The 144179-nt window shown below is 35.3% G+C and overlaps 3 protein-coding genes across 7 annotated transcripts; 2 read left to right on the top strand and 1 right to left on the bottom strand.

Annotated features, from left to right (window-relative positions):
* Positions 1-352: 352 nt before the first annotated feature.
* LOC138336563 (uncharacterized) lies at positions 353-3414 on the top strand. The gene is made up of 2 exons (XM_069286075.1): positions 353-467; positions 2135-3414. Exons 1-2 carry the CDS (start codon positions 353-355, stop codon positions 3412-3414), a joined length of 1395 nt encoding a protein of 464 aa, XP_069142176.1.
* Positions 3415-24132: 20718 nt separating this feature from the next.
* Positions 24133-86708, top strand: LOC138335995 (uncharacterized). 5 transcript variants are annotated; one of them, XM_069285241.1, is made up of 5 exons: positions 39784-40055; positions 48444-48480; positions 70049-70119; positions 82030-83833; positions 83888-86708. In XM_069285241.1, the coding sequence occupies exons 4-5, from the start codon at positions 82225-82227 to the stop codon at positions 86047-86049; spliced, it is 3771 nt and encodes a 1256-aa protein (XP_069141342.1). In that variant the 5' UTR covers positions 39784-40055; positions 48444-48480; positions 70049-70119; positions 82030-82224; the 3' UTR covers positions 86050-86708. The 5 variants fall into 5 exon arrangements, with proteins under 5 accessions (XP_069141339.1, XP_069141342.1, XP_069141338.1 ...); XM_069285238.1 differs by lacking the exon at positions 39784-40055 and adding an exon at positions 24133-24267 and having other exon boundaries at positions 82030-86708; XM_069285237.1 differs by having other exon boundaries at positions 82030-86708.
* A 10219-nt stretch (positions 86709-96927) lies between these two features.
* Positions 96928-141044, bottom strand: LOC138304691 (uncharacterized). Its single transcript, XM_069244896.1, is given in 52 exon segments — positions 96928-100154; positions 102489-102506; positions 103269-103471; positions 104019-104097; positions 107148-107336; positions 108001-108096; positions 108937-109107; positions 109376-109524; positions 111632-111732; positions 112129-112285; positions 112787-112950; positions 113424-113605; positions 114032-114169; positions 114405-114555; positions 114807-114975; positions 115343-115566; positions 116090-116179; positions 116664-116815; positions 117220-117398; positions 117997-118277; positions 118743-118823; positions 119432-119456; positions 119459-119553; positions 119762-119859; positions 120243-120408; positions 120870-121003; positions 121483-121576; positions 122045-122199; positions 122928-122987; positions 123430-123576; positions 123836-123973; positions 124431-124631; positions 125068-125268; positions 125684-125806; positions 126187-126298; positions 127155-127292; positions 127683-127784; positions 127970-128067; positions 128461-128564; positions 130581-130714; positions 131171-131322; positions 131839-132033; positions 132736-132861; positions 133316-133428; positions 134528-134741; positions 135049-135117; positions 135776-135959; positions 136517-136641; positions 137165-137275; positions 138958-139030; positions 140076-140247; positions 140956-141044. Coding segments are annotated over 51 exon segments (6939 nt in total). The 5' UTR covers positions 140222-140247; positions 140956-141044; the 3' UTR covers positions 96928-100022.
* Positions 141045-144179: the final 3135 nt, after the last annotated feature.

Genomic DNA, 144179 nt, shown 5'->3' with positions numbered 1-144179 from the left:
TGTTGTATCTTATCTGGGTGAATGTATAATTCTCTGAAAAATATTTCGTGGCCTGACCGACTTTTTTCCTGTACCCGATCACATGGTACACGTTTGCGTACATCCGCGAAATATATACAGTAGCGCCAATGTAAAAGATTGATTTTGTGTGGCACATGTATTTCAGTTCTAACTACAACATTCACTGCGTCATACGTGACGTCACGACTTTCGTCGGAATTCCATTCATATATTGGCGGTCAAGGCTACTCCGAGTCGCTCTCGATCACCATGATCAGACGATGTTTTGATTTTGGAGCTTGTTTTGTTGTATCAACATTTTTCACAGTTGTTCATATGGGATCCAGCGAACATGATTTTGATACGAGTGTCCGACCGTTGTTGTGATACAGGATTGTACGTATTTAAACGTGATTCTTGTTTAGAAGCGAAGCGATGGACTGTTCTCGCTCAGATGGTAGGCTATCGTACGTTAACTATAATATGTGGTTTTCATGTTCGACAGCATGTTTGAAATCATAAATTTGTGTCTATCATTCAGAGTTCTATAATCATTTAGCGATTGTGTGTGTTGTCAGTAAGTTAACAGAAACACGCATGCTACAGTACGGGACATGATAGTCGGTCATTTTTGGACTTGGGCCTAACCGGATGACGTGACACAGGGGCACGCAACATATTCATTAATGATTACACCTAGGTAGATATACATGTATGTCATATTCTAATAGGATACGATGCACGCATGATCAAATATTATATATATTAACAGCATTTACGTGCCCCTGTGCAACAGGTAGGCCTAGATGGCATATTTCAACAGTTGTCTCCATGTAACACAAATTAATCTGCGCGCGTCAAATGCCATGTAATATAGATTTATCTTACATAGCTATCTTACATGGGCAAACTCTATGTAACATAGCCTGATATGAGAGAAATGGATATTCTACCCTCGGGATCACAAAATGTTGCAAAACCCTCGGCAAGTCTCGGGTTTTACTACATTTTGTGACCCTCGGGTAGAATATCCCTATCCTTCATATCCACATATGAAAGAGTCTTATAATATTAGGGAAGTGCCTAACTTTACATTCAAATTCTCTACCTATAATTTATGTTATATATAGAGAATTCAAATACATCAGACAACTTTAGTGTCCGCAGTGTCGTAAAATAATAATCATATGCCAAGTATATGTATCCAGTGATTTATGTAACCTAATTACCTTTTGTATCTCATATTTGATTGTTATTTTATTGTTGATGTTTTAACTGATAGATTAATAAAAAAAATAATAAGATAAATGATTAAGAATAATAGATTGCTGTTGGGAAACGTTTTGCCTGTGTCAATTCGAGTAAAAAAGTATGGAACATTTTGCCAAATAATTACCATGTCGAGCTCGAAATCCATTTTTTTTCTTTAACTGAGTACAAATCTCTATTTATTTTGAATAAATGGGCCCTCAATTGTATTCTAATATCTCATTTACGAAATTCAAGATGGCAGGCATCCCGATGACGTCATAAACGGAAGTTCGTCACAAGTTATACAATGTTAATATTTTGATTTGTAATTGGGAGGTCATAAGGGTTCAAAAAATATTGGATCGGAGGTTTTGGAAGCGCGGATGTAGGTGAGATCCTGCTAGCCCACGGTCTATTATTTCGATAGCATAAAAGTAGTTATAAATATAACTAATTTCATATCAAATAATCGTTAATCATCAATTTCTGTGGCATTTTTATTGTTTGACAAAATGTGATTAATTCTTTGTATAGTTATTTTGTACATTATTTCTATATTGTGAAGTGTACATAACAGAACAATTTATGTCAAAATATGCCAATCCTTTAATTTTTGTACGAGTATTCACATATTCCATACTTTTCAAACGGGGGGAAATATCTAAATATTGAAATGTGATTTTGATTTTGTTTATTTTTTTAACGACAGAATTATTCCCATGTATACATATGCGTTTATAACATTTCATGACGATAATTTAATTGCAATGTTTACGTTTCAGTAAGTTAACAACATATTTTAATGTTTCCTCCACAGATTCCGCCCTGACGTTGAACAATACACTAAACAATAACACACGAGAGGGCGAACTTTTGGCATAAGCATCGTCTAACAACATGAGTCTTCTTCTATCATGGATTGTGTGCGTAGTTGCAGTAGTTGCCGTCGCGGAACATTCTGCAATATTGCTGCTTACCATAATAAGTAAAACCTTACGAAGGAAGCCATTCGTTGTGTCCATTCTTCTGTTGAGCATGAGTGACCTTTTACTGAGTCTCGGACTGTTTTTAGTCTCGTGTATTCATTTAGCAGCATTGCGACAAATTTGGATTTGCGGTTTGTCATATTTCTTACAACAATTAGGCCTGGTGCTCTCTCTCGTGCATACCTTGTGCATCTGCACAGAACGGTATTTATGTACGAGACCAATTCATATGGAGACTTTTTCTGTTCGCAAGCGTCAAACTCTTGCAGTCATAAGCACGTTGATATGTTCTATGATTCTTGGAATACCGTATATATTCACAGTAAGATCTGCAACTGTTTTGCTATGTAATGCTGTTAATCTTTTCCAGGAAAATAAATCGTATGCTTTAGCTCCTGCGCGGTCTATAATTTTACTAATATGGATATGCACGGTCATTATATACGCCCTAACCATCAAGAACTTTCGACGTGCTCTTCGAAGAACAGATCGGTTAAGAGGAAGGTATTCCAGACAGGATAACAGGTTCCGAGCCTCAGAAATGCACCACGGAAATACATCTCTGCCTTGTTCATCTACAGGTAAAACTAACATCGGTACAAAAGTTGACGTTTCTGTTAAACCCAAGATGCAAAAGTGGTATTCAAATGATCATTTAAATGAAAATAATACAAACGCACTCAATGATATCATAGTGAAAAGCGATTTCGGGTCGCATGGGGCGTTATCGAAATCTAAATGCACAGCCCAAGCTGGTGAACCGGATTTCGGCCAAAATATACGATACGTAACGCGTGGAGAGGCGAAACGAGAAATTACTACTGATATGGATGGTATCGGAAACCAATCCGTTGAGCACGACACCGAAATATTTCCCAGCAAGTCCATAAATACAGAATCTTCTTCAAGGTCGGTTAACTTGTGGAGACAGATAAAATCACGATCATCTCCTCCACTACCAGAACTGAAAGCTTTCCGAATTGTGTCAGTCGTTTTTATAGTCTTTATTGTGACGATGACTCCGCAGTCCGTTGTTGGATTTGTAATGATAGTTTACCCTTTCTCACAAGCGGTCGAATGGTTTTGTAACGTCCTAGCAATTTCCTCTATTCTGACAAACCCAATCATGCATGCATTCTTGCTTGAAGATTTCAGAAAAATTCTAAGATGCAAATAATTGAGGTTCTACTGAAATTTTCACTAAATATTTTTTAGAGAATTTACACTACAAGAAAGTTCTTGTGTATCATAAGCCTTGCTTTATTTTTATTGGCTACTATACTAACGTTTCAAGAAGGCGTCTTATAAATTCTATGATACAGCCTGTGCCATCCTCGATATTCCAGGGGTTCCGATCACTTACGATCTCTATACCCCTGGACTATTGGATGTTTGTATTAATGAAGGGAAATTGAGTTACTTTTATTATCAAATAATTCTTAGATGACTAACTATGAACAAAATACATTGGTGTGCGTCATATATTGGACTACTTATGAACCAAATAAATTACCCTAGCGCGCACATTCCAACAAAAAGTGTTCATTAATTGATAATTTTCTCGTTTCATGGCAAAAAAAAAAAAGTAAGAGTCATACCATTCTCTATTCTTGGCCTCTCTTTTTATTGTCTTTATCAAAAGTTGTTTTAGTGCGAGCGTACTCTCGCACTATTATTTTCGTTGTCGATGTGTGATTCCATGTACATCCGCTATGCGCAAGTATTCCTTATAACAGTGCACGCGTGATTTACCGAGAACCAACCTTTAAAATTATGTACATGTGATCTTATAACAATTAATAACAAAAGTGACATTACATAGTGCCTAAACACATTCGTTTTGTATAAACTTCAAGTTGCGTATTATACAAACTTTTGCATCGGTCACGATTTTTTTAAGCATCTGATCGACTTTGGAAACTTCCGGAACAATACAATGCAAATCAGGTTGATATAGTCAATAAAAGAAAGTGATGAAACGTATCACTTTTAGCACCGGCCAAAGACATTTACAGTGTTATTTTGCTGATTAAATTGAATTTATTTCCCATCATCCTAGGTCCTAGGTGTACGTTGCGCTATCGCTTACTAAACCCTGTAACCATAGACCGCATTTGCTGCAGTTTTGATAAATATTTACAAAATTGTCCAGCCTTGCGTAAGAGAAACAGAATAAAACATTATCATAAAATCTAGATGTTATTACCCCAGAAAAACGTTCAAGCGTGACACAGGTAAGTCACCACGTAGACTGGACAGTGTTCTAGCGGATGACTATTTTGAACAGCGAAACACGTCAATCGTATCAATATCAATATGATAATAAGCACACTTCGATGTTACAAAGAGCACAATTAACAAAGTTCAAAGTAATTTCACATTTAATAACAATGGTCCCAAAAATACAAGAATAATGAGCGAAAGTGCTATGAGCACCTGTTTCCGAGGATGATTTCATGCTTAAAATGACATTTTAGCACATTTTCGCAGTGAAATATAATATTATACGGTGGACTTGAAAGCGATATACTTCACTCCAGTGAAAATATCAATTTTGATATTTTCATTCGCTTTTGACCAATCAGTGGTAGCATTGATAGTTAGAATATCTTTTTGATTGATACGTCATTAGTTCGTGCACAAAAATGACGTCATTTTTGTGTAGAAATATGACGTTATGCTCACATAAATACGACGTAATTATCGCAAGGGCAAATAACTCTGTAAAATACAATGGCGGAATAACCTTTGGCGGAATTAGTAGCGATTTGATCTTCTATAAATAGAAGCGAGAAAAGATGTAACAAATAGTTTATTCCTTTTTTCTTGATGAATACCAGTAATATTTCGTGAGGTGGAAACTTTGACATTTTTTTTTCATTCGTGAATATCAATGTTTCCACTTCACTCCACTTCCACACATATACATGTAACTGGTATTCATCAAGACACAAGGAACAACCTCTATATCATATTCCTTTAGAAAATACACATATATGAAAGCTACCAACAAATCCAAATTTTCGAGCAACACTGACAATTTTTTTTTATATAGGATAAATCCTAGATACCTGTCGAGATGATTTTATATGCATATTTTTTGGTATAAAATTTCCATTTCCATCACTCAATTCCAAAATAAGTTTAATTCACCATAACCATAATTACATTCTATGAAACAAAAGCTTAATTTATACTAAAAAGAAATGACAGATATTTGACATATCTCTATGCTTAATTTTAATTTGTCTATTTTTTTTCATTTTCATCTTTCATTTAAAACACTACATATTCCGTAAAGACAGCTTTTATCAACAAAGTTACATTTATATGAAGTCAAGACTATAACTCCTCCGGAATGCTTTCATAAAACACACATTCTTTAGCCACCCGATTTCACTTTTCTGTGTATATGTATGGTACATTATGTGTACAAATGTTGTCAATATTTCCAAATGGGCATCAATACCTTGGTCATGCATGAAATAATTCCTTGTTTTACTAATAGCACGTTGTGATTCCATTATTAAGCTAGTTTTTTCCAATTTAGCCTTATATGCCACAGAATGAACTGACCATTACATTTTCGAGGCAGACTTTTAATTTTATGATCCGAAACATTTTATCAGTTTCTATGCTACATGAAAAAATGTTTTTGGCAAAAATCACTTCAACTTTATACCCGTAACTATTGGGCTCAAAACCTCACATATATATGATCCTTCATGATTAACAGTGGAAGCTAATCTGAGTACATATGAAAATGTTTCAATGTGTGCATGGATCTTTAAAAACCCCATGCACATCATTATGATCCTAACGATTCAAAAGATAGTAAGGATTTATCTGGAGCTGTAGAATAGGTAAACAATATCCAGTGTAGTTATGGAGAGTACCAGTGGAATTCGATGCCATGTTTGAAGTATGAGAAACACCTCAAACTGTGTAATAGCCTCGCAGTATTTATTACTTTGGCTATTCCACGGGTTTTTGTTTTTGTTTTTTGTTTTAGTTTTTCTTTTCTATCTCCTATAGGTATTTCCATATTACAGAGTTATCTACCCTTGCGAGTAGGTATTGATTGTGACGTCATATGTCTACGAATGTAACGTCATTCATTTCGGGTAAACGACGTGAATATGCGCTCACAAAATAATGACGTAATAATCGATACCTACCAACAAGGGAGCTAATTCTGCAATATGCAAAGATGGAATACACAAATTGTGCCTAATACTTTGGCATTTTGTGTATGTGAATGTAAATTATATTTTGATGGACATTCTATCGTATATCAGCTGCCTGTGTTTTTGTTGTAAGGGTGTGGCTTCAAAAATTGTCATAACTTGTGCAAAATCCATTTACCCTTTTGAATATAAAAGTACGTTACTTCGTCCCAATCACTGTAACTGCAGCTTTCTTCCTTTTGGTTTCGAAAATCTTACTTTTGAAGTGACTTGTTGAACCGTTACGCCCTCACATTTAGTCCAGTGAAAGATTTTGATCATACCTACAAGATTTAAGAAGTGGAAAAGCTAATAGAATTATTTTTTAAGATATGTTAATTTATTGTATTAAATTGTTGCGATTATTATTTTTCCTCCGTCAAATGTATATTCATATAGTCTTTTTAACCTTTTACATTTTCAACCCTCCCCCTCTTCTGCCAACATGTTAGCATAGAAAATATTCAGGGATTTGCAATCTACTCTATCTTCTTTTCTCTTTTCTCTATCTCTCCTTTTCTTCATATTTTACATATGTTCTGTAATTAAAACTGTTTCAACAGAAATTTCAAATCTCTTCATCACGTTAAACTCCATCCTTTTTCTAAATCTTCTCTCTCAAAGACTCATGTCCTTGTGTGTTAATGTTTGCATGTTTATTGTAAGATTGACTGTGTATGTTTTAGACTATTGAATTCAAACTTTATAAATATAGGAGTGAATGAAAACTGGCTATGAATGCCAACTGAAAGACGTTAAACGCTTTTAATTGAATTTGGTTACAATTTTATGATGAAATACCAAGGTATTTTGCATCTATAATGAATTTATCATTCGTTATCGTCAAGAATGGAAAGCCATTTGAACAGCAGTTTTCTGTGAACGCTAGCATGACAATTGGCGTCACAATGATATGACGTCATAATAAGCGCTTAAAGTTCATTGTCTATATGACTGCGCTTAGTAAGGTTACATAGTGGGATTGCAGTGAGAATGTAAATATATAAGAAAGAATTGGGTGATGAACAATAAGTTGATGTATTTATTAGGTTGTAAAACATATGAGTCGCTTGATACCACCTATTTATTTACTGTATTAAATATGAATATGTTTAATTAAGGTATTCGTGTCTCATAGGTCAATTTTGGCCGGACATTATTTATGTATATTTTAAATGTGTGACACGAAAATAAGATATGTATTAGCATTGTTATTATCTATGTGTCAGTGATTGTAAGAGCCTGTGTGCTTTGCTTGTATTGATTAATTCATGATTTTCTTCAAAAATTAAAAAATGACAAAAAAAAGATTGAAACAAATATATGTAATTAGTGATAGGTTCAATATTGTGTTTATTCAATAAAATGACATTTGTATTGTTTTAATTCTATTTGTTTAAGTCGTCACTAAATTGTTAATTGTGTTATGATGAAAGGGGACGGCTTAAGATTCCAAAGTTGAAATCATTCGTGCCTGATTAATAAAAGTTTAAAGAGCACATCCAAGAGCGTGTCAAAATGTCATGCAAACATATGTCCATTCAATTAAAAACTATACAACAAATGACCAAAAAGAGAATTAAAAAAACAACAACCTAATATACCAACTTTCTATTATTTGCAATTTATTTTCGCGGAATTCAAGACTAAAGTAAATTCGCAAAATTCAATCTCCGCAAAATACAATCTAAACTATGTTCACTTATAGGAGATTTCAGAAAAGATGGCGATGACGTCACACAAAGGTACATCCGGGCGCTCAAAGGTACAACTCTGTATATCTGTACACATTAACATGGTGGGAACACAGCCGCTTCGATTTTTGTTTACATTTTATTGTAATAAATAGTACGACCATCCGAGAATTGTTACTTTATCTTAATTTCAAAAGGTGTAAATAAAAATATGTAACAATAATATACAGATAAAAATATATGGTATTCATATATTTTACGATGTTCATACTCCATTTTCGGCCGCCACGAGAAAAACACGATCGCCATTATATGTAAACATTGACAGAATATTGCAAATATCAGCTTGAAATTACAAATTAAATTCCAAGTTCCGCAAATATAGTACTGAAATTTTAATAAGCGATCACTATTTTCTTAGTCTTACTTTGTAAAACACCTTAAGATGTGTGATTGTCACCAAATTAAAGTTTGCTTTCGTAGATCACCCCAAGCGCACGGCAGCCATTACGTACAGTACTGCCGAGATCTCGAATTTCGCCCTTTTTTAGAGTCACAAAATTACGTATTCTAGATAATTTGTTCGTCAGAAATTTTGGATTTTAGCTCATGACATACAAATGAGTCAGTTTATAGTTACTTTTTATCGTATTTTTAAACAAACTTTTAGTATTTTAGGATTTTCGAAGCCGTGCGCAATGTGTCCTGGTCGGCATTTACAGTATTACGATCTGTATTCATAAATCTAAATGTAGTCTATCTAACATGCATTCAAATTATTTTAAAGTAATATCACTTCAATTTGAGACTTCACTAGCAGTCCATGGAATAAAAGCGACTGACATTAAAAAATAAACTCTACAGCATTAAAACTGAACGATTTCACCATTTTAATTTTCGAGATCTCGGCAGCCATACGTTTACGTAAACATGTACATTGCGAAGATCTGCATATAAGTGTAGCACAGTGGTTTATAGCATTCCTTTAAAGGAAGATATACACGGAAAAGAACGAAATATAGTACTTATTGAGATATGTGTTGGTAATTACGTATTTATATTATTAAATTCCCAACTATGGGCTGTGTCCTGAGGTGATCTACCAGCGAAGGCTCCATGCACGAGCGGCCGTGGTCTGGCAATGTGGTTCACATTTCGTTATATTTAATAGTATTGTGAACAAGTTTTTCATGTATAACAGAAACGTTACACAATAAAATCAATGATCTATTCATAACTTTTCACAACAAGGATTTCTACCTGTGAAGAAAAAACGGGTACTGTGACGGCCCGACACCGCTTGGCAAGCTGGCTTCAACACTCTATCTACACAAATTAATATATTCAGCAATAAACAATTGTAAATACAAAAATATAAATGTCTGTAACCTCTGAAACAATAAGAAACAATTTTAAAATCGGAATTTGCAAGTATGAAAGTGTATACTTTTGTCAAAGTATCGATTGTGTAGCAGCGATATACGTATCTGTTATTGTTTTTATTAGTCGCCATACTGTGTTTGTACCTTTGAGGACCCGGATGTAAACTTTCTGTGACGTCACGCCATCTTTTCTGAAATCTCCTATACTTCAAACGTGGAAATTACGCGAGGGTGTGGAAGGGGGAGGGGAGGTACGATACCTTCGCTTGATCTCGAAAATTTCCTCCGCGCATAATTTTGTACGTGTTTATTTGTATGAACATTGTTTTTAAAAGTCCAAAAGTGAAAATAAAAACACCACGAAAGTCTTATGCAAGCAGATCGCGAAATTAAGCCTTCGTGAAAAAATCCGCGTTTACAGTATAATATTGCACGTATTTAAAGATGCTCCATCGCTGACAGAGCATAAACGATGCTCATCATTTGAACAAATATTACTGTTTAATTGGGTATATTTATGACTAATTAACACATGAGACAAAGACATTATTCAAACCACGTGAACAAAAAAGGTCAAATTTTCGAGGCGATCTGGCCCACAGGGACCTGGCACGATTTTTTTAAACTAACAGTATACATATACATATTATAGTATACTATAACATATATATATATATATATGAATACTAAAATTTTCGTGCCAGGTCCCTGTGATCTGGCCTTTTATCAAGACACTCAGAACGCACACGATTACATAAAAATGATACGAACAGTAATATCGGATAATGAAAATAGACATATTTAGCAGCATACTGGAGCGCAATTAACTCATCGGCAAGGGATAGCCGAATGTGTACTTCATTCCATTTAGGGACATAGTGCCACAGAAATTTTTCAGGGCGCAATGAATTATTAGGGCTTTTCACCATGTGGTGAAAAGACCTATTGTTTTTGTTCTGTTTTTTATTATTAGGGCTTTTCACCATGTGGTGAAAAGACCTATTGTTTTTGTTCTGTTTTTTATTAGGGCTTTTCACCATGTGGTGAAAAGACCTATTGTTTTTGTTCTGTTTTTTATTATTATTATTATTATTATTCTACACTTTTTTTTGTGTCCAAAAGATCTTCAAAATGGTAAGAGGTATGCCAATGGCCTTATTGTTATATTGTATGGCATGAGTTGAAGGGGTGACCGCAACATTTTTAAGTAGGTCAAAAATCCAAGATGGCCGCCATGACGTCATACCTAAAAAGTTTAAAACAGCCATAACTCAAAAACCGTTTAAGATACAGCAAATATTTTTGATGTTTTATGTAGATCGTATAAAAGACTAACTTTTATTCAATTACAGCAATTAGGTCAAAGGTCAAACAAAAAAGTTCGCTATGAGGTCAAAGTTCACAAATTTTTATTTTTTTTTTTTTGATTTTGCGAAATTTCTTTTTACATATCGATGCAGAATGTCATTCTGATGAATTTGGTGTCTTTTATTTTTCGGTAGCACTTCCGGTTAATGCTGTACGCCATTTTGAACAATCCTTTGATCTTTGCTAATTTCCCGCCAAAATGTTTAACATTATATATTGTCGAACTGAATGAATAATATAGTCTGCAATTGCTATAGAAAAGACCCCTCTAATGTTCTCTAACGTTAAATATGATTTTCATCTTCATAAAAAAAAAACAAAATGGCCGCTATGACGTCATATCTTAAAATTTAAAAATGCTTATAACTCACTAACAGTTCTTTTCACAGATTTCATCCAATAATATTTTTTGCAGATAATCTTAAGCGTAAACTTTTTCTCTCTACATGTTATTACAAAAAATGGCAACTTCCGGTTTTCGGTAAGGGTCAAATGTTAAAGGTCCTGTTTTTAACAATAAACTTGAAAACTTTTCTCCTGAAGTTCTGTAAGGTCTAGGATCTTCATATTTCATATATAAGATGTCCAGGGGATGGGCTATAAAGTCAGATACTAGGAATGACCTTGACCCATATTCAAGGTCACATGAGTCATATATGTTCAAATCTTTAAATGACTCAACAATAACCAAAATGACAAGAGTCTTCATACGTTCAAGGTCACAGGGGTCCAGAGTTTAAATATACATACCGGGATATATATACTTAACAACACCGCAAGTGAGATGACGTTAAGGCGCATTCGATCTCGTTATCATTCGCTCGAACGAATTTGGAAATATTAATTGGATTAAGATGAGAGGTCTCTTCGGCTGATCAAACTTAATCTGCGCAAAGAAAGATAACTCCCCCTAAAAACCTATGTAACAGTATATTTCTTTATAAGTGATTACCGTTGTTCATATGTTGGTAAGCAAGTAGAAATGACTCAACAATAACCAAAATGACAAGAGTCTTCATACGTTCAAGGTTACAGGGGTCCAGAGTTTAAATATACATACCGGGGTATATATACTTAACAACACCGCAAGTCAGATGACGTTAAGGCGCATTCGATCACGTTATCATTTGCTCAAACGAATTTGGAAATATGAATTGGATTAAGATGAGAGTTCTCTTCGGCTGATCAAACTTCATGTAGATCTTCACTAAAACATTTTTATTCGGGGCTGAAAGTCAAGGTCATTTATTGGTTACAACTTCAAAACCCATGCATTACCTAGTTCTTAACTTACCTGGCTATGACGGTATTGTAAACTAAATATAGTGAAAAGCCCGCCAAATTGTCTATGACAATTTCTAGTTATTATTATTATTCTACACTTTTTTGTGTCCAAAAGATCTTCAAAATGGTAAGAGGTATGTCAATGGCCTTATTGTTATATTGTATGGCATGAGTTGAAGGGGTGATCGCAACATTTTTAAGTAGGTCAAAAATCCAAGATGGCCGCCATGACGTCATACCCAAAAAGTTTAAAACAACCATAACTAAAAAATCGTTTAAGATACAGAAAATATTTTTGATGTTTTATGTAGATCGTATAAAAGACTAACTTTTATTCAGTTACAGCAATTAGGTCAAAGGTCAAACAAAAAAGTTCGCTATGGCATCAAAGTTCACGAATTTTTATTTATTTATTTTTTGATTTTGCGAAATTTCTTTTTACATATCGATGCAGAATGTCATTCCGATGAATTTGGTGTCTTTTATTTTACGGTAGCAATTCCGGTTAATGCTGTATGCCATTTTGAACAATCCTTTGATCTTTGCTAAATTCCCGCCAAAATGTTTAACCTTATATATTGTCGAACTGAATGACAATATAGTCTGCAATTGCTATAGAAAAGACCCCTCTAATGTTCTCTAACGTTTGATATGATTTTCAGCTTCATAAAAAAAACCAAATGGCCGCTATGACGTAATATCTTAACATTTAAAAATGCTTATAACTCACTAACAGTTCTTTTCACAGATTGCATCTAATAATATTTTTAGCAGACAATCTTAAGCATAAACTTTTTCTCTCTACATGTTATTACAAAAAATGGCAACTTCCGGTTTTCGGTAAGGGTCAAATGTTAAAGGTCCTGTTTTTTAACAATAAACTTGAAAACTTTTCTCCTGAAGTTCTGTAAGGTCTAGGATCTTCATATTTCATATATAAGATGTCCAGGGGATGTGCTTTAAAGTCAGATACTAGGAATGACCTTGACCCATATTCAAGTTCACAGGGGTCAAATACACATATCATAAATAAATTGTTTAAATGGTCTTAACTAACTTATCGTTGGTTTTACAGCTTTCATGCAATTATGTTATTTGAAGATAATATACAGGGCAATGTTTTTCTAATAATAACTTGTTATAACAAGAGATTCCAGAGGGATCTTGGCGCCCACCATTAAGTGAACTTTATTGGATCTTTGTAAAACTGATCTTTTCTCTGCTTTTCCTTCTTTCCTTGCTTCCTCCACCTGTCGGCCATGTTGCTTTCCGATTGGTCCCAAAATGCAATATGCACGACTTGGGACCAAGGGGAACCTACACATGAAATTTCAGAAAGATCCCTTTAGTACTTTTTGAGAAATAGCGATAAGAAACTTCAAATGACAAAATCCAAGATGGCCGCCTGTCGGCCATGTTGTTTTCCGATCTGTCCCAAAATGCAATATGCAAAACTAGGGACCAAGGGGAACCTACACATGAATTTGAGAAAGATATCTTCAGTACTTTCTGAGAAATAGCGATAACAAGGATTGTTTATGCTAGGTTTACACTATGTTCCCGGCGACCACGGTAGCCCCGTTTGTCCGAAACGTGGTGCGCCGTGGAATTTTGGCTATTTTTGCAACTGTATTCAAGTTGAGCTAGGTCTTGTGAAGTTTTGCCACGGTCTTTTACGGATTACGTGGTGGACCGTGGATATACGGGAAAGTGCTGTTCCCGGAGGTGGTAAAAGGAACACACTACGGCTTGAGCACGGTCTATCAAGGATACCACTACGTTCTCTCTAGGCTGTTACGATCTGATGAGGTCTGCTACGTTTTACACGTTTTGATCGGACTCCAATACGTTTTTCACGGTCCGCCAAGGCTTACTAGGATGAAAGTCTGATGCCGGGCTTTTTGGAGCAAATGAAACAATATTTATTGCGAAAATGTCATTTCAAACACGTTTTAATTACAAAATTTGTTAAAAGCATATTTGGTATAAATATATTAATTATAATAGCCAAGTGTTTCTACGCAAATGTTTTTTTTTTTTCTGTACTCATTTAATCTGCCTTTTGCAATAATAGCTTTGGTGTAATTCGAGGGTTTAAATGTGTTTGATAATGACTATTCCTATTTATTAATACAAATAGTTTAATGAAGTAGCAAATATGTACCAGGCCAGGCAATGATACCCTTATCATATTTTGCTTGCAACGTAAGACCGTAATAAGACGTAACAAGCCGTATGACGTCGGACTTTCAACCGCAACAAGTCGTAAGAAGCCTTGTCAGAACGCATCAAAACGGTTTTCATCCACTTTGGCTTGCCGTAAAAACCTTGACAAAACTGGACAAAACGGTACGAAAACGTGCAGCCAATCTGCAGCAACCGTGGTCAAAACGTGGAGAAAAACGCTACAGAACGTCACAAAACTTGAAATCACCGTGAGATTCTGGGGAACGTGCTTGCTGCCCGTTCTACCACGGACCGTCTTGAAGTTCTGTTACGGCCTCGTACGCACTGTTACGTTTTGTTACGTCAATCCCGTTTTATTACGTCCTGTGGCGTTCACCATCTGTACCGTGACTGCCGTGGCAAATTTTTTGACAGTTTAAAAATCTGGCACGGCATCCACGGTAATCACGATCGCTCACGTTTATCTATCACGTCCTTCTGCGTTGTCTCACGTTGTCTCGCGGTCACCACGTTTTGTCCACGGTGGCCTGAAACGGGGCTGCCGTGGCCGCCAGGAACATAGTGTAAACCTAGCATTACTGACAGACGGACGGACGGACGACGGACAATTTCTGTACTGTACATTGTACATGGGGACACAGGTATACACTGTACCCGCATAAATGACATGTATACCGTAAACTCTAGGCACACAGGTCTGTCGTTCTGGTTACTAGGCCTAGGGCCCTATTTCCCCATGCATCCCACATCCTGAGGTGACCCCTTACCCGAGATGATCAGTCAGGCGTCACAGGTAAGGTATACATATTTTCTTTAACCCCAGGGGGTCCATTATAGCATTCAATTCAACAGATATATAGCATGCTGTGACAGCCTCTGTACCTGATTAGTTTAGTAAAGTCTAACTGCCTAGCTACTTGACCTCATGTGGTTTTGTTTCATATAATAATAATAATAATAGACTTATAGCTACTTTTTATGAAAATACGCCTATTCTTTCAATTGACAATAATTGTTACAATATTGTTTTTTCCCCTCAAAATGAAGATAATGTATTCACATTGTTTTGTATTCTTGTTTTTATTTTATTTATATTTTTTGAGGAGATGGAGAGGGGTTTATTAATTATGTATAGTTAAATTTATAATACATCTGTACATGGACATATACATGTGCAACTATATGTGTATTCCAAACATGCTTCGAGACAATACCCCTTGGACTCCTTTATACCCCAGCCCCACCCCAAACCTACCTAGCTATATTGTATGTGTATTTCACCACTCTGACACTTATTCTGCCCTCTGGACATGAATTATTTTACCTGAAATTTAACTAAAATGCTGGCTCAGGTATACATACGACCATCATTCATACTAGTCCAAGAAAAAGATGTGATTACATGAAGAAATGTACGTAAAATCAAATATTAAGATAATATACTGTATAAATTTCTGGTAAAACCTATAATCTAGCTGGAATAAATGTAGCTTCATGAACACTATCTAAAAATACAAGTTATCTAATTGACAATTTTAATTGTCCATGCACACTGTTGGGATAACTTTCATTCCCAATATTACAATTGTTAGTAATTGTAAGGATCAATATGGTGTCCGGAAAATTCATTCATTTATTTATTTCAAAATGAATATAAGTTATACCACAAATTTGAATATACTTGTATTTGTAAGGTTATACTGGAACATGTGTGTATCACGTACAGGCACTGTAAAACTGAAGTGCACTACGTAGTGCACTAGAGTTAACATTGTAGTGCACTAGAGTTAACACTGTAGTGAACTGGAGTTAACATCGTAGTGCACTCTAGTGCACTACAATGTTTAGTCTAGTGCACTACGTTGTTCACTACGTGTGCACTACAAAGTGCACTAGATACCAAGTTTAGTTTGCTCCCAACTGTAGTTCTAAAACGATTTCTGCAGGTATGTTTCTATCCAAACAAACATAAGACTTACATCTTATGTTGTAGCTTATGTGTATATACATGTTTCACAAGGACCTGGCACAAAAAATTTAACCAACAGTATACATATATATATTAAAAAATAACATCTTAATATAGATATATATATAGGTATGTATACTGTTAGTTAAAGAAATCGTGCCAGGTCCCTGTGACATGTTTGTCTGTCCATTCGAATGATTTTCACAGCTTAATTCATCAAACCCGATGGTTTTCAATAGGTCATTTTTTGACAGTGATGGCATAATATCTTAAAAGTCTTTTGAGCTACAATATTGCAGCTATTAATTATAGCATTAGGCAATTAGCAACTATTCCTAAGTTGTATCAAGAAATGCTTTCTGCATGGCCAGAGTGTCGTAATTTCTTAGATTTTGATTTTAATATTCGAAAAACTTATTGCCATCCTTTGGTTTCTGAAAATGATAAACGATTACATGCATATAACAAGTTTTTTATAAAATGCAGAATTAATACAACTGAAACATTTTACTTACGAATGTGTTCCGGGATTCCTGTCCAAAACAGCAATCACTGAAATAATCCATGTTTTTAATCCAAATACAGTGTGTATTGAGAGACAGGAAATTCTGACCATTTATTCACCCATAAAAGAAAGTTTGCCACAATCATGGATTCAAACTGTCGAGAATCAATGTAATCCAAATTTGAATGACGGTATCCCTAATCCTCTCATGGAAACGTCATCTACACGTGAAATCTACAAGGTGCTCGTTTGTCTTGCCAAGAATTTCATTTTGAGCTATTAATTTGTATGTGTAAAATTAAAACTTATGCTTTGCAAGTATTGTAATTTTCGAAATGATGATAACGTTTGATCGTGAATGACAATATGAAAATGACGACACATGAATTAAAACGACATTAAACAGTATCTCTTACCTCTTTTGGAAGTTCAGTTGTCGGTGATGCCCTATGAAGAATTAATCAGCAGTAATATTGGTGGAGCTTTATAAAGAAGCATCTGCTAATAATGACTAAAAAGGAGAAGACGGAATATCTCGGAAAGACGAAATATTAATTACAAATCTTAAAGTCAATTATCTGAATGCTATGTCCAGTGTTAGAATACAATACTTTTACAGGACAGTCACAAGGGTATTGATATTTCTTATCATTAAGGGGTCTGAATCACCGTGAAACAATTGGCCCAAGTAATTGATTCTTTTGAAAGGAGCATTTACAAATAAACTTTTTCGTTAAAAATCAAAGAACTAGGACACCTGTGCCCTGTTTGTAAAATAACGATCTAAGGATATACTGAACCTTTTTGTAAACAAAGTTCGGAATTGAACATGAAAGGTAAAGTCATTTTTAAGAAATAGAGAGAAAAAACACCACATGTGGTTCATTTCTGAAAGCAAAGTTATTTGTTCAACTGATTAAGATTGTATTGCTCAAAAATGAATCAGTGGAGTGAGAACTATATATACTTTGCATGACCATTTGGAGACAATTTATAAAATTACGGTATAACTTTCAAAAAAAAAAAGTTTTCAATACTACTTTTGGTTTTTTCCCAAGACATATTTTCAAAAATGACAAACAATAAAAGAATTTGTACAGGGTTTTCTTGTAAAGCTTTTAACTGTGTATTGCTTTGGAAATTCTTGTCTTCAAAAGTCATATTATGAATCAAGAAATTATCAAGTAAGAAGGAAGGAGCCATCTTGCAACTACAAGTCCTGCATGTATGGAGGATTCATGAAAATAAAGATTTGCATTCTTTTGTTTTAAAAAAGCATTTTAGAAATTCCTTGTTACTAAAACGAAGAAAACAAAAAGTAGATAGCTAATATTCGACAAAATTATTGTTAGGTGTTTTGTCCTCGGCGAAATGATAAACAAGGGCACATTTTTTTTTTCAGATAATGTAACACAATTTTGACAAAAAAAACGGACGTGCGATTTTAAAGGCCCACTACCTTTCCGAAACCAAATTTAATTTTTAAAATGGGATTGATAATTTTGAAGAACAGCAAAAAAGTTGAACCGCAAAAGTTATTAACTTATTGTTAATTCTACACTAATCATCATCAATTTCTGAAAAATTTGATTAAAAACATAAAATGTTAATTTTCATAACGTGTGTCGTCTTATGTTTCCCGCCGTCGTCACTGCGCTAGACGGCAAAACAGCGAAATGAATCTCCACAATTATCGTATATTACGCAAGAAATATTGCATATGTTTGATGTTGTTAACTTCATCTTATGCCATCGATAAGCATTTTCTTATGTTATGTTTTTAAGAAATTTTAGATTTTGCTCCGTAAAGGTATTGTGCCTATTTTCATTCAGCTTTACTTAGTAATTAGTTCGATCTTGTTATTTTGCCGTAGTTTATACGAAGTATCCGTTTCTTTTCCTATTGTTTATAAATGACTTCACAGATTATGTAATATCTTATATAAAATTATTTGCTGATGCACACATTTTTGTATTGCCCAGTTAATGATGTATGACCCTTTTAATCACTAAGGATAAGATTCACAAATAATGTTTTTCAATTCAAGGGTTTCTTGTCAAAAATATATATTTTTCAATGTTCCATAATGGATTTACTGACCTCAATACAATAAATTACTTTTTAAGCCAATTAAACAATTTTTTTTAACATTTATAAGAAAACATATTGCTCTTCACACACTGCTCACTTTTAATAAGCACCCAATATGACAACATGAATTCCATAGACACTAAGGTTTAACATTTTAAAAAGGTACAATGTATATGTGACGTAACTGGGCGAAAAATTTTAAATTTTCATTAGTTATTCTAATGAAAGCCAACCCATCAGGTTTATCTTACGTTTTGAAAATCATTTAAAGCCAGACAGAAGTGTATTAAAGATTTTTTCATGATTTGTATCGAGTTTGAAAATTAGGGGGGGGCATATATAAATGTTTACTGGAGATTTAGAAATCATTTTAAAAATACAACACATGATTTTTTGCACTGTTTTCAGTTCTTGTGTTTATTCTTTATGTTGTTAATTATGACAAGTGAATTACTGGAATACCTGTATATTACTATGTAATCCTGTAATAGGTCGTTTCAAAAGTACATATTACATAATTTTTGCACTGTTGATCAATTATTTTCTTTTTTTAGAATGTGTGTGATAGTGTGATGAATGAATGATTGCATAAAATTCACATGCAATTATGTAACAATTCCAATTTCGTTTCATATCTGACCAATATCAGCATACAATAAAAACTGTCTTATGTGAAAAAAAAAGGGACCATCACAAATTAAAGTCACATTCAAGACAGGGAGTTCGAATTAAGGCAGTCCAAGTTCATCTGCAACATCACTGTAAAAAAATTGTCTTTAATTGTCTGTAAATTTATTCTTCAATATAAATATGTCACGTATCAATGACCATGGTATTTTTTTTAAATTAAAAAATAATAATAAATTTAAAAAAAAATTGAATACTTTTTTTCTCAGCATTTCTAGTTATAATTGCAAGCAGACATAATTGATGCTTTGTTTTGAAACTTGTTCAAAAAAAAATGAAAAAGGTTAAAAATCTCATTTTGCATTTAAAAAAAATATTTGTGTAGTTGTTTTCCTCAGCATTTGATAATTAAAAAAATAATTTGGTGTCCATTTTTTTTTCACGAACTTGAAAAAAAAAATCACAGATGTCAGTTAAATATTGCAAAAAAAATTGACTACATGTGAAGTAGATGTACATTGGTTGTTTAAAAAACTTGGTCTTTATTTTGCATGACATTCTAACAAATCTACTTTCCGACTGTCTTGAGGGTAGACGGGTCCCAATTATCTTACTTAGATAGAAAATGTATGCTACGTCTGCCAAGCTTTCCACACAAAAGATGGCGGGCTGCAGCAGTATCACGTAGAACATCGCTTACCGACTTACCATCAGATTTCTCTTTAAATTATTTGAAAGAATTGAAAATAACACTCAAATCAAGGCAACAGGGATTTAAGTACTTCAGTGAAGGTATTTTGAGAATGTTAATCTTTTACAAATCAGTTGATATCATCCACGTGTCCGCAAAATGTCATCGGAGTCAACGCAAAAACCGAAAATCGACCGCATAAAATAAACATTGACATTTCTCCGGGGAAGCTGGACCTCTCTCATTGTTCATGTACTGCTGGGTATGTATATATTGTCTTTATTTTATTTTGACTTTTTATTATGAATTCCAAGTCGGCAATTTCTTTCAAACTCAACAGATATATACATGTTTTATGTAGCTTACCGTACATGTTTATAATCATTGTCATTGCAAATATATTCAGTATAACGTTTGCGCGATTGTACAGTATTCATGTAAGCTTATCCCAAACATATGCCCAATTAACAGTAAAATCCAAGCATTTAAATTGTTAAACGTTTCGTGTAACAATGTGTAGAATCTATAGTAAATGTCATTCGAAGGTGCGTATGTTGTTTGTTAGCTCGATCGGAAGTTTGCTTTGCATACATAGTATTGTAATACGATTAAATATTATACAATATACGTAGTCAATTTGAACTGACAAATTGCACAGAAAAACCCTTGACACCAATTATTTACAACTTTATTTGACACCTACCTTGATTGGGGACCGTGATTACAGTATAGCATCCCACTGAGTCGGTATTTAATTAGCGTCAGGTACCAGGACACTTATGCTGATTACGATGTTTATTACGGCCATGTGTGATTACTTGTAGACCACCACCCAGCCTTGTTTATATTAGAGCACATATATATTACTTTGTTTTTGATGTTACGCTGAAAGTGAGCATAAATCAAATGTTGATTTTAATCGTACATTATGTAATTCTGCTTGTATTTCAAACAGTGCGGATGTTGTTCCCCTCGTTGTCGGATTGATTACTGCTTTGACACAGTGGCAAATGATGGGTCTGTCGGATGTTCCCGCGGATTTGTCTAGTACATGTTTCCAACAACAATGGTCTATACCAAGAGGATCAAAAATAACAACCTGTACCACACATGACTATAATACAACCTAAACCCCGACAGAAAACAAGGACCAATTAAAAACACAATCAAAGATTGCCGGTACGCATATGATACATTTTATTAAATGTAACATATCAATACACATATATACATGCATGTACATATATCCCTTGAATATATTTCTCTGACAATTGATAGCTTGATCTTTTGATTAAATTAACTCATTACTTGTATATAACTTTTATTCAATGACAATTATGGTAAATATAAAAATAGAAAGACATATTGGTTTTTCTTTACCACATTTTAGAAACAATTTTACTATGAATTATACAAAATTTTGAGTCATATTAACTTTTACAGGAAAATCAAGGTTGAGGAAAAAGATATTGAAACACCTGAAATCACTGATGAACTTCCCTATCAGTTACGTAGCAGTGAAACCAACTAGGATTGTAGATACACATTTAGGTCAAGTTTGGTGTTTTCAAATGGCAGCGGACATAACGTCAAATGTAAATCAACCACACATTGTTTTTAATTCATTCCCTTGATCTTGTATACAGGGCATAAAGAAATTAGTAAGGAAATGAACACACATACCAAATCTGATTTATAACTGTAAGAAGACTGAGCTGGGAACTCGCCCAAGATAAAATTTGAAACGTTTGATTCGGGTTATTTAGCCCTTCCACGTGCAACGCGATGTGCTGCAATTTTTTTGGTAAGCAAAGCATCACTTTGGGCTCACATCTGTACACCTGCACGGGCAAAAGGTGGAATGTTTAGCTTTAAGGCCACATTCAATGACATCTGGACTCTATATTAAAGCCCTTGTCAGCCATTATACCATCTCCTTCATTCAGGAATCCTATTTCTCTACGAAATCTTTTAATATTTTCTTGCAACCAGATTCCTCATCAATCATCTCATAGATCTTTTTGCGAAGAGGATGTCTTGAGTCTCAATTCCATAAAGTACGAAACTTTGATTCTTTTTGGACTTATTGAAAACGTTTTTTTTTCAATTTATATTTTGTCAACCTTATGTTGACTGTCGCTAGGTTATGTATCTTTAAGCGGCGTAATTTAAGTACGTGCGGTGAGGGTTTCGTAGATATTAAGTGTTTCTTTAAATTTTCGTTAAAGAGTTTTACAAAGTACAGTTTATCTGTCAAACATGAACCCTCAATTATATATAAAATATTTGAATTATAATCCTTTTGTGAGTGTATTGGGGTTTGAACTAAATGTACTGATAGGATAAATATTGTATATCAACGTGATCGGTTTAAGTTTCACTTTTGTGTAAGAGAGGGGTTTGTGATTTCACTGGTTCCTGTATAATCTATCGTGTATATATTTTCAGCTATATCATACATAATCGTTTTTGCATCTGTATCAATTATTTCGTTTCAATTTCAATTGTGTGATAGTGTGTGAATGTGTATATATTTACAAAAAATTCACATGCAATATGTGTATTTCGTTTTGAATCTTTTAACATTAACTCTTGAATAAAATTTTGTTTTGAAAAAAGTTGTCTCGACATATTATTATAAGCTCTCCACCTCTGGATCGCGAGTTCGAATCCCAAGTGCGGCAGTTGCCAGATACTGACCGCTGGTCTGTGGGTTTTCTCCGGATAGATCTACTCTGGCTTTTCTCCACCAACAAATCTGGCACGTCCTTAAATGAAGGTCAAGGTAATTTTTATTAACAAAATTTGGTAGCTTTTTTTCTCAGCATTCAAAAAAAAAATTCTGTTTTGTCCCTGAAACCTTGAATGAAAGTCAAGGTCATTCATATTAACAAATTTGGTAGTTGTTTTCCTCAGCATTTTATAGGTACAATATAAGGTCTCCAGGTTTTTCGGAACTTCACAAGAAGTCAGTTAAATATTTAAAAAAAAATTGACCCCTATAGTGTGAAGATCAATGTCATTGGTGTTTAAAAACTTGGTAGTCATTTATTTCAGCATGCTACATGCCCAACAACAGGCATCGAAAAATTCCGATGTCGTTGAGGTAGAGGGGAATCACTCGGGCGTCATAAAATGGTTTGTCGTCGCTATCTCAACTCAAATGTCAGAGTTGTTCCCCTTTTATCATTCCCACCGCAATGGATTTGTATTGCATGTCAATTAGACTTGTAACAAAATGTACCGACTGTAATAAATTCATCAAAATTTTGCTACCATATCCGCTGTAGGAAAAGTATTAAACATGGGTCGATAAGCATTCTCGATATTCCATGAGTCTCTACCATCACAGACATTATACATTCACCAGTAACCCCTGGAATATCGAAGATGAACGATAATTAAGATAATTATGGGCCCACCAGGGTGTCCTTAAACCATTTTAGACGTCTTAGGAGTCTTGATGAAAAATCGGCAATACGCTACGTCGCACTGTAACTTATATAATCCCAGATCCCTGCACATATGCTCAAGACAAACAACACCTTATCCATGACTCAGGTGGGTCGTTGTAGACATAAACTGTAACTACAAGATATGTAACTAAGCAATGTAAGAAAGAAATAGTGATTTAGATAATGTGTAGAGCTCTCGAAAAATTATATCTATAGCTACATGTACATGTATTTGTAACTCGATGTCGAGTTCTCTAGTAGCTCGTGATAATGACCAGGGTGCTGGAGAGCTAGAGCAGAGCCTATCTGTACTTCAACACGTGGTTGTGTTTATTTTGATAATGATGCATGCGCAGGATTTCACTCATGCGCGGAACGGAGCACGTGAAACTTTGACAGTGAAAATTTTAGTTACATCGACTGGGTTTTTAAAGTACATTTGATATAGGCCTATATAATAAATGAGGATTCTGTCGAAAGTATGTAGTACGGTGATGAACACTATTGTGAAGATCTAGATCTGGATGCACAGTTTACTGTTTGGATAACGGTAAGTTCAATTTTGTCATCAAATTGACTTTCAATGCATTTGATTGATACCGATTTCCATTGTAGTCTGTAGAATAGCCTATATTTGTGTTTTTATTGTGCCGAATTAATTATCAACAAGCAGAATAAGACGTGTTCTTTTGTCTAATAAACCGCAACTTCTGCGCTTATATAAAGTGCTTACATTTAGGTTTGCTCTCATTGTTCAGATTGCCTCTCAATTTATGTACATGAGCACATTATTTGCAGTTCGATCCATACATGTATTGTTCTATCCATTGCTTGAGAAATACAATCATACACCTCATTCACTTTCTTCTACGACCGTCTGTCTTTCAGAAATCATTCGACTGGTACTTTATCTTGGCAATTTAACATTGTTTCTTCAAGGAACATCATACTGGCATTGCCAAAAATTATATAATCTTATTTGGTGTGGCCTTACTCCATATATACTACAGTAGACAGGATTGAAAAGCCATTCTTCTGTCTGTTTGCAAACTGTAGCAAAATTACTAGTGATGTTGGATTTTGACAGGTCATCAGTTTCATTGTCAAAACTCTTGACATGTAGTCGATTTCCCTAGCAATGTACTTCTTGTAAGGGGCCATTTGGTCAGGTCTGAAAGAAAATTTAAAACTGGAACATCCATTACTGTCAAGTATGTAGATTTCTCCTATAGCAGTTAGAATATTTTTTCTGGAGAGAAGCTGAACTTCAAAAACGCAAAAATGACATTCAAAGCCATTGCCTACACTTTGTGTCTTTAGAAATAGTTTTAGAACGAAAATTGATATTTCTATGCAAACTTGCAAAATATTTGTTTAAAAAGCAAAAAAAAAAAGTTTTCAAAAATCTCAAAACAATCCCAACAACACAGGGGATTGTCACTAGTAGTAGATTAATAACCCTCTATATATTTGAGAAAATTATGACATAATACATAATATAAAAAAGTGAAACATTCCTTACTAACCCCTGTGATGTAAAGTACAGAAATCAATGTTTTTGTCTCAGAAGGTATATGAAGTATCAATTTATACATTTATACATATTAAAAATCTGTGAAATTTTTGACCAGATGTGAAGACAAACTGATGAATCCATTTATAAATACCAAGATGATTTTGGCCTCCTGGAATGCAGATTTCAAGGTCAATTGAGTTGGCAACAGGCCAGGCCAGAGAGTATGAAAGTTGTAAAAGTTTTGCCCTACCGAGGAGAAAAATCGGCCACCATATATTAAATTACTTATCAACAGACATATGGTCTACCAATTGTGAAAGCAATCTAATTGGACAGATCTGAAAGGTCACAGAAAGGTCAAGTCCATTCAAGCTTCTGATTAGAAAGTTTGAATGAAAATTATTTTGCATTTTGCCAAATTTTGTCCTAAGGAGGTATATGTATCAATAACAATGCAGTGTATAACTGGTAACTAAATAAAATATACATGTTCTGAAGTTTTAGACTTAGTAAAATTGCTTTTAGTAAAATTGCTGGGTGCCTTAATTTCATTGTGTATTTGTGTGGCAATTTCAATTTAATGGTTTTTATCTTATCAGTATAATGTTCCGCCCAAGTTCCAATTTTGTTGCCATATTTTGTTTATTATTTTCCCTGAGAATCAGGTCTATTATAGTCCCATTATTTTCACTGACACAACAGTATGTGTGGCACAGTGGTAGGCTACTAATCTCCGCGTTTTATCAATTTTATTCCTCCTTTCATATGTGTGTCTGTTCATTCATTCATTCATTCATTCATTCATTCATTCATTCATTCATATTTGATCTTTGCTGCTTTCGTTCATTCATGATTGTTCCTCACAGAAAGGGTGTTTGAAACAGGGGCAGGTACTGACTGCTGGTTGGTGATTTTTCTTCAGGTACTCCAGCTTCCTTACACCATTTTAACTCAAATGACCCTGTCTGATGTAAAACTCATCAAATCAAAACTAACCAAGTGTATGAAGCTTAATAATAAACTAAAAACTGATTTTGTGTCCATGATTATGCATAAGCAGATTGGGAACTTTTTACCTTCTGTAATGTATATCTATCTAGCTAATAAATATGGGAGATACACCTCACTTTTATATTTAACATTGAAGCATAGCTGCATGGACAAAAAAATTCTCAGGCCAGTGTCTTTTATACAGAAGTTATATATTGTTATATTATATTGAAAAATGATCTTGATATCTCGGATGGTCATGTATGTAAACTGGTTACATTTTAAAGCTATTAGACTGTCGACCTTCGCCTACTGTTATAGATAAGGCCGGATCATTTACTAAGGAAACGCCCTTTTTTAGGAATGGATATGAAGTTTTGATACAATTGTGAGTGGCAACTTCAGCGAGATAAAACATATGTAATGGAGGTTGGGAGCATCATTATGATCCAAGAAAAAGGATTTTTTCACATCAGGGGGAGATAACTCTTATTACGATAGTAAAATCTGTCTGTCAATCTGTCTTCCTGCTGTCAGAGGGAGATAAAGAAGCCAATTTCTGTGAATCTCTCCTGGTTACACCTTATGCAACCTATTCTATACCATGCTGGGAGTTTCAAGTTTTGGAAGACATTCCCCTCCCTCGCTTAACTTTCATCATTAAAACTCGATATCGCTATCAGCTGAAAAAATGGATGAAAGATTAAACGGATAATTTTTTTTGCTCACAAATTTTAAAAGCTGCTGTTTATCTGTTCGATCTATAGCGATATGTACATCATCAAGTTTCTTGTCCGTATCTTAGCTCTAAGGTCACAACCGATCTGGTTTGTGCTTTCTTGCAGGGAAGATGTCTTTGAATTCAAACTGGAGTTTGTTTAATTTCATCTCTCTTTCTAAATGGTCAAATGTCATCAATGCCTATTTCAAGCATTCAAAGGGGTGTGCAAAGGTGGTCCTTTAAATCCCTCATGTTTAAACTGTCCGAGTTGTAAAATATAGGAAATCATGCAGTTTTAAAAGTTGAATTACCTGGTATTACAAAATGAAAAGAAAATACTTGAAATAATTTAGACTAAACAAGTAATGGCCACTTAGGCTTGTGTATCATTTGTTTTGATTGTTAATTCCATGACCTTAGTTTAAGAACTTTTTGCCCTACGGTCTATTTTTGGACGTTTTGACCTTTCAGGGTCAGATCAATACTGGACATATTTACGACTGACATTTATGGTCATCAGTTTGTCTGTGAGATGGACAACATGGCTGATTAATTTTCCTTATAGTGCTGGACAATGTTCCTAGAGTAGTAAAGCTGGTGTTTTTTATTGTCCATTTTATCCACACTTCACCCACCCTCGACATCATTAAGGGGTCATAAACATATTACTAGGTACAAAAATATCGGAAAGAGGCTTTTGGTGTTTTACTAATAATCTAATAGCCTAATGTGTTACATACCAAACCAGACACGATTAACTACAATGCTTATTAAATGTTATACCTTGACTTGGAAAAATCTGGTAAGAAGAGCAGGGAAAATGTACATTCGATTTCAGGCCAGGGCTCGAACCCCGGACCTCCAAACACTAGCTTGATGCTGTACCATTTGAAACAAATCGAGAAATTATACTACAAATGTATATTAAAAGACTTAATTAAGATGATTTCATGTTTTAGCGGGATTGGATGGGATCGATCATTGGTGACCATGTTAAAATGCCGCTAGTGTTTCGGAAGTCCTCATGCCAGTACAAACACATTTTGTCGTCTCCTGTTACAATACTTAGACCATAATACTGCTTTTTTTTATTACAATATGATCACTTGTAAAGATTTCCAAAGAAAAAAAAGTGCAACCACCATCAATCAGTTAAACTCATCTTCGGTTGGATACGCTACCATCAGCGTTGCTACAACAGGAAGTCGCAAGTAAACAATTTCTTTCCTGCAATCACATTATGGCTACTGCTAGGAAAATCTGGTATTTTTTATGGGAATTTGTCCATTAAATTTATTTATACTTAGTCTACGGTATAAACAATCTTTATACATGTAAGACTATAAATGCTGATATAAATAACACGCAGATTTTCTACCAGGTCATATTGCTTCCAAAAGTAGATCTGTGGAATATTTGAGAATTTCTAGAATGTTCTAGAATGTCAATTTTTGGCCCAAATATTGTTGGTTTGTCTACTTGTCAAACGATATTGTTCTTTGTTTGTTATTTCTTCCTTTATCATTTTTGTCCATCAACCAGCCATATTTTTCTGTAGATATATAGGGTTTCATACTCCAAGGTATGATAGCCCATAATGCAGTGTGATTGGTACATCCAAGATAAAGTTACGGCAACAGGAAATATAGATATTGTGTTATTTTATCCAGTATCTGCAATTTAAGTTTATTGAGGGAGTACCCGAAATCATATGTTTGTTTTGGTTGTACATCCTATGAACAGCCACAGTTATTTAAGGACATGCCAGGTCTAAGAGGTGAAAAGGAAAGAAGCTAATCTACAGTTAGTACAGTGGGAACTACGTACCCCACATGGGATTCAAACTCAAAACCCAGAGGTAGAGGGCTTCTGCTATGTAATATGTTTGAACACCTTAACCACTTAGCTACCGAAGCCCTTTGAGAAAAGGATGTTGGTACCTCATTGTAGATAGCGAAAATGATATCATAATGGGCATTATTTAAGGGGAGACAATTTGCAAGATCAAAGTTGGCAAATTAGTGTTGTAGATATGGTTACTCATAGAAAGAAATACTGTTTGTGGTAATAGTTCAGTTGAAGACTTGAAAATTGTTTGATAATTATGAGATGTGTTTCAAATTGGTTATGACTGTTTAACCAGATTCAAATAGTATTGGAAGAATTAATTTAGCATCTACACTATCATATAGCATGATATATTACCATGTTTGTTCAAATAATCAGCTGGAAATTGCAGTGAAGGATAAGCATGGCATCTGACAGGTTAAAATAATTTTGATGAATGGAGCAGTTTGGGGCAGACGGCAGGGATATATATGCTTGATGAGCAGACAGGGATATATATACTTGATGAGCAGAGGGCAGGGATAGATAGTGGTCAGCAAGGGTGTCTATAGTTATCAGTTGTCATGGTGATGGTGTCCAGACATAGTAAACTAGTGATTGCTGACCCCACACCAAGTCTTAGGCAAGATAAGGTAAAACTCATGTACATTGGTGTTGAGATATGTACATAGTGTATGGGGTTGTATAACTTCATATATAGCTGAGACTGGCCACCAGAATATTTTAAATCATTATTAACTTGTTTATCCCTGAAATTTTATAATGGACTGGTCTAGTCTTTGATTCAGAATAGTCTAAATGTGCCTTCATGGGTGAATGAGTTAAAATATGGCTCAATAATTTCTGTCTCTCAGCAACATGTCTAGTTCAAGCCAGGGGGAGATAATCTATTATTAGAACTCTAATCAATAACTTAGGGTCTGGTGGTCAGTCTAGGGGGAGAAAATCTAGTATAAGAACTCTACTGAGGAAACCTTATCAATAACTTAGGGTCTGGTGGTCAGTCTAGGGGGAGATAATCTAGTATTAATCTTATCAATAGTTTAGGGTCTGGTGGTCAGTCTAGGGGGAGATAATCTAGTATAAGAACTCAACTGAGGAAACCTTATCAATAACTTAGGGTCTGGTGGTCAGTCTAGGGGGAGATAATCTAGTATTAATCTTATCAATAGTTCAGGGTCTGGTGGCCAGTCCAGGGGGAGATAACTTAGTATTAGAAGTCTGTTGAGAAAAACTTATTAATAACTTAATTACTAAGGGTCCTGTGGCCAGTCAAGCCTGTCTCTAAAGACTATTATTACATCTGAATTTTAGACTCTTTACTTATTTACCGCTAGAAGATCTTATTACTAAGATTTACCAAATTAATGACCTTGACCTTCTTTATATTTCTTTTTTAAAAGAGTCTTGTTTTTTTCTAAATTAAGAGGCCTGTAGATGGACGTAAGTGCTAAAAGACAATTTTATTTTTTTTTACAGATTTTGTTGCTCTAGAAAAACAACTTGATCATCTATATATATGTTTACGAGTTTTTGTAGATGAAATATAATGTCCATCTGCCTGCAGGAAGTGGATAGGAAACACAACAACACAAATTTCAAGTCCTTTCTCCTTGTTGCTCCTTCAACTCCTTAACTTATATACGTTCTCTGTGTCTCTATATACAACAGTACTTACTCTTTTACTTATGTACCCCGTAGTCTAAGTTGTCGGTTCACCATCCTCGGTCCAATGGTGGAAGGATATAATGAATCTTCTGTTCCACCTTTGGGGGCAAAGGTGGCCGAGTGGTTAACATGTCCCGCTATATAACCAACAACCCTCCATCTTTGGGTCACGTGTTTGATTCCCATGTGGATGTCGTTGCTAGGTACTGACAGAAAGTTGGTGGTTTAACCCCATATACTCTGACTTTCCTTCAGCTCATACATCCATGCCATGTAGTTGCTCCGAAAGTTCAGAGGAATGTTTCGGATGTATCATGACCATCACATTTTATTTGTTTCGTGGGAAAATCACAACCATATTTGATCCAATAAGCCCTCTTGTAGGGATCTTCTCCAGTTTTCCAACTTTTTAGTTGCCATGTTAGTACATGTAAATGCCTTATATGAAGCAACTAAGCAAATATAAATTAAGATAATAGCATAAAGTGATCTTCTTTCAAAACAGTTTTCCATTTCTCAAAAAAAAAATCTGCCACTAGCCTCATTAAGATAAATACAGTAGATGCATACTACAATCGTTTTACAGGATTGTTGACGTCAGTAGATGATCTTTCAGGCCTACAGAATCATTGAAAGACAAGGTTTCTTTGATTGCGGGGCATGCAAGGTCACCTACTGCAACCTCAAGGTCAAGATCAGTGCCTTGTGAAAGTTTAAAGGGAGACAACCTTGGATTATCCTACAGGGCCGATAATAAAGCCTGCTAATGATGATGTTGATTTAAGATTAATGATGCTCGTTACATGCGGGTTAATTATGAAGTGCACTGCAGGTGTACTACTCGTTACAGATATTTCTTTTTGTTTGATGTTAATTGTTAAGTCATATCTATCAACAACATTCTAACTAATTACCTCCTTGCATGTAAACCGCAATTACATTAATTCAGTGTTTTTGTAGGTCCCGACCAAAATTCATATTCATTCTAAACTCAAATATTCGAATAATTCAAGGTTTATCGTGGTACCGTTGACTTAGCCTGGTCACCAGTCTCTAACATATCAAATTATTAAATCACTAAAATTTTGCTCAGTAATTTTTGTCTCTACAATATTTCAGAAGTTTTAAACTAGGGGGAGATAATCTAGCACTATTTTACCAACACTTTAGGATCTGGTAGTCAGTCTAAGGGGAGATAACCCGGTATTAGAATTCTGCTGAGATAATCTAATCAATAACTTAGGGTCTGGTGGCCAGTCTAGGGGGATATAATTTAGTATTATGATTTTGCTGAGAAAAACTTATCAATAACTTAGGATCTTGTAGTTGATTAGATTCCATGTCCTATGAATAGCTTGGGTCATATAATGACAACCACCCCTATATGAAATAGGTTGAGTTATGTTGATGTTGAGGGAGGTTGTGGTATATTCTTGTAGTGTCTTCTTGTACTTGTGGAGCTATTGCCATATTTGTAGTGCTATCTTACTGAAGCGTGCAGCCAAAGACACCAAAGAACACACTCCATCCCTGTCACATTACGGTGAAATCAGACAAAGAAGATGTCTCGGTCTCCTTTTATGCTGAACGTTAATTAGAAGCAGAAATGACCTCTTTTCAGAACATGGTGTCCCATCCAGAGAGCAGAACATAGAGCCTTCTTCATAGGAGAGAGCACTCGATCATCTTATTGCCAAAAGTGGGGCAGTGTCAAGGGAGACGTTAAAAGAAGAAAGTTAGTGAGGGAAAAAAAGAAAAGATAATGTCCTAAATTTAATTGCCTTATATGATCATACAATGGGGGCAGCAGGTACAATTCTAAACCATACTTGTGGGGCAGTCAAGGGCATGACATTGTCCTTTATGTATAAAGGAATGATGTGCTTTTAGTGTACTTATCCGTATCTATAAGAATATAGATGTATGTAAGTGTAAAAGGAGAGGGGAAAATGTAGCGACCAGACCTGGATTCAAACCTGGGACCCTCCGAACACTCGCCGAATGCTCTACTGACTGAGCTACCTGGTCACCAATGATCGACATAAGTACAGAAGTAGTACAGTGCATACTAGGGGGCCCAAGCCCTCTACCTCTGGGTCGCAAGTTCGAATCCGATATGGGGCAGTTCCCAGGTACTGACCGCTGGTTGATGGTTTTTCTCCAGGTACTCCAGTTTTCCTTCACCAACAAACCTGGCATGTCCTTAAATGTCCCTGTCTGTTAATAGGACGTTAAACTAATAAAACCAAAAAACAGTACATACTAACCCCTGTGAAGTTTAAAATACTGATTTGATTCCAAAAGGTTTGATCTTATATACAGACAAAGTTCTATGGGAAAGTGACTTTTCAGTGATTGTTGGATGACCTTGAGATTTATTCCAAATACCTGTAATTTGCTTTGAAAATGTTTGCCCAATTTAATTCTTCATGGTTAATAAAGTCTGACTTCGCCATTTGCTTAATTGTTCATGGGAAAGCTAAAAGATGATCATTTCTTTCATCATACACCACTTTGATGGCCCTGATTATGTATATGCCAAAAGGTTAGACATCTTAATTCACAGAAAAATAATTGGTATGGGAATTCTGTTTTTTGGTTTTTTACACCCCTATATCATGCCAAGCACATAGGTTAGTTAGGCTATGTTTGTAGCATCTAGGTATATCTCCTTATAAATGTAACCCATACCTAAAATTCTGAACACACATCTATACAGAGTGAAGGCACAATTTGTTCTATCCATCTATATAAACATCCAACCAAGTTTTATCAACTCACTTATCCAATCACTCTATCCAACCATCCCCCACCCATCCATCCATCTAAATCCATTTATCCCTCTTCTCACCCTTCCATCCCCGCCCATCCGTTTATATAAATTCATTTCCCTACCCTCCCATCCCTTTACCAATTCATCCATCCATTCCCCCACCCATAAATCCATCCCTCTCCCACCCATCCAACCATCCATTGACTTACCTATACTCACTCACCCACCCATCCCTCGAACGACCCAACATTCCCCACCCATCTATCCATTGACCTACCCACTCACCCACCCATCCCTCGAACGACCTAACATTCCCCACCCATCTATCCATCGACCTACCCACTCACCCACCCATCCCTCAACGACCCAACATTCCCCATTCATCCATCCATCCATCAACTTACCTATACCCACTCACCCACCCATCCCTCGAACGACCCGACATTCCCCACCCATCTATCCATCGACCTACCCACTCACCCACCCTTCCCTCTATGCAACCATCCCCCACCCATTCATCCATCCATCCATTGACCTACACACTCACCCACCCATCCCTCGAACGACCAACATTCCCCCACCCATTCATCCATCCATCCATTGACCTACCCACACACCCACCCCTCTATCCAACCACCCCCACCCATTCATCCATCCATCCATTGACCTACACACTCACCCACCCATCCCTCTATCCAACCATCCCCCACCCATTCATCCATCCATCCATTGACCTACACACTCACCCACCCATCCCTCTATCCAACCACCCCCACCCAATTCATCCATCCACCCATTGACCTACCCACTCACCCACCCATCCCTCTATCCAACCACCCCCACCCATTCATCCATCCATCCATTGACCTACACACTCACCCACCATCCCTCTATCCAACCACCCCCACCCATCATCCATCCATCCATTGACCTACACACTCCCCACTCATCATCCACCTATCCAACCACCCCCACCCATTCATCCATCCATCCATTGACCTACACACTCACCCACCCATCCCTCTATCCAACCCCCCACCAATTCATCCATCCACCATCGACCTACCCACTCCCCACCCATCCTCTATCCAACCACCCCCACCCATTCATCCATCCATCCATTGACCTACACACTCACCCACCCATCCCTCTATCCAACCACCCCCACCCATCCATCCACCCATTCATTGACCTACACACTCGCCCACCTATCCCTCTATCCAACCACCCCCCACCCATTCATCCATCCATCCATTGACCTACACACTCACCCACCCATCCCTCTATCCAACCATCCCCCACCCATTCATCCATCCATCCATTGACCTACACACTCACCCACCCATCCCTCTATCCAACCATCCCCCACCCATTCATCCATCCATCCATTGACCTACACACTCACCCACCCATCCCTCTATCCAACCACCCCCACCCATTCATCCATCCATCCATTGACCTACACACTCACCCACCCATCCCTCTATCCAACCAACCCCCACCCATTCATCCATCCATCCATTGACCTACACACTCACCCACCCATCCCTCTATCCAACCACCCCCCACCCATTCATCCATCCATCCATTGACCTACACACTCACCCACCCATCCCTCTATCCAACCATCCCCCAACCATTCATCCATCCATCCATTGACCTACACACTCACCCACCCATCCCTCTATCCAACCATCCCCCACCCATTCATCCATCCATCCATTGACCTACACACTCACCCACCCATCCCTCTATCCAACCATCCCCCAACCATTCATTCATCCATCCATTGACCTACCCACTCACCCACCCATCCCTCTATCCAACTATCCCCCACCCATTCATCCATCCATCCATTGACCTACAAACTCACCCACCCATCCCTCTATCCAACCATCCCCCACCCATTCATCCATCCATCCATTGACCTACACACTCACCCACCCATCCCTCTATCCAACCATCCCCCAACCCATTCATCCCCTGTCCATCCATCCCTCTAAATCCATTTACTCATCCTTCCTCCCTCCCTCCCTCATCCTTCCTCCCTCCCTCCCTCCATCTCTCCATTAAAAACCACCCCTACTCTCTGAAAACCACCTATTATATGACAATTCCACTGCTGTCTAAATCTCCTAAAAGCATTTGTAGATGTGTGAATGTAATTGCTTGTGTCATATAAATATTTACATTGTTCTGACCTTGAAACATGTTAAGTATGAAGTGTTTATTATACAGACGAAATTTGTATAAAATGCAGCAGAGTGCACATACATTACACGTCATATGTAACAAGTATCTTATTCATATGCTACATCAGCTGATGTCCTTGACATTCGGAAATTTTTAATGACACGATCTTGAAATTTGGTAATGTTTATTGACACAATGAACTGCTGTTCTGAAGAAAACAAAAGGAGAACTATTCAGATGTAATCATCACTTATTGTGTTTGTCATTCTCTTATCACTACAATTGATATTTGATTGGTTTGGTATGATTTGTCTAATGTTCTATCAGCAGTCAGGGCTATTTAAAGACCTGCCTGGTTTAGGAAATGAAGGAAAGCCAGATTATCTGAAAAAAACACAGGCCTACTGTCAGTACCTGACAACTGCCCCACATGGGTTCAAAATTATGACCGAGAGGTGGAGGGACTGTGGTAAAATGTTGCGACAACTTAACCACTTGGCCACTGCAGCCCCTTGATCAACAGGAGAAAATGTAGCTGCCGAACTGGGGTTCGAACTGGGACCTTCAAACAGTAGCTGGATGCTCTACCGATTTTGTAATCTAGTTAGCGATGATAGACTCCATCCATCCTCTTGTCTTTATCCCTGAAGACATTTTACATATTCTACACTAAAGGGGCTGCAATGGCTGAGTGGTAAAATGTCTGCAAATTAACACAAGCCTTCCACCTCTGGGTTGTGAGTTCGAATCACATGTGGGGTAGTTGCCAGGTACTGATTGGTCGTTGGTTTTTCTCCTGGTACTCCGGCTTTCCTCCACCAACAAACCTGGCATGTCCTTTCATGACCCTGGCTGTTAATAGGACGTTATAAAACCAAACCCCTAGGCTGAAATCATACTTACAGGGGATGGTAGGTGCAAAAATGTATCATTAACGCATGCTATATATACCCATAAGAAAGAGGAAAGAACTTTGAATCAGTCAAAAGAAATACAAAATATTTAAAACACAAGTTAATTGAGTTTTTTCCTCTCAAGTATGTAGTTTTAGATTAGTATCTTTAGAGTAATTTCTGTATCATTGGGTTCATATTCTAGATGTACTTTTATTTCATAGAATATATTCTTACTATAGCTTTATTGAGACAACCCAATCAAATTTTACCTGTGGTTTCCGAATGTTACCAACTAATACTAATGGTATTGACACTAATTAAGACTCAATTTTATTTATTTTAATGAAATTTTTAAACATCTCTTATCAGCTGAAATAAATCACAAAGTTGATAGAGACATTATTGTAAGACTTAAGTTAGATGGGAAACGGAAATTAAACACCACTTGACATAAGTCAGGATTCCACAGAAATGATGATAAATCGGAGTACAGACTTTAAAAATAATTTCTTGGTGTTTTTCTGGGTGGTGATGAGAATTTAAGTGTAAAGGTCAAATTATGAGGTCACTAAATACACTTTTCCTCCCAACCTCCCCTTCCCACTTACTTCAGTCCCTATTCTTTTGCCCCTCCCCATCATTTAAAACACTACAGACCCTCCATATTTGTGTAATGAAATGACAGAGCTCAGATAAACCAGTCTCTAGAATTTTAAAAACATCTCTAAAATTAGTCTTGATAATTTTTGTCTCTCCTTTTTCAAACTAGGGGGAGATAATCTAGTACATGTATTAGAATTCAGCTGAGAAAGCCTCGTCATCAACTTAGGGTCTGGTGGCCAGTCTAGGGGGAGATAATCTTGTTTTATGATTCTGCTGAGAAAGTCTTATCAATAACTTGGGTCTGGTGGCCAGTCTAGGGCGAGATAATCTGGTATAAGGATTCTGGTGAGAAAGTCTTATCAATAACTTCGGTTTGGTGGCCAGTCTAGGGGGAGATAATCTAGTATTAGAATTATGCTGAGAAAATCTTACAGTCTGGTGACCAGTGTAGGGGGGGATAATCCAGTATTAAAATTCTACTGAGAAAGTCTTTTCAACAACTTAATGTCTGTTGGTCAGTCGAAAGGGAGATAATCCAGTATTAGAATTCTACCGAGGAAATCTTATCAATAACTTAGGGTCTTGGTCAGTCTAGCAGAACTGTATGATTATGCTGTTCAAATTCTACCACCAGCCCTCCTCTAATAAGTGGTTAAGGTAATGGTTTTTCATTGCAGACTCCGGCTTCCAAATCCTGATGCATCCATTTAAATGATTCTTGGCAGTTTAAAGCTCAATCAATTTGAACTCCTGTGTCAAAAACAAAAATGACAAAATCTCTGTAAGTCAAACAGTTTTGTAATGATTCAATCTTATCTTTTTACTGTGTAATGATTTACAAGTGACTGTTAAAAACGATGATTTCAAAACCATGACCTGTAAGGTTATGCAAAAAATGACTGATATGACTTATGTATTGCCTGTGGATAGCTTATATCATATCATATGTAAAATAGGTAATAACTCTGACATGCTTATCAGGAAATGTATAAACATAATTTGATGTACTGAACTTCAGAATTCATAAATGATGATCAGATTCAGATATATGACATGTTCAATTAAAGCACCGAATATCAAATAATTCCACCAATGAAATATCTGATGTGTTTTTCAGAAAAAAAATAGAGTGAAAGATTGAATTGAATAGACTGTTTGTAGCTTACATACTCTAGCATTGTATCGTGGTATTCAAAGAATTTCAGCAAGTGATTTTAGAATTAAAAATTTTATCATATGTATTGACTGACGTTACATGTTTACAAGGTTACAGGATATATTAACAATTTATGCTAAAATACTGTATATGTAACGAAAATATTTGCTTATACTTTTTTTTGTGGTTTTGAGGCTGCGGTGACCGAGTGGTTATAGCATGGTCCAAACATATTTAAACCATAAGCCCTCCACCTCTGGGACGTGAGTTCGAATCCAATGTGGAGCAGTAAATTGATTGCCAGACACTGACTACTGGTTGGTGGTTTTTCTCCGGGTACTATGGATTCCCTCCACCATCAAATCTGGCACGTCCTTATATGACTCTTACTGTTGTTTGGATGTTAAGCTAAACAAACCACAACTCAACTTTTGTGGTTTCATACCGACCTTCCTATCATATCTGGGATTTGAAGTATTTGTGGTCAGCTATGGTCACAATAACATTTAAAGCAAACCTGTTGTAGTTCAAATAGCAGCCACGAAAGCAAGCAAAATTCCTACAAAACAAACATTTCATGTTTCACAGTATCCACTGAATTTTTTAGGTTTTAGGGGCTGCGATGGCCATGTGCTTAAGATGTCCTAACACCGCACAAGCCTTCCACCTCTGGGTCACGAGTTTGAAACCTTTTTGATGCAGTTGCCAGGCACTGACTTTAGGTTGCTGATTTTTCTTCAATACTCCGACTTTTAAATCTGGCACGTCCTTAAATGGCCTTGGCTGTTAATTAGGAATGTAAATTAAACCAATCAATCCCAAACCTCAGTGAATTTATAGCTGCATGTTTCCATAGCAACCACAAAAAAAACATTGAAAAATTAAACACAAAAAAAAACCCCACTTAGATGATCATACATGTTGCATATTCATTTAATAAGTAAAATATGTCTACCGTGTCTGTTAAGTTGGCGTAGATCTTGAGCTAACAGGGTTCACCTGTTACTGTATTACCCAGAAAAGTCTGGAATAAGAGGAGGGTTGATAATTGGACGTCTGGAAATAATGAATTTCTGGAAACAATTACATATGTAGACAAATTGAAAAGTGTTCTGCAGTAGAACAGGTTCATGTAGGTAAAATTAATTACATGTAAACAAACTAATAAAAGCCATTAGGGTGTATATGACTGATGCTTTTCATCTTTCTCCGCCATGGTGGTGTATTTTTGGAGAATTTCAAAGTGTGAAGTAATTTCTTGGCATGTGATATTATTAAAGGAGTCATCATATAAAGATGTTGCTATTTGGTTTGTGCAGTTTTTTTCTCGGTTTCATAATTTTTAATCCCTTCTATTTTCTGTTAGAAAGTGTATATATAAAGGCAATTTATGCTGTACTTTTCCTGCATTTCTACTTTTGTCCAAATTCAATCTTATGATATATCAGAATTTTTAAATTCACAAATTTTCATGAGGACACAATGAGTTGACTGTATGGTATACAAAGAAAGTAGTTATATATGAAATATAAAGTGGTTTCCCATGTAAGCCCCTCATCCCCTAAAATAAACGTGGACTCTTCCACTTCAAGGTCTGGAGGAGTTCATTATTAGATTTCAGGGGTGATTAGTGATGTAGTAGACTAGTATGGGTACAGAGGCTGAAACCTGTGGCCTAGTACTGATGCATCTTTCAACACTATGTACAGAGTGTATGTGGAGCTTCACAGAGTATACAGGGCTTTGTGCGTTTCCTAGGCTAATGTACTTATTGATGGATATTTGGAGGCATGCATAGTCCTATGGGACAGATCATTTCCAAACGTGGATGTAAGAATCGGATTACAGCAGACAATATTCCTTTAATTGTCAGTTTTTGTGTGGAATAGATTGTTCAAGGGAGATTTATTTCATGGGTGATTAGTAAGAAATACGTGGGAAATAGAAAGGATTCCTTTAAATCTTCATCTGCAGGTAAGTGACAAGAGATCGTATGAAATACATGTTTAAATAGAGCTTGTTTTCACTTTTCCTTTCGTGATATTTCTGGTGGGTTTGTGGACCACTTTTGCTGAAAGGTTCGAATTCAGATGTTCATACACATTGTCATTAGCTCTCAAACTCCGGGTAGCGGGTTTGAAACCCACGTGGGACACATGACATGCCAGGTACTGACCATGGATCAGTGGTTTTTCTCCGGGTACTCTGGCTTTCCTTCACCTCCTACCCGGCATGTTCTTAAATGACCTAAGCTGTTTATGTTGTTTATGTACAAAAACAAATAAACACACTAATGTTTATATTGCAGTTGGTGTGATGCAGATTATTATCATTTTCTTTAATTAGTAAGTGGTCTTTGTTTATTTTGTATTATTGGGACCTATATTATTTAGATATATGTCCGTACTTATATTAATTATTTATGTGACATTAATACAAAATCAGGCTGACATGTATCATGTGTATATTATTATTTTTACCACAGTGGAATCATTTGCCCCCATAATGATGAGACATGAGACCCAGCTCAGCTGTGTGGGTCTAAGTAATAACACACAGGATGCTAGGTGGAGATATAAATCTCACAACTGTAGAATCTTAACAGCTGTGTCAAGTTTTCTTGTGATGGTGATCTTGGTGATCTCCGTTTATGTAGTGGTGACCATATTTATGTTTGAGGATACAGAAATCTCCATAATTCTGCTGAATATGGTTGAAATAAACAACCCTGGGGTAGTTATCTGTGATGTCATAGCTAGGACAAGGATGGGTTACCATTTCCTGTATAACTGTTACACCTCATGTAGATTTCTTATTAATTTCTAGGTTTAACATGAAAAGTTTTAAAATTAATGTCAATCAGGGCTAAATAACTGGGTCTTTTGTTTGAATCGTTTTGTGATATACAGAGTCGAATAATATGACAAATTTTCGAAGTCTTTTACACATTTCACATAGATTTTGAGATTCTTTTTTTTCACTAAGATTTTTTTTTTTTTAAATCCTGTTATAGCTCATCTTCGCTATCCAATGTTTCTGATCATGTTACTATCCACATGGAGGGTATGTAATATAATCCAAAGTCTTGAATATTGAAGATGATTATGAATATCTTGGAATATAAAGTAATCAAACCTGTCTATAAAGACCACCCAAGGGACACTAGGAAAAAAAACCTGAGAATTTTATGGTCATATCCGGTCTCAATACACAGGTCAAATAATGTTGAATTGGCCATAAAATGGGATCCCAATTAGAAAGTGGTCTTAGTAAGCAGGTGGTCGTTATACAGAGGGGGTGCCTAAAGCAGGTTTTATTGTAGTAAAGTATTTGTGGTTTTGACTGAACTCCTACAAATCATTATTTGTTTAACACATGCTAGAGACTAAACCAAGAATTCATTTATTTCAAACTTAAAAATGCTCCAGCGCCAACTGAGCATAAATGATATTTATTATTTGGACAATAATTGATGTTTACTCAGGCATATATAAGGCTAATTAACACAAAAATACTTTAATATACAATCATTTGTTTTGCTTTTGTTTTCTGTACATTCAGTTCCTCATTCCGTATAGGACATAAGTGTCATGGATTTGTTTTGGGATACAATTAATTATTTTATATATTTTTTCCTTGAAGTAAAATCAGAAGCTCAAACTTTTCAATGATGGTAATGGTGTAAAGTAAGTAACTTTTGTTACTGAAGAAAGCTACTAATTCATCTGCTCCTATATTTAATAGATAAAAATTTCCATTCTTTTGCAGTGTAGCAACTTTAAGCATGGTATAGACTACTCTCTTGGGAATCTTGATCTCAGTTGCTCCAATTCCCCACGGAAAGTTACATTCCCCATTAAGTTACCCTTTGTTATCTCTGATTCTGATTGCTCAGAGAACCTGCATATCAGGTATTTTAAAGGATTGATACCAAACTCGGTTATCTTGCATACATGCAAATTGGATATCTTGAATGTGTTAGGTTTTGGTGATGGAGCAAAGCCAGAGTTCACTGCAAAAAGCCACTGACCTCGTGTCAGTACCTCAGGTAACTGTCCCAAGTGGTTTTCAAACCCACAAACCGGAGGTGGACTCGCCTGCCGAAGTGGTGATATGTTGAGATGATGTATTTCACTGAACAAGCACCCAAGGTGCTTAAAAAATGGAAAAAATAACAAGGGGCTAATAGAACCAAATATGGACTTGCCTTTCGAAACATTATTCTGCAAATTAAGTCTTTAATCAATGAAGCCTCAAAAAGGGGGAAGGGCACTTATTGAGTGTAATACAGTATCCTTTCGACTGAGGCTGTAACACATTAACACTTGCTCTCCACTGCATATTTTTATGGTACCACCAAAATAAAATATCTCCAAACGTTGGTAACCTGAAGAAACTTGTATGTTCCTCAAAGTAAATTAATTAGGAGCTGCTATATACGGTATTCGACCCAATAAGCATCCCTCCCCTTTTTGAGGCCTCATTTCAATTGCCAGTGCATATAAGTTTGCAATAAATTTGTCTTATCAAGCACCTTTTCATTTTTTCAATTTTTTAAATACCCTGGGCGCTTATTGGGTCGAATATGGTATCTACGGTATTTAAACTATATTATCTGTAAATCTTCCTTAGTGACCACCTCTGTATAAAGACAACCTGTTTAGTAAGACCATGCAGTTGCATTTGAGTCCATGACTATCACAAAATCACCTGTGTAAAAAATACAACATGCCTAATATATAAGATCCTTATAGACAGGTTTGATTGTTTTTCAAGCAGAACAAATGAATGCTTCACAGTTTTTCTTAACATATATATATAAGGACAGACAGGTCATTTGTATACATGTTAATGTAATCCTGCACTCTCGGCTAATATCCCGTGAGTAATAAAATATTCACTGACCCACGAAGAATTTAAAGCTCGAATTGCTACTACAGGTGGAAGCCGGCAAATTAATATTTTATGATGTTGGCAGGTATTTTGCCCTGTCAATCAAATATTACTGACTTGGTGCGTTAATTAGTTATCAATACCTGTTACCTGCATAGTACCTTGCCGAGAATTCTAACTCGTTAGTCAAGGTATGCATGCATAAGTACGTCGGCAGGTGTTTGTTAGATCTACATATTACACAGATCAGTGGTTTCTTTCTACTGTTAGATTTGATGTACATGGAATAACGGAGAGTGCTTTGAGGGTGAGTTATTATTCCGTTAGATTTGATGTTTAGGGAATTATGGAGAGTGTGCCAAGGGTAAGTTATTGTACTAGTGTTAGATTTGATATATGAGGAGTTTGCCGAGCCCGAGACATTTTAAGTAAGTAGTGTTTTTTTCAGTCTTTACTAAAAGAATTCTTAAATTTTAGAGCTCAAAGAATGAAGAGAAACATGATTCACTAGGTTTGGCTCAAATACTAAAGGACAAGTGACCTTATGCAATGGTGCAGCATGCCATATATCCATCATCTGTCTGTCAACTTTAAACAACTGCAAATCTATAACTTAGAGGCATGTAGTTGGTCTGTAGTATGCTAGGATAAATGGTTACACAGTTTGTTGTAATGAATGGCCTTGACCTTCATTCAAGGTCACAATGTTCAAATAGGCTAAGTAAAAATGTACAGTGACCTGTTCTGGACATTTTGCATGCTTGGATAAAGAGCTTAACCATTTGTCCTTTATTCTTGAATCACATATATCTGATATACAGTGTACAGGAATTAGGTCATTTTGACCTTGACCTCAGTTTAAAGGTCAAATAGGAATGATATCCCTTTCAAATTCCTCTCTGTTTTCTCCTTCCTTGTGTCGATTTTTCCTCTAATTTGTTTCTTCTCAATTACCCAGTACCCAAATTCGGAAAGACCATTACATTACAAATACATCTTATTACTGTGGTGAAATTGGCAAAATCTTTCCTATCCCTCTGAGTTGTTGTTTTTGGCCAGAAGCATACATGAGTGAATGTCTACTGACTTTATTCAGATGAAAGACCATGACCTTTGTTTAAAGTTACATGATCCAAGTAAGATAAATTATGCAATGATAGAAGCCAGTTATGTCTTTATAGTTTATTTATTCACATGCTTTATATATTTTCAATAATTCATAGGAGTGCACCAAGGAGACATTCTTTGATCATTATTTATTTTTAAATTGGTAGGAGAGACATGAATTTTGCTTACAAAATTGTATATTTTTCTTTGAAAATTCCAAGGAATGATTTGACCACACATGGTATGAAAGTTGAAATACATACATGTTTATAACTACCGAAACAAAGGGGCGCTTATTGCATCAAATGTGGCAGTTTTACCACTGAAGTCATTTAAACTTTTTTAAATATATTTACCAAATATAAAAAATCAGGGAAGTAGATTGAGTCATGAAGTTTTGAAATAGATTTTGGTATAGCAAGATATTATTGTCTAATACGATTTGTTCACTTTCTGAAACGTTCTGTCAACATATTTATCTGATTATAGCATTACATAATTCATGTATAACCTAATTAGCCTGAGCACCAAATGAACTTGGGCTGTCCCTAATATTATCTTTATTATTAAATCACTCAGGGTATTAAGAAATTAAATTAAAAAATTAACGTCTGGCAGTTGACAGGATTAGATAGCATGCGTCACTGTAATATTAATAAATGTCTTATCCATGGGATATTAAAAACAGTTGCTCGACATGTTTGAAAAAATTAAATGTGTTATCATATGATCCCAGGCTGTCTAAATTGATATAGACTAATATAGTCTTACATGGGTGTGTGCTGGAGATAAGGATATTTCAACTTGAGTGAATTATTTGGGCATGGCAGCAGAAGGCTTGCCGAATGCTTACCAGACAAAAATTATTGTGAGGGTTGAGATATTCTTACTGGCTTGACTGACCGATGCTTGATTATTTTCCTTCCATTCTTAAAAGAAAATAATGTAAGTTGCCTTGTTTATGTAACTAGTAGCTTCGTTGAAATAGCTTAAAATTTGCTGTTGTTATTGTTAGAATATGTCAAACACCTTAACCACTAAGCCAGTATATCTGAGAGACAATAGCATGTTATTAGTAAACTGTTTGACACCTTAACCAATAGGCCAATCTGAGAGACAATATAGTGGTATTGGTAGACTGTCATACACCTTAACCACTACGCCAAGGTCTCTGAGAGACAATATAGTGGTACTAGTAGAATATTTGACACCTTAACCACTTGGCCAATGTCTCTGAGAGACAATATAGTGGTATTGGTAGACTGTCAGGACCTTAACTACTACGCCAAGGTCTCTGAGAGACAATATAGTGGTACTGGTAGAATATTTGACACCTTAACCACTAGGCCAATGTCTGAGAGACAATATAGTGGTATTGGTAGACTGTCAGACACCTTAACCACTACGCCAAGGTCTCTGAGAGACAATATAGTGGTACTGGTAGAATATTTGACACCTTAACCACTAGGCCAATGTCTCTTAGAGACATGGTACTGGTAGACTGTTTGACACCTGAACCACTAGGCACATGAAGAGTGTTTATAGATTTAGATACATCTCTTGTTTTGTTTGTTTAGGTACACACTACTCCCCAATTGTTTGTTCAGGTTCAGAGACAATAGCGTCATTATATTTCACTGCTGGGATGATCAAAATTCTCCTCCTTCAGAACTTTCCACCAAACGCTGGCCCATTAACAGTTACACATTGCCACTTTTGTGTAGGTTTGTGAATGATGTATTGTAAATTCTGCCCTAGCAACACCCTGTTTCTATAGTAATTGTTCCTCGTTGGCTCCATCCAACTTTCAGAGGTCACCGCTGGAGGTCATTATCTTTTTGTCTCATCTACGTAAAATGTTTTTTACGTGTTTATATGGTTTGTGAGTCATACTTATCTAACCCCCTGTACTTCTCCGCATTCCAGAGTTCAGTAATAGTTGTGAACTTTGAATCTGTATACTATTATTTTTTTCATGACTGGTTTTCACAGTCTTTGCCTGATTTTGTATGTACACAGTTTGTATAAGGTCAGGATATATATTGTTTTTAAGTTGTAACATCTTACGGTAAATATCCACATATTTTGTTTGAAAATTTGTTGTAAATTGATAAATATGATAGCTATCCCAGAGGCTATGTAAGAGGTGATTATAATGATCTTCCCTTCACACTCCAAAAGATACGTAAATACTCATTAAATTTTTTTTTTTTAAATCAATGGATATTTCCACCTTTAAATATTACAGGGTTATCTGCCCTTGTAGTTGTGTATTGATTGTGACGTACGTCATTATTCTGTAAACGAAATTAAATCATTTTATCTGGAAAACATTATGTGTTCATAAACACATAACGTCACAATAAGTACCTACCTGTAAGGGCAGATAACTCTATAATATGACAATATGAAATATTAACTATTCTAAAGAATCTAAATACTAGGGAAATATTGTTTTGATAATCAAAATAATATCAATGAAACATATTTCCAATAATTTCTTGAATAATATATCATTGTTTTGCCTGTTCAGATGCCTTTTGTACCATACACAATTTTCTGCTGTTGACAGAATAGAGTAGAATGGGACATACTGTCAAATTTACTGCTTATGAATTCATTTGATAGTAATTACAAAATTTGATATAAAAAACGGTCTCTATAGCCAAGTGGTCTTTATACACAGGACAAATTGTGTTATAAATGGCCATTTGGGACCCATAGAAAGTGGTCTTACTATGCAGCTGGTCATTATTCAGAGGTGGTAGTTTTTCAAAGGTGGTAGTTTTTCAAAGGTGGTCGTTATTCAAAGGTGCTCGTTATTCAAAGGTGCTCGTTATTCAAAGGTGGTCATTATTCAAAGGTGGTTGTTATTCAAAGATGGTCATTATTCAAAGGTGGTCGTTATTCAAAGGTAATTTTTATTCAAAGGTGGTCATTATTCAAAGGTGGTTGTTATTCAAAAGTGGTCGATATTCAAAGGTGGTCGCTATGGCAGGTTTTACTATAATAATGTTGTGTACTACATATCTATCCTTAATTTAAGATGTAAAATGATCTAGAATTTCAGTTATGATGGCAGTGGATAAACATGTTGATATACATGTACACATTCAGCCACTACATCTATCTATGTTGGGAGGAGAAATTGAGAACAAATGTTTGCTTACTGATCATATCTGTTTCATTCCCTCAATTTAAGATGTAAAATAACTCATTTCAGTTAAGATGGCAAGTGGATAAGCATGTCGATATACATGTACACATTTACTGAGCCTCTGCATCTATCTTTGTTGGAGGGGGGAAATTGAGAACAAATGTTTACACACTCTCAAGCGGCTCTGATTACAACTGATAGACTAGCTTCATCAACAGGTTGTTATAGATTAAGGAGTTCAACTACAAACACTGCAAGATAAGGAGCTCTCCTACATTGGAGATAGGAATGTCACATTTATAACGGCACATCATCCATACAAGTTCGCAAATGATAAGAATTGCATGTGTTTCTCATGGATTGGTGAGAAGATAGTTGCAAGTTGAATTTGGAGGGTTTGTTGGAGAATTGAAAGGGCTTGTTGGAAAATTGGGAGGGCTTGGTTGGAGAATTAGGAATGCTTGTTGGAGAATTGAGAGGGCTTGTTGAAGGAAAAACAATGGATGTTAAAGATATACTGGGAAGACTTGGTGGATTATGAATAAGGCTTGTTCAAATGAATTGGAAGAGCTTAATTGGTGAATGAAAATGAGGCTTGTTAAAAGATAAATTTGAAGAGATAGGTGGAACAACAAGGGCTGCTAAATTGAGGTTAAACTATTGAACATTTAAGGGATCAAAAACAGGGCGTTTAGAAAGGTTAATTTGGGATGGATTTGAGGATCAAGTCAGTTAAAAGATCAATTGGAAGGGATTAGTGAAAAATAATGAGTATGCACTATTAAATGATAAATTGGGGCTTTTATGGATCACAAACAAGGGGCAAGAATACTTATGAAGACAGGTGATGTTTACCGATACATAAGATGATATATAATTAACGTTAAATGTAAAATTAACTGAGGTGGCCTAGTGGTTAGGGTGTTCTGACATATAACAACAAACCCAGTTGATCCACCTATGGACTTTCAGTTCAAATGATCCGGTGTAGGTCAGATGCCAGATACTGGTGGTCAGATTTTTCGTTGACTTTTCTCTACAGTTCAAATCCTTCCGCATCCTAATAAATGGCACTGTCTGTTTATAGGACATAAACAAACAAACAAACAAATAAACAAACAAACCTTGCCAAGGTGAAGGTCATGTGTCGGCCATCCAACTCCTCCTCAATTCTTCACTAATATATAATATTTCATCTTTTCCAGATGACCTTGACTGAGCCATGATGTAAACACTCCAGCTGTAAGTATATTCTCTTAGCTCTCTTGTTGTAACAAGTGCATGGCGTCTTGATCTCCTTCACGCATATAACAACTGTTGTTTTCTCTTCTTCATAGATCTTACTAGATGGAAATTAAAAATAGATTTTATGTTGTGCCAAAAGACCTAGTGGTTAAGCTTTATCAACATATTGCTACTAGTGCTCCACTTCTGGGCAGTTGCAAGGCACTGACAGTAGGTTGGTGGTTTTTATCAAGGTGTTCTGGGTTCCCTTCAACTTTTTAACCTGGCATGTCCTTAAATAACCCTGGCTAAAATAAAAACTGTTGTAGCATATATAAAGAATACATGGTTAGTATCTTACAATACAAGGTTTATTTTGGTGCGAGACTTAGGAAAGCCAAGATGACAAGGCTTTGCAGAGTCATCTTGTCTTTCCGCATTGACCACCAAAATAAATCTTGTATTGTAAGATACTAACCATGTATTCAGTTTATCCTGCAACCATTATGACATTCAAAACAAAAGTAAATTGCCAGTTATTTACTTGGTTTCGCTCGAAGCGAGACACTTCTTTGATGCTGAGGAAAACATTCATTCACTAAACCGAATGAGAGTGCGCTTTTTGACATCCGTTGGAAATATATAAGCACATTTGCAAACAGCACCAGTGATTCTATTCAGTGTATTATATCACTGAAATAATATAAAAATACTAAAAAAACATCAAAGATTTACTTTACAATACATACCTTTGGTACGAGCCAAGAAAAAGACGATACCACAATACGAGATTTTTTATATCGTAAAAATGACATCATTCCATTAAATGTGACGTCACTTTTTAGCGGGACTGAATGACGTTTCATTCACCGTAAGGTTAAAGTTCGGGGTCAAGTTTGAAAATGTTCCATAAGATGTGGAACAACTTCACATTATTGTATTGACGGATAAAGCATTTCGTATTGAAGGATAAAGCACAAGTTTATCCGGCAGTAGCTATCCGTCTGTATGAGCGTCAGTTGCAGGATAAATATAAAGAAGCTGTTTGTTTGAATCTGATGATATTAAATTTCACTGTATGGTCTTTCAAAGGATGGAGACCTTGCATCAGCATTGTAAATTTTCTTCAATGATTTAACTCTTGTCCAGGCTTACATTAAGGTACTGTAAAAATAATATAGATATTTTTGGATGTCTGTATATTTTGCTAAGTCAGCATTTTATACTGTTCTTGATGTATTGAATTGTGTGTCCAATAGTATTTCAATCTCAAAACTTGTTTGAACTTTATAAGCTCATATGTTGAAGTGGAATACTTGAAAAGTATCCTTGCTACAAATATGATTCACTTCATGTGTGGCAATGAAACATGTACTCATTTCATGTATTTTTTAATGTAATTAGGTCATTTTGTCTTTGACCTAAATCTACGAGGTAAAAAATATCTATTTCAAATGTTCAAAGGTGTAAGCTAAGGGGAGGTCATTGGTCCCTTCCTTTAAAACTAAAAGAGAGACAGACATGCATTTTTGTCCACGGAATCTAAAATTATTTTATTTTATTTTATTCATTTTCATTTTAGTTGAAATTCTGGCTGTGAATAAGTAGCCATCATGATCCTTGTGGAGATATTGATTGCAGGTTAAATTTCGTTTTGATAACTAGCTTTCATCTAAAACTAGTCCTGATAAAAATATGTCCTCAACATACATGTTATGCCACAAGTTTATCACACTTAAAGCACATGTCATCACATTCAGAAAAGTGGATATATAAACATATTAAATTTCAGTCCTGAATCATTGAAAAATCTTATCTTAGCTGAAGGTTGTAGATATATTCTAAATTGCATGTCACGATGTGGATGAAGAGCTGAAAAAAAATAATACGGCAGTCTTCTGTTACTGATGTGTTTTAGTATACTCAATCCCTGGACCCAGTCATAGGGGAATGGTGGAAGGTGAGAGGAGGGGGGGAGGGGAGGATGTATATAGTGTTACCCATGTCCTGTCTCATTCCATATTTTCAGGTATTTATTACAGGGTATTTATTATAGAGTGCTCCATAAATGAGGTCCATCTGTTAATTGGAATAGACTTTCAGCCTTTTTGTTTTCTGTACTTACAAAGATATGAAAACATCATAAACACAAACTCTGGATGATAATTGTAAATGTTTCATCAAAAATGTACATCTCACTATTTACATGTCTCACTTTTTAGTATGTTTTTGGACCCTTTTGTAACGATCAGTGTTACAATGTGCAGGTGTACCAAAGGGCTCTCTCCTGGGTCACTGCATTTTCAATCACCAATGCAAGGCTTGGTAGCTTTAAGTGGTAGAGGTCAAGACTGAATAACTCAAGACCAAAAATAAAAAGAATCTTTCTTTCTTTCTTTCTGGTAACAAAATGGGAGTTTTTGATTGGACAAAACATATATTATCAAATTAAAACAAAAAAAAATGTGCTTAGTGGTTTTGAAAAACACTGAAACATTTGAGGGACCTATGAAATGGTCTTCGTTACAACTTTGTTTTGTAATAAAGTAAAAAGTTGCACAGAACAACATGGTCATTCTTAAAAAGAATTTCTGATAGATGTTGCTAAGGGTATATCCATCTATCTACCTGTCTGTTGTGTAGAATCTGAGGTATGTTGATGACATTATAGGTATATAATATTGATGTATTGCGTACCTGTGGCTAGAGTCATGTAACACCTATAGATCGTTAGAGGTACGTTACAGGTACGTTACAGGTACGGTACCTGGATCTTTACACCTCATGGGTCAGGGTGGCCCTGGGGCACATATAGACACAGATTTCTACAGTATCACAGGGCATCAACCTTAAACTACCTTTTATATATGATAAAATTCACTGGTTTTCAGATTAGTGATTCAGTATATCAGATCAGCAGGTTTTGTTTTAAAGGTCCACTACCTTTCCGAAACAAAACAAAAGTCGCCTAAAAATAATGATAACATACAAATATTGATATTGATTGCCTAAGATTAGGTTACAACAGTAAACAAATGCAGGTTTTTGGCGTAATCTATTTTTACAATGAAGATTCATTTCTCTGTTTGCTCTGATGGCAAGAAACATAATACAGCATTATGAAAATTAACATTTAATTTATTTTAATTAAATTGTAAATGAGGTGACGATACTTAAATATCAATCTCGTTTAACATTCTCATTTTAAGAATCAAAAGTCGTTTTGAAAGGAAGTGGGCATTTAAAGCTGCCATTTTTCAAAATTGCACTAATAAAATCATAATTCGCAATGGCAATGGAAATAGATATATAGCATTTTTGAGAAATGTTGAGTACAACGCATCTAGGACCAGTGTCACATTTTTAAAAATCAAAAGAGGACCTGGAGCTATTTAGTATTGACACTTTTAACTATCGAGAAGGGATGGTTGTGTTATTTTTCTGTTTGAAATAAAGGTTGTATTTTGTAGAAAACCGGCTGTTTGAGATATTTATTTATTATTATTATCTGCGCTATATTTCAGGTTTGGCAGATATAATGTCAATCTTCCTTCAGGCAAATGTAAACAAGCATGTAAACAGTCTGAAAACTGAAACATCCCAAGATACCGGTAATCATAAAAAAACATATATAGTTGTGACCTTGAGTGGAATTTAATGTACGATGTATGCTTTACTATTAAATCGCCAGAAAAAGTTGTTAATGTATGAAAAAACAAAATTCAGTCGTCACAATTTTGTCTATTTTGCATCCGTAAAAAAAAAGTTATGAAAATAAATTTCAGAGAAAAAGTTCAATTTAGCCTTAAATGTTTCATGTTTTCTAAATATTTGTATAAAACTATAGATTTTCAAAAGCTTACATTTCTGTTCATGTTAAATATGCTCAACTGATTTTGTACTATTTTCATTTACTAATACAGCATATCTACTCTGTGTTTCCATTTTTTTTAAATCACTGAATCAATATTCTGGGTTGATATTGTGCTTATTTTCTCAATTGCCCAAACGTTGATTTCTTCAGGGTGCTGTCCTATGGCTTTTATTTTTCTTGTAATTAAGATGCACACCAGATTATCCTTTAGAAATTTGATTAAGACAGACCTCAACAAAGGTCCATAATTGATAAATGTATCTCAAAATGGCATTATCAGTTACTAATTTTAGGAAACGATTGAACCATACAAATTGGTCAATAGAATGGCTATAAATAAACTTGCAGAATATCAGATCTCCAATTACAAAATAAATAAACAATCTGACCAACAGAGGGTCATTTTGAATTCTGATGATTGAAGTTTCTCAGAAATGTCCATAATGGTCACTCAATGACCTATCTATGTGGTCAGTCTCAGTGTCACAGTGTCCAACACCTGTTGAAATCGTGACAAATGTAATCTTTATTGAGAGATATCCCTCTGAATGAGTTTCAATGATAATGTAAAATAGCCGACAAAAGCTATACTCTCCAACCCAAATACTGATGAACATTTTATTGAGCGAGCATGCGACAATACTGAAATTAAAGGGACATTCAACGGAATCTTGATTCAGTTTAAATAGCGTGGCTTAAAATAGCACTGTTAAATGTTCATTTCAATTGAAAATTCAAGACATACCAAAAGGGGGCACAATGACGATGAAATTGTAGAGGTAAATTTCGTTTTCAGGTGTCATTCAAACGATGACCTTTAAGTACATCTGTCCTCACCTTCAGGAGTGTTTGGAGCACGATTCTTACTTTGTCGTTATCTAAGGTCAAATTTTATTGGCTAATTAGTTATTTATCAATTAGTTAAGGTTGGATTTTATTGGCTATAGACTATATTTATTGTTTTGAGTTCTATTTTTGAAATGCCAAAGAACTATATGTTCAAAAACATAAAGGACATGTTTTATCATCGCTGACAGTCTAGGGCTGTCAAATAACTGACTAGCATACTTAATGTTGTTTTTGTGTACCTGAGTTCAATACAAGTTTGTTCTTCATTAACTTCTGTGCACTAACTAGAAATTAATTCCAGTTAAAAGTCTGGTGAACTGTGACCAATACCATTGTTTTATGTCCTGACAACAGTCAGGGTCATTTAAGGCTGTGGCAGGTTAATAGGAAGTGGCGAAAGCCTGAGTACCCGGTGAAAAACCACTGACCTATATAATTGTCTATACCAAAGCTGTTTGTGAAATAGCATTAAGTTCTTGGATTGAAGGAATTGATCTAACTTCCTAGATCTTCCTAAATACCAACAATGTTTAATAAGTGACATTGTCATTTGGATTTGAAGGTCAAATATCAAGGTCATTGTTACATAGAGAATAAAGTATCAGATAGGTAAAGCACCAAACTTGTATTTATATATAGATCTGTTAAAAAAGGTCAAATACATGGGTAACTTGGACAGTACTGAGAAAGACTCTTAAGTACACATAAACTGTGAATGATCTGTAAAAAATTCATTGAAAGAATTAATTAAGATAATGTCTCATCTTCAATCTTTGGTTAATTTTTATCGATGTCTCTAGTATAATGTCTAAATAGTAGAATGCAGGTGTAGACTTTCTAAGTGTTCCGTCTCAGACTGAGACTCGTAATCTTGAACCCACGTGTTTGTAATCTCTAAGCACATGTGTGTAATCATCAGTTCGCCTGTTTCAAAATCACGAAAACTTGTTGAAATGAAACAGATTGGTGGCTTGTTATCTACACGTATCAGAGCAACTATTGCAGGATGAAATTGATGTATCTTTTAATCAAAATTTGGCTACAAATAGTGTCATGTTTTTTGTCAATATTCAAAGATAATTTTTGACTATTGTGGGTTGAAAAAATTACAGTATTTAATTAAAACATTCAACAATATCATAAAAATGGCCAGATTTTTTACCGTTATTAACCGAATAAATAGCTTTTGGGATAAAGATATGTACACTGTATTCATTGTAATTAGCCCCCCCCCTCCCCCTATAAGCACCCCTCCCCTTTTCTGGAGAAGAGCAGAAGTTGTATAAATGCCCCCATCCAATGGATTTAACAATGTTTTACAACATGTGATACCTAAGCATTGTATCCCATATTACATGAACTTGCGAGTGACCTGGGCCCTAAGTACGGCAAATACGGTTTGATCAGTGCTTATTAAGGCTATTTATTATGCAGGTGTATGCCACCTTATTTTCATGATGACTTCACATTTTTTTTTTTTTTTTTTGCAAAATAGATTTCCGATTTCATGGTAATTCAAAATAAAAAAAAACCTGATATACATTTATAAAGCTCCTACGTTGATGTATCTGAAATTTTTTAGTGATTTATTACAGAGATTTCTTGTCCTAATAAAAATACATGAAAGTTAGTCGCACAGGAAAATAAGTTGTTTTACTTTACAAAGGAAACAAATTTGAAGGTAAACTTTCCTTCTTTAATGTTTTAAACGAAGACAAATTACAAATCTGTCTTTGACAGAGCCAACCTTGTCAATTATATAATGTAATCAATACTTGTCATAAAACGAAATAAAATTAATTAATTTATCATTCATTAGACACAGATTCCGCCATTAATTAGCCGACTTATTGGGCGGTAATAAAATATGGTTTTGAATATTAATTCAATTCAGGAAAAAAAAGGAGAAAGGTGAGCTACATCTGTCAATCAAACAGGTGAAATATCCACAGGTACAAATTATAATTAACTGTTATTAATGACTATCTTTTGTCTTCTATGTAAAACCTGCAGCTTAATTCAAGTTATATATCAACGTAGCCAATATGTAAAAACTTTAAATTTTGAGGTTACCCATATTTGTCAATTGAATACCTATCTAAGGTCAATATGGTGTTATACCACCCTTGTAGAATTAAATTATGACTGATGATGTAGCGCAATGTCATTATTTTGGATTTTACCAGGACAGTATAACACCATAGTCACCAAATCAAAGGTCATTTACTTTTCATTTTGCCAATATCATTATTTGGAATTGTATGTTTATTACACAAATAATGATGGCCTTAGAACGGCACCCTGATTAACTCAACAAATGTCTTAAATGGATACGCTAAATATCAACCTCTGTGTGAACATGCCAAATTCATAAGAATATCATATTTGTGGTATGCTAACTGAAGGTATACATTTATTCTGAGATTAACAAAATTATCATCTGGGCATTCTCGGTATGACGTACGTGAATATTATGTCTACTTGGATGAATGTCAGTTGTAGTTAAAAGAGACTACTTAAAATATATTCTGATGACTAACTTTGATTTTGTTTTGTTTGCTTAATTATCTTAAAGTTCTATTTGAGAATCATTAAGGATATGCAAAGTTTAGTAGGTGAAGGAAAGTCTGAGTACACAAATAAAAACCACCAACCTACAGTCAGTACCTGACAACTGCCCCATATGGGATACAAACTTGCAACCTAAAGAGTTGGATGTGGTGTAATACTCAGTCATTAGGTTACCGGAATCAAATATTAACAAGGCAAAAAGCCTGAAGCTTTTTGACAATTCAGGACTATTATGCCTCTTGTTTTTCTTGACCTGGACTCACATCCACCCCCTTTACTTTCATAATGGATTATTCCAGTCACAAAAACAGAAGAGTTCAAATGACATTATAGGGGTAAATGATCTTATACACAATGATGATATCTATTAATTGTCAAATCAGAACCAGACATCTGCAATTGTCTACAAGTGCATAAAATGATAAAGTCTCAACACAGCCAAGACATTAATGACCTCTTAGTCTATACAACTGTCACACCTCTGGGCATAAAACTCAACACCTTACCTAGGTACACGAAAAATGGCAGTTGATTCTGGTCAGTGATAACATTCAGATTTCCAGATAATGACAAAATTAATAAAAGAATACTGATTTATTTATATACATTCACTGTATAAAAATCTATAATAGAATAAAATTGAATATTTTCAGGAGGAAGATGAAAGCCTTAGTACCCAGAGAAAAAACAAATTATAATCTTGTAACCGGCATATTGTCTTTTATATTACACTTAAAATTGCAAATTATATAATTAACAGTTGATTTCATAAAAAATAACATTGGTATGTAATGGTTTTTAAAAAAAAATAAAAATATCAAAAATAGGCTCTGTGTAAAGTAAGGTTTCGTACAGAAAGCCTATTTTAAAATCAAATGTATTCAGGTACTAAATAAAATGATAAATTGTTCATGAAAATCAGGATTATAAAGTGACATATTTGTTGTCTTAAAATAAACAATATTATTTTTATAAATATGATTTTGATATTATGCTGTCATTTATTACACTAGGATATGTACCGATATTATTATTGATATGAAATTTTATGACTTGTGATTTGTTAGAATTTGTAGAATGGGAAATAAAAATTTCTCGGAGGCGTATACAGGCGTCATTTATAGCGCCGGTTGTTAAAATTCCATATTTCTCTGTCTCATAGCGCAATCAAAATGTTGTATCATCATCACACCATATTTGTCATGATCTATGTATAGATTTTTCAAGCTTCACTAATGTTTTAATACATTCATACCTAAAGATAGATTTAAACTCTTCTGATACTAAGACTGGAGCAGTTCATTATGAAATTTCAGGGGTGAATGAATTAAAAGGAAAAATTAGTTAATGATAAGATTTTCTCATTAGAATTATAATTCTTGCTTACCTCCTTAAGTTTGAAACTTTGAATCAGAAATTTTGCAGAGACAAAAATAATCAAACTAATTTTTAGTGATGTGTTTAATATTCAAGAGACTGATTGCCAGTCTCTGTCTATTTTTTTTCAAGATATTCTGCCTTTTAACCATCTTTTCACAACTTTAAATGAGCAGGCTGTTAATTACAAATAAAACATACTTATGACTGCAAGTTACTTCCTAATTTTGGCCCATATCTTACGGATCCCAGGAAAACTACAAAAAAATCTCTGCGGATGAAAATTACGAGCAAAGATTTGGGAAAGCTTATTTAATATCATTACTGTGTATTTTAAGTATCTATAGACTCACAAATGTATATATCATGCTTAACTAGCATGGTCAGACACTTAAGGCCTAAAGCCCCGATACTTTCCAGGATGTCCAGTTTTCACCATGAATGACCCCTGGTCATAGACTAACTCAGACCTTCCCTTGATGTGGTCACTGACCATCACAAACAGACAGCTAGCACAGGAAGTGTCCAGTAAACATCAAATTGCCTATTGTTGTGAGTCATTTTGTAGTGTTGTCATTGTGGATTTATTATAATATGGCTGTTTGTGATATTTCTGGGATAGTAAAATGGAAAATGTACAATGTCATAAAGTTACTGAGCTAGAGAAAGGTAAGGTTTTTTACAGCTTCAAACTGTTCAGCAAAATCTTCATTCTATGTTTCTAATTTGTATAGTGTTAACTTAGATGATTTCTGGTCTTACAGTTTGTGTGTTTTTGGTAGACTCAATTCGACTGTTCGACAGTATAGTGAAATTAAACTCTAAAGTAGACGATAGATCCTGAGACACCCTCCTACCATGGCAATTGTTTTTAGCTCACCTGGCCCGAAGGGCCGGTGAGCTTATGCCATGGCGCGGCGTCCGTCGTCCGTCGTCCGTCCGTCCGTCCGTCCGTCTGTCTGTCCGTCAACATTTCCTTTAAATCGCTACTAGTCATAGAGTTCTGCATGGATTGTGACCAAATTTGGCCACAAACATCCTTGGGGGAAGGGGAACAGAACTTGTATAAATTTTGGCTCTGAGCCCCTGGGGGCAGGAGGGGCGGGGCCCAATAGGGGAAATAAAGGTAAATCCTATAAATCGCTACTAGTCATAGAGTTCTGCATGGATTGTAACCAAATTTGGCCACAAGCATCCTTGGGGGAAGGGGAACAGAACTTGTATAAATTTTGGCTCTGACCCCCTGGGGGCAGGAGGGGCGGGGCCCAATATAGGAAATAAAGGTAAATCCTATAAATCGCTACTAATCATAAAGTTCTTCATGGATTGTAACCAAATTTGGCCACAAACATTCTTTGGGGAAGGGGAACAGAACTTGTATAAAATTTGGCTCTGACCCCCCGGGGGCAGGAGGGGCGGGGCCCAATAGGGGAAATAAAGGTAAATCCTATAAATCGCTACTAGTCATAGAGTTCTGCATGGATTGTAACCAAATTTGGCCACAAGCATCCTTGGGGAAGGGAAACAGAACTTGTATAAATTTTGGCTCTGAGCCCCCGGGGGCAGGAGGGGCGGGGCCCAATAGGGGAAATAAAGGTAAATCCTATAAATCACTACTTGTCCTAGAGTTCTGCATGGATTGTGACCAAATTTGGCCACAAACATCCTTAGGAGAAGGTGAACAGAACTTGTATAAATTTTGGCTCTGAGCCCCTGGGGGCAGGAGGGGCGGAGCCCAATAGGGGAAATAAAGGTAAATCCTATAAATCACTACTAGTCATAGAGTTCTGCATGGATTGTAACCAAATTTGACCACAAACATTCTTTGGGGAAGGGGAACAGAACCTGTATAAATTTTGACTCTGACCCCCCGGGGGCAGGAGGGGCGGGGCCCAATAGGGGAAATAAAGGTAAATCCTATAAATCGCTACTAGTCATAGAATTCTGCATGGATTGTAACCAAATTTAGCCACAAACATTCTTTGGGGAAGGGGAACAGAACTTGTATAAATTTTGGCTCTGACCCCCCAGGGGCAGGAGGGGCGGGGCCCAATAGGGGAAATAAAGGTAAATCCTATAAATCGCTACTTGTCCTAGAGTTCTGCATGGATTGTGACCAAATTTGGCCACAAACATCCTTGGGAGAAGGGGAACAGAACTTGTATAAATTTTGGCTCTGACCCCCTGAGGGCAGGAGGGGCGGGCCCAATAGGGGGAATAAAGGTAAATCCTATAAATCGCTACTAGTCATAGAGTTCTGCATGGATTATAACCAAATTTGGCCACAAACATCCTTGGGGGAAGGGGAACAGAGCTTGTATAAATTTTGGCTCTGACCCCCAGGGGGCAGGAATGGTGGGGCCCAATAGGGGAATTAGAGGTAAATATTCAAATTTCTTCAGAAAATAAACAATGAACCTGTATCCAGAATATTACTTGGCATTACAAACCAGGTGAGCGATACAGGCCCTCTGGGCCTCTTGTTACACTTAACCAGCATCATTATTAATTTTTTACAGGGACTTGGCACAAAATTTTGTAACCAACAGTATACATCTATATATATATTATAGTATCATACCCTTGATACTGTACTACTGGTATATATATATATATATATATGATATGTTTACTGTTGGTTAAAAAATTTCGTGTCAGGTCCCTGTGCTATACACGGTGTAGCTGTCTCTTTTGCCTGCTTTTTGAAGAAATTACGAAATAATTAATTACTAAATAACTAATTTCAATAACTGCTGTGCTTATCATAAATTGAGGCAAAATGTCATCTTTAAAATAAAACGTACTGTTGATGTGAACAATCTGAATGTAATTTAGGGCTTTCAAATAATTTTTAGAGAATTTAATGTATACAGTGTGTTTGGCCTTCAATAAACAGGTCAGCTGGCTCATAATATTTTCATTAACAGATTTATGCTTACAGTTATGTTTCATAAAAATATGCTAGAAAACCTTATCACATTTTAATTACTCTAGACTTATATATATATTTATATATATGCTAGAAAACCTTATCACATTTTAATTACTCTAGACTTATATATATATTTATATATATGCTAGAAAACCTTATCACATTTTAATTACTCTAGACTTATATATATATTCATATATGCTTACTGCCATAAGTTTACCTGGCTCTTACCTGTAACAAGTTTTGTGTCACTGTGATTTATTGACAGAGATCGTTCTGTACAGTAGTTTCCGTGACATTCATAGTGATATATAGTCCAGCAATAAATTATTTGTAGTGTTTAGAGGAAGAAAAATTTCACCACATGTTTATAATTACTATGGCTTTCTATTTCTGGAAATTCATAATTGCTATCTGCCAGGTGTCAAATGTTTTTTCATTATTCTAAATTATGTTATATTTCAGATGTTTTTACATATCTTAACAGGTAATTAACAACCAGAAACAATTAATAATTAATAAATAAACATTTCATGACAATCAGATTGCATAGTATTAATTAAGTGTGACAAATAATTTACTATTTAATCTATTTTGTCCATGCATGGCTGGCATATTAATGGACTCTTTGCTTGTTGACAAAATGTGAAGTTAGAGTGATGAGTACCTGTAATCGTTAGAATCCACAACTTTGTTATCTTGTTCACCTGATACGGATTACAACTATATAAATACCCCACCTCTAGGTTTGTAGTTTGAATCTGATGTGGGCCATGCACTTGCCATGTGCTGACTGTAGGGTGATGGTTTTTCTCTGGATAACAGCACCTCCTAATCCTGACAAGACCTTAACTGATAGTGGCTATTAAGAGAACGTAAAAAACAAACAAACAAATAAAATTTAGTTAAATAAGTCTAGTGATTCTTAGTCATAATAAAACTTTAATAAATTGCTTTCGAAGGTAAAAGGGGAAAAAAGATTCAAAAAAGGGAATCTGCTTTGTCATGTGACTTTGTCATTAATATCATAGACTGACATAATTATGTAAAATAATAAAAGAGATGTCATTACACTGTACACCAATTTATTTTCACATGTACTTTATTTCATGCCATAGTTATTTTTATCATATTCAAAAATATGTGAATTCACAAACAATGACTGTTACTGACAATTTTATATTCATATATACATTTATACATATACAGTTATTTGTAAAACATTTAATTTGCATTCCAGCTCTCTTGCAAACTTACATCAACATTTTTATCCTGTTATCCTGTGATTTTCAGCACCTATATATATCATCTGTACAATACAAATTTGATGTCAATGATTTAATTCTTAAAATATGCAGGAAAGACAAAAAAATTCATCTAAGTTTAGATCCGACTTTTTGTTTAGAAATGAAAAATACAAGATTTCACTCTGATAGTATTCTAATAATTATGGATTCTGTATTTTTTCTTCACCAGAAGCCATTGGTTGAAATGATAGAATAGTTGTTGTTGTCTGGTCCTAAATAAACAAATCAGCTATTTTTTTAGGTATTCTGGTTACCATAGCAACAACTCAATGGCATGTCTAGTGATAGCAGACATTGATTGTTGGTTTTAGATTTAGAGATAAAAAAAAATATCAGGATAGAGATCAAATGTCGATGTAATATTGCAGACACAACACGAACATGAAAAATTGGCAAGATTAGTAAACAAATTTTGTAGACATTCTCCAAATGATTGGTTTTCCTATTTCTTTTTTTTTTTTTGTGAAAAAAATAATTCTCCGAATGATCAATATGTAAATGACTGTTTAGGGAATTCAGTGTTGCGTAAGTATTCAATCATGCACGTTAGAATGTGTAGAGCTATACACCCTCATACGACAGATATGTCACGATCGGCTCCAATAAGTGATCCGTCATCTTCGTCAGGAGATAACAAAACATCGTTATATTTCATAGGTCAGTTATCAAACCCTCTTGGTCACAGAATCCAGTTTTTAATGATTGCGGAATGAGGAATTCAAACAGCATCATCAAGTATTCTGTAAAACATGGAACTGTCTTTCTTTAAGTATGTTTGAAACAAATTAGAAAGGTTTCAATGGTGAATTTATCAAAACCATACACAGAAATTTAGGCAAAAATTGAGGATGTGCTAGATTTAGGAGGTGAAAGAAAGCCAGAGTATCCAGAGTAAAAGCACTGCCCTGGCATCTACCCTTCATGGGATTCGAACTTGCAACCCAGAGGTAGAAGGCTTGTAATAACATGTTGGGATATCTTAACCACTTGGCCGTTATAGTGCAACCCCAGATTTGTAAAATAAACCTTGTACTTCAATTAGCATGATATGATGCATTTATAGAAATATAGACACATTTTAGCAAGAATATGGTAATGGAATAAATTTAAAAAAATGCTACAAGCTACCTGTAAGAGGGGTCCTTATCCTATATCTAGGAACATTGAATTAACTCTTCCAACTTAAATATCTGATGGTTTAATTTGTCATCATGATTATGCTCATTGAATTGGCTATGCAAGATTGCCAATTTCAAACAGTCGATTAACAGCGCTGGCGACAAGCAATAAAAGATATTGTTATATCTGAAATTGCTTATATTAAGGCTTTTTTACCCTTTGAAAAAATATCTCATCTATAGACCACCATTAAAGTTAAAGTGCAGTGAGTTATCAAAGATCAATTTGACCTCCGATCAAAAGAGTTCGGAGCATTTTTGTGCAAGATGAATATTCTACCTTCTGTCCAACCTAGCAACCTCTTCACTATCAAACGATAGAATTGTAGGTTAATTACCTTTCTCACCTGTGACTCACCTGTGGGTTAGGGTAACATGACACCTGTAATCCCACTGGCAAGGTGTATTGGGGATGAAGATAACACTGTGATGATGAATCATCAGTCGTTTTATTTTATACATCATCAATGAGGTAACCTTAGCCAACATACCAAATGGAAAGGATAGATATAATTCAAACAACGTTCTGAAGGAAAATTGTTTAAAAATTCATCATTATATTAATATTTTTGAATTTTTAACCGTTGATTACTTGCATCTTTGATCCAGCTCCATAATTTGAATACCAATATTGTAGGATAAAACATTAAAGCACTAAAATGGCAGCTGTGATTGTTCAAAATTCTCATGGGGGAAAAAGTGTGTGAACGACATTTTCCAGTAGAAACACATGTCTCGGACAGACAGTACAAATTTAGCATTAAATCAAGGGGAGATAATTGATTTAATTATTAAAGAGAAGGTTTTTGTTTCTTTTTTTTTCTAATGCAGTGCAATGTGTAAAATAAGCTTTTGGCATTATGTGTAAAATAAGCTTTTGGCTTTAGAATGGGTGTTGAAATTGACTGTGATAAAATTGTGCTTTTGGCACCATGATGGTAAGTTTGACTGTATAAGCTCTAAGCACCTCGATGGCGCACTCTTACTGTAAGCTCTTAGCACCTGGCTGCAAGCTCTAAGCACCATGATGGCGCACTCTTACTGTAAGCTCTTAGCACCTGGCTGCAAGCTCTTAGCACCATGATTGCGCACTCTGGCTGTAATCTTTCAGTGCCATGATTGCAGCTCTTATTGTAAGCTTTCAGTACCATGATGGAAGCTTTGCCTGTAAGCTCTTGGTACCAACATTTTTTTTTATAAATGGCTATAATTAAGTTCTTAGAGCCAAAATAGCCATTCTCACTTCACTGTGAATTAAAGCTCTAAGCACCAGATTCAATGACATCTCTGACTTGAAGTATAAAGATATCAGTTGTAGAAGTTACTAGATATGACAAATAGCATTCTGAGCTATTAAGACCCTCTCTGCTGTAGGGTGATCAATGTCCTGGCCTTGGGCTCACTTATTTTTGTTGTGGTGTTATTTCAAACAAATTGTTCTTTCAAAGTATTTTTTGTGAAATTCTAAATATTTTTTTGAACGGAAAGCTTTGTTCATGTGACTGAAACAGTTTCAACTTCTTTGAAGAGTTTTTGTTTAAAACAAATGCATAAATAATATTTTAAAGTGATATATTTTCATTACTTTGCTTAAATACATTTAGTAATTTTATTGCTCAAATATATTGTTTGTGTAGGAGTGTAACTGGTAAATGTTCTACCAGACATGAAAAAAGTAGAACCTGTTTAAATGTTAAAACATCCTACATCAAATAACTTCAAAAGTAGCTAGCCGTGTTTGAAAATTTTAAAAGTCCAAGATCTCCCTGATCATAGAACTTGAACTAGATTTGAAGGGTTGAGTTTTTGAAACCTTACAAAAATCAAATATCTATGCAATGCTTTACATTTGCTAAATATCTTTGAGCAGCAATGAAAGATATAAGATGAATGGCTTTAAGATGCACTACTTTGTTGTTGAAATTAAGGAGTATGTAAAAACTTAAAAAAAAAAAACATTGTTTAATGTTAAGAAAACCAATGGTTGTTTAATGTTAAGAAAACCAAACCATTGAATCTTAAAGCAGCCTAAAAAGACCTACCAAGGGATAAACAATGGTCTTCATGGGCCCCACTATGCAGGTAAAAATGGTCTATTAATAGAGTAGTCTTTATACAGAGAGAGCTTTTATACACAGACAGTCTTTATACAGAGGTGGTCTTTATACAGAGGTGTTTTTATACATAGATAGTTTTGATACACAGATGATCTTTATACAGAGGTGGTCTTTAATTTATACAGATGTGATCTATATACAGATATGGTCTTTGTATAGAGGTGGTCTTTATACAGAGGTAGTTTTTATACAGAGTTAGTTTTTATACAGAGATAGTTTATATACACAGATGGTCATTATACAGATGTGGTCTTTGTATAGAGGTGGTCTTTATACAGATGTAGTTTTTATACAGAGTTAGTTTTTATACAGAGATAGTTTATATACACAGATGGTCATTATACAGATGTGGTCTTTGTATAGAGGTGGTCTTTATACAGATGTAGTTTTTATACAGAGTTAGTTTTTTATACAGAGATAGTTTATATACACAGATGGTCATTATACAGATGTGGTCTTTATACAGAGGTTTTAGTTTTGGTTTTTGATACAAGATTGTTTTTTAGGATTAACAGATGGTCCATTATACAATGTGGTTTTTTTAGATTTGAGTCTTTATACAGATGTAGAATTTTTAAGACAGTTGCAGAGATTAGTTTTTTTAGGAGATAAGTTTGATAGACACAGATTCCTCTTTATACAAGACATTTAGTCTTTGCATACATGGCCATATTTACTAGGGGTGGAAAGGAAGATTGATAAAACACCATTCTTAAAAGGGATTTTGGTCTCAAATATACAGTATATAAATAAATTAAATGTTTGCTAACACATCATCAGATCTTTCAAATACCTTTAGTGGTCCGTATTCCGTCAAATTCCGTCCGTATTCCTTTGTGTCCGTCCGTCCGTCCGTTAACAATTCTTGTTACCAATATTTCTACAGAAAAAAAAAAGTAAATATCTATGCAATGCTTTACATTTGCTAAATATCTTTGAGCAGCAATGAAAGATATAAGATGAATGGCTTTAAGATGCACTACTTTGTTGTTGAAATTAAGGAGTATGTAAAAACTTAAAAAAAAAAAACATGTTTAATGTTAAGAAAACCAATGGTTGTTTAATGTTAAGAAAACCAAACCATTGAATCTTAAAGCAGCCTAAAAAGACCTACCAAGGGATAAACAATGGTCTTCATGGGCCCCACTATGCAGGTAAAAATGGTCTATTAATAGAGGTAGTCTTTATACAGAGAGAGCTTTTTATACACAGACAGTCTTTATACAGAGGTGGTCTTTATACAGAGGTGTTTTTATACATAGATAGTTTTGATACACAGATGATCTTTATACAGAGGTGGTCTTTAATTTATACAGATGTGATCTATATACAGATATGGTCTTTGTATAGAGGTGGTCTTTATACAGAGGGGGTCTTTATACAGATGTAGTTTTTATACAGAGAGTTTTTTACAGAGATAGTTTATATACACAGATGGTCATTATACAGATGTGGTCTTTGTATAGAGGTGGTCTTTATACAGATGATAGTTTTTATACAGAGTTAGTTTTTATACAGAGTGTTTATTACACAGATGGTCATTATACAGATGTGGTCTTTGTATAGAGGTGGTCTTTATACAGATGTAGTTTTTATACAGAGTTAGTTTTTATACAGAGATAGTTTATATACACAGATGGTCGTTATACAGATGTGGTCTTTATACAGAGGTTTTACTGTACCTGGTAATGTGTTTTCCTTTTGTGTAACACAAAATCAATATGACCATGTTATCCAATAATTCTCTGGAGACCTAACTACCTATATAGAATTATTACAGGTCTACTGAGGCTATGTATTTATAGCACTGTTTGTATATATTATGTTTCCTCATGGTCAGTAATACTAGAATATCAGAATTTCTGCATGAATTATTCGGGGGATAGGTTCATGTCACCACAGAGGCTTTATGTTCTGTTTTGGTAATGATCCAAGATCTGTCCATTTTGGAGGATTAAGCACATCTCCCATCATCTAATTTTGTTTCTTTTAATTTGAGATTTTAATATGTTGCAGAATAAAAAACAGTTTGCACCCCAGATCTAAGTTCATTTTGAGGAGACTAAGCATTGATTTGACTTAGATTCCTCTTTAAAGCAAGAGTTAGTAGCTGGGCTAATAATTTAGAGAAAAACACAATAGGCCAGTCCATGGTCCTGTATAATCTAATCTCATAAAGCTAACATACATAGGCGAGGGTAATTTCGTCTCCTCTCTGAAATTGCCGGAAGCCATGCGATAGACGCAGAAATAACACAATTAATTGCATTCTTATAAAAGCCTTGCACTTCTGTCTGTATTTGATCAATAGTTAAAGAGTTTTCGTGTCACTGAAGTCAATAGTTCAAGAGTTTCAGTGACACTGAATGGTAGGGTTGACCTGACTGGTCAAGACTTTATTGTCATTTCAGAAATTGACCATCTTCACTGGAGCTGAAAATTACGCAATAAACAGACCATCAACCGGTTCAGAAAACATCCTCACTGATGATTTTACAGCCTTGTGGCTGGCAGCATAATGAAGCTACACCAATGTACTTCCTTTGATTAAATCAGGAGTTGACCGTCTGCTTCTATGGCCTGCTTCCCTTATTTGTTTCTTATCGATTGTTTGTTAAGATTTTTTATTTAACTTTTGTATGAAAACCATTAAGGTAAATGCAGACAAATTGGCATGCACATTTCTATGCATTATTGTTGATTTTCATATGATTTGTATATTTTAAGTATTTTAGTAACAAAATGTTTGTCTTTCTAGAAGAATTTGTATAAACCCATGATGTTTACAGCCTTGTGGCTGGCAGCATAATGAAGTTTATACACCAATGTACTTCCTTTTGATTAAATCAGGAGTTGACCGTCTGCTTCTATGGCCTGCTTCCCTTATTTGTTTCTTATCGATTGTTTGTTAAGATTTTTTATTTAACTTTTGTATGAAAACATTAAGGTAAATGCAGACAAATTGGCATGCACATTTCTATGCATTATTGTTGATTTTCATATGATTTGTATATTTTTAAGTATTTTAGTAACAAAAATGTTTGTCTTTCTAGAAGAATTTGTATATAGAGGCCATGTTTTTGCCTGCATCCATTACTTTACTTATTGCTTATAATACCATGCAGGAGGTTTAATTTATGGAGTTATTGCCTTTTTTTGTTTTTTAGTGCATATAGTTGTAGTTTTTCAAAATTTGGTGAAATGCATTTGCAGAATTATGGATTTGAAATTCTTGTACTCATAGGTCGTGACCTTTGAGTTAATTGGTTAATGTATGTTTGCATGAAGTCATTGATAGTTAAAAGATGAAATTTAATGCCGCCAATCATCTGATATCTAATTCTTTGTTGGTCATTGTTATATAGATCGACTTATTGTCTTCTTTTTGGACAAAATAAACATATAAATAGTCAGATATTAAAAAAAAAACCTGATGAAGTGAACTGAAAATAGTTGCCACAAATGTCTAATGTTCCTGAAAGAATCACTTCAACCAGTTAATGGAAAGCACTCAACAAGATCTGTCTGATCCATTATCACCCCAATCTGATCACCTCAGTCTTGCCAACTATTGGGAAGCATGCCATGATCCACACCCATAGATCGGTTTCCTACAAAGCAAAGAATATCTTTTGAACTGCCAGGGTAATTTGTTTTGCATATTGTACCTAATATTATGTATAGTTTTGGGAAGACTATTGCTGGTGGTTTTTTTAAACATTATACACCTTAAAATAGTGTCATAATTTTCACCAGTTGATTTGCTACATTGAAGAAATTATTAAGGTGAGCTACATTTCCCTATATTTTTGTTTGAAAATGTTCAATATTTATAGACTGACCGTTACTTTTTCTCAGGTCCCTGTGACAAGATGCATATAGGGGACTGTATGGCCAAATGGTTAAAAATGGTCTGACATGTTGCCACTAGCCCTTCACCTCTGGGTTTGGGGTTCAAATTCCTTGTGGGGCAGTTGCCAGTTCAAGCTGTCTATATAACTTTATGGGTTCTTATCAACCTGTTACACTTTTAAATGGGTTTTAGCTGTTAGGCATAAAACAAAAACAAGCAAACAGACAAAATACATACATATAGCTAATCTTCAAGTCACAATAACAGAAAGCACACATTTGTCTAATTCTCAGGTCCCTGTGACTGGAAGTTACACATCCAACTAGTTTGAAATCTTTAAGCATTGTGGTAAAACTTCAATTTTGATATCATTAAGTGTACAATGTAACAAAATATCAATTAAAAGTGTTGAAACGGAATGAAATTTTAAAAAAAATCTAAAAAATTTCAAAAGCAAAAAATGTATCTAATTCTCAGGTCCCTGTGATCAGAACTTTGTAAACATCAAATAAACATGCTGATGTTGATGGGTGAAGGTCATGAAGTACATTTACAAGTTTTGTAAATAAAATTTAATTTATGACAGTTACCAACATGCATGTTACTAAAAATAGATTTATTTCACTTGAGCAGTTGCTGATTTCCATCAAGTTGTGTTTATCAGTAAGCCCCAAGGCCTTGAATATTCTTTGAAGCATATCCACAACACAAGTTTGGACCTCCTGCCATGTTTAGTATAATTTCACCTGTTTTTTCGACCTCATTGTGAAAAGAGTGAAAAAAATTGTTAGGGTGGGGATATTTTGTACCCTCTAATGTGTCAAATGTCAAGAAAACAGGTGTTTTTGGGTGTATCGGCCTAGAAATAGATCAGCTAGCCCCACCACACCAGATACTCAAGATGAAATGATAGATTCGGGATAAAAAATATTCTGACAGGACATGCTTACCAGGATACCTACTTCTGAGGGGTGTCCTGGCCAATCAGAACCTGTCATGTCACAATGTGTATTGTCTAAATTACATTCCATTTATAACTAATTAAGTGTTAAGGCCTATGTGTAAACATGTGCATCCTTAAGTACTCAGTAATTCAACCATTTCTAAAATTCAAATTCTTTCACCACTTTTGTATACAGTTCTTATTTTGGACAAATAATGTGATTAAAAAGTAATGAACATACTGTTATTTAATTTACGACAGGCTATTATAATATTCAAAACCATTCATTTGATAATTAAATTTCACAAGGTATTAAATTTCGCAATTTTGGATAAATCCGCGAACTTAGCGAAATTAAAACCCTGCAAATATTTCCAACTATACAGTACGTGGTATATGAGAAAAACTTTAAATTCAGGTATAATTATGACAACCCCCTTCCCCCCCCCACTCCCAACTCAGCAGAATGTTAAAATCTTACATACTTTTGAGAAAATAAATAGAAGTGTCTCAGTATTCATAACCATGTTTTCTCTTTCTATCAAAGCAGTGATTAAAATGCATATTTTTTTTTATTTTTTTCAGAGTTTGCTGGAAATTTTCCAAATGCAAAATGGAGAAAAGTTTTAAACATCTGTGCATTGGAAAGGATTTAGGTAAGCAAAACTATTTTTGAACTGAAACTGGTCTTTGTAGACAAGTGGTCTTTGTAGACAAGTGGTCTTTGTAGACAAGTGGTCTTTATACACAGGTCAAATTGTGTAGAAATTGGCCACTTTGGACACAAAGATAGTGGTCTTATTACGCAGGTGGTCTCTCGACAGAGGTGGTCCTTAATGACAGGTTTTACTGTACCTGGTATTGAGATGCTTGAGTTGTCCCTGTTTAGCTTTTGAGCTATATACCTTGTAGGTGTACATGAACAATACTCTTACAAGTCCACTAATTCAATGGTTTAATGTGCCTCTTGACAAGATGTTTTACTCTGTTTTGGGAGGGATGTTTCATTAGGACAGCACTATAAATACTCTTACGAGTTCACTAATTGAATGTTTAATGTGTCTCTTGACAAGATGTTTTACTCTGTTTTGGGAGGGATGTTTCATTAGGACAGCACTATAAATACTCTTACGAGTTCACTAATTGAATGTTTTAATGTGCCTCTTGACAAGATGTTTTACTCTGTTTTGGGAGGGATGTTTCATTAGGACAGCACTATAAATACTCTTACGAGTTCACTAATTGAATGGTTTAATGTGCCTCTTGACAAGATGTTTTACTCTGTTTTGGGAGGGATGTTTCATTAGGACAGCACTATAAATACTCTTACGAGTTCACTAATTAATGGTTTAATGTGCCTCTTGACAAGATGTTTTACTCTGTTTTGGGAGGGATGTTTCATTATCAGCACTATATAAAGTAGGCAGTTGCTTTCGTATTTTACCAAAACACTTATCTTACATAAAAGGGAGGCAACTCAAATACAGGGGAGGCTACTCTGAACTTATGTTGAGATTTCAAGCAAAAACTTAGAAGACATCAATAATATATATACACTTAAAAATCTAGTCTGGTTATCTTAAAATTTTCATCACATTTGAAAGTAACAGCTTTATTTTATCTGTTTGTGTGTTAACCTCCTTATAGGAGAGTTTCAACTTTTTGGTTTGTCGTTACTGACTAGATTTTTTGAGCTTTGAGAATTTCTGGTTGTTTTTTTGTTATTTTGACATTTTCATGAAGCATAACTGGGTATGTCTTTAAAACATTGTAAGAAAATGAAACAGTTTTGAAGTCTTTAAGTCTTGATGTTTTCTTACAAGCATTTTGTTAATTAATTTTGAAAATATATTTACAATTTGAACAGAAAAGTTTCTCAAGGACAGAAAAAGAAAATATAAACAAAAAGAATCTCCTTAAAAAAAATGATTTAGATTTATCCTAATTTGACTGTTAAAAGAAAACACTTTGTCATTGTGGTCACTTAACATTAGAATTTCCTTCATCATTGTGAAACAATACGAGTGATTTGGTTTCTATGAGCTTCTCCGTTACAGTAATCCTGACTTCCTAACAGTGTTACTCGGATAACTATCTATTATCTGTGTGGTAAAAAACACTTGATAAAAATGCCTCCAGACATCACAACAATAGCGTCAGCATGTGACGGAAATTTGACTCCTCGATATCTAGCGTAATGTTACGCTGGTGTGGTTTCTTCCATAGTCAGATGGTGTAGGCCCGAGGTGAAAGACTTGTCGCCTTATATACCTGGTACGAGTGTATAAACACATCAGAATGAGTGCTGAACTCTCCAAGTGCAGTATATAGTCATGCTGTGTTGATTTCGTTGTTGATTTCGTTGTTCAGGGAGTGTATTTCGTGTGTGGGATATTTAAATATGGAAAGCAGTTCACAAAATTTGTGAAAGATACATTTTTCCCCCAAGAACAGAGAAGTTCAAATTCAAACCAGGATAAGATTTGAAATGGAAAGTATGATACAATCGTGGATCTGATACATATTATGTGCGTCAGTTTTATAAGGTGTCAGATTACATTGAGTTAAGGATTGTGATGTTTGTTTGGTAAAATTGGAGTAGATTTTATCCGGAAGTGAAACACTTAAAAGGCATTTTGAAAGGATTAACCGTCACAAAACTGAACTTCACAACTCAAAACCTTGGATACATGTATTTATTCCGATGAATATTTTGAAAAACATATTACTGTATGTTTGAACAGTGATATATCAAAAAAATAAATATTAGAACTTGGATTTAATTTGCTGTCTAAAAGAAGTACTTGAACAAGGTATGTAATTTGTGATTTGATGTTGAGAGTCTTGTTGCATAAAAGAGTTGAAGTTTGTATTTGAAAGAAGAAATGGGCCATTTCTATCTTTTTCAAATCAATATAAGGGCTGGTTTTTTTGGGTTCATGTCCTTTTAACGACCAGGATTGTTTAAAGACATGTCAGATTTAGGAGCTGGAGTTAAGCCAGAGTATCTGGAGTAAAACCACAGACCAGTGGACCCAAATATTGTAACTAAACATTTGACAGTCAGTAACGGTATAAATTGTGTGTCACTCTTAATTTGGATTAACGTGTTATTAACAGCCAGGGTCATTTAAGGATGTGCCAGGTTTGTTGGTGGAGGAAAGCCAGAGTACCATGAAAAAAACCCACTGATCAGCAGTCAGTACCTGACAACTGCCCCACATGGTATTCAAACTCGCAACCCAGAGGTGGAGGGCTTGTGGTAATGTGTTGAGATACCTTTACCACTCTGCCACCGCAGATCCCTCTTCTCTTAATTAACATGGGATAATGAATTCTTTCTGTAATCAAATTCGTTCCCAGTTTTTATTGCGACATATTATTGAACATCGTGATTAGCCTGTCTCTTTATGCATAGGATTTTGACTCATAGCGATTGTCAATGACAGAGTAATTAGCATTTAAGCTAACTATGCATTGTGTCCAGTGTCTTGTCAACTTTATACAACATTTTGAAAATTCGATTTTTTTTTTTTACATTTAATTCCACCAAAATGTTTTGATTTATTCTGAAATTAAGAAAAATGATGAGGAAATATTCTAAAAATGGATAGTTTTGATTTAAAGAAATTTCAAGACATAATGTTTAAAGTTGATTATGTTTATGTGAAGCAAGCAGAACCAACAAAGAAAGGACTAAATTTAATACAATATGTAACTGACAACTGACAAAAAAATAGCCATGGTGACAAAAGTGTAAGGTATCGGGCATTACTACAAGCCCTCAACTCTGGGTCATGAGTTTGAAACCCATCTAGTGTATAGTGACTGACTTTTCAGGTACTGGCTTAATAAGGATGGGTACAAAATTCTCGCACCTGTAAATAAGTTAAAATTAGACAGGTATGTTGGATGACTAATTTGTATATAATACTTTGGGTGGGCCCGAAACGTGTTTGAATCACAGGTAAATTTGTCACGGATGATTGAATGTTAATCTGCCATTTCCAATGATAGTACAGTAGTTTGACGATTTTCATCTCCTAGTTCAAGGTAAGTGATAAAAAAGGCAAATTGTAATACAGATAAATATAAGTAGCTACTATACCTGCCAGCTAGGGAGAACGTCTCTTTAACTCGAGACGGGTTTGAAAACCAGAGGCTCTGAGTTTGATACCCAGCAGAGACAGTGATTAGATTTAAATATAAAACCATGCGCTCTGTTACATTGGCACAAAGGTAGGAACTCCAGACTGACAATCAGCAATGCTCCAACACCATTCCTGTTAACCACCGATAACTCGAGTAGTTATTTCCTTGAGGGGAAGTATGTAACCCTAGTGAATTCAGCAATATCAGAACTTGATTTAGCGTTAACAAGAAGCCAGAGGTCCAATAATTGATCCGGAGCAGAGGCAGTGATTAGATTTACATAGGGACTCTGAAATGATTTTCATCATTGCGAATTGTCCCACAACAATTTTGTTGACCACGGTGACCTCACAGGAAACTTGTAAATGAGTTATTATCCATGAGGGGGAGTATGTAACACTGAAGAATTCAAATCGTATATGCTATCTGTCAAAATGTCCAGGTCTGGTATAAGGGTCAGAAGAAGTTCGGATTAGTTATATTCAGATTGCATTTGTCTATCGTTGAGTGGATTCTAATTAGGCTTACCCAGAGATGAATCAATTAAGGCAGTGATTCAAATAACCTGCATAATTACTGACTTTTCTTGTGTTTCTTAGTAAAAACTTTATTTTGATAAAAAAAATACCAAGTCATTGTATTGTGAGGATTCTGTGCAATTATACAAATCAATGATTTCAAAGTAATCTTAAGGTGTTTGACTACCAGATACTCAAGATAGCTGTTGGATAAAATGTGTTACTTTTAGTTCATTTGTGAAGAACAAAATGATTTATCATCATTATTTGTCAGTTTTACTAAATTGGCCATGGGCAGCATATTACTGAGACAGCGATAGAATAGCAATTATACAAATCAATTGAAATGTATTCTTAGATATTTGATTGAACCAGACAACAAAGAAAAAATGTAATTAAAATCCCATGTACATTTCTATTGGTATTTTTAGCTCAGTCAGCTGTTGTGATATTTTTCGTGGCTTTAATTCTGTCCAGTTAATTAGTCTCATCCAGTTAATTAGTCTTGGACACCTCTTTTCCACAATCTGTAGATACCAACCTCTTTGATCATCTTCCTTCTCTGCAAACTGATTTGTCTGGGCAATTAGCTTTCGTTTGTTCCAGTAAGCATTCACTCCACCAAATCTCACTTTCATTCATTTTAACACCTTGGTACATTCTGTATCTAGGCTACATGTTTTTTGCCAGGTATTACCACAAGCCCTCCACCTTTGAGTTCCTAGTCTGAATTCCATGGTCAGATGCCTGAGGTACTGACTGTAGGTTGGTTGTTTTTCTATGGGTACTCTGGTTTTCCTTCATCTCTTAAACCTCATACATCCTTATATTGACTCTGTCTGTTAATGGGAGTTAAAACAAACTTAATGTTTCAAATGATATCAAAAATGAAAAGAAATTTAAAAAAAAAAAAAAAAAAAACACCAATTTACACTTGCATTAATTGTAACAGGTTGTCCTGACATGTTACTATAAATAGAGGTAATTAAACTTTTTGTTGTTAACAGTACAAGTAGTTGAATTTAAAAAAAAAAATTTTTTACTTTATTTTCAGAAAACTAGCTAATGTGACATTTTAGCATTCATAAAACTGTCAACTTTTGAAATCTTATTGATTTTAAGCATTCATTATAATGCATTTTAAGCATAAACCCATCAAGTTATATTGTTTTGTAAGAAATATGAAAAGTCTAACTGTTCAAAGTTTTATGGCTTTTGGAAGACAAATTTTGATGCTGCAGGTTTCATTTTTAGAAAACAAGAGAACTGTTTTAACATTCATAAAATTGCCTATAGAATTTTATTGATTTTTAAAACTCGGTTTTAATGCATTTTTAGTTTTGAGCAGAAAATTGTTATGGCTATATTAGACATAAACAAAAAACAAAATGCTTCAATGTTCTCTGTCGTGCGACAGATTACAGAGCCGAAGGTTTTCTTCTGACAATGGAACAGGACTATATGTATGCTTGATTAGCCGATTAATGCTAACCATGGGAGACATCTATTGTACAGAAATACTGTAATTTATGGATTTTATTCATTGAAGTTGCTTTTGTGATACATTATGTGGCTCTGTTTCGACACATTAAATGAGATTATGCTAGGAATATATTTACCTTCAGTTTCATCCGTAAGGCTGGCGTTACATCTCGTGTGCTATACCGTATTCAGGTCAATAAACAACCATGTTTATTTAAGCCTTGATGTAATAAGGCATGTTCAAGATGTGTTAGCTTTTGCAAAAGTGCTTGGCAACAAGAAATAGCACATGCAAATGCATTTCTGTTCAATCTATTGAGACAAACTGAATTAAACAATGGTCTCAAGTCAAAATCAAAGTGACAATATTTGGTGGTGTATGTTTCGACATTTTTTGACACTTTCATTGCAAGAAATTGCAACCTGAAATGAACGTCCTAACTATTGCTTGTGAACATTTGTTGCAAGAAATTGCAACCCAAATTTTGTTCCAAGCAACATTCTGAAACACCTGGTTATATATTTGCATAGAGGTGGATATATTTCACATTTCATCAAAATTTCTTGTCCTTGACATGTATGTCTCCAGGGTCCTGGTAAACATGTGTTGAATTAAGTGACTGATATTTTACCATTTGTTCCACATTTAGGTAGCTAAGTGGTTATGGTATATAACACTCTACAACAAACCTTGCATGTCTGGGTCATGAATTGGAGCCCTTCATCATATGTAGGTTGATGGTTTTTCTCCTATAACTCTAGCATTTCACCACTTTATATTCCTGGCTGTAGATCTAGAAACCTAAGGCAAAATTGCCCTGGAGATAATTTATTGAGCTTATTATGGTAGGTAGCTTTGTTCTTCCTTTTCACATCTGTTCCAGAATTACGTTATCAGAATTTCTGAATTGAAGCTGACAAGAATCCCTCCATGTGTTAAACTTTCACCGATTACATGTTCTAGTCACTTATCTTTGTGCCAGCCCTGTCTAATCGTAGAGAGATATATTTTTGGTTCTCATTGTAGGTTACAAGACGTATTTAAATCTGTCAGAAATTTTTATATGTCGGTCATGCAGGTGCTTGGGAATTATTCAACAGGTCTTTGTTCGCACTGAGTCGGCTTAATGCCATGAAATTTTAATTTGACTTTTTTACGTATTTGATGCTTGTGGGCCATAATGGCCGAGAGTAAGCTAAGAAGTCCATTGTGTCATTCTTATCCATCCTACGTGAGTTTGGGGTCATGATCTTTGGACCAGTCACCAGTAATTGGCTGTAGGTCATTGTTTTCTCCAGGAACTCTGAATTCTTTCACTGCCAAAACCTCAGATCCTTGATCCTTGAATAAGATGTAAATAACTATAGTATTAGGAAAACTTTGAACATATGCTTTGAAACATTAGTGAACCCTCAACAGTAATATTATGATCCAAGAAAAGGACAAAATGCCTAGGGTTTTTTTCCAATGGTTTTAAAGGTTTTGAACATTGGAAATCATTAAGAAATAAGAAATGCAGATATTGGATCACCAATCCTTCCTTAGTGTAAATTACTCGGAGAAATATCATTGGTATTACAGGAACAGTTTTACAATCAGAATTTATTAATTATGTATTGGATGTTCCATAAATGATGTCCTTCTCAGATACAATTGGGTCCCTTTGTTGATAATTGCACTTTACTTTCAGAAAAGAAAGTTGTTCTTTTTTCCTTTGGTCTTTTTCATTTTTTTCCCTTATCTTCATTCACCCCCGAAAAATCATAATGAACTCTTCCAATCTTTGAATCAGAAGAGTCCAATATGTGTCTTCAGGGGTGAATGAGTAAAAAGGATATAGAGACAGCTGTTAATTAATGCAAACCCTGCATAATGTATGGAGGGCGCTTACATAATGTTATTTATTGGGATGGTATATTGGAAATATGGAGAATGCTTGCACCATGTCATTTGTAAGTGTAAGGCATATATGAAGTGTATCATGTATAGTTTATGATTAATTAAAGGTGACCACTATACACATAAATGCTGTATTTTTTGTCCGCTGGCCCGTAAATCGTGGCCATTAATTGTATGACAGACAGTGGTGACATCACATGGTCAGTCAACCAATACACTGGAGACCTACAATATTTCCTGGTCAGAAACAGACGGCCAACATCAATCCATTTTTGTTTTTTTTATCCTGCTTTCAAAGAAATGGGATATTAATGTATCTGTCTGTCTGTTTGTCCGTCTATCTGTCTAAAAACAAAATTTTGTTGGTCAGTAGATGTATCATGAGATACTGGAGGTTAAAAGTTTGTTTACTAGTGTCATCCTTTTATAATTATCTGATTTCTTTCTGAACTCTAAAACCTGTAAATGTTGACCGATCAAATGTGATCAGTTCGTATTTTATGAGATACTTATGACGCCAAATACATTACATATTCTAAAACTGGTGAAGCAGGGATATAGTTTTCCTGAATTTGCTTGTACTTTTTTTTTATTGGTCTATTTATTTATTTATTTTTCATGCCAAGGGGCAACTTGAAATAAATCAGAATAGATCAAATTTGTTTTGAATAAATACATGGTAGATTGAACAACATTTTATTCAAAGATTAGAAAGATTATGAATAAATTTTAATAACCCTAATTAAAAACAAAACATATACCCGGGTATATACAATCAAACCTGGTGCCTTATAGTGACCACCTCTGTAAAATGACTGTCTGTTTATTAAGACCACTTTCAGTCATACCTGAACACAATTTGACCTGTGTATAAAGACCACCTGGCTATAGAGACCACATTTCCTTTGTTCCTTAGGTGGTCGTTATAGACAGGTTCCAATTCGGCATAAGGTTTACAGCATGAATAATTAGCAAATCCTTCTTGACTGTTCATTCCAATAAGTAATTATGCAGGACCTTATAAGGTTATGTAGCTACCAGGTACTACATGTAAAGACAAATGAAATGTGTATAGCCAATGATGAAGATGATAACCATATACAATAACAAACAAAAGGTAGATATAAATAAATAAACAGGATGAGACACTAAATAAGATAATTAAGCATTCTGCCTGGGACAACAACGAAGCATTAGTGTATACAAATATACTAAGTATATATGTTACAGTACACAATTCCATTACGCTGAAGCCTTCAGGGCTCCCTAGGGACCCAGGTCATTATAGGGCACCATGTACCACCACTACAGCACATAGTGTGTGAGGATAGCCCCTGGCTGGACATATGTCTGGTCAGTTACTGGTCAATGGTCTGGATGTCAGCATGTCATTTCAAGGTGGAATGTGTTCAAAATAACTGCATTCCATCCCTCAGTGGGAAATGCACTTCTCATGTCCATCTGTAATGGTTCTGTCAAAACTATACCTACTAAAACTAGAGTAAAGGATGGTAGTCATTGACGATGGTCAGTGATGGTTACAGATGGAGAATAATGGTCAGGATCCAGTCCTTAAAAATTGAACCAGAATTCCTCCATTATGTGTTATTTTGACCTTGCTTTGGTCAGCTGGTGTATGAAATTATAATCTGGGAACAAGTCATGAACATGAACATCCCAAAGAGACTAATTATTTGTCCTAAGATGTGAGCAGAAGATTTCAACAGTATTCCTGATCCTATTATGGATCAGATTTATCACCAGCGACTAGCTAGCTCAATTTGGTAGAGGACTTGGTCTAGTGTTCGCAGGATCCAAGGTTGGAATCCAAATGCCAAAGGTACACCGGTTGCATACACCAGATCATGTTGGGATCATTGCCTTCGGATAAAATTGGGATTCCCAGTCATTTTACATACATTGCTAAAGTGACTTATTTGACCTCTAGTCCATGATGGAGTCGAAGATTTGAGCAGGATTCTTAAAGTGACTTATTTCACCTCTAAGATTAAGTCGAGGATTTGAGCAGTATTCCCAAAGTGACTTATTTGATCTATGGATTTAAGTACTAATAAACTCACCTAATGGCTGGACAACAATATCAGTGTGTGTTAATTCGATTTTATTGTGTGTGGTCAAGTTACATGGGATTTAGATGGGATTTGGTTGTTTTGAAGGCCTCAGTTTGAGTTTGATTCAGAGGAATACAATTGATCTAAGATCAATCGTTTTTAGATCTGAACAGGAATTCTTGTCACCACAGTGAGTAGTAGTTTCATTTTTACCTTCTTTCAGTAATTAATGCAAGAAGCATCCTCAAAAACCTGGTTGTCTGGTTTATACAGGTGTCCAGATTATACAGGGTTACATAGAAATTTATACATTGGGGCCTAGTTGTCTGGTTTATACAGGTATCCAGATTATACAGGGTTACATAGAAATTTATACAATGGGACCTAGTTGCCTGGTTTATACAGATGTCCAGATTATACAGGGTTACATAGAAATGTATACAGTGTAGCCTAGTTGTCTGGTTTATACAGGTGTCCAGATTATACAGGATTACATAGAAATGAATACAGTGGGGCCTAGTTGTCAGGTTTATACAGGTGTCCAGATTATACAGGATTACATAGAAATGAATACAGTGGGGCCTTAGTTGTCTGGTTTATACAGGTGTCCATATTATACAGGGTTACATAGAAATGTATACAGTGTGGCCTAGTTGTCTGGTTTATACAGGTGTCCAGATTATACAGGGTTACATAGAAATGTATACAATGGGACCTAGTTGCCTGGTTTATACAGATGTCCAGATTATACAGGATTACATAGAAATGAATACAGTGGGGCCTAGTTGTCTGGTTTATACAGGTGTCCAGATTATACAGGATTACATAGAAATGAATACAGTGGGGCCTAGTTGTCTGGTTTATACAGGTGTCCATATTATACAGGGTTACATAGAAATGTATACAGTGTGGCCTAGTTGTCTGGTTTATACAGGTGTCCAGATTATACAGGGTTACATAGAAATGTATACAGTGGGGCCTAGTTGTCTGGTTTATACAGGTGTCCAGATTATACAGGGTTACATAGAAATGTATACAGTGGGGCCTAGTTGTCTGGTTTATACAGGTGTCCAGATTATACAGGTTACATAGAAATGTATACAGTGGGGCCTAGTTGTCTGGTTTATACAGGTGTCCAGATTATACAGGGTTACATAGAAATGTATACAGTGGGGCCTAGTTGTCTGGTTTATACAGGTGTCCAGATTATACAGGGTTACATAGAAATGTATACAGTGGGGCCTAGTTGTCTGGTTTATACAGGTGTCCAGATTATACAGGGTTACATAGAAATGTATACAGTGGGGCCTAGTTGTCTGGTTTATACAGGTGTCCAGATTATACAGGGTTACATAGAAATGTATACAGTGGGGCCTAGTTGTCTGGTTTATACAGATGTCCAGATTATACAGGGTTTCATAGTAGTATATTTATGGGACCAAACATAGAATTGATTTATTATTCTCATCCTTATATATGTGTGATTTACAACACCCTTCAAACAGAATGCAGCAATAAATTACTCTTAATTGAAATATGGTATAAACAAGTTTGTATGAACTTTGTCACGTTTTCATCCAGGCAGATTCTGTTTGCATGCTAGAGACATATTTCACTTTAATCTAGACTGTATTTACATGTTTTCATAATAATTATATTCAATTTAGACATTCTAATCATGCAGGACATGTGATGTTAAAAAAAAACCTACCTCTGTTAGGATTGATGTGCAAAATTTTGATTGCATTGTGTATTAGAGCATAACTCTAAAGTAACACAGCAAGCGTTTGATGGGGTTTCAGGAAAGATTTTCTTCAAATAATTACTTTCCTTATAAAGTAACTCAGGTAGAAAAAAGGTTTTAATGAATAATCCAAACATGTCAAGAGATAAAAAGGGAGTAATTCTACAGAATTTTTTTTTAGTCTTGATAGTAAAGTACTTTAAAACCTTCTTTAGTGACAACCTCTGTATAAAGACCACTTGCTTATTGAGACGCCTTTCATAGGGTTCTATTTTCCCTTGGGTGGTCTTTATAGACAGGTTTGACTATTTTGTACATACACAACACACTGTAGCTAGGTAAATCATGACTTTAGTCATTTTGATTTGTTTTTTGTTTGTGAAAATAAATTGTTTTGCCTGAAGGTTTGTGAATCGCACAGGATTGAAACGTTCAGATAATTAAGTATTCTTTCTAAATTGAAAGGAAAAATTGTGTTAAGTTAATGGGATTAAAAAGAGTTTTTCGATTTTCCGTGTTTCCATGTTTGGCAGACAAATAAGTGTCTTAACATACAGTTTAATTACATTGTACTTTTGTTCTCGTGCTATAAATAAACCTATCAACCAAATCATGTCCTTGTTCAAATTCGATTACAGAAATTGAAAAGTTAGATTGAATTCAATAAAAAATGATAATTGTTTCTTTTTCTCTTGCAGGTTCTGAGCAACAAATGTGATTAAGACTATATCTAGGACAAGTCTAAATAACTGGAACCGTAGCTGGGAGGGAAACCAACCAACAGAAGAAACAACAAATTCATGTCAAGAATCTGGATCGTGTGAATGTTTTGCATCAGTAGAAGACAACATTGATGACGTTTGTGTTTCAAATATGACCCTATTAATTGAAATATGGAACTTAACTGGATCCAACTAGTTTTGAGGAAAACTGTGATTTTAGCTATTTTGTATGTGCTTGTATTACCAAGGGAAACATCACAATCAAAATACCTTGATGAAAATGCAAGGGTGTACAAATCATCGAAAGTCCATTTTCAGTGGCTTGATGAAGGTGATAATTTAGTCAAGGAGAAATTACATCCGGACTCCATTTCATTTTCTACATTAAACCAACGAAGCCCCGGAAAAAATGTCTGGAAGAAGCTTAAATGGATGAAAAATGGTTTTGCTGAGAAATCAGGTGTTACTGTAATGGACGAGGAAACAGCTAGAGAGAAGAGCTCTAGGCAGGCAAAGGGGATAGAAACTCAATTAGTCGCAGAAATAGACAACCACAGATTATTTCAAGGGAGCGAGAACCGTATTGATTCACTCCAAAGTCAGATCACCAGGGACGGTTCTAAAGAAAAAAGACGAGTGATTAGAGATGTAGGGGAAGTAACTCCGGCTAATGATGCCACTACTCCCTCTCAGGTAATTACCAATGTGATAGGCATTGTTGGCTCGACCAATCAAAATACAGTGAATGAAACGGAAGATTTGATTGGTGTTGAAGGCTCTGGAAATGTGATTAACACAACGCCGGAATCGTTAACAGGTCTAACGACTTCCATGAAACCTGATACTACGCTAGATATTACGACAACACCGGAACCTGTAACACAGAATCCCATTACATCGACAACGTCTTCAACTGCTTCAAACAAAGTTATTGATACTGTAATACCAACAACTCTACAGCCAATCACATCTCAAAAACCAGCTACAACACCAAAACCAACAACAACTCCAGAACCAACAACTAAAAAAACAACAATTCCAGAACCAACAACTCTTCAGCCAATCTCATCTCAAGAACCAGTAACAGCTCCAAAATTAACAGCTCAAAAATCAACAACAACTCCTGAACCAACAACTCTAGATCCAACAACTCAAAAACCAACATCAACTCCAGAATCCACAACTCATAAACCAACAACAACTCCAGAACCAACTACTCAAAAGCCAACAACTCCAGAACCAACTACTCAAAAACCAACAACTCCAAGACCAACAACAACTCCAGAACCTACCACAACTCCAGAACCAACCACAACTCCAGAACCTACCACAACTCCAGAACCAACCACAACTCCAGAACCTACCACAACTCCAGAACCAACCACAACTCCAGAACCTACCACAACTCCAGAACCAACCACAACTCCAGAACCAACCACAACTCCAGAACCCACCACAACTCCAGAACCTACCACAACTCCAAAACCTACAACAACTCCAGAACCTACCACAACTTCAGAACCAACTACAACTCCAGAACCTACCACAACTCCAGAACCCACAACAACTCCAGAACCCACAACAACTCCAGAACCTACCACAACTTCAGAACCAACTACAACTCCAAAACTTACAACAACTCCAAAACCTACCACAACTTCAGAACCAACTACAACTCCAAAACCTACAACAACTCTTAAACCTGAACCTTCGGTAACACCTGAACCTTCAGTAACACCTGAACCTTCAGCCACACCTGAACCTTCAAGCACACCTGAACCTTTAGCCACATCTGAACCTTTTAGCACACCTGAACCTTCAAGCACACCTGAACCTGAACCTTCAGTAACACCTGAACCTTCAGTAACAGCGGAACCTTCAGTAACACCTGAACCTTCAGTCATACCTGAACCTTCAGTCACACCTGAACCTGAACCTTCAGCTATACCTGAACCTTCAGTAAAACCTGAACCTGAACCTTCAGTAACACCTGAACCTTCAGGTACTGCAGAACCAGATTCATCAGCTGAACCTTGGCCAAATGTTACCTCTGAACCAGAAGTTGAACCAGAAAGTGAACCAGAAAGCGAACCTGAGAGTGAACCAGAAGGTGAACCATCCGTGTTTTCTGAACCACGACCAGACTGGGAGTCTGCTATGGATTTATGGCAGTGGGGATGGTATTTTTTCATCTACTTCTTTGGAATTATGTTCTTGCTGCTCGCCTTGTTCAGCTTATTAAGTGTGATCAGACTTTGGAGCATGAACCATCTCCTCAGTAAAAATTATTTCGTCACTCTCAACATTCTGATCATCATTAAGTGTACATTACGTGGTTCCTACCTCCTGGTCGACGCTCATAACATCAACAATACGTTCCATAATATCGTCGATTACTTCCTCTACAGTACCGCGTTCCCGTGCCTCACCTCAGCATTTAGTATCTTGTTTTACGCGTTGTTGATTGCCACAAAGATGCAAGTGATTTCGCCAAAAATTCAGAAACTATCGGTATTAATTGGAATTATATTATTTCATTTCGCTTTGTCTCTGATCACGGATATTATCGTTGGGATATTTTCAGAGGCCCGGATTCTGTTGCTTGTGTGTCAGTTCTTTTATGTCGTGTGGGGAATCGTGTTATTTATCGGATATTTCTACTTATTCCGACGATTATATAGTGCTGCCATAAAAAGGCAAAAAACAATGGTTCAACATACTGTTTCTTCTGGGACCACATCTGCATCGGAACGTACCAAAAAAAAATCGTCTTCAAAGTACACAATCAGCCTCTCAATCAAAGTGACGTTTGTGGCTGCTTTCTTTGGATTAATGTGTGTTGCACTGGAGTTATATGGTATTTTTGGAGTTTTTAAATTGCTAAAAATGGGTCACACGCCTGAGGCGTGGCCTTGGTATACTTATAAGTTCCTGTTGCGGCTCATGGAGTTGCTGATGTGTGCCACTATGGTGTATGTGGCATCACAGCCACTTAAGTATCGACGACGGGACAAGGAAAGTGCTTGTTGGATATATTTAATGCCGTTTAAGAGGGTTTGTTGTAGCTGTGGAGGTCAAGGGTCAAATGAAAGTTTTGACGCCTCCATGAATTCAGATGGGCATGCAATGTCAGACACCAATAAAGAATCACAGAAAAATATGAAATATTTCAATAAAGGTGTTCAGGACGTGACGTCGGACGGAGTGTTGAAACCGCGTGTGACATACGCACCTCATTTAAATGGAAATTTCCAAAGACAGGTTTCCGAGACACCATCTCATCTCGTGATAGAAGATGGGTTAGTGCGTTTCCGTAGCAATGAGGAAATAAATTTCTGTGGTTCGGAATTAGCATCAAGTCTTCCTGATCTTGTTAACGGAAGTGCTATGAGGGCAAACAGGGGAGATTCAATTGAAAATGGCGCTATTCCCCACAGTGGGGTTCTCAATGGAGGTTTCTACCGAATTGAAAGTGAGGCTCAAAATAACGATAAAACTCGTCAGGGAGTGACCAGTGGTCAGTATGACCATTATAAGAATAGCATGGACTTTGAGCGGACCAGTATAGGTACAACTGGCACTGTGGATACCATGCGTCCAATGTCGGCACTCAATCTTGCGGCCAGTATGGAATGGGAGTTTGACCGAGTGTATGAACGTAGTTTTGTAGAGAGTGACTCCAGTAGTGTTAAAAGTCTCCCCAATGTGGTACCTCTATCTCCACGGGAAACTAACTCTGAGAGTCGTCCGCTTGTCGTTCAATCACCTAGTCGCGATTGGCATCCCGACCAATCGGATCATTTGCCAGACAGTGTACCACTGGACATGAATCAGGTTTCGCTGGATATGAGTTCAAGTCTTTCATCTCCGTCTGACGCTCCGTGTTCCCCAAATTCACCCACCCGTAAACCGTTAATAGCAAAACGAATGAGTAGACACGCATCAACGGACTCGGAATGTTTGGACCGATTTAAAGCCAATATTTACACTTCATAGCATATAATACTTTTCATGGTTATTCTCATATGATCGTATCAAAAACGTAGTTAGACACATTCATCAATATTTTTTGTTTAATCTGTGTAACATTTGTTAATAATAAGACAATTTTTCAAAGTTAACAATGTTTTCATATAAAGTACTCTAATGGAATTTTGCATATTATGATTAATGTAACAAATGATTCGGAAATTTTTCGATCATGAAATCAAATGTTTTTATATCATCTTTTTAATATAAACATGATTCATTTTTCCCATAATAATTGTTTTGTTGTTGCACTGAATCCATGTATATAATATTGTTATCATTGATACATGGACAAAGCATGAATATAGTTATGTCTTAACTTAACGTTATAGATTTTAAACGTATGTATACAATTACATTTCATGTTATATTCTGGTCAGAATCAATACATAAACTCTACGTCCTAAGGTGGAAAGATTAACTATGGTGTAAAATGAACCCTGTCTTCAGTCTTTTTCTTCTTGTTATCATTTGTCTATCATACTCAATTCTTTTTCCTCTTTCTTTTTTTTATCTCTTTTCTTCTATTTTTCCCTCTTTTCTTCTTTTTTCCTCTTTTCTACATATTTTCCCTTCATTTTCTTCTTTTTTTCCTCTTTTTCTTCTTTTTTTTCCTCGTTTCTTCTTTTTTTCTTTTTTCTTCTTTTTTCACTCTTTCCTTCTTCTTTTTTTCTTCTTTCTCACTCTTTTCTTCTTTTCCTCTTTTATTCTTTTTCCCTCTTTTCTTCTTCTTTTGTCCTCTTTTCTTCTTCTATTTTCCCTCTTTTCTTCTTCTTTTTTCCTCTTTTCTTCTTCTTTTTTTCCCTCTTTTCTTCTTCTTTTTTCCTCTTTTCTTCTTCTATTTTCCCTCTTTTCTTCCTATTCCCTCTTCTAAATTTGTCTATCTCTTTATGGCTTTATGTCCACTTGTTCTTCCTTCCTTTCTCATTTCTATACATCTTTTTTCCGGCCCTCACCCCTCTCTTATCCATGCTCAACCAGCATCCACTGATCTAAAAATAGAAAATGCAAAAGACCCTCCCCCCTCCCCCCATCCCTCTCTCCCCCCCCCCTCTCCTTCAAACATGTGTTCCCCCCCCCCCCCCTCCTTCAAACATGTGTTGTGCTATGCATACCTCGTTATCAGTACGAATTAAAATCAGAGAATTACCTGATAAAAAACAGGTGCCAATGTGTCGTTAATCTTAATACATTCCTGTCTTAGCGATGTTGTTGATTCTTTTTGTTTCTAGCTATTTTATGATGGTTTATATGTGACCTAATGTTACACAAATGTTCACCTCTGTAACAGCACAGGGGCTTGTCTGAAACTCCAACCCCCAGTATATGGTATACATATTCTAGTAATAACTCTTATGAGGAGATTTATGTCATGTCCCTGTGTTGATTTTGATGGTACATGTATAGTGTAAATCAACTTATTTTCCTGGCGACTTAATTTTGGGATTTCAAATAAAACATCTTTTTTACAAGCAATTTCAATTTTGCGAATTTGAGTTGTATGATCATTTTTTTTTTTTGCTTGAAACATTTTCACAGTTATTTATATTTGCTATTTCCAATCTCGGGTGAAATAAGCGAAATTTAATCGCACAGTTGGTTTACATGTAACCTAATGTTCATCTCTGTAAAAACACAGGGGCTTGTCAGAAACTTTAACCCCCAGTATATATAATATGTAATATTATAATGATGACTGTAAAAAGGTCATATTCATGTCATGGCCCTGTGTTAAACTCACTAGCCCCTTAAATATCATAATGAACTGTTCTGTCTTAAGAAAAAGAAGAGTTCAACTGCATCTTTAGGGTTGAGTGAGTTATTAAATGAACAATTTCATCCATACATATTTGATACAGTTCATATTTCTTTGTGCAAAAGTTTTCAAATACAATATATATCATTAAATTTTAGAATTTCATCCTTGGAATTTACTTCGAAGATGAAATATTGATAGAATTTTATTTTGGTTACCTTCAATTTTTTTCTCAAAGGTCTTTTTTTCTGAAGTTTCAAAAAATGATTTGGAACAAGTTCTTGTGATTTGTTAAACCCATATTAAGGTTTTTATCCCTAAAGATTTTTACTGTACATTGAATAACAAATTGAGATATTAGAAAACATGCTTAATTATTTATTGTGGATCATGGAAAAATAATTCATAAGAAATATCATTAAAGAGAAGAAAAATTACAAATTTTGGCAAGAGAGATTTCCTGATGTCATTGTAACAGTTTGATTTTAAGTTTAATGAAGAAAAAGATTAAGGCACAAAAATTTATATGACATATTTATAAATGAACATATATACATTATAATGTGCATGTATATAAATATAAGATATATAACAAGTGTTAATTGAATTAATATATAATAACATGACTAATGAGTTATATTGGAAACTCAAGCAAGCAATCTCCTATTTATTAATTTCTAGTCTGAGAAAATGTGTTTAAGGTGCGAGAAAGAAAGATATGAATGTTGAATACAAAAGAGTGTTATGTGTACAAGAATACAAAAGAAGTGTTGTGTATGCGAGGATACAGAAGTTTGTTGTGTGTATGAGATGATTGTAGATGATTTTGTAATGTGTTTTTGAGGAAACAATAAGGTGCTATATTCAATATAAAAAACTCACAAATCTTGAAATGAATTTTGTTATTTTTAGTAAGTGAAAATGGAAAGATGAGATTTGTCTCCTTTGGAATGAATTCTTGACTCTACGAACACAAGATACTTGTAGAATTTGATGGATTTCTTCACAGTATCCAGATAGATTAATTAGTAGTATCTGTTTAAAGTTTTTAGGTTTGGGTTTGTCTTGGTTATGCCAGATTTTATTTTCTCCTGTTAGACACTAAGTCAAAAACTATAAAGGCATATCCTAAATATGTTGTGTGCTCAGAAACGAAAGCACTAATACTTGCTTCTTGTTGCAAGGTCTTGTAGCAAAAATGATTTGGTTGAATTATTTTAATGTCCTATTAACAGCCTGGGTCATTTAAGGCCAGGTTTAGGGGGTGAAGGAAAGCCAGAGTACTCAGAGAAAAATCACAGACCTATAGCCACCGCTAATAACTGCTAACTTTCTTTCAAACTCAAGACATCTCAGCCACTTTAAAACCGTGACCCCATTCATAACCAAAGTTTAAAGTATTTGTAGGCTGCATAGCATACTTTGGACCTTTGGCATTCATTGAGAATATTTTACTGCTTCGATTTTTCAATATAGCAGGTTTTGTACAATATAGTTATTTAGCTATATAGCATAATGGGTATTCTGTATTTGCATATTAGAGTTATCTGTCCTTGTGCGTAAGTTTTGATTGTGATGTCATGATGTTTTGGAGAAAAAACCATGTGAATTGCTCCTACAAAATATTGACGTCACAATGGATACCTACCCGCTAGGGAGCTAACTCTGTAATATGCAAAAACGCAATAAACACTATTATACTATTTCCATTGAAACAGATTCAGGTGTAGGATAAACGTTTCATTCATGTGGGTTTTTAACAGATACAAATCGTATAACAGCAACTGGTCTCCATCAAATATATATCTATCAACAAAGGCTAATGATAACGTGAAGCCATCAGGTCTGGCTCACACCTATATGTAAGTGCTACGAAGAATTCTACTCAGTTTAGCCAGGGATCACAGAGATATGGGTTTATAACTATATATGTGGAAGGAAGAATTCTACTCTAGTTTAGCCAGGGATCACAGAGATATGGGTTTATAACTATATATGTGGAAGGAAGAATTCTACTTGAGTTTGGCCAGGGATCACAGGGATTTGGGTATATAACTAAATATGTGGTTGGAAGAATTCTACTTGAATTTAGCCAGGGATCACAGGGGTATGGGTATATAACTATATATTTGGTTACATTCCTAGTCAAAAATACATCATAATATTTGTGAAGTAGCTATAAAAGGAGGTTTCAGATACACAATGAGTAATTTCCATGTCCCTGTGTCTACAAGAATGATAGCCTCAAACACACGCTGACTTACTTGTTTTCTTGTTCTTGTATCTAATAAATTAGCTAAAGTACACCTCCACTGTAACTTAATTCCCATGTCCCTGTGTAATATAGGGCAATATCTGGTTTAGGGCATAATAAGGATGTAGGACTGTGCCCTAGGTTTGGTTATAACCTGAACAAGGGTGTTAAGCCACATCAATCAATCAAAGAAAGTAGGATGACCGATTTGCATAATGTCAATATAATGTGACCGGGTGGAATATGTGCTAATGTTCTGTCTCTGGGAGCATGGCCGCTTCAGTGAGATAGCACTATAAAAAGAACATATTTCAAAGAGCTACAACACCAATATACTGCAGCCTCCCAAAACATGCCACCCTCGGAAAACCGGTGTCTTGACTCCACTATGCTCGTTCATCACACCGCAACATAGTGTAGGCTGATTACGTGGGTGACTGAAGACAAAAACATGCACGCATGCTGCACACATGCTGCACACATGCAACACACGCCTACACATTAGGAGACCGTCCTTTAATGACCCCGACTGTTAATAGGATATTAATCAATCATCAAACCAACAGAGATGCTACAGAAGTCCAGCCTAATTCAAATATCTTTTAATGAAATAAAAATAAATGGAAAACGGTTGCATAAAAAAGCCGATGGCGCCTCTTATAGTTTCCAAACCATTCAGGCAGTTGATGTTCCCCCTCCAAACGTCCTTTTTTTCTGGATAAATGTTTACAATTTGACATGAAAATACACTGCATTATCAGCCGAATCTCTTATGACCTGCTGTGATAACTTCCGTTGACATTTTATAAAACCTATTTACCGTCAACAACAGAGATATCTCGTGTGATTTACGTTGAAATGTCAAAATAATTTGGATTTAAAAAAAAGGCTTAGCAGCTTGAACAAGACAGTATTTATTTATTTTTATAAAGAAATAAATAGCAGGTAGTTTTAATTAAATTTTTTTTTTTTTCTTAACAGACCCACCAGAGTTCAGTTTAGAATGAATAATTGTTTCTATAATGAATAATTTTAAAATAATAATAAAAAAATAAGTTCCTACATGTAAAGAATCAGAAAAAATAAAAATCCAAAAGTGGAGTTTAAAAAATAAGAAGAGAAATTTAAGGGGAAACGTGAAGATATACATGTTTAGCGTTCAACAATATTACATCCAAATGTTAAGTCTGAACTCGTCGGTGAATTTAATTCTTAACGGGAGGTATACTGTTGTCAGATGAACTGCAGACTGACGAGCACCTGTTTTCCGATTTATTAAAGACAATTAAATCGGTATAGTGGTACAAAATGGTGTAGATCAAACTCATATGATTAAAGTACATTTTGACATAGATGGCAAATGGCAAATTTTCAACACTGTCTAGTATAATCTGACAGTGTTACACAGGCACAATGGGCCTCTTTATCTAAATAGGTACATGCATCAAATATATGTATGGCATTTGGGTACAGAAAGGATTTATTGTGCGTTTCTCAAGTTAAATAAAAAAGATTTGACATTTGAAGACCATGTTTTAGATTATAATCAGTCAGAGAATCTGTCTGTATATATTTGTTTTTCGTCTGCAGTTAGGATTTATAGTGGAATCCATACTGTAGGTATAGAACAGACATGTCTGTCAATATATGTAATCAATATATAATCATATTAATTCATTGACCATATATTGACAGACGTGACTAATATATATGGTACAGCCCAGCTCTTTTGTGTATAAGAATACCAGTAGCTTAATACTTTGACTGAAACTAAGCTTAATTTTGCTGCAACTTAACTTAAAACTTTGGCTAAAACTAAGCGCAATACTTTGGATGAAACTTAGTCCGCTAAACCTGCCTATATTATTAGGCTTTTTTAATTTTTTTTTTTGCCTAATATATATATTAAAAAAAAAATAAAATAAAAAAGCCTAATAATATAGGCAGGTTTAGCGGACTAGATGAAACTAAGCTTAAAACTTTGGCTAAAAGTAAGCTTAAATACTCTGACTGAAATTAAGCTTAATACTTTGGCTGAAATTAAGCTTAATACTTTGGCTGAAACTATAAGCTTAAAACTTTGGCTGAAACTAAGCTTAATATTTTGGATAAAAATAAGCTTAAAACTTTGTCTAAAACTTAGCTTAATACTTTGACTATAAAAATATAAGCTTAAATTTGGTAAGCTTAATTACTTTGGCTGAAACTACCTGGTAAGCTTAAATACTAGGGCTGAAACTAAGGAAATACTTTTTTTAAACCAAGCCTGTATGATAATTAATTTTTAGATTGTGAGGATACAATATGTGATACAATATAGACAATTTCTAAACTTTGTCAGAAATCAGATCCATATCAATCCAGGATGTTTGTGACCAAATTGTGCCCAAATCCATTCAGTACTTCTTACAAACATACAAGTACATTAAATCCTAGGTAAGTTCCAGTAGAATTAATTCTTCTAGTCAGGATTATTTCCTTGTGCTCTTCAACTTCGGATGTGACTTGATTAAAATTTCCAATTTCTGCCTGGAAACTATATAAGATTTAGAACACCAAAACCAAAATAGATTTGTGAACTTTGAAGTAAGTTAAATTTTTCAAATTGAAATGTTTGTCCTGAGCAAAAAAATGTTAGTTTAATCAAAAGGTACGGTGTACTTTTAAGTTGAAAGGTGTCTTGTAGACATAAATATGTCAAATTTTGGAAATCTAAAGAATCTTTGTACATCTTAAAGGGAGTACTAATTAACACATAGGAAGTACACATTTATTTACAATGATTAAAGAATCTCCTTTAATTCAAATCAAACTGAAGGGCTCCAACCCTATGACCTAGGACTCAAGAATCAAACTGAAGGGCTCCAACCCTATGACCTAGGACTCAAGAATCAAACTGAAGGGCTCCAACCCTATGACCTAGGACTCAGGAATCAAACTGAAGGGCTCCAACCCTATGACCTAGGACTCAAGAATCAAACTGAAGGGCTCCAACCCTATGACCTAGGACTCAAGAATCAAACTGAAGGGCTCCAACCCTATGACCTAGGACTCAAGAATCAAAACTAAAAGGGCTCCAACCCTATGACCTAGGACTCAAGAATCAAACTGAAGGGCTCCAACCCTATGACCTAGGACTCAAGAATCAAACTGAAGGGCTCCAACCCTATGACCTAGGACTCAAGAATCAAACTGAAGGGCTCCAACCCTAACTGAAGGCTGACCTAGACCAGAATCAAACTGAAGGCTCCAACCTATGACTAGGACTCAAGAATCAAACTGAAGGGCTCCAACCCTATGACTAGTGACCTAGGACTCAAGAATCAAACTGAAGGGTCCAACCCTATGACCTAGGACTCAAGAATCAAACTGAAGGGACTCAAGAACAAACACAGCCTCAACCTCACCTAGACCTCAAACAAAGGACTCAAGAATCAAACTGAAGGGCTCCAACCCTATGACCTAGGACTCAAGAATCAAACTGAAGGGCTCCAACCCTATGACCTAGGACTCAAGAATCAAACTGAAGGGCTCCAACCCTATGACCTAGGACTCAAGAATCAAACTGAAGGGCTCCAACCCTATGACCTAGGACTCAGGAATCAAACTGAAGGGCTCCAACTGTATGACCTAGGACTCAAGAATCAAACTGAAGGGCTCCAACCCTATGACCTAGGACTCAAGAATCAAACTGAAGGGCTCCAACCCTATGACCTAGGACTCAAGAATCAAACTGAAGGGCTCCAACCCTATGACCTAGGACTCAAGAAAGACAAACTGAAGGGCTCCAACCCTATGACCCTAGGACATCACTCTAGGACAAACTGAAGGGCTCCAACCCCCTATGACCAAGAATCAACTAGGGCTCATTGACTCTAGGAATCAAACTGAAGGGCTCCAACCCTATGACCTAGGACTCAGATCAACATTCAACTCTAGGACCAAACTGAAGGGCCCAATCCCTATGACCTAGACTCAGAATGAAGGCCCAACCCTATGACTAGACTCAGGAATCAAACTGAAGGGCTCCAACCCTATGACCAGGACATGAAGACCAAACTGAAGGGCTCCATCCCTATGACCTAGGACTGGGACATTGACTCTAGGACTCAAAACTGAAGGGCTCCATCCCTATGACCTAGGATGGGACAATGAACTCTATGACTAGGACCAAAATCTGAAGGGCTCCAACCCCTATGACCTAGGATGGCATTAGAGGACCAAACTGAAGGGCTCCAACCCTATGACCTAGGACTCAGAATCAAACTGAAGGGCTCCAACCCTATGACCTAGGACTCAAGAATCAAACTGAAGGGCTCCAACCCTATGACCTAGGACTCAAGAATCAAACTGAAGGGCTCCAACCCTATGACCTAGGACTCAAGAATCAAACTGAAGGGCTCCAACCCTATGACCTAGGACTCAGGAATCAAACTGAAGGGCTCCAACTGTATGACCTAGGACTCAAGAATCAAACTGAAGGGCTCCAACCCTATGACCTAGGACTCAAGAATCAAACTGAAGGGCTCCAACCCTATGACCTAGGACTCAAGAATCAAACTGAAGGGCTCCAACCCTATGACCTAGACCAAGAATCAAACTGAAGGGCTCCAACCCTATGACCTAGACTCAAGAATCAAACTGAAGGGCTCCAACCCTATGACCTAGGACTCAAGAATCAAACTGAAGGGCTCCAACCCTATGACCTAGGACTCAAGAATCAAACTGAAGGGCTCCAACCCTATGACCTAGGACTCAAGAATCAAACTGAAGGGCTCCAACCCTATGACCTAGGACTCAAGAATCAAACTGAAGGGCTCCAACCCTATGACCTAGGACTCAGGAATCAAACTGAAGGGCTCCAACCCTATGACCTAGGACTCAAGAATCAAACTGAAGGGCTCCAACCCTTTGACCTAGGACTCGAGAACCAAACTGAAGGGCTCCAACTGTATGACCTAGGATGAGACATTAACTCTAAGACCAAACTGAAGGGCCTCATCCCTATGACCTAGGATGAGACATTAACTCTAGGACCAAACTGAAGGGCCCCATCCCTATGACCTAGGATGGGACATTGACTCTAGGACCAAACTGAAGGGCCCCATCCCTATGACCTAGGATGAGACATTGACTCTAGGACCAAACTGAAGTGCCCCATCCCTATGACTCAGCATGAGACATTAACCCAAGAACCAAACTGAAGTGCCCCACCCTATGACCTAGGATGGGACATTGACTCTAGGACCAAACTTAAGGGCCCAATCCCTATGATCTAGGATGAGACATTAACTCTAGGACCAAACTGAAGGGCCCCATCCCTATGACCTAGGATGGGACATTGACTCTAGGACCAAACTGAAGGGCCCCATCCCTATGACCTAGGATGAGACATTAACTCTAGGACCAAACTGAAGGGCCCAATCCCTATGACAGAGGATGGGACATTGACTCTAGGACCAAACTGAAGGGCCCCATCCCTATGACCTAGGATGGGACATTGACTCTAGGACCAAACTGAAGGGCCCCATCCCTATGACCTAGGATGCATGACTCTAGGACCAAACTGAAGGCCCACCCTATGACTAGGATGAGACATTAACTCTAGGACCAAACTGAAGGGCTCCAACCCTATGACCTAGTACTACAACTAAGAACCAAACTGAAGGGCTCCAACTGTATGACCTAGGATGAAACATTGACTCTAGGACCAAACTTAAGGGCCCAATCCCTATGACCAAGGATGGGACATTGACTCTAGGACCAAACTTAAGGGCCCAATCCCTATGACCAAGGATGGGACATTGACTCTAGGACCAAACTGACCTGAGGGCTCCAACCCTATGACCTAGGATGAGACATTAACTCTAGGACCAAACTGAAGGGCTCCAACCCTATGATCTAGGACTCAAGAACCAAACTGAAGGGCTCCAACTGTATGACCTAGGACTCAGGAATCAAACTTAAGGGCCCAATCCCTATGACCAAGGATGGGACATGACTGACATTGACTCTAGGACCAAACTTAAGGGCCCAATCCCTATGACCAAGGATGGGACATTGACTCTAGGACCAAACTTAAGGGCCCAATCCCTATGACCAAGGATGGGACATTGACTCTAGGACCAAACTTAAGGGCCCAATCCCTATGACCAAGGATGGGACATTGACTCTAGGACCAAACTGAAGGGCCCAATCCCTATGACCGAGGATGGGACATTGACTCTAGGACCAAACTGAAGGGCCCCATCCCTATGACCTAGGATGAGACATTAACTCTAGGACCAAACTGAAGGGCCCCATCCCTATGACCTAGGATGAGACATTAACTCTAGGACCAAACTGAAGGGCCCCATCCCTATGACCTAGGATGGGACATTGACTCTAGGACCAAACTGAAGGGCCCCATCCCTATGACCTAGGATGAGACATTAACTCTAGGACCAAACTGAAGGGCCCAATCCCTATGACCTAGGATGAGACATTAACTCTAGGACCAAACTGAAGGGCCCAATCCCTATGACCTAGGATGAGACATTAACGTTAGGACCAAACTGAAGGGCCCCATCCCTATGACCTAGGATGAGACATTAACTCTAGGACCAAACTGAAGTGCCCCATCCCTATGACTCAGCATGAGACATTAACCCAAGAACCAAACTGAAGTGTATCATCCCTATGACCTAGGATGAAATATTGACTTTAAAGCCACATTGAATCAATAAGAGACATTCAGATAAACAATAAAAAAAAACTTTCATGCAATTTTTTGGATGGCAATAGTAGATAAAGGAGGATAAACATGTTTAATTAAGAAAGAACAAAAACTACAAAATCACATTTAAATATTTTATTAAATTTTTAATACAATATAAAATCCTAAAATGGATTATTCTTACTAGCTCTATCACAGTTTAACTAAACATTGCCCTACAATGAAAGCTATCAAAACATAGATCATTTGTAAACTTGTTTTATTAAAAAGGATGAAAATATCACAAGGAATGCTGATAGTTTTTTCTGCATTGGTATGTTACAGAGTTATCTGCCCTTGTGGGTAGGTATCGATTGTTACGTCATGTTTTGTGAACATATGTTTTAGGAAAACAATGTAGTGATTTGTTTACAAAATAATGACATCACAACTGATACCAACCTTCAAGGGCAGATAACTCCATAGGAGATGGAATAATTTAACATTATAAATATGTACAATATAGAACTGTATACATACACATTGAAATAAAATCTTACTTTAAGATGGACGGACTTAACAGAAAATGTTGTAAAACTTAATTACAAATATATTTTTTTTGAAAAAATTAATTATTAGTTTGTAATTAACAAAATCCTGTACACCAACAGTAGCACTAATTAAACCTCACAATTTATTTATCTGTTTCCATGGTAACAAGTACAGGTAAAGTGAACTGATTACAGGTGATACCACTGTTATTTTTATATTTCCATGGTTACAGAATGTTTGATGAACATGAGACCTAGACATGACAATTACACACCCAAATCTGAAGTTCAGTAAACACATTTACCTGGTAATTAGATATTCTGTATTTGCATATTACAGAGTTCTTTGCCCTTGCGGGTAGGTATTGATTGTGAAGTCAGGTGTTTGAGAGCGTAATGTTTTCGTCATACTTATTGCAGAAAACGGCGTGAATTATGCCAACAAAATCATGACATCACAATTTATACTTACTAACTCTGTAATATGCAAAGAGAAAATTGTAAGCTTTGAGTGAAAATATCGGCAGGTATGCAAGATTTACAGTGTGTGAAGCAGGAGAGAAGAAAATGTAGCCGAAACATTATAGTTCTCCACACTTTTTGGCGGATTTTATGGCTAAAAGATACAGTTGGCCAGTTGTTGTTTTTTTTATTCGTTCTAGAAAAAAATATAGTAGCCAGACCAGATGCGATATTGACCTACCTGGTCACAGATGTTCTATCTAGTCCAGTCCTGTTATGTACATCAATCACAATGTTTTGAATTTTGGAAAAACAAAGAAGAGAAGAAACAGATTCATCAAGTACCTGGTGTTGCCGTTGTGTATTTTAGGCTTTTTCATCAATAAAAACTCACCAAGCAACAAATATATAGATAAGTATATAAAAGACACAACAGAAAATGATCTGTACAATTTCAAAAAGTTTTTTACAGTAATTTTTAAGCTTCCAAAAAATTCCTCATTTCTTGAGTACCATATACATCTATTTTGGGAAATAATTAACTTAAGAATGAATATTCAAATACTGCTTCAGGAAATACTGAATATTCACAAGATAGTTTGAATATGTTAATTATTGAAATACACTAACTTAAACAAAGCACCACTGTTAATGTTTAGACCTACGGAATGAATCATATCTTGTATAAACAAGCATTATTTCTTTGTAATGTAATAACAAAGAAATTTGTAAATATTTACTAAATAATGATTGTTTTATGATAAACAATACTGTTACTGTTTAGATTGGTGTAGTGGTAAATGTAACGCAGTACTAAAACTCCACTCACCATCGCCATATATTACATAGCTAAAATATTGATAACATCACTTGCTCAAATCATAATTAAAAGGGTTTCCCTCCAGTACTCCGGTTTCCTCTAAAAACACTATTTTCTCTATCAAGCATATTTATTTTTGATTTTGGTCTCAGACAGATTGTTTAATTCAAGTCTATGTAAAATCATATATTTGAGTAAAAAATCTGTCTGAGAATAGTTTTTAAATGCCAGTGTCATTAATAGGTTTAGATTGTGGAGGAAAGCCAGAGTATCCGGAGAAAAACCACTGACCCACAGTCAGTACCTGGCAATTGCCCCCATGGAATTCTGACTAAGAACCAATAGGTGGCAAGCCATTGGTAATCATATGGGAAATTAGTTATATGGTAAAGTGTAAGATAAATTATGTTCTAATTTTATAAATCTCACATAAAAATCAAACATCAAACATTTAAAACCTAAAGATTACCAAATACCTTTATTATACAATATATAATACATTAATTATTACACTATCACACTTAACAATATGTATGGCAAAAATCATCTGAAAATAAGTCATTCACCAACATTAAAAGGCACAATCTCTGAGTAATTGATATGGTAATCGATAGCACAGTAACAGTGACAAAGACTATTGTCAAAGGCGAGACAATAACGTATGTAACACACATCTATAGAAAATACAACATTTCTATCAAACCTACTTCACTCGATCTAGCTATTGCATGCAGTGTATGGAAATAATCATAAAAATGTATTAATTCATTGAGTTGTCATTAGTGGCACTGAATTTTTAATTTCTTTAGTTATGTAGCTTAGGGTTGGGTGGTTAGGGATATCTGAAGTTTACTATAATGATAATTTGACATAAATAAACTTTATGCTTTGGATGACGATATTTTAATTAGCTTACAAATTGGCTGTATATGATATATAATATATATTAGTCTATGTCAACGTGAAATAGACACAACATCATCTATCAAATTAAAATTGTTAATTCCAGGATATGTTCACCATTCTGTAAAAAGAGACTTTACTTTAACTTTGTGTTCCAGCACTTTAGGCATGATCATCTCAAACCAGATGGAGTTATTTCCCTTTACACAGAAAATACACCAAATATAAATATATTTCAGCACATGAATTTTTTCAGTTGTTCATCACTTCCCATGTTTGCTAATGAGTTATTTCACTTGTTTAGTAAACCACTAATGTTTTTCTTGTTCATGACATCATAAGCAGTGTCCATTGAATTGAATTCTATGTTTATAACATGATGAAGTGTCTCCCTGTCAATTGATTATGTCCCTTGTTCATTCCACCATGTGTTATCTCCCTTGTTAATTGATTTATGTCCCTTGTTCCTCACATCATGAGTTATGTCCCTTTGTCTGTCATTAGTAAGCAGTTTCCTTTGGCCTGCTACTATCAAGTTGTAGTTTCTCTAACTGTACAATTGTGTTTTCACTGTCCAACTCAAGTTCATTCATCAGCTGTTCTGCGATTCTACTCCGCAGTCGACTGTGCACCTACAATTTCAAAAAAGAAGAAAATTATAATAAAAAGAAATGGAGACAAACAGTAGGTTACATATTTTGGTATTCTGATAAATATTGTTTATAATAACATTAAATTTTCTGTTGGATTTCATGATCCATAAACAATGGGATAATTAGGTTGGAAAAGGTAAGAGGGGACATTTTCTTAAAATCATTAAGGATTTAATTTGGAACATATGAGAAATTTTCAACACAGGTTTTTAATCAGAAAGGATTAACTTATGGCAGATAATATCAAATGAAAAACATGCAAAGGAATAATTAATTGGTAAAATAATTAGCACTGTTTTGATACTGGATAGAGAAAGGAATAAATTGGAATAGAACATGTGACATACTCTTCCTTGTGAACTTTGCAACCGCCACAATCTCTTCAATCCTGTTTATATTTAATCTATTTCTGCCAATTTTCCATCCCCTCCTCTACATAAAATGAAATTCAAATCACCCTTACACTCCATCGAGATCCCCAATGTAAAACACCTCGATATCTCAAGCCCTGCCCTGCCCTGCGCTCCCCCCCCCCCACCTCACTGAACTCTCAATATAAAATCTGAATATCCCCATAACCATTCCCTCACTATAATCGCATAAAATCTAGATTTCCCTCCCCCCTCTCCTATCACCCTTGGTATAACATTTTTATCTTTGCACCGCTCTCTTTTTCTTTGATATTAAATATCTGTTTTTCTGTTTTCAAGGTCACAACCAATCGCCTTTACTTAGTCCCTCCAATCCCTGATAAAAAAATTGATCTTTATCTCATTAATCCATTTCTCATCATCTTGATATCAGAATGAATGTTGAAAATCAACTTAAAATCGGCTGTAAAATTAACATAATTTTCAAACAAACAAATGAACATTTACAACAAATAACTTTTTAACAAAAAATGCCTGTAACTTAAAAATCCAACTTAACTGAAACAACTTACTCTCTGCAGTTTAGACGTGTGCCTGTAATTTCATCCCACAATAATTATATATTAAATAACATGACTCCTTGTCTAACTCCTTTGTAATAGTCTAAAGTGGTTAAATGTTAAAATCACACAAAAGATTTTAATTAATACTACTGATGATTTTCTCTTCATCAAACAAACATCAAATACAAAATCTAGTTTGTTAATATCAATAATGTGTTAATGATAGAAAAAAGGAAAAATTGAAGATTCCGTTTCTCGTATAATATAAATTCATTCATAGGTTGTATTTTCCTAAGTATAGAAAAAGTGAATTCTATTTTCTATTTCTTTTTTTTTTATAATTATTATAAATGGAAACATATTTACAGCTTTTCTATTCACTGATAAACAGTTTCCTTAAATATAACAGCTGTCTAAAGAATGCAAACAATTTAACATAGTATTCTACATGGTTGTATATGTGATAAAATGAAAAGAAAGACACATCTAGCCAGGAGATATCTATAATTTCACATCATGTTTTATGTATACATGCAAGTAAACAAACTCTTGCAATTATAATTAAGACTGTGATATATGAACACAAATACAGACTTCAGATGAGGTTAATGTTGCAATTTGTGAACCCAGAAAGTTTATAGATTAAAGTTGAAGTGAAGATCATTATCACATCCACTTGATTTTAAATTAGTAACAAAAAAAAGAAAATTCTAATAGAGAAATTGAAAGGATTGCGATTAACCAGTTAAATGTTTTTTTTTTGCATGGTTAAGTTGAATTTCATGATTGCCAGCCATAAAAGACTTTCCAATCATTTGTTCTCATCTAAAATTGACCCTTAATTTTTAAAATAACACTAAATACTTAAATAACATTTAATAAGTTTTACAAAGGTCTTGCCAATCTCAATAAAATAATATTTAACTGAATATGAAAATTATGAGTTGAATTTCAATCAAAATCAATATTGCGTGACTTTCATGCAAAATATAAGAATACTGGCAAGGTACCATGCGTATAATGAGATACTGAGTTCCCTGAATATTTGCATATTGTAGAGTTATCTTCCCTTGCGGGTAGGTATTGATTGTTAGGCCATGTTTTGTGAGCGTATCGTCACACTTTTCATAATTAAGAAAATGTTGTAATTTTTGCTGACAAAATACTGACATAACAATCGATACCCAACCAAAAGGGCAGATAACTCTGTAATATGCAAAGATGGAATGAAAATGTCTGGGGTACAACTTTTGTGTATTTTTTGCTATGGTAAAGTACCATGCATGATATGTCAGATATATTAAGATATATATATATATATGATATAGATATAAAACATCCCAAACAAATTCCACACATCACACCGAGTGAGGCCATACCACTTGTTTCATGTACGACTATAAAAATAATAAAACAAAAGTTCAAAGAATTCTATATAGTAAGTAAGCAATTACTTTTGAACTAAATTGAAACAAGAACTGTCGCAAGAGTGGACAACTTATACACCCGCTGGACAAATTTAGTAATACCTCCATTAATAGGGAATATTGCAGAACCCTATATAGTTTACATAACTCCACTTTATGTCAGGGTTCTGTACACCAAATTATGTCAAAATCTGTGTAGTAGTTTAGGAGGAGTACGTTGGACAAAGTTGTGTCTACAGACAGAGAGACGGACAACCTGATTCCAGTATACTCCCCTCCTCTTAACTTTGTTGCTGCAGATATTAAATAAAATTGTTTGAAATTCAAATTTATCTCCATGAGTTTATCCACACGCAACATATCAACAAGTGTACATCTTGACATGTGTCAAGAGATTTCATTATAGTTAGACTATAAATACACAGCGCAAAAATGATCACATTGTAAATATTTTAAATCTCACCTAGCGAAAGTGTCCATGAGCCAAAATATTGAATCTGACAGTAACCTTTTATTGAATTATCTCCAAATAAGGAAATCAAGACCTTGTCATATTTAGGGATCCTTTTGGTTTGTTTCTAAGGTTCTCCCTACTTGTGATTTGGTCAAAATCAATTTTGACTTGTGGCTATCTAGAAAGATAGCATGAACATTACACTACCAGGTCCCTGCCTTTCTGGCCAACGTAAACAAAAGAAATTATATCCCCTGATGAGAATATCATAAGCTTACCGTTTTGGGTCGCTGTATGGATTTCTTGTCAAAGTTGTTATGGTCAATTGTTGATGGGGGAACAGCGGTCAAGCTACGATGACCGGCTGGCCAGGACACTGGTGGAGGCCAGACTCCAGATGACGTTGGTGTGCCTCGACTGGACATTCGACTTCGTGCTGTACCGTAGGCCGATTGTGCCCGCTTGGAGTTAGTGGACTTAACTGAACAGAAACAAGGAAACAATATGTATTTGGTTATACATGTAATACCATTTAAAATCTTTTAAATATCAATATAAGAAATGAAGCTAACTTTCCTGCATCATAACCACCGAACCAATTAGAACCACATGAAACTACCGAGTATAGTGAGCTATTTTTAGCATTGAATGAACTGACCACAGTGGACATTTGTCTGCAGATGACAGCAGTACTGATTATCAATACTATATTTAAACCCTAATGCACGCTAAGACAAAAATGTCTCATTAAACGTGTAATCTAAATCTGTGTTGTTCTTTGATGGTCTTTATTTCGTCTTTTCATATAGCTGAATTACCTCCCTTGCATTTAGGTATCCATGGAAACGTAATTATTTTGTGAACGAAATTCACATCATTTTCTCTGAAAAGTATATAGCGTAATGCTCGCAAATATATGACATCACAATCAATACCTACTTGCAAGGGCAGATAACTCTGTAATATGCAAATACAGAATAGAGAGGTTTGGCTGTAATTGATTACATTAAATGATATAGGTAGCTCACCTGTCTGGGCCGGAGAGAGTGGTCGTGTTGTCAGGGCTGACTGGGTTCTCGTCAAAAAGGCTGACTCTATGTCATAAACCTAAGGATGAATTATATACCTTATTAGAATACAACTACGGTACTCAAGTTTAAATGATGCATTTTTCTTTTAATTTTCAAATATCAGTATAAAACTACACTGCTTTCTAGAATAGAAAATCATAAAGTACATCAACAATCTACTACCGCACCATCTGAATTCAATAATATATTAAACTTAATTAAGAAAATAACAACAATGACAAGTACTCATTGTAATGGACACCATTACATAGTCCCCCAAACGCATCCCATTGCAACAAATCAAGAATGCAGTTGCACAGTGTATGTGAATATCTTGGGAGAATTTTGATGTACTTTTATATAGGAATTCAGGGTCTCCTAAAATGTACATAACTACATAACTCTGTGATTATGATCCAGGACCTGGCCATGCCTTGTACCTGCGTATAGGGCGCACCCCAATTTTTCACTTGATAATTTATGAAAAAAAGTGTGCACTATACACGCAAAAATACAGTAATACAAGGCTATTTTCAGAGGAATTGATTTGGCAGTTATCATGACTGTATGGCGTCCCTTGAAATTTTAAGTTAAAACCCACATTTACCAATTTTCAATGAATTGCTGATGAAAAATTGAAAACAGGAAGTTGGTCCAGCGACAATCTTTTAAAATTTTTATCATATTGATCAGCATCCCTAATACCCCTATATAATAATTTTTATTGAAATCAGAGACCAAAATATAAAAAAAGGAAGTAAGCCCAGCGGCCATCTTGGAATACCAAAAATCTTAACGAAAATGTTTTTATATTATTCGCCATTCCTTAAAATCCCTGTAGACCAATTTTCATTGAGATCGGAGATTGAAACCTGAAGAACAGGAAATGAGCCAGCGGCCATCTTGGAAAAGCAAAATCTTTACAAAAATGTTTGCATGTTGTTTGCCATCCCTTAAAACCCCTATAGACCAATTTTCATTGAGATCGGAGACCGAAACCTGAAAACAGGAAATGGGCCCTGGCGGCCATCTTGGACTTCCGATCCCGGAAAAAAGCCTTTAAGCACCACCCTACACCCTATAGAGACTGTCTACCAAGTTTCATGATCATCGGCCCAGTAGTTTCTGAGAAAAGTGTCGGAAAACATTCCGGCGGAAGAAAGTGGAAGAAATAAGAATAAAAATAATAATAAGAAGAATAATAAGAATAAGAATAATAAGAATACTAATAATAATAAGAAGAAGAATAATAAGAAACAGAGCAAAAACAATATGTCCCCACAACTTCGTTTGGGGGACATAAAAATGTTCTTATACCTTTCTTCGCTGTATTTGATTAATATCAAGCAAAACAAGAGATCCCAGAGGGATCTTGGCGCCCACCAATGAATGATCTATGTCTGACAAACGAAAGAGGGATCTTTTCTCTGCTTTTAAAACTTTTACTACATATTACTACATATGAAATTTGAGAAAGATCCTTTCAGAACTATCTGAGATATAAAACGGTAACAAATATCAATTATCAAATTCCAAGATGGTGGCCTGTCGGCCATCTTGTTGACCGATTGGTCCTAAAATTCAACATGCACAACTAGACCAGAAGGGGAACCTGCAAAAAAAAAATTGGAGACAGATCCCTTCAGTACTTTTTGAGAAATAGTGGTAACAAGCTTCAACTAACAAAATCCAAGATGGCGTCCTGTCAGCCATCTTGTTCATCAATCAGTCTCAAAATGCAATATGCACAACTAGACCCCTAGGGGAACATGGACATGCAATTTGAGACAGATCCCATCAGTACTTTCTGAGAAATAATGGTAACAAGCTTCAACTATCAAAATCCAAGATGGCGGCCTGTCAGCCATCTTGTTCACCAATCGGTCCGAAAATGTGATATGCACAGCTAGACCCCAAGGAGAACCTGCACATGCATTTTGACACAGATCCCTTAAGTACTTTCTGAGATAAAGCGGTAATAAACATCAATTGTCAAAATCCAAGATGGCGTCCTGTCGGCCATCTTGTTCATCGATCGGTCTAAAAATGCATAGTGCACAACTAGGGCCCTAGGGGAACCTACATGTGAAATTTGAGAACAATCCCTTCGATACTTTCTGAGAAATAGCGGTAACAAACTTTATCAATCAAAATCCAAGATGGCGGCCTGTCGGCCATCTTGTTGACCGATTGGTCCCAAAGTGCAATATGCACAACTAGGGCCCTAGGGGAACCTACATGTGAAATTTGAGAGAGATCCCTTCAGTACTTTCTGAGAAATAGCGGTAACAAACTTTATCAATCAAAATCCAAGATGGCGGCCTGTCGGCCATCTTGTTGACCGATTGGTCCCAAAATGCAATATGCACAACTACACCCCTAGGGGAACCTACATGTGAAATTTGAGAGAGATACCTTCAGTACTTTCTGCGAAATAGCGGTAACAAACTTTAACTATCAAAATCCAAGATGGCCGCCTGTCGGCCATCTTGTTGACCGATTGGTCCCAAAATGCAATATGCACAACTACACCCCTAGGGAAACCTACATGTGAAATTTGAGAGAGATCCCTTCAGTACTTTCTGAGAAATAGCGGTAACAAACTTTAACTATCAAAATCCAAGATGGCCGCCTGGCGGCCATTTTGTTGACTGATTGGTCCCAAAATACAATATGCATAACTAGGCCCTAGGGGAACCTACATATGAAATTTGAGAAAGATCCCTTAAGTACTTTCTGAGAAATAGCGGTAACAAGAATTGTTAACGGACGGACGGACGGACGGACGGACGGACGACGGACCACGGACAAAAAGCAATTTGAATAGCCCACCATCTGATGATAGTGGGCTAAAAATGTAGCTATTTTAAAATCAAAATATTATATATGATGGAAATCCATATTTAATACATAAATTATATTTCCAATTGTATCTCATTAAATTATGAAGGAAGTATTAATGATCCCAAAAGTTCAAAAAAGAATTTCATCTGAACTACGTTATAAGATTGATACAAAAAATGTCTGAACTATATATATCCTTCAATGTACCCCCCATGATCTGTAGTAAAATCAAGTGATGCTTACATGTGTCTGTAGTTCGTCGACACGGTTGAAGGCATCTAACTTGAGCCCGCGTTCATGGTTGAGTTGTTTCCTGATACAGTCGACGTCCTTGCGTACTTTTTCCTGCTGTATGGCCTGGAACTTCTGGTTTTTGTCCTGAACGTCTAGCATTGTCTTTAGTCGCGTATCTTTATAGTCTAACTCCTCAATCTAAACAGCAATTAATTGTAATAAATAAGAATATATTCAATTCTTTTAATAAATTTAAAATCAAGAAAATAATTATGTTTCTGCATTCTGCTATTCCGTATTTGCATCGGTATTAATAGAATACAGAGTTATGACGTCATGTGTTTCAGGGGTAACGTAAGAAAAAAACTTTTCAGAGAAAACGACGTGAGTTGCGCTCACAAAATTATGACGTCACCATGGAAACCTACCCAGATGGGAGGTAACTCTGTAATATGCATAGAAGGAATAAACTTATTGGTATTTTATGAAGGGATTGTTGAACATGTTAATAATGACAAAAATATTCCTTTTACTGTGTCTTTGTATATCTATTGATATTGTTTTCTCAATGTCTTGATAGTGACGGATTGCCTCAAAAAACAGTTAGCTTTGCTGCTCTACCCCTGGTTATTTTACATAGATTTACAGCAATTAAACAAAAACTTTAATCAATAGTTTAGTCATTCTAATCAAATATTCAAGAATGCTAATATAATTCTTTTCCTATTGAATTCAAATTCTGCAACATCATGTCAATAAAATTTGCTGAAATGAAATCTAACTTTAACAGCTTCAGTGAAGTGAAAACAAGTGACCTTGACCTTATTGCAATGCCCTTTGACCTCAGGGTGTTAAAACTCACCAATTTCTCTATGTTGGCTTGTTTGGCCATCTCCAGTTGTTTCTGACTAGCTGCTCTCTGCATCTCTTCATGTGTCTTTTCTAACTTCTCCTTTAGCTGCAGACACAAAATACATAGGAAATATCAGCTTCAAGGAAAATATTAATTTTTAAAGCACTGAACTTGAAAACAATACACTCAGGAAACTTAAAGACGCTCCACCACCGACAAAGCATAATCGATACTCACCATTTTAACAATAATTGGTGTTTAATTGTGTATATATCTATATGTGTCTAATTAACACAAAAATAATATTAAATAATTTGGTTTTGGTGCATGCACATGCAATCAGTACTTTATTCCATATAGGACATAGTGCTAGGGAATTTTTTCGGAGTGCAATTAATTATTTTTAATATTTCTATCTTAAAGTAAAATAAGAAGCTCAAATTTTTCAATGGTGGTAATGGTGTAAAGTAAGTAACTTTTGTAAAGGAAGAAAAATACTAAATTGTCTGCTCCTGTTTTTGAGTCCAGGAGCATCTTTAAAATTGTATTAAATGGTCTTCCTGATTCACAATTTTTATATAGTGATCGAGGTTCAACTTTCAAAGATATCTTATTAAATCCTTTTTTTTCCCTACAATCACTTTGATTTAAATCACAGTTGAATTATTAAATATTAAACCAAAAAGATTATCACTTGATTCTTCATGTAATGCATACATGCAAATATCATCAAATTCAAAATTCCAAAATGTCTTGATTTCTTTAAGCTAATAGCAAAAGAGTTTCTCTTTTGTTACCAAAAAGAGCATGAATTTTCGAAATTGGTTAAAAGAAAAATCAATTTTACACTGCCCACATTATATGAGGGTAGTGAAAGACTGCTAACTTGCACAAGGTTGCTTATCACAAAAAAAAAAAAAAAAAAAAATGTTGAGGTACACTTACCTCTTTGTCCAGTTGTTTGCGTATTTCGTTGCATTCCTTTTCCGTGGAGGTCAGAGCCTTCCTGATGGCCGACAGTTGTTGTCGTAGTAAAATCACTTTCTCGTCAGCTTTCATTTTAATTTGGACATACTCCTTCTTACTCTGGTTGGCATCCATCTTTAATTTATTTATCTGGTGAGAAAAAAAACCACAAAAAAACTTGAAAAAATTGTCCAAAAGCACACAAAATGCATGTTTTTAAAATGGCCAGCAAATGGAAGATTTGTAATATAAAGAATATCACAAATAATACCGAGTAAGTCAATAGTTCACAATTTTCATTTGGCAACTTGCTGCAAATATTGACAATTCTTGAATGAAAATCCCAAAAGATCTTTAATGTAGATCTACAAGAAACCATCCTTAAGATATTTAGCCATGTTAATTCCCAGACACTTACCTCTTTGACAAAGCCCAGGTTTGTGTGGTTTTGTTTCCAGTTGTTCATGGCCTTGATCTTGAGAACTAGGACGTTCAGGTTGTGGTTCTCGTTTTTCAGTTCTCGGATTTGTTCAGACTTGGCCAGATTCCTCTGAATCAGTTCTTCATCTGAACAAGAACATTGAACGTCAGTAAGTCAACAGAAAAATGCTTTAGTTCTTTTTTCTTGAATTCCAAAGAAAGAATTCCAGTTTTTTGTTAATAATTTAGGTGACATAATGACAAAATATGTGATCTAAAGTGACTACATGTACATGGAATTTTCAAGATTTTAAATATTTATTTTAAAAGTTTGTAAAAGATTTTACTACATCATATATCTAATTGGGAAAAAACAGATATAATTGTGACACATGAGAAATAAAATTCTGAAAATAAAACTCTGATTTTAATTTGGCAGTCGGAAAAGTCATAAATAAAATAGTTGTAGTACACCAATCAAATGGCAGAACCAAAGTAGTCAACCAATCAAAAGGCAAGACTGATATTCAACTAATCATAAGGCATATTTAAAAATAGTCAACCAACAATAAGGCATGTCTAAAAATAGCTAACCAATCATAAAGCAGATCTAGTGATCTTACAAGCATGCTGAGTATTGCTAAATCTATTCATCCCATAGGCAATTAAGATGCAGTGATTTATCAAATTTAAAAAAAATACCTTGATCGCACAACCCTGAAGCTCCAATTCTTCAATTCTCAATTATTTTCTCATTTTGTGAAAGTACATATACATGAAAAAATGAGTGCATGCTGACAACAAAATACCTTAACCTGATAAACTCTAAAACTCAAATTTGGCCAATATTTTCATATTTTATATAAATGTGAAGTTTCATTCAAATCCATTGAACATTTCTCAAGCTATCATCTGGAAACGAACATTAATTCAGACAGCACAGACACACAGAAGGACAGAAGGACAGACAAGAGAACCAACGCTTCGTGGAGTCTATAAAGCCAGACCCTTTTAATTTCACCAGCTGGGGACTTCAAAAATAGTCACCCAGAAAAAAATTCAAATAACCCTGAAATAACAGGCAGCTTCTCACAGGAAAAGTACATAGTTTTCAATCGCAGATAAAGAAAGGTTTTTAAATAGCCAACCACGAGTAAAACACATCTAAAAAGTCAACCTGCAAAAAAAAAAAAAAAAAAATCTATAAAAAATATCAACCACTCATAAAAACATGTTTAACAATAGTCAACCACTGATAAGACATGTCTAAAAACCATCAACCACTCATAAACAAGTCTAAAATAATCAAGCTTTTAAAAGATTCCATAAGAAAGGTCTAAAAATAGTCAACCACACATGAGACAAGTGTAAAAACAGTCAAGAAGATAAATAGCTGATCAATTATAGAGAAGGAATCACCCGATTGAAATATTTCAAAGAAAATTATGATCTACAATATAGCATTAAAGCTGACTATATGCTATGATCAAAACTATACTATAAGCCTAAAAATTTGTTCTCATTAGCCAAATGCTTTGTAGCATGCTGAAAAAAATGCCATACATTCAAAATGATGCAAAAATATATCAATTATTTCCCACTTTGCCAGCATATTTTGTATATTTCTGTCCTTAAAAGGTTTCCAAAAATACAGTTCTAAAGGCAAAACAAAAAATAGCATCCACAATAATAAAAAAAATGTAAGGAGAAGCAATCTTTTATACCAATTTACTTACATTCATCATGTTTTAATCCTTAAAAGTACCAAAGTATGAATGGGAAAAATTATTTTACTGATTCAAACAAAAGGTCCATGGGGTATAAGTTTCACGAACATTCTTTAAATTTAAGGAATCCCTTAACTTAAAATTCTCCATACAGATTTTAAGGAAGTCTCCTTAAGTTCATATTAATTCTTTAACTTTTATAATACTTTTCTATTGGGAATTTTAAGTTAAGGAATTACTTAAAGATAAGGAATTTTGATGAAACTGGGCCCTGATACTGTAAATCCTATTTCACTAGTATTCCATAACATCACAAAAATAGATATTTTTTTACGATTAATTCTATTACGATTTCTCACAAACTATAAAAAAATAATGACACATTTCTCCAAATTTAAATTCCATGAAAGTCATATTATGCAAATTGCAAAATTTATATTTCGAAAAATCCAATTTTGTTATATTAATAAAAAAAAAAAAGGAAAAAATAAAGAAGAAATAAAGGATAAGTAGAGATCCCTGCCTACCTGCATCTGCCATCGACTTCTGCTTGACACTCTCCATAGCTCTCAGTGTTTCTCGCCTCGTCGCTGTGATCATATCATTTACGTCATCATGTAATTCATGTCTGGAAAAAGTAGAACAATAAATAAATTCATCAAAAAAATATGAACTAAGATTGTAATGTTTGTTGGTTAATGTGCCCTTTGGCTACCTATAATGTATCACAAATCATTTGTGATTGCATGAATCTTTTTTTTTTCTTTCGATTAAACACATTGAAATATATAATGCAGTGCTACGGTGATTATTGTCACTAACAGGCTACCATTATTTCTCCGTCTTTTTGTCAGAAATAAAAGGTCAACATTGATGGGACTGTTGTAACATACTGAACGTAGGATGGTGATTTTTCTCTGGGAACTCTGTTTCATTCATCACAGCTACCTGTCAAATCCAAAGAATTACCAAAGCTTTAAATATGACAAGAAATGACAAAAAATAAAAGTGTCAATTATCTTACCTGTACTCGTCAAATTTGGCTTTGATATGGTCACATAACTCCATCATGTTGCCGATGAGGTCGTTATATTCTTTCTTCACCTTGTCGCGTATCTCTGCTTCTTGATTCAGTGTTGTCGTCCTCATCTCATAGATCTTGGCTCGTAGGGCAGTGATTTCTGATCAAATAAATAACCACACTGAAATGATCTCTAAACAATGACAAAGTATTGTCAAAAAAAAAACATGCACACAGCAGAGAGATTTCATTTCATTTTGATATGATCGATCAACAGGCTAAGCCTACAATCATTCTCTTCTCAAAATCATCTCTCAAAATGGAGAGATTTTAGCTCTTTTCTCTTGAGAATGTTGTATAATATTTGCCCAATATCCAGGTTTTGAAAGAATGCCAAGGTTATTCCTATTAAAATTTTGATAACTTTGATCTAAACAAATAACGATTGGTTCATTTAATTATTTAGTCTTCCGACCAATGAGGAACCCCCTTGCCCTTTTTATACATGCTTCTAACTGATTATAAAGTTATTTCTTTCTGGGTTTTTTTTCTAATATCTTTAATTTAACTTTAAGATGATTTTCAAAAGGGGAAAGAAGATCATATTAAACTACTAAAGGACTTATAGTGGGTAATGCACTCCAGCAAACTTCAGTCGTACCCATCAACATGTCGTGTGCCTGTGTGGCCAGATCACATTGAACCTCCACTTGAATGTTGTTCTGGTACATCTTGATTTGGTCTTTCAGTTGCTTTACTTCTTGTTCTTTTTGGTATAGTAACTGGTGGTGTACCTTCAGCAGGTTCTCATAATACATTGTGTAGCTGTTGAATAGAATCAAAGTACTGAAAGTACTGACAACACATTGTGTAGCTGTTGAATAGAATCAAAGTACTGAAAGTACTGACAACACATTGTGTAGCTGTTAAATAGAATCAAAGTACTGAAAGTACTGACAACACATTGTGTAGCTGTTAATTAGAATCAAAGTACTGAAAGTAATTACAACTCATTATGTAATTGTTAAATACAATCAAGATACTGAAATTACTGACGACACATTCTGTAGCTGTAGAATCAAAGTAATAAAAGTACTAAAATTTGTAGCTTTTTTCATAATCATCATGATATCCAGTGATTTCATTCATGTAATGACTTTCGCATATTTCATTAGAAATGAATAGTTTGTATCGGTTTTGCAAAGGCAAGTAATCTATTGCAACATGATGGCTTGAAATGATGTGTGGTCAGGGTTTGAGAATGTCAAGGCAAAATGGCAGTTTCTAGAATTGCTTACCTTTCAAAGTTACTTTTCTCTCTCCCCATGACTTGAGAAGCCAACTCCATAAGACAGTGATTAAGGTGATCCGATGAGAAAGTTACTTCCCCTTCCTCACCCTCTTTAGCGTTTGACATGAGGAGGTCAACAAAGCTCTCTGTGATGTGTGGTTTATTGATGGTGAAACTCTCCTTCATTGCCTATCAAAGAATAAAGGTGAATAATTTTAAAATTATATTTGATTAATAAAAAATTACTATCCTAAATCTCTATATAAAATTTGTCGGAAACGAGACCTGTAAACATTTTATTACTCTGATATGTACAAAGAAATTCTTTAATTTTAACATTTATCAACATAATAAGTAAAACATAATCATAACTCAAAAACAATTAAACAAAAGCAATATTTAAAGACTTCTGAAAAAGTACAAGAAAATTGGACCATGCACTTCATAAAAGTGAAAGTTGAAGTTACCTCATGACCTGCCATACAATTCTAGGTCAATCAAATTGGCGTTTACAATAGAATTGTATCAACAACTACTGAATATGCTGTCTATCACAAATGGAAACTTAATATTTTTTAATGATCTTGTCTTGTTAATCATATGAATCATTCTTACTGGCCGTTTCCATAAATCTGTTGACAGTGCTGACTCCTCTCGAGCTCTTTCTGCAGTAACTAGAGTCATCTCCCTTGCAATCTTCTTTCGGATCTCCATGATTTGGTGACATTCATAGGTTTCTAACAACTTGACTAGCTATAAAAAATCAAACAGCTTAGGTGAAAATCATATCCCAATATTTATGGGTTTTTTTGTGGTGACTTATTTTGAGGATTAGCGTCATATGGTTCTACTGTACTTTAACTTAAATACTTTTGGTGTGGTAAATTTCCAATCAGAAATGAGATATGAAAAATTTAATTGCAATAAAAAACACATTGGTTTAAAGTATATATACTTGTTCTATATGACCCCTCCCTCCCCTATATACCTGTTTGGATCGGACTTCAATCTCAGATGCCCCTTTTGGCATGACAAGTGGATCAGTGTCCAAGGCGATACCTTCGTACATTTCACCCTGTCCGAGACGTCGGGCTATACTTGTCAGGACAGGCATCAGAATTTCAGTCTTGTACAGTTTACTGTGGATAACAACAAAAAGGAAACTGCTCTCAATTTCATCTTTAGAAAACAATAACTGTTAACAATTGTCTTTTTCAAGTTTTTTTTTCAAATTCAATATATCTCACATTCAAATATATCAGAATGTCAACCAACAGGCATTGCCTATCTTCATCCTAACTTAATTCTCCAGTCTGGTACATAATGCTAATGCTAAATCATTTGTCTATTATCTTAAATTAAGCACTCTGATGCAATGGCTTATACTTACCAGAACTCTTTGAATAATGGAGGACTTTCTATCTTTTCCACTTGCAGACGCCATTTTCCCCAATCAAATTTGAGGAATTCTAGACACTTCCACTGCATGAGGAAAAACTTGAGTAGGCGATAGGCTTCTATTGGCTGTGTGGTACGGGAAAGACTTTTGCTTGCAGGGGCTGTGTTTAAGTTAAAAACCGAACATCAGTGACATTAGTAAGGAAAATATCAAAGTTTTATTATCTAACACAATTACAGTTGAACTTCACCAACTCAAAATTCTGCAAGTTAATGTGTATTTCTTTTGTGTTTGCTTGACATCATAATAACATCGAAGGTTTATTTATGGAAGTGCCAAGTTTAGGCGGTAGAGGAAAAATCCACCGACCAACAGTCAGTACTTGGAACTGCCCCACATAGGTTTCAAAGTCTCAACCCAGAGGTGGAGGACTGGTGGTAATATGTCAGGACATCTCCTTTACACAGGTTAATCACAAAGTAACAAATTAATTCCATAACTAACATTTGTTAGGCTCTTTTACTCACCAACCACAGCTACAACGCCCTCCTGAGGATCCTTATGTACGTCTGTACGACTCGTGGCCCGTGACCCTGTCCTTGAGCCTCCTTGAGACCCAGTCCCGTCTTTCTTACTGGTCTTTGTTTCGGCATCCTCCACCTCGGCTAGAGACGATGGATCCTCATATCCTGATTGTAGAGCATCTTCCATTAGAAGGGTCACTCCCAGGATCTCGCCATTAGCTACATGTCTGAAAATTAGGTCAAAATTTGATGTTTTTTAATCATGTCAGATACTGTAAATGTAGATGTATTTACTTTGAGCAATCTAATTTTGGGACAAAATTGACTTCAAAAACAAATTAGTGCAACAATGAATTTGTGCATTCATAATAATAGCAATACATGGCAAGTACTAAACACTTTCAGAATCTGTAATTCGCAAAAAGCGAATTGAGCTACTGATAAGTGTCTCATTACTGTCAATCTAACACATGACACTACTTCTCAGTTACTGTAAACAAAGTTATTTTTTCGTGGCGACTTAATATCTGCGCTTTAATACTTAAGGCCGTTTCGCGGAGATATAATTTCATGGTCTAGACTTCTGGAGTCCTACTTTACCTGTATTTGTAACAGTTTTGTGGAGAATTTATTTTCATTATTTCTCATTGCAAGCAAAACTAAGTTGGTTATCAGCTGATGAAGACTGTGTGCTTCTGTCGAAATATAAGTGTATAAGGTATCAGCTATGACCACAATGTTAACACTGACCTGTCCACCTCCTTGAGTCCCGCCAAACACAGCTGAATATAATATTCAATCATGTGGAACTGCCAGAGAGCGAGTGCAAATGGTCCAGACCTAGATGAATCAGAAACAGATTTATCAATCAATCAAACAGCAAAGCTTTAAAATTAGCTGTAAAGCCGTCAAAAAATAATTTTTTACAAAGATATATTGCACTAGATTAGAAAAGGACACTAAAATAAAAAAAAACTGTAACTAGCATTTATTGAAACAAATTAACCTGCCCACCCCTCTAATTTGATAATGAATTGTTCTGGTCTTAGCATTGAAAGAGTTCAAATATGTTTTCAGGTTCAAATGAAAATGCATTCAAAATCACAAATTACTGTAACAATATACAGATTTTATCCCTAATTCTAGTCAAATTACTTTTAAAACACTTAACTTAAAGAAAATATCAAATATTCTTAAGTATATCACAGATTAATCTCTGTGCTATGCTTCTACATCCGCTGAAAAGGGGAGGAGCCATTTAAAGCAGAGGGGGATCATGTGCGACGATAAGAGAGATTAATTATACAGTATTATGGCTACATACCGTCCGAGGAAGGATCTGTAAGGGAAGAGGTCGCGGGCATCTAGATCCCTTGGTTCTAGAGGTTCAGGAATTGTAAGTTCAGAACTGTACAGTGTGGGACGTTGAATGTTACTCAGCGCAGGCAGAGCATGGTGGATATTCTGCTTGATTGACTGAAACAAAACATGTACATATTCATATCAGTAAGTTATACAAGACCAAAACAGGAAATGTTTCCTTCAGAATAATGAACTGAACTATTTTTGACAGGGACACAAATGTCATGTACATAATGAATAAGAAACATTTATTAGGAGTTGAGATTTTGTTGTCATATTCCAAATGCAGGAAATAATTTTTTTCAAACATATTAAAATTGAGTAAGTCGTTTCAAAAAAAACTGCCTCGCCATAACAAACCATCTATATTAAACTGCATGAATTCATTACATCAAATGCCCAGATAATTGCTTTGCCTGTAATTGTAGTTTACAATCTATCATACCCTAAAGATTGACAGAGAAATCTCCTACAGCTAAAACTGTTGACAAACTAGTGAACGGTGGGAAAATAATTACCTTAAATGCCTGCACATTGCCCGTAGATAAAAATGTGTCTGTCATGCAGTGTCGGACCGCTGTATCAAACTCGAGGAACATGACATCTTTCCGTAGATTCAACAGCTCAGAAATGGCTGAAGGGTCATTGGGATTTGGCAAACTGTCAATCTGCTTCTGAATTTCTCTTAGTTCGGATCCTGGAAATGTTTGACAGCAAAGTGAAGACAGTATAGCTTAACTGATGAAGTGTAAAATTTGATGTGAATGACAATTAATGAATACATTTATCTAATTAGATTAAATGTCATTTTGAAATTGATGCTGTTTGTTGTGGTTCATAATTGTGACTTACTGCATAGCTGGTTACCGTAAAAACTTAAAGTTCACAATTATGTGGCTCAAAATCATCTTGGTTTCAAGTTAAGAAAAAAATAATTTAGTGGTTTTAAATGTTTGCAATCTGGCTTACGGGGTATATACATGCATGAATGAGCATTTTTCAACATGTTGTGGATCAAATTTTTGAGATTTTAGCAATGTCCCACAAAAATTGTGAAAATACCATCCCTTTGAAAATACCATCCCTGTAAAAATATCATCCCCATGAAAATACCTTCTTATACACTACCTGGTGTCAAAACTAGCTTTCTAATTTTCTACTTCTCAGCACCTTCATAATTTTGGGGTAAAGTTAACTCATCCACCCCTGAAAATTCATCATAAACTGCTCCAGCCTTTGATTTGGAAGTGTTCAAATGTGTCTACAGGGGTGAACGAATTAAAACATACACTTACCTATGCCCTCTATTCCTCCCCAGTCAGCCGATACAAATTCCATCTTGCGTGAGCCCAGACGGGCGAGTGAACTTCCAAGTCGTGAGTGAGCACAAAGATACTGCAGCATGTCATGTAATGACGCCACAATCATCACGGTGTAAGTCAGAGCTCGTACACAATCTTCATCGTCCAGCTTCTTGAACATGCTCAAAGCTTCTGTGTGATGCGGAATGAACCAAATGTTGAGGACATGTTTTCCATCGTTTGTGAGAAGTTGACGTGGACGAGCTTTCCTCTGCCTGTTAAATCAAAAAATTTGTTAAGCCAAAGGTCGGGAATTATGCATTCCACTTTCTAATTTTTTATAAAAAATTCAATTTCATTAACAGAGATATAATGATACATGTGACAGTAATAATTAGTATAAAAACATTAGCAGAAAACAATACAAAAAAATCACATTAAATGAGATATTTGTCAAGTGCAAGAAGAGATGGAAAAACACAAAAATAAATTAACATAAAAGCATGTGCAGCATCTGCTATAAAATAAAAAAGAAAATTATTGATCAATTCTTTTTTGATTAACCAGAATTTGTTTCAATGTCTTTAAGATATAAGAGGGCTGCCTTAATGAGATCGGGACTGATGCACATGATGGGAATTATGGCATTATGGACACTACCCAACACCCCCTCCCCCAATACCCCCCCCCCCCACCCCCCATCCACCCACACCAAAACACCATGGGCAGAGCTGTTGTACCTTGGGTCTGGTGCGAGTCCGGATAGGTCATCCACATCTTCCTTCTTCTCACTCGGCTCTCCCATCATGAAGTATGTGTTTCTGTAAAAGTGACAAGATTCACAATATTTTGGATTCAGATCTATATTGTTTGATTGTACACAGCTAGAGTCATTTATGGATGTGTCAGATTTAGGAAGCGGAGTAAAGCCAGAGTACCCAAAGAAAAATCATTGACCAGTAATGGACAGTACCTGGCATCTGTTTAATGTGGGTTTTGATACACAAGTTTGATCCTTGGGTGGTCTTTATAGACAGGTTTGACCATTGAATGGTCTTCATAGATAGGTTTGAAAATTGGGTGGTCTTTATAGACAGGTTTGACCGTTGAATGGTCTTCACAGAAAGGAATATGAAAATTGGGTGGTCTTTATAGACAGGTTTGACTGTTGAATGGTCTTCATAGATAGGTATGAAAATTGGGTGGTCTTTATAGACAGGTTGACCTTGAATGGTCTTCATAGATAGGTATGAAATTGGGTGGTCTTTATAGACAGGTTGACCTTTGAATGGTCTTCATAGATAGTATGGGGTGGTCTTTATAGACAGGTCCTCTTCATATAGACGTATGAAATCTTTATAGACAGGTTTGACCGTTGTGGTCTTCATGTAGGTATGAAAATTGGGTGGTTTTATAGACAATGACTTACCGTAATGTTGGGAAATCCTCTAACAGCGGATCATGCTGTTGTAGTAGGCAATGATTTGGCCTCTCAGTGAAAACTGAGCCATTCGACGGTTGAACATGTAGCAGAAATCAGAGATCAGAGTCCTGTTCATAAAACAAAAGTATAAATTTTAAATTTTGGAAAGATTTTGAGGCAAAAGCCCCGTCAGAAATGTGAAGCAACACATAAATTTAAGGCAACTTTTAATAAATCATTGTATAACAATCTAGAAAAAAATGTGAGAAAAGAAATTAAATTTTAAAGCACAATTGGACACTCTTGTATATGAAAATTTGCCATTGAATTTCAGACCTTTTCAATTTCTCCATCTCTTCTGCGTTCCTCAATAGCATTCCCATCTGGCTCTTCTTGTGTACAAACTGGTTCAGCATCAGGTCTCGACTCGGGGTCTGTAAGTATGAAAACAAATATTTGTTAAACATTTGAGGATATATCTTATCAGTTCATGTCATGGCTGCTACTATGGAATTAACATTCTTGTCAAGGATGCAGTAAATATAAAATAAATTCTAGAACCTGTGAATAATTTTCTACCAATCCTGATATGGTGTTCAGTATAATAGTTTCATTAATCTCACAAAATTTCCATTTAATCTGATATTAACTGTAATCCACCTTATTTTTCCATGTTAAGAAGGTGAAGGGAAACCAGAGTCACCAGAGAAAAACCATAGACCTATGCTTAGGAGGGCTAATGGTAATATGTGCTATGGCAATAACATAGTCTGGTCTGGTTTCCCCCTTGAATTATTAAAGAAAAGACAACTCTTACCTTTTCTAATTTGATGGAGACAAACGACTCAGGCAGGGGACGATTACGGGCCGTCCTACCCAAACCCTTTGAGCCCAACGCTGTGCCCCCAGTCCCACTGGAGAAGCCCGTCAGTTGAGTCAGGGAACTTTTCTCACTCTTTGTTTCGGTGGGGCTCAACCGTCCACTGTCACAATCAAAATTATATATCCATTGTACTTCTAATTCTATTTCTTTGGACCATTATTGATACATTATGAACAATGGTGTCATCAAAAGGTCTTTTTCAGACGCAAACAAAAAATCAAATATATTAATTTTAAGAGCAACAGAAATTGATTGTAAAAACTTTAAAACACATCTTTTAAAAATTTTCTGTTTCATGTCTTTATAAACTCAAAACATTGTATCACTTATCAAAGGCAAAAAGGGTTTTTTTTTCAAATCATATATGTATGACATTTAATCTTGCTTTTAAAACTTATGTTTTGGTAAAATAATTTTCTGTAAATTTTTCCTATTGCATTATTATTTTATTAAATCATATTTTTTTTTCAAACCTTCTATGAATTATGATATCATAAAGTGTATCCCAAAATATGTCATAAAAAGTCATCATAACTTCTCAATTAACAAGGTCGAGCATACCTTTTGAAATTCTCTGGTTCTTTTAACGGCGTACAAACATCTACGAGCTGAACAGCACTCATGAGGGCATTTTTCTGTACAATCTGGGACTTGAGTACAGCAGACAAACTCTCAACTCCTCCTGGCCGCATTATCTATAATGGCAAAAATTTTATCAAGTTAAAACTAGAAATGTCTGATGGTGCCCAAATCTCCATACGAATGGAAAGGAATGGGATGAGACATGGTGACATGAGATGAGACGGAATGGACAGGGCTGGACAGAATGAGACAGGACAGGAAAAGACAAAAGTCGAATGAGAAGCAACAAGACAGGATTGGACAGGTCAGGTTGGGGAGGACTAAACAGGACACATGGCAGGATGGGTCAGGATGAGAAGGGGCATTGCAAGACGGAGCAGGACAGGGCAAGATAGGACGGGATGAATGAGAAGGGTTAAGGCATAGGACATGGGAGGACAAGCTGGACAGGCAGGACGGGGCAGGAAATACACGGTAAAATCGAGCAAGGTTAAGACAGGCAGACAGGGCTGGTCACGGGACAGGACATGAAAGGATGGACAGGACTAAGCAGGACTAAGATAGACAGAACAAAATTGTACTGATCACTTACCTGTAGGAGACCCTCTCGGCTGCGGAAGCTGAATCGACCAACATGGCCCTCATCCAGCTCATGAATGGCAAGAAATAAGTTGATTGGTACATATCTGTAAATAGTAAACAAGATCATTAGTGTTTAAACCTCTCTGTTAAATGATTAAACAATTTTCAGTGGACAACTGTATTGTGTTATTGCACTTATCAACCAACCAATTGTTTCTCTGAACAAAATGTCTGTCTCCCTTTTAACATTTGAACCAATATGACAAATGACACCACCTTTGCTAACACCTTTAAATGCTTGAAAAAGATATCTTTTAAACCCTTTACCTTTGACCTTAAGGTCAAGGTAAAAATGTTTTTATCACAATGCAATGTATATCACATGAGCGCTTTAGATATACTGCAACTTTTATTATTATATCTTTAATATTTAATTGCTTGGACACAAATGATTGGAAGAAGATGTAAAACTATTTAACCTTTGACTCTGAGATCAAGGTTACAGTGACCTAGATGGATTATGTGATAAAAATAAATATCTTATTGGTAATTTAATGAGGTATGAGAGTTACCTGTCAGCAGCAGATTCGTCATCTTGGTCCTGAGTCATAAACGTGGGCGGAGGTTTGCCGGCGTCCTCCTTGTACGATGCGTACTCAAACTGGACGAAGCGTATAAACATATGGGATTCATGGTATCCCATCTCTTCTGCCTGCTTCTTGTAGATCTGTAAATAAGTCAGCCTTGATTGTAGCGTGATGAAAAAGCATTTTCTTGCTTCAGACCAAAATTCGAATTTAACCAAAACATTCCGGTAACTCAGATTTTTACAGTAGTCTCACAATATAAATTGACTGATACTATAAAATTATATAATTTTGATAAATTCTCTTGACATTATCAGGCTTAATAACATGAAAATAAATCTAATTTTGTGAATGGATGTCACAAAACTGGAAATTCTAAAACCAGCAATCAAGTAAAAGGCAAATTGTATCCGGGTTTGAAAATAATTTGCAGCAATTAATTTCTGTAAATTTCAACAACCTTTGAATACTCAACAATTCTAAATTGTCATTTTTTTTTATTTCATATTGTACAGTCAAATTGTACAGTCTGTCCCGTCTTTGCATATTACAGTTATCTTCCTTGCAGGTCAGTATCGATTGTGACGTCATTATTTTGAGAGAGAAATTCATGCAATTTTCCTGAAAAATATGATGTATATAATATATACAATGTCACAATCAATACCTACATGCAAGAGCAGATAACTCCATGTGCAAAGTCAGAATAAAATCACCAAAGGGACCAAGAAAAAACGGTCTTTATAGCCAGGTGGTCTTTATCCAAAGATCAAATTTTGTTGAAATGGGCCACCTGGGATTCCAGGAAACAATCTTATTAAGCAGGTGGTCTTTATACAGAGGTACCTTTCCCTGCACGCATGCTTACCTTAGCCAGAATGTCGGTTTCCCAGGCCGAGTCTATCAGTCGGTAACGGTAGGTCAGGGCCTGTAACAAAGAGCCAGTATAACAGTGTCAGATTCAGTTAGTAGGAACTAATGTAACTATAACTTTTACTCTTGGTATGAATTAAATTTTCAGTCCCTCACAAATTCCAACGAGATTAATCATTGAGTCAAACAAAGACATAGATGCCCAATTTTCGTGCAATAAATTTACGGACAGTGCGCGGTGCACAGCGCCCGGCAAACAAAGACGGTGGAAGCACGATGACTATAGGTCATCCTGACTCTTCAGATAAGATGATCTAAAAATTTCTATTACCATCTACATGCTATGAACTATTACCATGTGCAATCTGAAAACAATCAGCTTATTGATTGTTGATGAATTCTCAGGAAACCAATTGTGGACAGATAGACAGACAGGGTGATTTCTATAGCTCCCTCAGTGTCTTAGCTCAAAGAACTAAAGATATAGATATACCTACCTCCATCAGTCTGCCTACAGTAGATAACATTAAGGCCTGTCTCTCCTTCGCCGGTTTTCTCTGGGCTTCCTCTGCTCCCTGGGCAACCATACTCTGGGCAATCTCGCACATAAACAACGGGTCGTCAGCAAAGACTTCAGAAAACAACTAGAAAAAACAACAGTTTTTAATAACTTCAGTAAATATTACCAATCAAGAGGCTCATGGGCCTTTACGATTAGCCGAGTTCTGAAATACCGTATAGTTGTTTATTTTTACGTAGAGAGGTTATATTCGCATTTTCACCTCACATTGCTACGATCATGTATATCCTGAAGGCCAAATTGCAAAAAATGATAACACAAAAAATTGTCAATAGATGATGGGATAGGTTAAAAACAAAACAGCATTTTCTTTTTTGACCTACATCTTTTTCCAGTTGGTCGGAGTAGGACTTGCCGGGGCGCTGCATCTTGCTCCATTCTTTATTGGCAGCCTCCAACATCTTCTTCTCAATAATAAGGGCATCGTAAACAGATTCAGGTCGGTGGGCGTGTATCAGTTCCTGATGATGAGCCAATAGAAAACAAAAATAAAATTTCACAGAGCAATAAATATCTGCAAAAACTAGTTAATTTCTGTTAATAACAAGATCATTAAAATAAACATCAATTTTTATCCAACATCATTTAATTATCAATCACTGCTGAAGCCCATTATGACATTATTTAAGCATTACAAACTACCATGCAATGAATTTTCATGGTACATTTTACACCCATATCTCTATTCAAGCTATATTAAGTTCAATGGCAGCATTGCAACAAACGAAAGCAAATCAAAACTCGTTCTTGTTTCAAGCCCTACATTAAGTTGAAATTATTTGAAGGTATGGAAGAAAATAAAACAGCTTTAATGCTAAAATCTTCATTTCATACTTGGTGGCATTGTGATCATCTGAAATGAGTGCCCCCCCCCCCCCCCTCCTCCCACCACTTTTTTTGCATTGTTAGGATACTGACCTGGAGAGCATATTTGAGCGCCCCCGGGACCTTACTGGCCGTCGATAGTGATGTATGGAACTCCAGCATGTAAACATTTTTCAGGGCGGGGCGACTCAAGTTCACTGATATCGGCTGTTTTGGAATGACACATAGGGGTAATCCAAATTCTGAGTCGCCCTCTCGGCAGACTTTCTGAGTATATTCTCTCTGTTGCTCGACCTAGTGAGGAAAGATAGAAATGTCATCGTGAATGATTTTACAAAAATTGTTATTCAGAAATTTTGCAGAAACTGTACTTAGCACTTTACATCACTTCCAATAGGCTACAGAAAATCAAGTTGTAATATAACAGATTCTAACCACTGAAAATCTGAGTTCGCGATAAAGATTACTTAAATGTGTACTAAGCATCATTAATAACGAAAGTCTCTCTGTATATGATATAAAGTAAAAAGTGGAGTTTTGATTCATTGTAAATTTCATAATGTCTAGTTGACACAAAATCATGTGGAAAAGTAATAGATAAATGAAAATGAAATACAAGAATGAAACCTGAATACAAATAAGTTGACAACTGCCATTTGTTGTTTTTTTTTTTTTTTTTTTTTGACAACTGAAACAAAAATTGACCATTTCTAATTCCTAACGGTCTTACCTGTCGGTCAAGCATAGATTTGACCAGCGATGTGGTCTGTCGTAGAATGACACACTCTGTCCTGTACGTCTTTACGAAGTAGGTGGTATCAAAGTCAAACCTCGGCCGCTTATAGATCAGGTTTGTAATGACTTGTGCCAGGGCTCGCTTCTCGTCCCGGTCAAACACGTGTTGGTATGCTTCAACGTAGCAATCCACAAGCTAGGAAAAAAAGCAAAATTTGAAAACAGCTGAATTAAAAAACTGTAACCAACTTTTCATAGCAACTTAAATTAATTTTGCACTTACTTGTCTTAAAACTTTTTTCTACGTGATTTTATTTTGGAATTCAAACTTGTAAGGTTTTAATGTACCTATGTTTAATACTTTTTACAGCAATTAGTTTTTATGATATTTGAAATATAATTAATTGCTAAAATAAGTTAATTTAGAGTAAACAATATTGTCGTTATGCTGCAATGATAAAATAATCAACTTTGACCTTTTGGTTAAGGTAAAAGTATCTCATTGCTATTAACTTGGTCCATGTTTTACAATAGGGTGAAAAATAAACCAAGTCAAATACGATTCTGGAAAATTCTAATTAATAAATAATCTTTATATATGTGAGACAAACCTCTCGTTTACATTCCTGGTAGGCAGCCTCGTTGGTCCATAAGTCCATGAGAACGCCAAACCGATCCACCTCTTGATGAGCGTAGCTGGCGATGTCAAAATCTCCCGGCCCCATCTCAGATATCTGGGTAAAAAATGTCAGAAAATAGTTACAGGTTTAATTTATTTTGGGTTCAAGTTCTACAAACACAGAGGTATTTCTTAAAGGGGCGAGTGGCTTGTTTAGTTTTACATCCTATTAACAGCTAGAGTCATGTAAAGACGTGCCAGGTTTGATGGTGGAGGGAACCCGGAGTACTCGGAGAAAAACCACTGACCGGTGGTCATAACTTTGCAACTATCCCACATTGGATTTGAACTTGCCTAACAGAGGTGAAAGTGTTGTGGTTTTATGTCGGAACATCTTAACCACTCAGTCACCGCAGATCCTATTCTTGAGTTTATAACTCACAACCTAAAAGTACAGGGCTAGTGGTAGTTTAAGAACATTGACATCAGCTCTACCTGTCTGCGTTTTATAGAATCCGACGATCTGACGATGCGTGACTGCTGTCGTAGGTCGCGGTCCTTTTCTATGTAGTGTGTTGCTACCAGCAGCAAATCCTTTTCTAAATCCCTGCAAAATAAAAACAAGTTTGTAACATATTCATTTCTGGTTTCAAAGGCTAAACATTCCATTAACATACAGACCCTGCTCTTAGTATCATGTGATGTACAAAACCTTTAAATGTTTTATTCAATGTAGACATTTTTTTCTTTAAAGGGCCACTATGTTTCCAAAACAAAAAAATATAACTTAATAAATAACAAATATAATGTCAGAATATCTACTGTATACCAATGGCCTAAGGTTGTAGTTACAACACAAGACAAATAAAACATTCCTGTTCAAATCTATCCTTAAGACTTTTGGTACTCCAGAAACTTATCAAAAATGCTTTACAGTTAAAATTCAAAAGTTGAAATATGTTTTGAAAATGTAGTGACCATTTCATGGACTAACGCCAAAACGGAACAAAAATCATAAAATCTTCTTAAGAATTCCTAAAAATAATAATCTGATTTTTATAATTATGACTTTAAGTTCTATTCTCTTCTATTCAGTACTTCTCACTCAACAAGAATTATAAAAATAATGGAACAGTCCAGTTTTGACATTTTCATTATCAGTACTTTTCACTAAACAAGATGTGTGACCCCAGAATGACAAAAGAAATAGAACCATCCATTCTTTGACTCTTTTTTTACATATGATTCCTATCCCGACCAGGAATTGAACCTGTGTCTCCGGTGTGAAAAACTACGGCTCTACCAACGAGCCAAAGAAGCATGCTCTGTTAGCTTAATGACAGAGACCGTATTTAACACTATGTACAAACTACATTGACCCACTCCTATCACTTTCATTACAGAGAATTCCTGTCATCCATCACATGGAATGCTAGGATGAGGGAGAGATTTTGAAGTCTTACTTCAGGTCAGCCTCCGCAGCGTCGTAGACAATGAAGTATCCTCGCTGATCATGTACATGGACTCGTCCTTCCTCGATCGTGTAGAAGTCGTCATGGTTATCTACATCGGTGTACTGAATAAACTCCGATTCATTCAACCTTGAACAAGGGAAATAACTCTTTGAAATGAATTAGCTCACCATATATAATGGAGCAATTTTTTAATTGGTTGTTAATAATGATTTAAAACAACTAACAACAACAATCAAACGCCATTAATTAATACACAGGTCACTAAATGTTGTAATTTAGGGTGGTTTCAAAATTATCTATGACAAAGGAATTAACGGCACATGTACTAAATTTTGATGAGTTGGTGGTGTAAATGCCCATTTTGCTCAAATTCTATACAAAAATAGCTAAGGGAACTTTGATGGTAGTCTAGTTTCTGGAAAAAAATCAACAACTTCCCATCAGACCCATACAGATACATTTAGAATAGCCATGAAACAACATAATCAAGGGTACTTTGGATATGGAATATCTTACTTGTAGTCTGCAGGGGTGTTGTGGATGTAACCATGGTTACCTATCCCCCCTCCCCCTCCAACTGTCCCATCATGCTCTGTGGATCTCCTGTGGTTCTGAGGACTGTGAGAAAAAACAAATTCTTATTCATCTATGAGTGCAACATACTAAAATACCAGGAAGTTCTCTTTATTTGAACTCATTAAAACCTCTACAATTCACATACAACTTTTGAAAAACATGTGTATTTATCTGAATATTATTGTTTCTGCACTTTACGACCATTCCGTTGCTTCAATACTACTTACAAAGTCTTTTTATAGTCGCTACCTTCCTGTGACAGACCAGCATCATGAATGGAAAGTGTCCTTTCGATGGATCGGTAGTAATTCAGGCAACTCAACACCTGTTTATTGGAGAAATTAAAGCCATGACAGAATGAAGTAAATCCAAATGAGGGAAATTTTTTAAAATGTTATATGCAAATACCATTCATCTACAAAAATTTCCCAGCATGCTCGCTTGCTGAAGAAGTACAAAATGAACTGCTCATCAAATTTATTGTGTTTATACAGTTTATTTTTCAGTGATGGAGAGTTATCTCTCTTGGGAGAAGCTATCTACCCTTGGGAAAAGTTATCTGCTCTTGAGAGAAGAAACTGCTTTGGGAAAAAGATATCTAAGCGTACAAAAAAAGGCTTTAATGTTGATCTTATTTATAGATTACTATTCAGCAAAATTTAAAGTTGACAATTCTTCATTTAATAAGATTAATTTGTATTTGAAAATTTTGACATACTGTTCGATGTAAATCTCGTAGCCTGAGATGCCGTAGGTGCAAAAAGGACAGGTATGCTCCCTGGACCGTAGCTGGATCTGTATCTTCTTTCCCATCATCCATACCTATTACAAAACAGACATTTGGGTAAATCTCTCATTTCCAGACATTTTGTGGAGAATGTAAGATGCCGCAAAAGCAATTTGAAAACATCCTCTTGTCTGTTGAGTTCATCATTCAAATGACAGTGGGTTTTAAAAATAGAAGTACGGATATACTAAAATTACCATGAAACAGAATTGTAACTATCAATAGTTATTACTAGAGGTATCATAATAAAAAAAAATCCACCCTTCAGTTTCAACTCATAGTATACGAACTTTGTATCATAATTTTCTATTTCGGTCTAGTAAAACAAACAAACAAAAATATTTATAGTTATAATTTTTACATCTGCAACAGACAAATTTCATTGTAAAAAGTTTAAGAAAATACATGACACATTTGGTTGTGACACCTCTGATTCTAGCATTACTTTTACATCATTGACATGTTTTAGAGTCATTTAAGGGTGTGCAAGGACATTCAGGTAAAAATGCCACATGTTCAGGCACCTACAACGAGTGAGAGTCTAATTTGTGATTCAGCTGTGTGGACTGGTGGTAGATGGGCAGGCCCCTTTACCACAACTAATATCACTACAATGGTCCAGAAGTGGGGAGCTAATTGTTAGACACTTTAACTACTGTGCCACCATAGTCATCATACATCATATTCATTACTGTATTTCAGAACTCGATCTAGAGGTTGTGGCTAGCAGTAAAATGAAAACTCTCTTACCATGAACAGGGATATCCACAATTTTACCGGTGTCTGATCTTTTTTATATCCCACCCTAGGGTGAAGATATGCTATACAAGATCTTCGAATGTGCTTAATATTGCCATGATGTCATGACAACAATACAATGACATCACAACGATGGAGATGATGACAAAGAAATCTGGTCACATCATTCTTGCTTGCATAGCTGACAAATCAATATTAGATTTGAATGTGGCGCAAGGTTATTAAGAGAACAAGAATTAGTCTTGTTTCAGTTACTTCTCACCACAAAGAGAAGGAAAGATTCTATTTACTCCTCTACTGATCAGCTACGACAACCCAAAAGTGGAGAGCTATTTACTCGATATTAACTATTGTGCTACCGTAACCTCACAGACAGTCTTTGTCACTCTAATTTAGCATTCTAGCTTTGGTCCTTAAAACAAAGTAGAACTTTCTGTCTACCTCAGCCTATGGCTAAACTGTAACCATATAAAGTGATTCATTATATACAGACTAGAACTAAGACACAAAATTAGGTTAGTTTCTAAAGTGTTGTCTCCCAAATCCACACCAAAGACAGAATCATTTATTATTAAGAAGATATTTATTTCTGTAAACTAAAGAAATCTTAACAAATAGGAGGTTATGGTTAATTACAAGATATTAAAGTTGTTTTCCTTCATTTAAAGGGACATGTAATTACTAAATCAGTAAAATTTCTCATTATCATTTTCTAGTACACTAGTACTTGTCTTAGCTTCAACATGAATTATTAGTAAACATGGAAGGTCTCTCACCATAATTAAGACATTTTAATTAATTTCTCTATCCAACTAGCCACTAATAACTAAGTAATTAACGAATTGTTAATTACATTATACCTTCTTTAGTACCAGCTGAAAATATTCAAAACTGATTAATTTTTCTATTAATAATATACTATCTTAATGATTATTTAACATCAAACATAAAAGAAATTAATTACTCAAAATCCATAAAGCATTAAGCTGGTTGTAAACTGAAGCAACATTATTATTAGTTCATAGAATCAAAATATTTCAGCAAAGAAAAGCAAATGAGTACATTTTTGTATCAGAGTTATGTCCCCTTGTGAACTGGTATGTAAGAAAATTGCCTCCTCCCCGGTTATGTTGTTGATGTTACTCTCATATTCTAGTTATACCAGCTCAATCAAGGGGAGGTAACTCTGCATTAAAAAAAAAAGATTTAAAAGCTCTTTAAAAGCAAAAATTTCAAATATTTATAAAGCACAAAATATGAAATTTCAAGCTTCTTTGTGAAGTAGATCTTACCCAGCATTCTCACGGTATTCATGTAGTCATAGCTGTCTTTACGTTTCCTCGCACTTGACGCCCGAGACTGAGTCAGGTCAACGTTTTCTATTTCTCTGTCATCTAGCTCACGACTTTCATCATCGGCGTCCTCACTTAAAAAAGAAAATGATTTCCAATATTGGTGAAACGGATATCAACAAAATGAATTAATTTATTATGCCTTAAACAAACAGATCTTGATTTTTAAAAAGATATAGCATTTGAATTTCTGAAAATGGACTAATTTAACAGTTTTTGACTCATCGATTTGGTGATAAAGACAAGACCCATAAACACTAAATGTAATTTGATCACTAACCATGCATTATAAGAAATAACTATAATTTGGAGATTGAAACCAAAGTGTTTTATTTTGTAATCCAGAAGTACTGTACAAAAGATATAGAAATCTTTCAAATAAGCTTCTCCCGTAGATCCATTTTTTTCTTGATGAACCAAAGAAATACAAAATTAGACTTGTGGATGTAAGTACAATTCTTTTTTCTGCATTAATTAACAATTTTGCAGAAGGAGAAACAATTTTTTGCTGTAAATTTCATTTTTCTTACTCTGTGTAACGATCGGGATTGCTGTAGATCTTCCTCCAGGTGGCAGCAGTGTTGTAGCCAGACGGGGCGGTATTGGACGTAACATAGGCAGGAAACACGGGGACAGGATCGCGGATCACAGCAGCGTGGTCTCGTAATATATCCTGTACTCTCTAAATAATGAAATATCGAACGGTAACATAGGCTAGGAACACAGTACAAGGACAGGATTGTGAGTAATGGCCGATATAACGTCTAGCCAGATATTTCGCTATTTCGGGGAACAATACTAAGATCGCGAAAATTTGATCTGCTAAATATTGAAAAATGGTTGATCGATATATACTCTTAAAACCCTATTGCAAAAATTTGAAGCCGCTAAAATTTGAGTTTCTTGAATTTAGATCAAATTGCGAACATTTTGGTCCTTGAAAATAATCGAATATACAGTATTCTGTAATCTGTTAATATCAAAATGTAGATCATGTCATTTCTAAATGCCAATATTCTCTACATACATGTATTTTATTGAATTAATTACACACTCTAAATATATCAAGAAATTTTATATTCTCTGAATATCAAAAATCTTCTAATCTCTGAATATCAACATGTCTTTGTACTTGTAAATATATAAAAAGAACAATTTAGGACATAATATGCGGTGATAAAATGTTGGGATTACAAACCTTTGGATCACCCATGTTCAGAAAGCCATATTTAATTTTAAGAATCTCATCAACTTTGTTTGCTTGGCGAAGCTGTGTCCATTTCTTTTCCTGAATGGGTTCTTTTTCTGGACGTAGGCGTATGTAAGGCACCCAGTTAGCCTCCTGTCTCAGAGCATGTGTCGAGGAATCAGAACCCCAGTTCTCCATCCCGACCTGTCAAATATTGAATGCCATTATCATAAACTCTATAAGAATGTTTGTTTATACTTTCTGTTAATGGGCCCTCCACCTCTGGGTCACAAGTTTGAATCCCAGGTGCTGGCATTTGCCAGGTATTGACCGCTGGCTGTTAATAGAATGTAACACTAAATGAAACCAAATTTTTCTGTAAGTGAAATCCAATTATTGTAAATGTACATGAAATAGTGGTAATCATAATGTCTTTTCAAGTGTGATATATATATATGATTGCACTAATTCAATATTATTTCTGTATACTGAATATAAATTCACAATATTTGACCCAATAAGTGCCCAAAGAGCTAAAAAGTAAAATGAAACATACAAGGGGCGCTTAATAGAAACAAATCTTGACTAGCTTATCATAAAATTATTCTACAAAGTAAACCATAAATCAATTTGAAAAAGATATCAGTAAGGAAACCAACACAGTTTTGATATTTTTAGTCTGCATTTAATTCAAACAGAAAGAGGCACTTATAGGCATGGGGGCACTTCTTCTGGTCAACTACGGTATAAGAAATGCACAAATTAACCACTGTTTTAACTTCTTCAATAAATATGAAATATCAAAGCTTTAAAATTCTATTTAGAATAGGGATACACGAAAAATCCAAAAAGAATAAATACTGCCAATATACCATACTGAACAAATTGATGAGGTTTATTTCATACCTCAACACGATCGTAAGCCTTGAATGTCCTCATGTTTTCTTGACGGAGAAACAGCAGACGGAACTTTCTGTTTACGGCTGCGTATAATTCCATTTCATCAGCAGGAGTGTGTATGCTTTCCAGATCCTGTAAATAATTAGTGTAATATCATTACCAATCTATAATGATGTAGATATGCAATATTCAATCAGGCATGATGTTTTGGATGCCTTAAAGTTATATTACTCCAATATTAGTTTCAATAAAAGCAATAAGAAAATTGATTGATAAAATTGATAAAAATATATATGACTTTTCCATATCATTATTTCAAAATTTGAAAAAATTGAGAAAATCTTCAAAGGGAAAACAAAAGAAAGAAAAATGCAACACAAAAAGAAAATAAACAAACAAAAAACTAAAAAGACACTTGATCATCTGAAAATCTGACAAAATGGGACAGAGATGGATTGCCCCGTTAAAAATGGAAAATACTTCATATTCTTCGTCTGTTCCATGGGGCATAACTATAGCCCCCACACAACTCTATTCCATTGGAGACTTATGGGGGTAAATATAATTGATTTCAAATGTTACTTACATAGTTGACTCCGTAGATGTTGAGAAGGAAGCTAAGATGTGGCTTCAGAGAGTCAAAATCAATTACATTCAGAGGGATCCCCAGCGAGCTTTCATCAGTAGCAAGACCACCACCTAAAAATAATAATTAATTTGTAATTTTATTTCCACATCACTGAACAAAACTAGACCAATGCAGTTCACAGACAGAGAATTAACCATAACTCAATGCAGTTTACACAGAGGTCTAAGAGAAAATACCACATACAGGGTGTCCCAAAATACATGTCTCGACTTTGACAGGTAAGTACTTTTGCAATACTTAACATTTTTTTGAAAATTCAAAATGATTTGGAAAGCAGGAGTATCCCAATTTAACTTAATTGAGTACAAATGTACAGATTACAACATCATAATGTGTGATGACGTCATAATAGAAATGATGACATCATCGATGATGTCACATTTTGGTGACTTTCCAGCACCATGGAGATTCTGGCTGAAGTTATTGAACTCTACAATGCGGTCGGAATATCCCCTACTTTAGTAGATAAAATGTTATGAAAATGTCATCCAGGTATGCAGTCCATCATCAGGAAACAGATTTACAGAATTGTGAGGTGGAGAGGAATTTCACGGACAGAATTCATCATGCCATCGATAAGAAAAGCGGACACCTCTTGTCCTTATTTTAACTTTAAGCTATTGATATTCTGAACAAATCCCAAATTAGCAAAATATGACTTTCTCTCGATTTTCCATATAAGTATTAACAAAAAGGTATTTGTCTGGGTTGTTACATATTGTTGTACAGAGCAGATCACTACCATTCTAATGGTATATAGATCAAATTCCTCCGTCTATCAAAATATTTTTTTATAAATCATCAAACTAGTGACATGTTTTTTGGGACACCCTGTACATGCAGCCAGTTATCAGCCATATGGGTATATCTATTTCATCCATTTCTTATATATCATAGCAATGACCCATGAAATTCACTTCACCTGACAGTGTCTTACAATACAATTTACCATATTCAACCCAATAAGCGCCCAGGGCGTTTAAAGAATTAAAAAATGAAAAGGTGCTAATCAGACAAAACTGTTGCAATTCTATACAGTTTTGTGTAGTTTTGGTCTTTATTTATGCCTGGGCAATTGAAATTGAACCCTCGAAAAAGAGGAGGGGCACTTATAGGGACATGGGCGCTTATTGGGTCGAATAAAGGTACCTGCAGCTGCGGCAGCCATAGTAAAAGCAGACGATGGTAGAGGTGAAGTGGTCAACAAGTTGGCACTGATTGGTGGAGCTGGCGGTACGGCACTGGACGTCTGAGTGGACGCCGCTGACCCAGGACGAGATGACCCAGATTTGGATTTCTGGAACAGGCCCATATTGTCATCCTGGTACCGTGATGCAATCTTCGAGGCACTTGCAGTATCCTCCTGAAAAACGAATATTAGCCATCCTGATTCAGTCAACCTCGAAATTCTGACAATACAATATGGTATTGGGTGCCACCTAATGAATGATCATGTTTCCTATAATTATTACCACCGTATTTACCAATATAATTCAGAATTTCTAGTCGAGTTGAATCCTGAATTCCTATAATTATTACCACCAAATTCACCAAAATAATTCAGAATTTCTAGTCGAGTTGAATACTGAATTCCTATAATTATTACCACCGAATTCACCAATATCATTCAGAATTTCTAGTCGAGTTGAATCCTGAATTTGTAGACCTACCAAGTCATCTTGGTCCTTGCTTGGAGGGACAGTGTCAGCTCTGTACAGGATTGGGAGCCAGTGGAGAATCTGTAAAGTATCAAATATATCGTGAGAAAAGTCAACAATTGTTATAAAGATGTTCACTTTGAGGTTATGGTTTGATAAGATGTTCTACCCATCAATTAATCCATCATAAATACATAGAGAATGTTTTCATATATAGTGGACTCAAAGTGTTGTGTAAATCGAGTGTCAACTGTATTATCTATAAATGAACATTTTATGGTTTTACTTAATTACTGGCGTACCTCTCTTTTTATTTTCATTGGTGCACCAATTGACAAGTATTTATTCTGCATTTGCATATTACAGAGTTATCTGTCCTTGTGGGAAAGTACTGATTGTGACGTCATGTGTTTGTAAACATAACGTCATTATCTTCTGAGAAAACAACTTGAATTTCCCTCACAAAATAATGACATCACAATGGATAACTAACCGAAAGGGAAGTAACTCTGTAATATGTAAAAAATAAACAGAAGGCGGAGGTTTCCAATGTCCTGATGCTCCATCCTTCTTCATACTTGTGATATGCAAAGACGGTATAAGAGAGCAAAAGAAACTGTGGTCTATGTACCAAGTGGTAAATAAGAGACAGCTGGGTTTTCATCTGGGTCTGGGGATGAGCATTACCATATCCATTTTGTTTAAGTGGTAAAAACAACAGCTTGAGCTGTATGGGTACCTTTAAAAACTGATTTGGGGTCCTCATTGAGTACATGTGACAGGTCAGCCACCTCAAATAGATGAGAAGATCGTCAATTTTTACGTAGCTCATTCCCGAATCGTTACCGGCTAGAAATGCTTCTCTTGCAGAGCTCAGCCTCTTTGCTCTTGCCACACAATCATTGAATTCGGCAACAATGCGACTAAAATAAACAATAAAACAAACATTTTAAGTCAGAAACAAAGAGTTTATTTTGTGAATATTTGCGTTTTTATTGTTTTGAATAATAAAAATCAATTTGCCAGTCATCATTATTTATGATCCTGAAAAGTTTTTTAATAAATTGGGGTAAAGCAAGAGATCTTTGAAAAAAACACTGAATTTGATTATAACCTGGTTTTGTTAACAGTTTAGATTAATGCAAGCATCATGATTCTACACCAATGAAAAAATAACTTTTGACAGAACATGTGAAACACTCAATTTAATACATTTCTAAATAATTCAAGACAGTTCAAGACTTCAATGTTTCTAGATTTCAATATAAGAATAGCTCAAAAAGCTAAAAATAAATAATTTCTGATATTCCTACATATAAATTGTAAATTGAAAGTAAAATTTCTTATCTACGATAACCATGTATGAATATCTTAGCTAAAGTAATATATCCACTTTTTACAGACTTTTTTTATTTAAAATTCTTGTAACTTTGTACACACATTTGATTTCGTAAGAAGTGTGAAGTAGTCATTTACATACGTGAGTCGCTTGGTGTAGTGAGGGTATAGTGTCTCGATGGTATTTGTGTGCTCACAGAAACGCTTCCATCTGAGCATGTGCAAGTATTTACAGTGAATCAGCTGCTGAATTCTTTCAAGGAAATACTGAAATATAATTAATGAAATTTATAAGCAAACAAAATTCACTCAAAGGTAGCTGACAAATAGTTCATGTACAACAATTTTTTTTTTAAATAATCCAATATGTATACATATTTTTTTTTAATGTTATTTCTTGAAGTGTGATTTTTTATTATTTATTTATTATAATTCATTCATTCATTCAATGAATATTCATTCATTCATTCATTCATTCATTCATTTGTTTAAATATTTGTTTATTTATTTATTTATTTTTTTATTTTCATTTATTTATTTTCATTTATTTATTTATTTTTTTATTTTTATCTATTTATTTTATCTTTTTTTATTTATTTTTTTCCATTAATTTATTTATTTTTGAAATGTTAATTGATTCTAAATAGATTCTGATAAAAAAAACTATATGTATTTATATTGTCAAAGGACTTAAATTGAAAGCCAAAAAAATATAAAAATACGGTACAATTTTACTGTGACCTTGAAGTCTGTCTATTTCACTTTATAATGCTGTGACCTTGTGCCCTACCTGGTGAAGAAGAAGAGGTAGACTTTTGGGTGTGTACTCCAGGGAATCACAGGTCATCATTTCCTCCTTCATGAGGTCTGCCTGTAGCTTCAGTGGCTGGGACTCACTCACCTAAGGTCAAGGTCAAAGGATTAATCCGTGGATAATTACAGGTAAATAACACTAATTAACAAAGACACTGGTATCGTAGCACCACAGATATACAGCAAAATATCATGTAGTTACCACTGAACTCTTTCTCACCTGTATCACAGATGTTGAGTCACAGGTAAATAACAAAATACTGATCTCAGACCCTCACAGGTGTGAAATCTGACACAGGTAAATAACATGGAAATAACTATGTACTGATCTCAGGCCCTCACCTCTATCACAGGTGTGAAATCTGACACAGGTAAATATCAACTTATTAAAAAGTCCCTTACCTGTGTATCACAGGTGTGGAATCACAGATAAATATTGTGTAAATAACTATGTACTGAACTCAGACTCTCACCTCTATCACAGGTGTGAAATCTGACACAGGTAAATAACAACTTATTAAAAAGTCCCTTACCTGTGTATCACAGGTGTGGAATCACAGATAAATATTGTGTAAATAACTATGTACTGAACTCAGACTCTCACCTCTATCACAGGTGTGAAATCTGACACAGGTAAATAACAACTTATTAAAAAGACCCTTACCTGTTATCACATGTTTGGAATCACAGGTAAATAACATACATGTAAATAACTATGTACTGAACTCAGACTCTCACCTCTATCACAGGTGTGAAATCTGACACAGGTAAATAACAAATAAATGACAAACCTGACACAGGTAAATAACAAAATATCAACACAGGTGTAAAATTGATATCTGACACAGGTAAATAACTACTAAATAACAAAGTACTAACACCTGTACCTCGGGTATGAAATTACAAGTAAATAACAAAGTAGTAAATTCAAACTCTCATCTGCATTACAGATATGGAATCACAGGTAAATCACAGGTAAATCACAGTAAGTAAACAACAAGTAAATAATAAAGTACTCAACTCAGACTCCCATTTGTATCAATTGTGTAGGTATGAAATCAAAAGTAAATAACAGAAGACCAAACTTTTATTCCACCTGCATTAATATTTATTATACCACAGAATTATAATTACTAATTGCTGTCATAAACCTAATTAACAAGGATGGCAACCCCCCTCCTCCATTCATTAATTAATCAAATCATTTAACACTTGGTGAAAGAAATGGTACAGCAATAGCATGATGCTATACAACACCATGTCTGTGATATGTTAATATGTCACTTGCCAAAAAGAAAGAAAACAATATTTTTTCTATGAAAATGTAATAAATGTTTACTATTAAGAAGATTAAAATCATCATGAAACCAATAACAGTACAAACTCTTTTACAAAGGACTCTTTTTGTCTTTTCTTTCTTTTTTTTTTCATTTTCTTTTGTTGTGTGCTCTTATTTTTGAAATGAACATTTATTTTCTATGTATCTAGATCAAGCAACTTCAGTCTAAAATCTACAACTATTTTTCATGGATCTTTTTCATTTATATTTTCAAAAACAATGGGTCCAAGTTTTTAACAGACCAATTTCCAGAAATTCAATTAGTCCTTTCAAAATTTAGTACATGATTCAGGATATGCAAATAGCAGTGATTAATTACTGCCTCAATACAAAATCAATAAAATAATTCAAAATATTGTTAGTCAGGAATATTGAAAGTCATAACAAATTAAAATGGAGTAAAATATTCTGATAAAATTTGATGGACTCACCTGCAGTAGTCTTGATATAACCAGCTTCCTTTCCAATTTGAAATGCTCAGCATCCTTTGGAATATGCACAGAACTGAAATAAAATATTTTAAATCATAATCAAATTATATACAGCATGCAGCATAGAATTTCAATAATAGTATAGCAGCCATATTTTATAAAAGCATTACTTCCATATCTATATCATAAATTAACACATCCATCTGCATGAAGTTGAAGATTTCGCTGTGTATGTCATGTGATGGTGGAGAAATAGAAATGTTTGTGGTTGTTTACTTGAGATGAGCTTTAGATTTTCAGAGGAGATAACAAAAAAGTATGTTACAGTATTCAGCAAAAAATAAACACCCCTCTCCATTTTTCAGGCCTCAATTTCATTCACTTCAACTTCAATATACATGTAGCGGGATTGGACTGGGTCGATCATCGGTGACCAGATAGCTCAGTCAGTAGAGCATTCGGCTAGTGTTTGGAGGGTCCCAGGTTCGAATCCCGGTCTGGACGCTACATTTTCTCCTCTCCTGTTACAGAATTGGCGCCCAACTAAATAACCCACGGTGGTGGTGTTTGGAAGGGTCTCGTGTGTCTTCCAGGGCGAAGACTTCGAGAAAGGAGGGAGGAGTGTAGCGGGATTGGACTGGGGCGATCATCAGTGACCAGGTAGCTCAGTCGGTAGAGCACTCGGCTAGTGTTTGGAGGGTCCCAGGTTCGAATCCCGGTCTGGACGCTACATTTTTTCCTCTCCTGTTACATACAGAAACTAGGAAAACCATGTAGGTTTCTCAATCTGATTTCTTTTGAAAACTGATTTATGGCTTACTCTGTGCAATAATTTTGTAACAAGTTAGCCTTATATGAAGTGTCCTGGGCTTAATGGGCCAAATATGGTAAGTGGCATGTTGTTTCAATCGATTATAGTTCTAGGATTTCAAATGTTTGTTCTGCTTGAATAAGTTTGAAAGGGATTCTGGTGTATTTATCTGGTGAGGCCTGATGGAATGATATGAAAATACAGATTTCTAAACTTTATCAAATTAATAATAAAATCTGCCAATATATTGTTTAGTTCTTATAATACATTTCTACCACCATGTTCTTTAATTTGTCAGAAAGATTACCTGATGGGTTTAGTTGGAGTCTGGTACAGGAGTTCAAACTCCTCTACTGCTCCCTTCAGTTCATCAAGTTCCTTCTTCAGGTCATGGTCCAAGTCCTGTACCTTCTCTGATGTACCAGGCTGGTACAGATCAGATAAACTCATCATGGTGATAGGCTACTCGGAATGTATGTCTGAAATTAAAACATTTATTAACATTGACTACATTATGGCAATATGTGTGTGATGAGTATGAAACTTTTTGGAGGTACAATCATAATATTCTAGTTATATCTAATTATCACACATATATATATATATTGTCATAATATGAAACATTTTGTAAGCTTAATTGTAGCAGAAATAAAAAGTTTTTAGTTCATCATTTTATCACATATTGTAATATTTTTGCTTGATGCACAGTCAATTCAATCAATCAACTAATCAATAGGTTGATTCGTCGATGTAGCGGCAGTGTGTTTTGCCAGTGTTCATTAATGTAAGTACATGTATTAGGCCTTATAATACAAATGTAGATGGATGCATACTGTTTTCAGTATAATTACTTTTCATCATTTTAATGACATAATTTTTTTCAACTCATTTAATACAAAATAACTCATTTTCATCAATGACTTATTATATCACATTCGTTTTGTTATGTCACATTTGATATGCGATCGAATGTTATCTGCATCCTGGGTGCATTTTTTTCTAGTTCAGCTTCACACTTCGACTTTAACTACCATGAAATCCATCAGTCCACGAGTTACTGACTCGTGTATAAACTTGTAAATGGTCTCTAGCAAAGTAGCATACTGTTTCCATTGGTAATTACGCTAGAATATAAGTATTTCACAAATTTGATTAGTTCTTTACTGTTTAGTTAATGAAATACGTACTCTTTTTACATTTTGAACTTTGCAGATATTCCCTCGATGTTTACATTCTTACAAGTGCGTTCCGAGTCACTCAGCAACGGCGATCAACGTCAATGGAAAGCTTATTGAAATAAAGTCGGACTTGTGCTTAGAACACAAACGTAGTGGAGATGTCGAATGAATACGTCAGGAACGATAACTGTGCAATAATAAAATGTTTTTAAAGGGTCGATGCAGCGTAACTCGATATTGCAATCAGAAAAAAAAATACATATCTTTATTCTCACCTCGTTTCATAGAGGATATGACCTTTTACTCCAAATAAACTCCTTCCGTCCGGCCATATCAACTGAAAAGAACACTATTGGCTCACACAATGTATAATAATTACTGTAATACAACTATGATTCCGTTTAGCATGTTCATGAAGTCATTTCGTCTCTACATGAAGTCATTTTGACCAGAAACATCAGAAACATATATACATATTATATATATTTCTGGAAACATTGACACCTCTATGAAACGGATATTGAAAATACTTATAAGGATCTTTATTCTAATCAGATTGAGTTGCTGATGGGAAACTCGGTCAATGATGATATTGGTATAATTTTGTCCAAAGACTTAGGCCTATCTCTGGACCCATTCACTATCTACAGGCGCGGATCCAAGGGGGGGCGGACCCGGCGTACGCCCCCCCTAAAATAGGAGAGAGAAAAAAAAGAAAAAGGAAAAGAAGGGAAAAAGAAAGAGGGGAAGGAAGGAAAAGAAGGAAGAAAGAAAAAAAAAGAGGGAGAAAGGGAAAAAACTAAGGAATTAGATAAAGAGTGAGAATTAGACAGAAAGCTCCATTTCCTACCTTTACCGTTTGATGTTATCATTTTAAAATCTAAATGTATTCGACTTTGTGGGACATACATGCATGAACATACTTGTATCCAGGCACAATGGAATAATGATATTTTTTTTCGTGTAAGTTAAGGTTTTATCTGCATCGCTTAAAAGGTACAATGTAAATCCCTTCAAGTATTTACCTTTTTCCCAAAAAAAACCCCGATAAAATCCCAATATATTAGATAATTTATTGTCATTAATATTCAATATTGACAGGTTATATCTCGATATCCTTAGCAATAAAAGAAAAGGGGGAGGGGGGTGGTGGAAGGAATTGTAGCTGGCCATGAGTCTTCGCTGGTTGACTATATGTCATGCCCTTCATTTTCCAGGTTGTAAATGATATATTACACATTTTTGAATCAGCATTTAAGTCCTGTATTAAATCGTACTTTCAAAACGCCAGTTACAAGATCACTACTGACGCCGAATGCTTCTAGAAGCCTTTTATTTGTCCTAAGAAAATGTGTGTAAAGAAAAAAGTGGAATGCGACAGAAAATGAGAGCTTCTAGGGTCTGAGTGCACCCCATGGCCAGATGCCTTCCTTTTTTGTTTCAATAAAAACATATCTTAACGATAATGTTATAAGATAGGCAAACGATGTTAAAAAATTAATGCACATGACAAAAGGCTCCCTATTAGAAAACAGGATGATAGCAATGGTTCCTGGCACCGTATGGCCATAGACAAGACCACTAGCCTTCTTTTCTTTCGTTGTCCAATACACGAATTATGAAGATTGTGTAAGTTAGAGAAAATGAATTATCTAATGTGACAGATAATGTATAAAAGTAAAAACTTATATCGTTAAAAAAGTTCACATACACTTTCATTAGTCCTATAAAAACCTTTAATAGGCGACCCCCTAGCTGCAATATTGTAGCTCAAAAGACTTTTAGACTGAAAATGGTGTCTTCTTTAGAGCTACAATTGTTCCCTATTACTTCAAAACCTTCAAAAAAGTATGAAAAAACTGTGCCCGAGTGATTTTCGGAGGCAGTGCTCCACTACGATACATAGGGACCAATTCGTACCCGGCCTAAAGGCATAGTAGGCCGGGTACGTATATTCGTTCTAGGCGGCCCCCATACCCCCATCCTTTTCTTTGCTTCGTGCCTCTATGAATAGATATTCAGATTTTAGGCAGTGCAATTCTGTAACTTTATATTCAAAATATGACATTAGACTTCAAAAATAATAAACGAACATTTTTACATGGCTTCAATTATTTTTTGGAAAAAGTGTACATTTATTCGAGGGCTTCTGGGGGCCTAGGCGGCCCCCCCCCAGACCCCCGCCCTTCTTCGCTTTATGTCCATATAAATATTAAGATTTTGATATTGCAATTCTGTAAGTAAAAATATTAAATCAAAACTTCAAATAAAAAATATGACACTTGACACGAAAACCATAAATAAACATCCTTAAATGGCTTCAATTATTTTCTGGAAAATGTGTTCATGAAATCCTCAGAATGCAGGATTTTGCACCATTTATTCGAGAGCTTCTGGGGGCCTAGGCGGCCCCCAGACCCCTCGCCTGATTTGCTTTGTCCCACGCCCCCTCTAACCTCAAAACCTAAATCCGCCCCTGATCTATTTCGTAAGTTCATGACCAAGGTGTTTCTCGTAATTAGAATCTAGTCTTTCAGAATAAAACAAATGTATGTATACATGTTTTCTATAATAAGAATTTTTATTTAATGTCGGAAATCAAAACAAGATACAACATCATAAGTAAATCTAACATTTTCTTAGGTAAGCGGAGATCTATACACTCAGATTTTTGTGTTATATCTCCATAACATAAAAAATTTATTCAAATTAATCCTTATAATTCAATTAACTAAAGATAATCTCTTCAATACTCAAAATTCATTTTTGGACTATTTTGTCTATGAAATCATTATACCGTCATCTCAGCCATTCAGTAGCGACGTTACAAACGATGACGCCATTTTTTCCTTTATGGGCTGATAAAGTAAATTTTTAAGCCAATGAAAATGCTGGTAACAAGCAAAATTGAATTATAAGGATTAATTTGAATAGATTTTTTATGTTTTGGAGATATAACACAAAAATCTGAGTGTACTCTTATCATAAACCGCTTCGCGGTTTATTTAGAGTACACTCAGATTTTTGTGTTATATCTCCATAACATAAAAAATCTATTCAAGTTAATCCTTAAATATTTATTGAAGTCCTTGCTTCAAGTAACGTTTCCATTTTTATTTCATTTTATTTTCCAAATTTTCAGACATATTCACTCAATATAATCCATGGCTTGTATATTTATTTAATGTTTCGTTACGTAAAATTGAGTAAAACGTTATATTTTTGATAACATT

This window comes from Argopecten irradians, chromosome 12, assembly GCF_041381155.1.
Source record: "Argopecten irradians isolate NY chromosome 12, Ai_NY, whole genome shotgun sequence".
Taxonomy (NCBI): domain Eukaryota; kingdom Metazoa; phylum Mollusca; class Bivalvia; order Pectinida; family Pectinidae; genus Argopecten; species Argopecten irradians.
Note: the sequence above shows the minus strand (reverse complement) of the source record. Positions and strands in the feature narration are given on the sequence as shown.

What these genes read in the sequence shown, in the direction of transcription:
- LOC138336563 (XM_069286075.1), top strand. Translation starts at nt 353, where the DNA reads ATGATTTTGATACGAGTGTCCGACCGTTGTTGTGATACAGGATTGTAC. An exon ending in CGCTCAGATGGTAGGCTATC is followed by an intron (nt 468 to 2,134) that starts GTACGTTAACTA and finishes TTTTGGCATAAG; the next exon opens with CATCGTCTAACAACATGAGT.
- LOC138335995 (XM_069285238.1), top strand. Translation starts at nt 82,225, where the DNA reads ATGGAACTTAACTGGATCCAACTAGTTTTGAGGAAAACTGTGATTTTA.